This window comes from Ostrea edulis, chromosome 7 (genome assembly GCF_947568905.1).
Source record: "Ostrea edulis chromosome 7, xbOstEdul1.1, whole genome shotgun sequence".
Classification (NCBI taxonomy): Eukaryota; Metazoa; Mollusca; class Bivalvia; order Ostreida; family Ostreidae; genus Ostrea; species Ostrea edulis.
Window position 1 is genome coordinate 61,796,086 of NC_079170.1, and position 137,500 is coordinate 61,933,585.

The window sequence follows — 137,500 nt, forward strand, 5'->3', positions numbered from 1 at the left end:
TTGTAAATTTCATTTAGTGTATCAGTGAAGGGTTCTCAGATGAAATGATACAGATTTTAGTGATACGTACTGGATACCAACGCTTTTCATGTCCTACAAAGAAAAGAAAAAAGAATAAAAACATGCAACAGCTAGCCTTACATACATTCCTGTATACTGACACAAGTACTTTAAAAGTTTTAAAGTGATGCTCAAACATAAATAAAATGGTGTACATTTTTAACCTATAACTAATGACAGCTGTTTTACACTTAGAATTTTCCTTCTTTAGAATTTCACACTGTATTGCAAGAGATTTTCACCCAGTTATTTTCACCCAGATACAGTCAAGGAATTTCCTCCTGTTTAAGATTTCCTTCACATCCATCTATCACTACTTAATTTAGAATAACTGTCCACCAAAATTTATTCTGCTAAAATTATTAGCAAACCTTTGAGCAAGCAAATCGCCAAATTTTAGACCCGTGGAAAAAACCCTGCTATACTGTACTTCATGAAGCGCATTAGCGTGAAGTGTTCAGTTCATACTCTCAAATATTTTCTTGAATGGAATGTATTTTTTACTGTACAGTCTTGCATGGTTAAATCTTAAAATTTCCTTCTTTCAGGGCAAGGACTGATCTGCACAGAGAAGAACCACCTCCTGACATGAGTTTATTCCTGAAATAGGCCTCCAGGAATTGGCCTCTGACATTCACACTATCCTAGGTCTTTTTGTATTCAAACCCTTGTAATGCTAGTATCCCTAAAAGGGTCACACTAAAACTGGACACAAAATACTAAAACTCGTGCAGTGTCTTTCACCTTTTAATTTACACATCAAAATCAGGGCGATATATCTGATGTGGTATTCCTGTAGTTTGATAAAGAAATTGTCTTTAATCTCATACACATAGACAAACCAACAAACACATAAATACAGGAATACATGAAGTCAGAAACAAATAGACAAAATACAATAATCCGTATTTCAACTTTTTTGCGAGGGAATAATGAAATGAAACACTGTCAAACCCAATCTGATTAAAATCAGATCCTTCGATCCATGCACGTAGATCGCTACATTAGCATCTGACGTAACCCAATAAAGGGTCCGTCCATATTACCTTTTGTTAAGCCGATCAAATTCACACTTTCAGATTCTGCTAGCGGTGTTTTTCCCATAAACCTTTGCATTTATATTCACATTAGAGATGGCTGTGCATATGATAGCATGGGATTTCCTGGCTTATTTTTGGGTTCAGTTACTGGACCCATTCCCAATCCTAAATTCAACGATATTTTACCAATATTTCAATCATTTTTCCCAATCAAGTGCCCTTAAAACTCCATACATAAAGAATATTTATATTTCCTGTAAAATGAATTGAAACAAGAGGTCCAAGGGCCACATCGCTCACCTGAGTCACCTTGGCTCATATTCAAAGATTTTCCCATTATATTTGTATTCAAAACTTTGATTCCCCCCCTTGTGACCCCATTCTACCCCTGGGGGCCATGATTTTAACAAACTGAAATCTGAAATATGTCGGAAAGCTTTCATGTAAATCTCAGCTTTTCTGGCTCAGTGGTTCTTGAGAAGAAGATTTTTGAAGATTTATCCTATATATTAGTATGTAAAACTTTGATCCCCTATTGTGGCCCCATCCAACCCCCGGGGGCCATAATTTGAACAAACTTGAATCTGCACTATGTCAGGAAGCTTTCAAGTAAATTTCAGCTTTTCTGGCCCAGTGGTTCTTGAGAGGAAGATTTTTAAATGATCCCACCCTATTTTTGCATTTTTGTGATTATCTCCCCTTTGAAAGGGACATGGCTCTTCATTTGAACAAACTTTGTGGCAAGTTTGGTTGAAACTGGCCCAACGGTTCTTGAGGAAAAGTAAAAAATGTGAAAAGTTTATGCCGACGACAGACAACGGACAAATTTTGATCAGAAAATCTCACTTGAGTCTTTGGCTCAGGTGAGCTAAAAAGTGATCGTCATTCCTTGGAAAACTATAATACTAAGAACCTCAGGTGGTACTTATGAACTGCCTAATGTTCTAATAATGTTTGATCATAAAAACATTTATGAAACTTTACTTATGAGAGAAATACTGTATTTATGTTCAACTCCATTAATCCATACTATTTAATATAAAATGCTTGAATTTTCAACTTTTGAATTCATTTTTCATTGATTAACGTAGATAATTCACCAAGCAGTTCAGACCATGTAGCATAGGCCTATTAAATTGATTGCTTGGTTAATAAGTTTTGACACAATTTCAAATATTATATGAAAAAAATATTGAAAAAAGATAGCTCAAAATGCCACAAATGATAGGAATCTCATTTCAAGAAGTAGTTCTTATGCGAAGATGAAACCGTTCGAATCTCCTCAATGAGTGGTAACAAATTGATTAAAAAAAATCATCCCTGGAAATTTCAGCCTATTGGTAATTAAAACACAGGCAAGTATAGCTGAATATATTCCATAAATTTTATTCAAATTGGACAATATTAACTGGTGTTGAATAATCGGAAAAATTTCATAATCGATAATCGGTCAAAATCGGAAGAACCTAGATCGATCAATGATCGATATAATCGGTATTTACAAGTAGCTAATAAATGTTTATTATTTTGGGGTTATTTCCTTTTAGTTTTATTGATATGTACAACATACAAACATCTATTAGCTTATTTACGATGAAATGGTTTTTTTTTTTCTAGCCATGACATCCAGATTGGCTTTAGTTTAGTTTTAAGAAACCTTAAAGTTTTCAGACGTCCGACTTTGGTTTCCATGGGTAGGGATATATATCAAGTTATCAACTAATCCGAGATTCCTCCTACTCTTACCCCGCTTTTATATCGTGACATGTGTGGGAGAGAGTCAGAGCGGACTATATAATGAAAAGTGGGAATTCAGCGACACCAGCTAGTGTCGCTGCATTGCCTACCTTTTACAACTTTATTTCGCGGATTTACCAGACGCAGGGATTCAATTATCAGATGATTATTCTACAAGTTAACTATGACTAAATTGATGCTATTGCCATGTAAAAAGCTCTACCACTGACAAATGAAGCATCACTTTGACTTTGGTTGCCTCCTCGCCATTCGAGTTCTTTGCGCATGACGTCAGCACACAAATACAAGAAATTCCAATCGGCGTCAAAGTAGCCATGATTAACCCGAGGAATACTCATCCAATAACTGAATCCTATCTAGATCAGCGAAATAAAGATGTAAACGGTAGGCACAGCAGCGACACTAGCTGGTGTCGCTGAATTCCCACAAGTCTTTTCATTATGGAGTCCGCTCTGACTCTACCCCGCACATGTCGTAATATAAAAGCGGGGATAAGAGTCAGAGGAATCTCGGATTAGTTATCAACTTCATAATTATTGAGTTGATTTCAATATCCATGATGATGATGATAATATCTAAAGCCTTCTTCCTTTTCAAATGTATTGATTGATATAATACATAGTTGATTCCTTTATAATGGGCTTGTGTTCGGGCGACAATTGATTATTTAAAATGGAATCGATAATCGGAATCGACGAGCCCAAAATGATCGACAATCGATTGTCGGCGACAATTATTTCATCACTAATATTAACTTTAAAAAACTCACTAATATTGAATAAATAAATAAAACATCAATATAAATAAAATTATCTGATAGAAATAATCTTATAATTAAAAACGGTTTCTGTGTTCAACATGTGTATAGAATTTGAATGCATTCAACTATTGAGAGTTTTTTTAGACAGAGATGAATAGCTCTTTATGTTTTGCTGAGTGCATGCATGGTCATTAAGGTATTCCATGTATAATGAAAGGATAATGAACAATTTTGAAGGATTTAGATCAACATAAAACTTTATTGTTAAATAATGATGGAAGTGAAGCGGATGAAATTCACATGATTGGTAAATGATTAGAAGCTGACCTTTTTGCACTTAAGACTTTTAGGAAGAGTTGTCTGCCCTTTGTAAAAATAAGAAAAATCTAATTTTCTAAAAATGTGTGTGGTCAATGATTAATTTTATTTCATATTTTCATAAAAAGAAAGTGTATGTAACTTTCTACCAAGAGATTAGTATGAATATATAATTTGTTTTTAAAATATTGTAATAAAAGATGCTTTTCCCATATACTTCAATGTTAAATTCTAGGTGAAATATATCAAGCAGTAAACAAAATTTAGAAAATTCCTACCGTGGGTTATTTTTATTTGATGAACCCTTCAAAATGATACCATGATTACAAATATTCCACCATCCATTTATTAGATATGAAATATGGTCATTACACATTGAATACCTTAAAATGCATCAAAGCATTTTTTCTTCACTTTCATTGACCACATAGTAATACTTTTCAAATTCTCCCTATTTGAACATTTTACGTGTCAATTTTCCCAATTCTGCGAAAATGGTAGAAAACCCCCTAGATTGGAGACTGCACACCTGTCAAAACATTGCAATGTACACAATATCTGCATTCTCTACGGGTTTCGTTTTGTTCAGATGAGAAACAGCTGATTATTCAAATCGTACCCATCCCTATTCGTATGTGAATAAATTAGGCATTATTGCAAAAGTTTTGAAAAGACTTAATTAAGTGAGCACATACAATTTGATAGTATACATTGAATAATCTTTGTGGGAGAGAGATTTCTTTGACTTGCATACAAATTGACTGGGAACCAGCTGAATAACCATCATTATATCTGTATGGCGCAATCTGATTGGCTCATAGTTCTCATTAATATTGCAAATGAATTAAAGGTCATGCGGACATGACCCTCTATTGGGTTATGTCAGACCCAAGTGTAGTGATCTAAGTGAGCGGATCAAAGGATCTGAATTTAATCAGATCATGTCTAACCTGAGTTCCTCTCGCATAGATGTCACCATTTTCCATCTTCTTAGCTTCAAATGGATCACATATCCACTGGTCCTGCAAGCATTTCACAAAGTTGGGTCAATACTGAAAATTCAGGAATATAAGTATCCAAAAAAATATTCACATTTCCAATGTTTTTGCCTTTGATATCTTTACAAATTGTAATGACAAACAATGTTTCCTCATAAATGTGTTGCAGTTGTAAACAATGAGCATAATTATGAATCTTGATTTATATATTATGTTTATTTCAACGACAGATATGAAAGTATAACACAAAATATTAGAAATTTCATTTTTGAAAATACATGAGGGTATGAACTGCGACGCTTCACGCCATCACAATTTTCATGACTTACACACTTTATGAAGTATGCCGGCATGCATCGTCGGAAACCCACGGTCGGTCGTTTTAGGTAAAGAAGTGCGACTGACTGTGGGTTTCCAATGATAGCCGACATGAAGCTTCACAGTTCATGCCCTTATGTATTTTCAACAAGAGTATGACAAACGGTACAACGTATTTTTACCCCCTAAAGTATATCATAGTGCATCAATCCAGCTGAAATGCAAACTGACCTTATATTCCTCCAAGAGGAAGCTTGTGACTAAATTTCAGGGCAATATCTGTATCTGTAACAAAAACAAGGTTATTCTACTAAGTGATACTATGACTTTGACCTTTGACCTTGAGAAACATTAGGCATCCTCCACTTGGCATGAGGATTAAAGTCTACCAAGTTTGACAGTCCTAGCCCTAATAGTTCGGTCTGTATTCTGCCTACAAGGTTTTCCTATTAACTGATACAACAACCTTGACATTTGACCCCTGACCTTGAAAAAAAATAGGCATCTCCCTTTCATCACGGTGATCAAATGTACCCTGTTGTAAGATCCTGGGGCTTACAGTTCAGTCTGTATCCTGCCTACAAGGTTTTTCTACCAAGTGATACTACAGCCTTGACCTTTGACCTTGAGAAATATTAGGCATCTTCCTCTCGTCATGGTGATCAAATGTACAAAGTTGTAAGATCCTGGAGCTTACAGTTCATTTAATATTTTGCCTACAAGGCCCAGACAGACGGACGACACCATGCCATCTTTGACGGGCGCATAAAAATGAAATTCATTAATTAAGTTTCGTTGACTTCTCACTAACAACATCCAGATACCTCGAACACTGGGACCACATCAGTGTGGGAGTTCAGCATTATGGACGGCAGGGAGGGATCAGAGCCGGGGATAGTCATCACCACTACCATCCGTCCAGGATGTACCTGAAAATCATAAATTCAGAGAACTCGCTCGACTCAGTATACTACACACCACCACCACTCGTCCAGGATGTACCTGAAAATCATATATATTCTGACAACTCGTTTGACACAGTATACAGGATGTACATAATAGGGAAAATCATGTACAGGCAACTTGCTCGACACAGTATATGATTTTAATTTAAATTTAGATTTACAGTGTTAGAACCACAAGTCCATTCAATGAAAATGTGTTTTGAAAATAGATACTGATGATTCCAAGTGTATCTGTAGGACTGACCGACGGTGCATGTTGAAAAGAAATGTGTGGGTTTTTTGTTTTGTTTTTGTTTGCATGTTTCATTGCTTTGTGACCTTTTTTGTGTGCTACATTTTTGCTATCACTAGTGGGTTTTTTTAGATGTATATTGGCTGGGATCAATTTGTGTAATTTACAAGCTTATTTGCTCATTTGCAAACCTAATCATTAAATGGTTGTTTGTATAATGTAATTATGTTGTTGCAGCCAATTAATTTTGTACATTTTGGTCTATCACATAATTTGTTTGATCTTTGTTTGTTACATCATTTGTTTGATCTTTGTTTGTTATGTCATTTGTTTGATCTTTGTTTGTTACGTCATTTGTTTGATCTTTGTTTATTATGTCATTTGTTTGATCTTTGTTTATTACGTCATTTGTTTGATCTTTGTTTATTCTGTCATTTGTTTAAACTTTGTTTATTACGTCATTTGTTTGATCTTGGTCTATTACGTCATTTGTTTGATCTTTGTTTATTCTGTTATTTGTTTGATCTTTGTTCGTTACATCATTTGTTTAATCTTTGTTTGTTACGTCATTTGTTTGATCTTTGTTTATTACGTCTTTTGTTTGATCTTTGTTTATTACGTCTTTTGTTTGATCTAAATCACAATTTCACTTATTATAAGCTGATTTGTTATTTCATTAGACACTTGACTTCAATGATTACCCAGTAACAAAAACTGAGTTACCGAATGCCTAAGTTTTTTTTTCTCATATGGGTTTTCTATCTCAAAATTGCTGAGTATAAAATATCAATGTGTTTATACTGTCATGATGTTGTCAGCTCATGTACAATATTGACATATAAAACACAATGTCATGATACCTTTAATTCTTTATTATCATTGAATGAAAGGCGAAGATAATGAACAGCAATCAATCTCATAACTCCTATAAGCTATACAAAATAGAGAGTTGGGCAAACATGGACCCCTGGATTTACCAGAGGTGGGATCAGGTGCCTAGGAGGAGTAAGCATCCCCTGTCAACTGGTCACACCCACAGTGAGCCCTGCATCTTGATCAGGTAAATGGAGCTATCCGTAGTCAAACTCAGTGTGCCAAGAACAGTCTAACAATCAGTATGAAACATGTCAGACAGAATTTGACCCAATGATAGGTTGTATTAGCAAACTAGATCGTTATAACAACCATAAAATTTGTGAAATGCTGACTTTAAACAAAACCCTTACACCATCAACTTGTTTGTCAGTAGTCTGCCTTGATTTAAAAACTGATCATATAATATGTTTAGCTGTCCTGTGTATGGCATCTGTTATGTTTTGTTTTTTTAAGTTTGTCATCATGTTTCATTTCAAATTCATCCAAAAAAAACAACCAACCAACCAACATACATATCTAGTACATCAAACAAACTAGAGGCCTGTGGGCCACATCGCTCACCTGAGTCACCTTGGTTCATTATATTTAAAGATTTTTCCTATATATATTCACATGTAATACTTTGATCCCTATTATGGCCTCAACCTAAACCCCGGGGGCCATAATTTTTACAAAATTGAATCTGCACTATGTCAGGAAGCTTTCATGTAAACTTTTCTGGCCTAGTGATTTTTCAGAAGATTTTTAATGATTTTCCTTATATATTTGTATGTAAAATTTTGACAAACTTGAATCTGCACTATGTCAGGAAGCTTTTGTGCAAATGTAAACTTCTTTGGCCCAATGGTTCTTAAGGAGGAAATTTTTAAAGATTTTTTCTATTTATTAGTTATGTAAAACTTTGATCCCCAATCGTGGCCCCATCCTAGTCCCAGGGGTCATGAGTTTAACAAACTTGAATCTGCACTAATTCTATATCAGGAAACTTTCACGTAAATCTCAGCTTTTCTGGCTCAGTGGTTCTTGAGAAGAAGATTTTCCCTATATATTTGAATGTAAAACTTTGACCCCCTATTGTTGCCTCATCTTACCTACGGGGACCATTATTTTGACAAACTTGAATCTGCACTATGTCAGGAAGCTTTCATGTTAATTTCCACTTTCCTGGCCCAGTAATTATTGAGAAGATTTTTAAAGATTTTTCCTATATATATGATCCCCTATTGTCGCCTCATCTTACCCCTGGGGGTTATGCTTTGAACAATCTTGAAACTGCACTATGTCAGAAAGCTTTCATGTTAATTTCCACTTACCTTGCCCAGTAGTTTTTGAGAAGAATATTTTTAAAGATTTTCCCTATATATTTGTATGTAAAACTTTGATCCCCTTCTATGGCCCCATTCTACCCCTGGGGGGCCATGATTTGAACAAACTTGAATCTGCACTATGTCAGGAAGCTTTTATGTAAATCTCAGTTTTTCTGGCTTAGTTGTTATTAAGAAGAAGATTTTTAAAGATTTTTCCTATTTGTATGTAAAACTTTTGATCCCCTAATGTGGCCCCATCCAACCCCTGGGGGCCATGATTTTCACAAACTTGAATCTGCACTATGTCAGGAAGCTTTCAAGTAAATTTCAGCTTTTCTGGCTCTGAGTCAGTGGTTCTTGAGAAGAAGATTTTTAAAGATTTTTCCTATATATTTGTATGTAAACTTTGATCCCCTATTATGGCCCCATCTAATCCCCGGGGTCCATGATTTTAACAAACTTGAATCTGCACTATGTCAAGAAGTTTTGAAGTAAATTTCAACTATTCTGGCCCAGTGGTTCTTGAGAAGAAAATTTTTAAATGACCCCACCCTATTTTAGCATTTTGTGATTATCTACCCTTTGAAGGGGGCTTGGCCCTTCATTAGAACAAACTTGAAAGTCCTTCACCCAAGGATGCTTTTGGACAAGTGTGGTTGAAATTGGCCCAATGGTTCTAAAGAAAAAGTCGAAAATGTAAAAAGTTTACAGACAGACTGACAGACGACGGACAACATGCGATCAGAAAAGCTCACTTGAGCTTTCAGCTCAGGTGAGTTAACAAGGATTTCATGATGGCCTCTTTGATGACTGTTAAACTAAAGTACAGGTCTGATACAATTATACAAATATAATACCTCAACTGTGCTGCACTGAATTCCCACCTCCTGGGCTAGATTCTTCAGAAACTCAACAACTTCATCTATGCAATATAAAGGATATTACTCATTGTAGATCATAAACTGAAAATAGACTAATCAATAATTCTAAAAATCAAAAATTAGATACTGTATATATTTATATCTCCTTATATTGTTAAAGTCAATTAAGAAATGGTGGTTTGTATAAAATCAAATTGTGTGTTCAGGGAAATCTATATGTATACAACATAAGTAAAACAACAAATTGATATCTGATGCAAAGACTGCAAGAGTACATGTGTATAAAATTTGAGAAGTTTTTAAATTCAGAGAGCTCTGTTACAAAAACCAGTCAAACTTCAGAATTTATTATTAGTAAATATTGCTCCAAATCATCCATACAGTAGTACACCATTGTTCTGGCAACTCATTATAGAATTTCTCAATTCACAGCAGCACTAGAAGACAACAGAACTTTGAAGATCATAAAAAGTGAATTCATTTTTTTTAATTTTCCAACAATTTCGCCAAAACATGGGTTTTTTTAAGTTAAGATTTCAATGCACTTACACTGAGGATATAATTTGAAATTTTGTTTGTATTGAAACCCATTTGCGATTCGATCTGAAATAGAATCCTCTACTACTACTACTACTACACTTTTTTTTCTTAAAATTTCATCAACAAAATTTTGTCATTGTCCTATTACTTTTCATTAGTCACCCTTGAAGTAAAGATTTTTTGCTGAAATGAAAATTCCACTCATCCATAATGTTTTTAAAAAGTTTGATTTAAAGTTGCGTCGCGTCGGTACAGAATGAACACGACCTCTATGCTTTTTACGGTATGCGATAAATGTAGTACGGCCGAAAGCCAATTAAAACCCAAAAGTCTCGGATAGCGATTTTTTCAAGATTTCTCTCTTACTGCTGCATGTAATAACACACAATTTGCAGAGGTTACTGTTTGTAACCCTAGTACATAAAAAATATTTAAAAAAATTCAGAATTCTTCTACAAACATACCAATCCAGAGTTTTCACCTGCCAAAAGGCGGTAAATCTAGTACGTTTTATAAATGTCGGAACCCAAACACGGTCGAAGACATTGCCCGATTTCCACAGCCCCATTGCAAATACTGTGTTATAAGTAATCCAATTCATGCAATTATATAAATCATAACTACATTTTATGTTTTTATGATTTTTAATTCCACAACACAGAATAATAAAAACAGCTGTATTTTGTGATCGTGATATTGTTTTAATGAACAAGGAAGTCCCCTTAGTTTGGTCAATCCTTCCCCAAACAGCGTACTAATAGTTGAGGATGTCTGTCAGTAATAGTAATGATTAAGAGAAAGGCCAAGATAACAAACAGTGATTAATCATTAATACCATTGCCCAGTACTGGCCACATGGCGACTCGATCCTCGTTCACTCAAGATCGAGCCATAATTTTGAAGAAATAGATCTTAACTCCGAAAGTAAACAAACTATATTTCCTAAAATGAATAATGTGACCCAAAAGGTGTGCATTTACAATTTGTCATTTTGATTAAAGGACACATCTCATGTTTTCAAGGTATACAAAATTATATGCATTTTGTCTTCTTTATGCTTAAAGTAATTAATTCTAATAGTTCGTTTGCCGAAATTTTGCGATAATTATAACCACAATACAGACTTAAATCTGAGCCCTGATTTCAAAAAGTCTAGTTAATACGCGAGTTTCGAGGTACACCCGAATTATTTCCCTTTGGAGAATTCTCTTACATAGTGAGGCGCGAAACAATTTGTTTACACGCGGGAGTGGGACGAATATTCATCACAGCGTAAGTGAATGTACTCAGTGAGTTTCTCATACACTGTTAGATTACCGGAATTCGACTGATACACAAACTGAGTAAGTTATCAGTATTTAGAGAGTAATTAAATACATAGAATTCTTATCATATCACGTTATTTCGTTGGTCATAAATACCATATCTAAGATATTACTTGCAAATAAGACATTGTTTTTATGTTCCCACTTTAGTAAAACATTTCTTTTAATTGATAGTATTTTGTATTTCCCACATTTTCATATCAAAAGAGAAGCCTCTTTTATTACATTTCATCATCTTCCTCATTGACTGTAGGTCCACTCTGTCCCACTTAGTCATTCAAAGTTCCACTAAATGCACCTCCTACACAGAAGAGTTCGTTATAATCTCGAAACCGTTTATCAGGGTCTCTGTCCAAGCAGTTTTTTAAAAGGTAACAGACTGGGTGTTTTTTAAAGGTAAAGTTCTTGCTCCAACAAAAAATTATCCACGTACGTCTTTTCTCGTACCTTCCTTCGAAAAATTGAAAAATACTCAGTCTAAATCCTTTCTACCGACAACTAGTACACCCGAGCATGGCACAAAACATCTTAATGTAATATATCATTTACAAGCTAGCTGTTAACGTGATAATTGGTTTTTTGTCGATTAAAATCTGTTTATGAAATGGCTAATAGATGTTTTCAAACCCGAGGGCGCATATAACATCACACATAATGGCGAGTAAAATAGCGAAAGTAAATATGCATATCGCAAGATTTGAATTTCATCGCTTTCAAACTCGAAAACTACGCAAAATACTTCATTTAAAACACAATTAAAGTAGTTTTAGACATAAAAAGAATTAATTTTGCTGAAAAATGAAAAACTTTAGAAACATGCGTTGTGTCCTTTAAGAAAGAAAAAGGAATTCAGGGTTCCAAATTACCGCTCGCCCACTCGCATTGGCGACTAAACTTTGCATGTGGGCACCCAAAATGTCCGTTCTCGTTGCCCACTTGGCGACCGTAATTGTCTGGTCAACATTTTTCTTTCCGACTGATCCGAGTCCTATTATAATTGAAGTTCAATTTCCGGTTGAGGTTTTGCCATTTGGCGAGACATTCCTGGGTTATCAAACCTTCCAAAATGTATTTAAACCAGAAGTTGAACAATGCAAAGGTTACTTCAAAAGAAAAGAAAGCATCTGCTTTTAACCAAAGTGGAAAGAAGGGGAGAATATGACTCGATGACGGCGAAAAGGGGGATGACGTGCTGTGTGTACAAAACATGACACGAAAGGTCCAATCGTTGTGACAGCTTGCCCAAGTTATAAACTTGACAGCATCGTAAAGCTGAGAAATTTTGAAATAACATAAAAAGTCTGAAGAAACGTGTGTTAAAGTCAGACGCCACGAAGATCATAAAGTCCACGAACTCTGATATTTTTGCTAGGTTGACGAAATGAGAGTGGTATTATAAGAATTACGGAGAAGGAAACAGAATTTAAATATTGATATTCAGTCTATTCCAAAAGCACCGGACCGTCGGACAAAACCGACGAAAATCGATTTGGACCGATGTACTGGTTGGCAAGATCGGTCCGTATGTCCGAAGGTTGCATTGGTTTGGTTTCGAATTTTATTTTCCATATTATATCGTTTAGACGCTTTACCTTATATCGCGATACAGTACAAACGTTTTGCTGATTATGATTGTTAGGTACTCTATTTCCGCCATTTTCATCAAGATGATGAACTTAAAATACTTTGATGGGGCTGTACCAGGAAAAAAGTTAATAAGGCCACTGATAAAATATGTTGTGTTTCCGCTAACCCGACCGACCCTAAATTATAGCCCCGACCCTAGAAATTTTTTCCGCTAATTTGAAAAAAAAATTCGTCATTTTTCCGGAAAAAATATATTCTCGGTTCTTGGTTTTCTTTTTAGTTAGACATTGAGATGAAGTCATTCAAACGCTTTAACGATGTACAAAAATTGCATGGTATTGTGTCAAGCGTTTAAACAACATTGATAATGTTTGTAACTAACAGCATGGCATGATCATCATATTATTTTCCTGTCAAACATATCCAATAGTAGTATTCCCATGACAACCAATCTAAATGTAGAAACAATATAGCTGGTACTTGTATAGCATAGGGACACAAAGGAGTTAACTTTAATTTGTGTTTTATGCTATATGTTTCATTGAAAAATATTGTTTCTTCTAAAACATCTGGAAATAATCCTCAGCCAATAACAGGTGAAATGCTAAGATTGAAAGTTTACTTGCAATGCAATTTAAGCAAAATTTTATATTGAAAGTATAACATTCAATAGTTCATTGAACTTGTTAGAGTTTACAATGTTTTCTTATACTTTGAAAAAATAAAATTTTAAAAAAAAATAAAATTTATTTCCTACCTACCTACCCTATTTTTTTCTGGAACGTTAGCGGAAACTCAACAATTTTTGTCGTTGGCCTAAGAGACGAAACGATGAAGTGTCTTACTTCTGGTTTAATCACACAGAATCGAAAGGTAAGTTCTGATAGGTCAATAATAAAATTGAAGTCTGAATTGACACACATTATCTAATCCATAAATACATATGTAGAGAAAATAATTCTCAGGATTATTACTTCATGATGGTATTAGAGACTAGTGGTTAAGTACATGAGCCATGTTTGTTTTAATAGTTCAATTATTCTTATCATTATTTCAGAACCAATAAGAATATGACATATTAAACTTATAAATGTTTATCACATTGACCAATCAGAACTTACCGTTCGATTCAGTGTGATTAAACCGGAAGTAAGACAGTCTAGCGAAATTCTTTGGCACTTGGAGGTGTAAAAACATCTTTTTCTTCAAATGAGCGGAACGAAACCATACATATATTGAAAGTAAGGTATATGTGAACGATTCATCGCGTCAGGCTGTTTGAGAAACGCCCACAATAACCCAAACCCGAATTTGCCTCAAAAAGAATGTCCTACCCTTCCTTTTTTATACATGCACATACTATAGATTTCCATTAACTTCCAGTGCCCGTGGTTTAATCGGTCATAAACAGTTATCACAAAAAGTTTGATGCCATTTTATTTACTAATTTAAAAGAGAAATCATGCAAAAATCGCAATCCGGGACTTTCGGATTTCAGCCGTACTACATTTACCGTTTGCCCCGGCCCGGTTCTTACTAGTACCCATTTTACCAACTATCTTCAGACGTACTACATTTACCGCTTGCCGCTTTTAAAAGACATAACCCACTTAATACTTACCATATGCAGGTACTGGGTGCACGGTTTTTATCCGCAAATAATCTCTGAAAACTGTCACTGCTTTTTCTTCCGTCATATTTGCATACAGCAGTGCCAACACTTTAAAACTTTATCACGTACTTTTACCCCATATACCGAATGTCAACTTTAACTGCACCTCGATCCCAACTTATTTATGCACCGTCATGTCCTAACCCGAATAATTCTGTCACGAAGTCTGATCAAAAATTGTTTCGAATAATACATAGAGTGTCACTTTTCATTAACTATTACATGACTTCTACGGAGGAATAACACACCCGTGAATAAACACGATGTACATGTATGTCAAATCTAATCAAAGTACTGAAAGTACTGTAGTATCTCGGGAGTCTTCCCCAGTACGACTTGTTCATTCCCGGATTGCAGAGGATCAACATCCGGCAGCACGAGGAGATTTCCCGCGGTTATGATATATGCCAGACGTACAGCAGGACCTACCCGAAGCTGCGACCGACAGCAGGTAGAGCAGTTAAGTCCGCGGGATCCATGTTTTATGTAAAGATACATTAATAAATGCTTTCTAAACGTTCCGTCCCATAACCAATCCGTCCCTTAGTCGATTCGTCCCATTACCGATCCGTCCCTAGACTTTCCGTCCCCTAGTTAATACGTCCCCTAGTCGATCCGGCCCAGAAAAAAATAATTGCTATTTTTCCAAGTGCTATTAGAGTACTGAATTGGTTTGCTTCATTTGCGTATTTCATCTTCATGGTGTGTGTGTCGCTGATGTCTTCTCTCATCAGGTAGTCATCCTTTAATATGCTCTATGGTATTTATGGCTTGATTGCAGACTAATTAACCTTGGTCACTCGTAATGTATATTAATCTTCTTGAGACTATCATAACAAATGTCTCTTCTTTTAAAAGCAAGAAAAATATACTTTGCCAAAGCATTTAACAGGTAAGGTGATTTGTTCCTCCATATTGAAATAATTAGCTTTCAGTATTTCCCAAACAGAATAAATGTTTTGATATTTGACAGCTTTTTCTAAGATCATTATACACATCACAATATTCGATAATTTAAAAGTGGGCTTCATTTTCAATACAAAGAATATCTTTTGTTTTTAGACAAAATTTACTTACTCTGTCATTTCTTGGAATATTTCTATACCTGCTACATTCTATATCCAAATCATGAGCAATTCTTTGAACTTCTGAAGTTTAAAAAAACCAAACTAATAATAGTGTAAGCTCGTAATTAATGATCAAAGGTTGCACAACAATGCAGTTATATAAACTGTTTTCACTAAGGTGTTTTCACAGTGATCAGTGGACACGGGACACAAATTTACATTGATTGCTATACATAGTTGAATAACGATGTTTTTACAATATAATTAATGAGCACACATTTTCATAACCATCGCAATTCAAACAAAAATTATAAATCCTAGTTAAGGGTTGTATAAACAATTTTATTTACACGTCTAACTTCGGCAGTTATCTAATTTTGATAACTATAACTGCAATATATATGCAAAAAAAACCTCCCTTTTTCTTAAATAATAATCATTTATTATATCTTTGATAAAAAAAAATCTGGGGGGCCGGATCGACTAAGCAAAATGGGCCGAATCGACCATGGGACGGATCTAGGGACGGACCGACTGTGGGACGGAACGACCTGCTACCTAATAAATACTATCAATCTCTACCCAGAGTTATCGTTCCCGCTACGCTCCAGTAATTCCTTTGTCAACGTCTAAAAATCATATCAAAACGTACTAAAACTAATTTAGCATATCAAACTGTAATTATCATATCTAAGTAAATCAAACACTTGTCTGAATTTTATAAACGCAGAAGCTGGTAAATATGAGACACCTGAGCGAATTAAAAGGTTTTATATAAATATTCATTCATCCAATAATACTAGAATAATCATGGAATTCGTTGTTTTTGTGAACTTACTGTAAGATTTTAAGCTTAATACTAAAACTTGTAAAATCATACTTTATAATGCAATAGGTAGAAATAAATTTTGCCAAGAATCTTGACATTCAGACGTTGACAGAGGTGTTGTAGCACAGCGTAATACGCCCTCTGGTGAGAGATTGAAATACTATAGATACTTTATTGGCGCCCAACTCGAGGCCGCGGACTTACCTGGGTGGGTTATTGCATTTTTTTAATTTGCTTTCCCCGCAGTCACGTTGTTAGGTCGCCATATTGGCGGGTAGTGTCAGATTTGGGATTCTTCTTTTTTCTACTCGGGAATAGATTTCGATTTTTGTTATTACCAGGGATTTTTTTTTATTAATTACTGAATCAATTTAGACATTCCTTGATTGCATTTTTGATACATTTTTTGTGGATTATTTACATGTGAGATAGATATGTCTATAGATGAGGCGTTATGCGGGTTGGGCTTGCGCCCTCACCCGGCCACACCTGTGGTCACGCGGAATGTATCCGCGTACTCCCAGATATCCTCAGGCGGTGGCGAACGTTATTTCACACCGTCCTTGCCTTCCTGTTTGAGGGAGGGGGAGGTAGGTTAAGGGATGCCACAGGTGGGGAAGTGAGGTTTTCTGGCACGCAGTTTGGCTCTAGGGAGGGTGACAGGTTTAGTGGCACACAGTTTGGCTCTGAGGAAGGTTATAGCTTAGATTGGGATATGCAACGTAGGTGTGACTTCCCAGGAAATTTAATGGGATTAGATTCGCCCAAGAAAGGGTCTGGACATGACACCCCAGGGTTTAGCGATTGGGATAGGTGGGAGGAGGATTTCTTGTCCCTTGGTGGGGGCTCGGTTATTCCTAAGGTCCCGGTGAGGCCTACTCCAGTCAATGGGGGTGGTCATGTACCCAGCTCTGGGAGTCTCCCGGAATATCATACCCCTTCTCTGCATTCCTACACTCCAGTGTCAAGGAGGTCAGCTCCACCCCCTCACTCATGGGTTGATGATCAGACCCTAGGCCAGCTTAGTCAAGGTTTGCCCCGGATGGGCTTAGGTTCACGCTTGCAGCACCCCACTCCTGGACTGTATACCCCAGTTGCCCCATTTTCGGAGCCAGGGATTACCTACGGGAATTACCAGTCCCCACAGCCCAGCCAGGGCTATTATCTGCTTACAGGGTCCCCAGTCTCTCATGCCTACCCATCCTATGTGCAAGACCCTTGGGCTGGGGGTAATGCCCCCCACACCCAGCCTTTGATACCTCCCATGCCTGGCGGTTACGCTAGCACACAGATGACCTACAATACCATAGTGACTCCTCCCTATCAACAGCAGGGGCCCTTCACCTACCCTGGCAGCATGGCTTGTGGGTTGGGGGATGAGGGGGGTAGCATAGCGCACATTCAACCCTAGTTAGGTGAACCAGAACGACACACACCATTCTCTGGGCATTCTGCCCAGGGACTAGCTCCAGCATCTCGCACCATGTACCAGGTCCCCCAGTACTCTTGTGTAGGGGAGCAGTCGGTGGGCTTCAGTAGAAACACACCCCAGTACAAGGATTTGCGGTACGATGGAAATTCTAGCTGGAAGTCCTTTCTGCACAAGTTCATTCGCCGGGCCCACAGCCAACAGTGGACTGAGATGGAACAACACGATCAGTTCTGCCTTTCATTGGAGGGGACAGCAAGCGACTACTACACCCTGTTGATGGAAACAGACCACAGTCTCTCTTTGGCTGACATCATTGGGCGGTTTGAGAAACGTTTTGGGTCATCTGCACCAGGTTTCACGCTTCAGTTGAACTTTCAGTCAGCATCACAGGATGTGGGCGAGTCATTGCGACATTGGGCTGACAGGGTGCTTACCCTGGCTACCCAGGCTTTCCCGTCTGTGCCGGATTTTCATGTGTATGCCATCCCACGGCTGTGCTACGGTGCTGAGGATGGAGACGCAGGACTTTATGCCCTGGACGGCCAGCCCAAGACGGTCGAGGAAGCAGTCGACCGAATGCAATATTACCAGCATTCGAGGCAGACTAGGTCATCTAAGCCTAGGAGGTATGTGAGGCAGGTAGCCCAGGAGGACGCCCCCGATTCCGACAAGGAACTCAAGGAGATGCGCCAGCGCCTTCAGGAGATAGAGAAGGAACTCCGAGGGCGGACCCTCTCTCCTCGGAGACCTTCATCGCCACCTTCGAGCGGCAATCGGAAGTCAGTAGGTTGCTACAAATGCGGGGCCATGGGACACTTCAAGAGGGAATGCCCGGAGCTGAAGGGGAAAACTGAGGCGAACCAGGCCATGGGGACCAAGGTCAAGCCTAGGGACGGTCAAGACGCACAACCGCGTTCATCAGAACAAAGGGGGCGGGGAGCCAAGACCCTCCAGCCACAGTTTAGTAGTGGAGGGCCTACGCAGCGGGAAGTCAGGATGCTGACTCCGGAGCGCTCCCCAGTTAGGCCAGGGCCGTGTGATGCTCGCACGGGGACAAGTCGGTTTGCAGGAGGACACAGGCAGGAGCCCTCCTGCATGCGCCGCTCGAGTAGGGGCACACTCCAAGTGAGGTTTAGGGAGGCACCCGAGGAGGAGGAGGAATCCGAGGACTGGGTAATAGGCTGGGAGGAGGACATGTACGAACCCTCTCCCAGAGAGATGTCGCCAGGATTCAGGCTCCCTGCGGATATCGTAGTGCCGGAACTGCCGGGATTTGGGGCAGTGAACCAGGGGAATAGGGAGGACTTGTCGGATCTGGAGCCCTCGCCCATTCAGGAGGAGGAGTCCTGCGTGGATTTCGCGCCCAAGCCTAGTGAGTGCCCGGAGCCAGTTATGGCACAGGATCAGCCCAAGGAGGAATGTGGGCTGGGGATGGTTAGCGGCCAAGCCGAGAGCGGAACAGTGGACATGCCATTCCGGCATGTGGGAGAATCCGATGAAGACTCGCCTGTGTCAATAGGGCAGATACGCCCAACCACCGGATTCATGGTCGAAATGGTAGTCCAGGGAGTGAGACTACAGGCAGTGGTAGACGCTGGGGCAGAGGTGAGTGTGGTGTCCACCCGGGTCTACGAGGAGCTTAACCTCAAGCTTCCCATCAAACAGCACGTGACCTTGGTTCAGGCAGGGGAAAATGCCAAGATGAGGGGATTCATCATTGGCCCTGTGGGAGTCCGCCTTGGAGACACAGAATATAATGTTGATCTGTATGTGGCCCCCCTTCAGGACAATATGTTGCTAGGCATGGATTTTCACCATCAGCAGAAGGCTCATTTAGACCTGGAGCATGGCACCATGACCTTGGGAGAGGAGAAGGTCCCTTTGACGTTCCGACGCCCAGGAGGGGGACAGCAGGTCCAAGTTTCAGTAACGAAGTCTATCTGGGTCCCAGCTGCTTTAGTCGTCCTATGCCCTTGTCGTTTGGATAAGGAGTTGGAAGATTTTGTAGTCAACAATCAAACAGATCTCGGACGTCTTATTGGTGCCACACACTTCTGCTAGGTAGAGAACGTTGGTGACCAGCATTGTCAATGCCACAGATGAGGAAGTGTCTATCTCCGGAGGCAGTGCGATAGGATCAGCCTTGGAGGCCGAACCATGGGTGTTGGCACCTGACTTGGTAATTGAGAATGTGTACAGTGTGGACCCCCACACTGATGCAGGGACTAAGGTCAACACATTTACAGCAAGAGTTGATGTTGCTCCCGTAGCTTGCCCTGGAACTTGGTCGAATTCCAAGGAGGCCACATTAGATGGTGGGGAGATTTCCCCCTGGAGCCGACTAACATTGCTGAGGAAATCAATGTGGTTGAAGCCCCAGCTGTTGGCTTTACTCGATGTGCGCTTGGTGAAGGTGTTCCGGATGGTTACAGTGGCCCTGTTAGCGAAGCGTCATGGAACTATGTCTCCCGAGAACTTCTCGGGTTCCCAGGTTGGACTCGAGGGGCGAAGTTTTATCTCAAGATGGATCTTGTGGGACATGACCCTTTCAGAACCCGAGTCCGTCAATTCAGAGGCATCAGGTTGCCTTGACCCCCACCTGGATTTAGAGCTGTTGGGAGGATCTATTGATCCTTTTCAGCAAGGGGTGTGCGACGCAGGGCTCGCCCTGGCCCACACCGGTTGGGAGCAGATTAGTCCCAGTCAGTTTTCTCCGGAGCATTTACCCGGACCTTTTGCTGGAGTCTTCCGACGTCCTCGGAGAAGTCTCTCCGAGGGGCGTGCCACGCCCACCTTGATTACTGGTTGGACCCGTTTCTCCGTCCTTCAGAGAAAACGGGGGGAGTGTAGTATCTGGGGAGTCTTCCCCAGTACGACTTGTTTATTCCCCGAATTGGAGAGGATCAACATCCGGCAGCACGAGGAGATTTCCCGCGGTTATGATATATGCCAGACGTACAGCAGGACCTACCCGAAGTTAGAGACCGGCATCAGGCAGAGCAGTTAAGTCCGTGGGACCCATGATTTATACACTGTAATAAATACTATAGATACTTAAGTACTGAAAGCCGGGGTTTTATTGATTGATTGATTTATATCTTGTATAACGTCCCTCTTGACAATTTTTCAAACAATACCGGTGAAGGGCTTTAGATTTAGGCCTATGCTTGGCGCTTATGTGCCACACCTACTGTGACAGGGGACATCCGTTTTAAAGGTCATCTCCGAGGATTCGTGACATTCACACCTGATGCCGAGCGTTTGACGATGGATCTGTCACTACCTGTTTTATCGACTAAGGTTTGTCGTGGCCAGGATTCGAACCCCGACCTTCCGCATGCGGGGCGAACGCTCTACCTCTAGACCACTGCGGCGGTCCTGGGCTTTTATGATGATATATATATAGCTTCTGAAGATTTGAAATGAAAGCGCTAAAGCTTTACCAAACATCTTCGTGTATCTTTTTTATTTTTTAACCTATATATATATATATATATATATATATATATATATACATATACTACACTGCTATAGCAGTGCATCTGTAGGAAAATATTGGGTGTTGGTGCTGGAGATCTATAGATCCACCCTTTTTAAAAACCTTTGATTTATGGCACAGAAAATCTGAGTAGGGTTGATGCCTTATTCATCGCCGTCTCAAAATCTTGTATTAAAAGAACCCCATATTTTCCCACTATACTTGTATCCAAATATACCTTCAAACATTCATTAAAGTCTCATACGAAACGAAAACCCATAGCTTCCACTGATTTCGTTCTTTAACCATCCACTAAGGACGGTTGGAAGACATCTGCAATGAAGCCGTTTGTTGTTGTTACCAAATGTTGACCTTTGTGAACAGAATTTGAGTCACTGAAATTTGTACGAGGACATTTTTTAATTTATACACTTATGTACCATATAGTACTATAAAATGACTGCCTGAAATAGGGTCTGAAAATAGTTGGTTCGAGATATCTGTAGAGTGATTTTCTATACATGTATTTTCTTTGGTTATGTATTCAAAACCAAGATATGGAACACAAAGTTATTTACGATGACTCTTCTTGTATTTACAATGATTTCAGTCGAATCCACACACAGGTTTATCTGTTTGATAAACTGGATTTCAATTTGAATAGACAGATGTATACCGCGTCCAATTTCTTGTATTTCTCACTGATGTAACATGTGGGATTAGGCTGTTGATTGGTTGTCAATATCCAAGCCTATGCTTGCACAGGCACCTGAAGTATGGGTATTACTTACCCACCCACCCACCCCCCTCTTGATATTTTTTGTGGCAATAATTTCTCAGACATGTGTGAATTCCCTGACTATCTCATCCCTTTTTCGATTTATGTAATCGTTTCACGCTTTTTGTAAGTTTTAGAGATTGGCCTTCTAGTAAAATAAACGAGGTATAAAAGAAAAATTTGTAAACATTTATACGTGCTATGTGATTGGTTCGCACATACATTGTTTAGTCTCGGGATCATCATAATAGTCTCGGGATTATTCGCGGACCAATCACACAATGCGTCTAACAAATTCGTATTTTGTGACCTTCTTTAGGCCGAAAAAGCCTGTCCGATCAATGCACGCAAGATTGTGACAAATAAAAGAGATGAAATGGGGTTTCAGTTGAAGAGATTTGTAGTATGACATCTCCCTGACCTGTCACTTGCCAAAATATCTTAGGTAACGCTGTAATTACTTGGAAAATATGCCCCGAAACGGGGCTCCCCTTTATGTTTACCGACAAATTTTTGTTCATACCTTGTGTATTTTATCATACCGGTAGAAGGTCAATCCCTAAAACTTACAAAAAGCGTGAAACGATTACATAAATCGAAAGAGGGCTGAGATAGACAGTGAATATTCAAACATTTCTGAGAATTCCAGAAATTATTACCACCAAAAAAATTTAAAAAGGGGGGGGGGTATATCCATGCTTCAGGTGCCTGTGTATGCTCTTTATCGTGCCACACCTGCTGTGACAGGCACTGCATGAACAATAATGCAGTGTAATTAAATGGCAGTTTTTCCTCAATTAAATCACAACTTTAAAAATATAATTTGGATACAATACCAAATTAAACATGAAATTTAATTGGAGTTTACACTGACGTAAAATTATTTGTAAACGCCGAAATTTAAAGGGAAAGGCAACCGTAACCACGTTATTGCCTTTATGAATAAACTATTACTTACTGATATCATAAATGACAGTCTTTCACAACAAAAATCCTTGCTTAACAATTAAATCAATATCAATCTATCTTATATTTCAAATTACCCGCTGCTAAGAGAGCGGTCATCGAAGTTTAATTTGTTACGTCACACCGTCGGTTCCGGTTTATTTCATCAGCAGCACTGTAAACATGACAAGTCACGAACAGTTAAAGTTTGGAGCCGTATAGATTTGAGCCCGTTCTTTCGCAAGAAGAATCTAAGAAAAGAAGACGTTCAGTCGAGTCACAGACCAGACAGATGGTACTCGTTTCTTCATACATGTAAATGTCTCAAACCTCAACTTGTCATTGCGCAAATGATGGATCCACAGTTTGTATAGTATTTTCTTTTCAAATAACTTTGTTGGGTCAGGAATTTCGGGGGAAAAACTTTTTTCACATCTCCCTTTTGCATTAGTATAATTAACTGCTTGACAGGAAGGCATGTACCTATTTACAATGTATTCTTAGAATCTCATCAAAACCGGAATAGACGGTGTGACGTCAAAATTATTGATTTTTGTGGTCTTGAATACAAAAGAGTTCCGCATCATGGCAACCTCTATAGATGGCGGAAATTTCATTCTTAAACGTTTTAAAATTATTACTGAATCTTATCTAGGCCGTATATCAACAGAATAGTATGACAAATCTTTATCATATACTGTAGATTGGGAAATAATCACGATGGTTTTAATTTCACTATGTTCACGATTTATCTTTTTTCCGCGAAATTAAACCCATAGTGAATAATGAAGTAAAAATATTTGAATGCGGCTATAATTAAAAACAAAGAGAGATAACTGTTTTATTTTTGTAAACTGGATACTGTGATCAGTTGAAAAAAGAAAGTATTGAATAGTTACATCATTTAACATATGAATGCATACACACAATATGACATTATATACATGTACTTTTATACTCTTAACTGCTTTTACACTGCAAGTCGCATAGAATTTGTACATTGTCATTATATACCGGCTTTTTCAAAAGCCCTTGCTATTAGTTCCTTGTCTTGACTCAGTATATCAATGGCTCTCACAAGCCATTTAGCGTGGATCGGTTTTATTTTCGACAACCGCAAGTCGATTTTAACATCCTCAATGTCGACACCTTTTTCGAGAAAAGTTTTGATTTCGTTCGCATAGTATGTCTGGAATTCGGATTTTAAAAGCGTTTTAAATCGTCCGTTAATCTGAATATCAAGAGGCTGCAGGTTGTCCGTACACGCAGCGGGAACGAACACCACTTTAATTCCCTTTTCCTCCATCATAGTAAGTAAGGCTTTATCTTGGTGAGCTTTATAAACATCAAAAACACACAATGCTTTTTGCCTTAGGGGCAAATCCAACTCGTCTCGCACGCGCTCAACATAGGGGACGATGATCTTCTCAATATATCTATGCATTGTTTCTATATTGCTCCAATGGTTTTCACTGTGAAATATATCCCAGTCTTTAGGAAAGTTGTATGACGGGTGACATTTATCGGTGAGGCCCTGATACAAAAGTTGGGTAGGGAGCAATACACCAGACTTCGTTGCCGCTAATACCGCAGTTATTTGACGCTTGTCGTCGACACCTTTAATTGGGACCTGCTTAGCACCTAAGGATAATTGAGAAGATAATTAATCATTTATTAAATTGTTCAAAATAGGTAATTTAAATGTGTTTCATGGCAATGTATTTTGTGCGTGTTGATGCATGCTTACCAGTATCGTGCATTGTCCACTCCCCGCATGGTACAAGATTAACACCAGTTTGGTCCCAGTTGATTATCAATTCATCCGGTATGTTAAATTGCTGAACATTGTCTCTGATTCGTTTGTTGAAAGTGGATTTGATGTCCTCAAAATCATGCGGAAAATGTTTAACACCTTTAGTTCCCTTTCGTTTAGAAAACCCCATGCGTTTTAGAAGCGATAAAGCCCAGTCTTTTGTAATATCAATCGGACCACCATTTTCTTTCAGAAGTGTTTTATCCTTAAATAAAATTACTCCCCTGCCGCCGGCCATCACAATCTGTGAATTAACGACACCCCCAGCCACTCGTAATTTGCGATTAAGTAATTAATCCTACCATTTATCATGTAAAAAAAATTGGGGTTGCCTTTCCCTTTAATGACGTTAAAGCAAAGGCCTACTGTTACACGGGGCTTCGGTTTTGCGGTCCCCTCTTAAGGACCCCTCCCCCCTTTTACGACAAGAAAGGAGTACTGAGGACCTATTCTAACTCGCATCACCACGGGACCTGTTTTGTTTGACGTTAGAAATCACATCAATAACTTTGCATACAATGCATTTGTTTAATGTTAATCTTACACCCATGTATGTATACAAACATGTATTTTCACAGTTTTATCAATTCTTAATTTAAGAATCATAATCAACACACACACACACACACACACACACACAGATATATATATATATATATATATATATATATATATATATATATATATAAATTAAATATAAAAGGCGACATGAAAGTACGTTTTACTTTCGTGTTGCCTTTTATTTTTAATTTCGATATGTAAAGACTGGACACTGAGAATTTTTTACTGTTTGGATATATGTGTGTGTGTGTGTGTGTGTGTGTGTGTGTGTGTGTGTGTGTGTGTTTGTAAGCCCTGTCAATTGAACCAGTGAATAAGAAGGCACACGTGTAAATCAACACGGGGTCGGCCAAAGGAACACGGAAATGGTGGTGTTCAGTTGGATTTTTATAAAAATCAGCATAAAATCATTAAATAGGTCATCTACCATCAAAATCCTGAAGTGTTTACTTAACAGGATTTATGAGATGTGTGTAACAGGTGTGTAAAGATTTAGCACTCGTCCATCTTTTTTCCTTGCGAGCATGGCTTACACACTTTCGAAGTGCGCATGCTCTGTTTTAAATGACGTCATTTGTGATATCATCATAATGGAGTTTTCCAGGGAAAGAAGTTGGACCAACTTCTGAGGTAAGTAAACACGGTTGAAAGAATTTTTTTGCATGTTATCAATGGGTTTTTTATTACATAGACTGATTAAATGGTGTTTCATACCGATCGTGTTATGTACAAGCGACAGAGTACCCGAGTTACTGAAAATTTCGATGATAAAAGTGATAAATCTGCGTGAACTGTTTGGTTTTTCTTTTCTTTTTGAAATATAATCTTTGCAGTTAATGTACTCTGTATACTAAGAATTCATATTGATTTTGGATAGAATTTCACAAAAAGAAATGCGCCAGGTCCTTAGGAATCAACCCCCCTACCCCACCCCCCACACGGCACATTTTTTGGATGATTGGAACGTATACCCCTTTACATCTGTCTCCCTACTTTGAAGTTTTTTCCAACGCCATGACATAAATAATAAATAGATAAATAAATAAAAATGCAAAAATAAAAAAGAAAGATGTATATGTATTCGGATTGGCATGTTCCACTTTGTCCGGGTTGAAATCCCCTAGGATGCAAATGTACATTACGCCGCACTGCTTGCAGTACGCACATGGTACAGGCGTACCGCATAGGTATGTAACTACTAAGACTATAAACCAAACAGAATATGATATGCAAAACTATTACTCTGAATGCATTTTATTTGTTTACAATGTAGCCTGTCGGGCTGTGGTGTCACACGCGTGGTTTACACGTGCACTTTAGGTGCCAGTGGAGGAAATTCGAACGATGTATGGATTATTGTCTCCTGGTAACTTTGGCAGTTACCCTTTGCTTTCAATCTACTTTTTAAGAATAATTCAACCCTCGCTAATCATTTCCAAGCTGCATTTCGATCTTGGAAGAATGATCTTCAGCTACAATACAAAATTAAGGGATGATGTTGTGTACTGAGTTTTTCTTGATTGTTTACATCTGTGATTGTTTATGTGATGTATAAACTGATCAAGCTGTACAGTGTCATGACATATAGTGGCATAGCTTCCATTTATATGCTTGCGCATCATTTTGTCAGAAGAAGAAATTTCTAAAATTAAGATTTTTAACATGTATATGATTATATGTGTTTGTTTGATTTTAGTATAATACCTGTAGAGAATATTTCAGTAATATGAAGTGCGACACATTTAGACGCATGCATGTGGTGTTTGAAGGTCTCATCTGAAAGACCAGCAACTTTCTCTTTTGAATGCTAAATATGACGATGGAGCATTCACCTCACTACCTACATTTACACCCTAAATAAAGTACATTAGCATGGCTCGAAACCATGATTTCTTCATCATGAAGCAAATGCTCTGTTACCACTGAGCTACCAATTTTTTAACATGAATTCATAGCTAAAAATTTTAAAAATTTATAACTAATTTTTTGGTTAATTCCATAAATATTATTCCTCTCTTTAGACACAATTCTGGGTAACCCCCTGCCTTTGGGCTTTCAGAATGGGACAATGTCAGGAGAGCTTTTGTTATTTGTTATACTCTTAGTGTTGATGGCATCTATGAACAACAGGATAATGTTTTTAGATTATTATTTCTGATATCATATTTGTAAATTGTTTATGAGGGGTTGTTAAAGTTTGTGGACAAAAGGACACACTTATTAAAAATTCAAAGTTATGATAAGTAAAAAATATAGGAGATGTGTAACAAGATTGTAGATTTGAACATTTTAATTTTAATTAATTTTTATAAGTATTGATTTCAGATACATGTATGACATTGCATGCTTGATCGGGGAGGGGGGCTACAGTTAGATAATATTCTGGTCAGCACATTCGATAAACTACAGTTGTACATGGAACTCATTAAATCACTTCTTTTTCTTTCAGTGGTCTTCAACTTTTAATCTCTAAGAAGGAAATGTAATTAAAAGATGAATAAAGTATCCATAAGAATACCAGAAGAAAGGCTGTGTTGAGAAAAACAGCCCTTCCTCAGTACCTCAGAACTAGATGATAGCCCTTGTTACTTTATGCTGAATATGACACAGTATAGAAGATCTGATCATGAAGAAGTTACACCATTGATACACTTGCCAACTGCCAAAACTACTTTCTGATAGTATGACGAGATTAGAAGATATCATGGTGTAGTCATGACACAAACTGCAAATCAAAGATTGTCTTCCCCAGAGGATGAACAGAGTGCTTCACATGGATAACATTTCCTTTTCGAGTTTTGAAATTAGTAAGTATACAAAATATTTTAGGCCACATAGTCATAAAATTATTTTTTAGATTTCCATCCTTGCTTGGAAAAAAATGGGGCAGGTGGTGTATTTTTTATTTTTCAGAATATATATTTCCCGTTCATTATACTCGCATGTTGCTGAAGAGTGTAGATTACTTCATATTTTTTTTTACATTGTTTTCTTTGGACAAAAAATTTTCATACAGCAATATTATAATTGTTTTTAAGTGATTTTGAAGTACATTTTCATGTAACACTGAAGTTGAACATTCTTTTGCGCTTTTTTGAATAATAGTAATTTTTAGCTCACCTGAGCTGAAAGTTTAAATGAGCTTTTCCAATCCCCTGTTGTCCGTCTGTCTGTAAACTTTCACATTTCTGACTTCTTCTCAAGAACCACTTGGCCAATTTCAACCAAACTTGACAAAAAGCATCCTTTGTGAAGGGCTTTCAAGTTTGTTCAAATAAAGGGCCACACCCCCTTTCAAAGGGAATATAGAATTACAAAATTGCAAAAATAGGGTTGGGTCATTTAAAAATTTTCCCCTAAAGAACCACTGGGCCAGAAGAGCTGAAATTTACATGAAAGCTTCCTGACATAGTGTAGATTGAAGTTTGTTCAAATCATGACCCCCATAGGTAGGATGGGGCCACAATAGGGGATCAAATATTTTACATACAAATATAAAGGTAAAATCTTTAAAAATCATCTTCTCAAGAAACACTGGGCTAGGAAAGTACAAATTTACATAAAAACTTCCTGACATAGTGCAGATTCAGGTTTGTTAAAATCATGACCCCCTGGGGTAGAATGGGGCCATAAAAATCTTCTTCTCAAGAACCATTAGGCCAGAGCAGTTTACATAATTTACATGAAAGCTTCCTGACATACAGCTCTGTAGTGCAGATTCAAGTTTGTAAAAATAAAATTTCGAAAAGGTGTCGCTGTGTTTGGTGTCATTTTTGTTCGTTCTGCACAAACTTGCTCACTCAGCTTGACACAGCCTAGGTGTTCATATGTAAATTTTTTATTTTTCGTAACTTAAAATGTCGTGTAGCAATGGTGGCCAGATCAAATTTTCCTTCCAATGTTATAATAGGACTAGACATGGGTATCATTTTGCACAGTCTATGCGAAAGACATCGGACCGTCGGACCTGACCGATGTGCAGTGCCTCAGGTCCGATGTGTCATTTTTTACACCGGACCGGAATGTCCGATGTCTCAGTATTCGGTTTTAAGCTTTATTATTTTGACGCGGAGTCAATTAAATGTTTGTTGTAAGTAAAAAATATCACACAAATCCAAATACGTAAATGAATGTGATTAAACCGCATGGACCGTCTAAAGTATTATGCGGGAGGGATCCCTGGTATAGTATTACTAGTATAATAAATAAGATTTCCTTGGTTTTGCATTTTCACGTGTTTCTCTTTTTTACATTAGGTTTTTCGGTCTGACAAAATTTGGTTCGGTCCGGTGTGTTCATTGATTACACAGGACCGAATGTCCTGTGTGGTCCAAAAAACTTTCGTATAGACTGTTTGCATACAATTTAAAGTATGTTTTTGCATATACACATTTTTCTAATGCCTGTACACATTGAATTATTAAACACCAGGCTCGTCCTCCTATCCCCTTTACAAGCTATGTTTGTGTGGGGTTTTTTGGAGTTAGATTTTAGGTAGGAGAAATCATGGCCTCGTGAGTAGGTTGGGCCACAATACTTAAATAGGGATCAAAGTTTTAGAAGCGAATATGTAGAACAAATCTTTAAATATGGGCCAAGGTGAATCAGGTGAGCGATGTGGCCCATGGGCCTCTTGTTTGAATATACAGTTTATGCAGGATCAGGATATGCCATTGCCGTATCCGCTAATTAATGAGTCATAATTACCATCATTGTACCACAAAGCAACAGTCACTGTACTGTAGTTCTTTTGCTTAACATTATTCAATTCAGTTTGCCATCATCTTCTTCTAGTCTAAGACACGCACACTCAATAACAAAAGTTCCAAACACAGAATTGGGAAATGGCATGGTATCGCATACTTTCACATTCAATAGCATCTCCATTAATCAATTTTAACAAGGCATACATGTGCAGTCACTTGACCAAATGCATATCACACTGCAACAGTCCTTCACAACTACCACATCTTTGGGTACCCTTATAATAGAAACATGTCAAATATAACCACAACATGCCAAAATGTTAGGGTCAGTCATTGAAATGCTCTAAATGTTTGATATACAAGCCAAATATTTGTTCTCAACTTCTTTTTTTAAAAAAAAAGGTAAAATAAAAAACAATGGGGTGGATAATTTTGAGAGGGGTGGGCGTGGATGATAATCTGTAAATATGAAATTCTATGTGGCCTTAAGTACAGTAAATATGAAAGCAGATCTTAGTATTTAACAATTTTGTTGATCCATAATTTATTTACAGATTTTATATGATCTTATTTTGTATAATTAAAATCTTAGATGATATGTGTAGAATAATTATATCATTTAGCAAAATGTAATGATTTGTAAACTATAGATACATATACATGTAGTAAATTTGTGTAACAATTAATACATTCAACCCAAAAATGAATTTGCATATTTTAATTGATTTTTATCTCACCTGAACCAAAGGTTCAAGTGAGCTTTTCTGATCACATTTTGTCTGTCGTCTGTCTGTCCGTCTGTAAACTTTTCACATTTTCGACTTCTTCTCCAGAACCACTGGGCCAATTTCAACCAAACTTGGCCAAAAGCATCCTTGGGTGAAGGGCTTTCAAGTTTGTTCAAATGAAGGGCCATGTCCCTTTCAAGGGGGAGATAATCACAAAAATAGGATGGGGTCATTTAAAAATCTTCTTCTCAAGAACCACTGGGCCAGAAGAGCTGAAATTTACCTGAAAGCTTCCTGACATATTGCAGATTCAAGTTTGTTCAAATCATGGCCCCCGGGGGTAGGATGGGGCCACAAGGGGGGATCAAAGTTTTACATACAAATATATAGGGAAAAACTTTAAAAATCTTCTTCTCAAGAACCACTAAGCCAGAAAAGCTGAGGTCAAAAATAAACATTGATTTGTTTGATGTACTCCGACCGACCAATCAAATTTGCTCCTACCCGACCATTTTTTCCAGCAATTTAAAACTTTTTTTTTGGGGGGGGGGGGGGGGGGGTCCCTTGAAAAATAGAAAATTCTCCTTATTCTAAAAGAAAATATTACAAATTTTCATGACGTTAAAAAAAAACCAAAAAAAAAAAAAAAAACCTACCTACCGACCCACCTTGAAAAATGTGAGTCAGAGTACATCAAACAAAAATATTTTTAATGATGGCCTGAGATTTACATGAAAGCTACCTGACATAATGCAGATTCAAGTTTGTTCAAATCATGGGCCCCGGGGGTTGGATGGGGCCACAATAGGGGATCAAAGTTTTACATACAAATATATATGAAAAATCTTTAAACATCTTCTTCTCAAGAACCACTGAGCTAGAAAAACTGATTTTTACATGAAAACTTTCTGACATAGTGCAGATTCAAGTTTGTTCAAATCATGGCCCCCGGGGGTAGGATGGGGCCACAAGGGGAATCAAAGTTTTACATACAAATATATAGTTAAATCTTCTTCTCAATAACCACTGAGTCAGAAAAGCTAATATTTACAAGAAAACTTTCTGACATAGTGCAGATTCAAGTTTGTTCAAATCATGGCCCCCGGGGGGTAGGATGGGGCCACAATTGGGGGGAGGAGTCAAAGTTTTACATACAAATATAGGGAAAATCTTCTTCTCAAGAACCATTGGGCCAAAGAAGTTGACATTTACATGAAAGCTTTTTGACGTAGTGTAGATTCAAGTTTGCAAAAATCGTGGCCTCCAAGGGTAGTTGGGGCCATAATAGGGACTAAGGTTTTACATGCAAAGTATATGGAAAATCTTCGTATATGGGCCAAGGTGACTCAGGTGAGCGATGTGGCCCATGGGCCTCTTAAATTGTTTTTAGCTTAGCTGAGCTTTTCTGATTGAAACTTGTACTGAAGTTTATATTGTCAGTCTGTTCATCTGTCTGTCACAAAATCTTGTGACCGCTTCTCCTCCTGTATGGCTTATTGGAGAGACTTGAAACGTTGTACAAATTATGCTTCATTGCCATTTGTAGATGTGCATATATTGATTCAGAAGAGGGATAGGGGATGTTATATAGCTTGTAAACACTTCTCCTCTTATATGGTTTATCGAATATCCAGGGAATAGGATACAATTGTTCACAGTGCAGCATGAGTTATTTCCACCTGAATACAGGGGGCGCACAACACGGTGGGGTCCTCAAGTGATTTTATCATTATAAGGAATAGATAGAGAATTTACTATTTCTGATTGTAATTAAATGCCAGTTAAGGAATTTTTGTAGAAATTAAGTGTATAATTACTAACATTTGATATGACTGTACAATTTTTTTAGTCATTTATTATATTTATACATCCTGTATGGGATTTTTCACATTCCATGATATCTAAATTAAGATCAGAATAAGGATGAGCAATTCTTTCATAAATACTTTTTATCAATATTATTGACGACCCAAAAAAAATCCACGATGAATATGCAAGAATTAAATTACATGTGCAACCAACACATGCAATCATTAACTTGTAATCCTTTCACAGTGTGGACAAAAATATGTACACCAGGTGTCAATAAACGGATCATATATGTTAAGTATATCGAATCTGTATCTCTAATGCAAATTCTATGTTGAATCTTTTTTCTAATATATAGTATAGAATTATAGTGGAACTATAAAATTTAAAGTACTAATTAACTGAATTTCAGGACTAACCTTTACAACCCCAACCCCACCCCCCACCCACCCCTTCACGATTTAGGGTTTGGAGCTTTTGGGTTTTGTTATTTTTGTTAATATGTTTTTGCTTTTCAAGAATTTTCAGACAATAATTGTAAAGTCAACTTCACCTTGCCTCCCCCTAAACCCCTTTTGAAAATAATGTTACATACCCGACAATTATATTTATATCATCTTATGGTTTCAGGGTGCTTTTGTTCCCAAGGGTCTATTATTTATTTATTTATTTTTTTACAGATTACTCATGAAAGTTTTGGTATTAATTGTACCATTACTTGAACAGAATTAAAGACCCAATTTTAAGTTGACACCCCCAAATTGTAAGCTGCCTGCCAATCAAACATTTAACAATATATCTCAGGTGGAGTGACATCTGCAGACACTGTGGTCTGGGGCTACCCCAGAGAGGTGTTTTGATAACAATAACAGCCAGTATCTACAGGCACTCTTTAGATCTTGAGGAAGCCCAGTCTACCTGAGTTTTGATAGCAATGACCTGTCCACAACTGCTATTTTCTTGTAATTCAATTGTTTTTAAAAAGGCCCCTGAACAATGCAATTTCAATATAATTGTAATTTTCCCCTCTATATACCTGTACATGTATTATAAATTACACAATCAGAAATCAAACAATAATTTGCACAATTATTTCTAAAACTTGTAACCTATTGAAATAATTTATGTCATCAATTTATGATACCTCTATATTCATAACAGAAATTATTCATTGAGTCAATGACAGAGAGAAAGAGGGGTGGGTGTAGAATGTGTGTCCGCTACCCTTAGGAATACAACCATTATTCAAACACTATGACCACAGAAACTCTGCAGAGGTCCCTGAGACAGGTCCTGTGTATATCAAAACTATATATATATAAAAAAAAAGCATAGACAGGTAGATTTCTACCATGTTCTGCCTCTGTGTATTTCTTTGAGTGCCATGGGATATAGCAATTAACACCTTGGTAGACCCTGGCCACTCCAGGTAAATAACATCTGTTTAGATTAGGCTCCGCCTACATTTTCACTGACCGTACGGTCATGAGATGGGTCTTTAAGCACTAAATAGACCTACTGGATAGAGGTCTAGTCGTTACTCCTCCCCCCCTTTCCCATCCCTTCAATTTAATGAAATTAATATATTCTAAAGTGTTCTTCGTAGAATTGGATAAACTAATAAGCTTTGTTATTACTGTATAGGGGGAAAATAAATCGTGGTGAAAATTTTCGCTATATTCGTGGTCTAGACAAATCTGCGAATTTAAGAAAATGTGAATATTTTTATTTTTATTCTTTAATACACAATGTGTTTAGAAAAAGGGGAGTTGGCTTATAGTGATTTGAATCTGCTAATTTATGAACCCACAAATGTGTCTAAAATGGAAAAAAAGCGAAAATTACAACCTGTGAAATTATTCCCCATTACAGTATAATAGATATGATACAACCTGTTAAAACTCAACCCATAATAAAGATTTTGATAGCATAAGCTTTACAATACCCTATTTGTTACCACTATTTTATCTGTCATCTTAGGACCCCATCAGTAAGCACGCCCCCTACTTCCGGTGTAATGTCAGTACATGTAACTGCAAAAATGAAGGCCATTGTGTACAATACTTCATTATCATTTAATGTTGTTCACGTTCTTCTGACCCAGGGATCGAATATTTTCCTACAATTTACAGTGGATCAAAGAGAATTGTTTTATAGTTTGTTTCTTCTTTATGCATATATGACCCAGTGTGTCTCTGCAGAGCACAGATCTACATCTGGCATTTTCTAATTACTTAATGTTCACTATTTTTAGCGATCAATTTAAGTTTTTTTAAATTAGTTTTTCAATCAAAATTAGCATAAATATAAATCTATAGCTAACCAGGGTTATGATGCATGTGACCCAAATTTGTCATTATGCAGGGGCCTATATCTATTCTACGAAGTATATTTGATGCGCATTAAAGTTTGAAAATTTTAATTCAAAATATGCATTAAAACCGCTGTTTGAACAAGGCATAAGTATCATTTTAAAGGTACATATGTACGTAAGTATCTTTGCTAGATATGATGTTCAAAAAGATTAATCAGTTTTTTAATTACTGATTAGATCACCTGAGTGGGTATAAGGATTGATAAACTAAGATTTTGAAATTTTAAAAAAGCTAACAGACAGATGAAAGAGCTTGATAAATACCATAATACAGTCCATCATAACATGGGTGCATGAAAATCAGGTTCTAGAGCAGATATTAATATATTAGGTAGAACATTGATGATACGTCTTATCTGGTACATGTAAGTTGTAACACCCTCTTCATTAATACTGTGCATTTTGACAAAATAGTATATGAAGTCCAGTGGTTCCATTGAATTTGAACATATGTTCAATAAATATATAGTTAGTAGTGGTAGGGAACAGGTATTGCTTGAATGTGTCTACTAGATTTCTTGTTAAATAACCTTCACTTTAATTTCAGTCAAACATAATTTTGCATCAAAGAGAACAAGTGGCTTTGACATAACCTAGAAAATACAATATTCATTAAAAAGAGCATGGCACCAGGATAACTAGATGCCCATATTCCCAGCAAAATGAGCCAGTCCTAAGGAGAGTCCACTAGAGATGAAATAAAACTCATTAAAATGTATTGAGAAAAGGTATATATATACAAGTTTTGATTTGCACCTTAAGAGTATATTGATAATTTGTATTTTGACAGCCTCCAACTGAAATACAGTGAAAATATTGTTGCAGTACTGTAATTATGTCTCCCCTCTTTCAGGGGAGACATATTGTTTTTGTACTTTCTGTCCGTTTGCCACAAAATCTTGTGAACACTTCTCCTATATGGCTTATCGGATAATAATAATAATAATAATAAGACCTTTATTTAACCAGGATTACATATTTAGCGATAACGCTAGTTTTCAATATGGTCCTGCATATAACATACATACAGACAGGTATTAGTAAAATAAACACAGATTAAAAGAAGTAGAATACATATAAACTTAAGAAATAATTATGAATGTAAGATAAATAGAATACAAAATGAAGCTTAAAAAGTATGGTGATAATCTCTAAGATAATTTCTCTTAAAACACGCAACACTCGTTGAGTTTCTTATGTTTGACTCAATTAAGGCATTCCACACTGTGCTCCCTGAAATGCTGAAAGATCTTCTATAATATTCTGTTTTTGCCCTGGGTATATACAAAATATTTGAATAAGAATTTCTAGTTTGCCTCTGACTGACTTCTGATACATATTTAAAAACATTTAAATAATCTGGCATTAAACCATGTAAAACTTTATACACTAAAATGACTTTTCTATAGACAAAGTAATCTGATAGAGGCAACCAGTTAAGTTCTGTAAACATGACATTAGATGGTGTTTCAAAATTTCTGATGTTAAGAATTACCCTTGCAGCTCGTTTTTGCAATATAAAAAGCTTATTCACATTTTCAGCATTTCTTGGATTGCTCCATATAGTACAACAATATGTAAAATGTGGAAAAATCATAGTATTAAAAATCTTCAGCAGCGCATCGTTTGACATAAAATATCTTATTCTTCTTAAAATGCCAATTCTCTTGGAAATCTTGTTCATAAGTGATTCTATATGACTTTTCCAGGACAAAGTTTCATCAATAATAATACCAAGTAATTTTGACTCCTGAACACATTCTATGACATGGTTATTTATCACTAAATTTAATTTTCGATACTTTGATAATTTTTGTGCCGATCCAATAAGCATACATTGAGTTTTAGACAGGTTTAAGCTTAATTTATTTTCCTTAATCCACATTATACTGCGCTGAAGATCTGCATACATCTTTGACTCAATATTTTCCACTGACTTATCTGTTACATCTTGTGAAGTATCATCTGCATACATATTTACATGAGAATGTTTCAGTGCTTGTGGATAGTCATTAATATACAGGATAAAAAACAATGGGCCTAAAATAGAGCCTTGCGGAACTCCAATGGTTACATTTCTTTCCTCCGATAAATTGCCTTTCCAAATAACTCTCTGTGTACGATTTGTTAGATATGATTTAAACCAATCAAAAGTATCATTGCTTGGATAGACTTGAAACTTTGTACAATGCTTCATTGCCATTTGTAGATGTGTATATTGGTGGGAAGGAAGGATCCAATTATTTTCCTAAAAGTTAATAGTAGATCTAAGAGGGGTGGAGGATGTAAAATTCCTTGTCAACACTTCTCCTCCTATATGGCTTATTGGATAGATTTGAAACTTTGTACAATGCTTCATTGCCATTTGTAGATGTGCATATTGTCGGGACAGGAGGGTCCAATTATTTTCATAAAAGTTAATAGTAGATCTAAGAGGGGTGGATGATGTAAAATACCTTGTCAACACTTCTCCTCCTATATGGCTTATTGGATAGATTTGAAACTTTGTACAATGCTTCATTGCCATTTGTAGATGTGCATATTCGTCGGGACAGGAGGGTCCAATTATTTTTCTAAAAGTTAATAGTAGATCTAAGAGGTGTGGAGGATGTTAAAATAGCTTGTGAATACTTCTCCTATACGGCTTATCCGATAGACTTGAAATTTTGTAGAATACTTCAATGCCATTTGCAATGTGCATATTGCAAGGACAGATCAAAGATCCAAATGTTGTCCTTAATATAGTGGATTGTAGGGGTGGAGGGTGTAAAATAGTTTGTGAACCCTTCTCCTATGTGGCTTATTTATTGGAGTTCATAATGTCTATGTTCCTGCTCATGCTTTATCTTCCATCAGTACATTAAGGGGTTGGAGGTTTCATTTGGAGCACTTCCAATTTGGGGAGCTGGGGATACATTTGTTTTTCATAAAAACAATCTGAAGTTATGATATATTTGTTATAAAATGTTTATGATATCTGTACCACTTTGAATCATTAAAAATGATAATTTATATGTGAATTAATATTTACAGCTGATCATTTGATAAACACTTACTTTGTAGAAATAGAAATTATGATTTTTATCTAATTGTACATTTCTTGCTATCTCTATGAAGACCTTTTACGAAGACCTTTTACTAATCACTTCTCTAAATATTTTTCAGATTTGTCAGAATGTTATGCATCATGATCAACAGAAAAGAACTTCACAGGTAGACCAAAGCTGACATGGGATGAGATCCTAAAACGAGACCTAGAGTTTAAAGGATTGGATAGGATCAATCCACTGGGTCGCCAAGTGTGAAAGTACAAACTTCAACCTCGACAGGACAGCCAGGCCTCACCCTTGCAAAAATATTAATTTGGCCTGGATAGTCAAAATGAGTGATGATGATGATATCAAGGTCTGACACTATAAGCTCAGTAAGGGTAGATCCTGGCAATGGAGCTGTTAAGCAATACAACAAACAGGTTTAACATTGAACATGTTTATATACTTTTTTAGCTCACCTGAGCCAAAGGCTCAAATGAGCTTTTCTGATCACCTTTGCCTGTCGTCTGTCGGTCTGTAAACTTTTCACATTTTCATTTTCTTCTCCAGAGTGAACCACTGGGCCAGTTTCAATCAAACTTGGTATGCATCATCAATAGATAAAGGGTATGCAAAAATAGGGTGGGGTCATTTAAAAAACCTTTTCAAGAACCACTGGACCAGGAAAGTTGAATTCACATAAAAGGTTCCTGTTTTGTGCAAATCATGGTCTCCGGGGGTAGGGTGAGGTCACAATCGAGGATCAAAGTTTTACATTCATATATAGTACAGATTCAAGTTTGTTAAAGGTCATGACTCACAGGGATAGAGTGGGGTCACAATAGGGGATCTAAGTTTTATATGTGAAATATATACAAGGAAAATCTTTTAAAATTTTCTCCTAAAAAACTAGATGCAGAACTAAACCCAAAATCGTAGCTCTTTGAGAAGATATTGGGGCAAGTCAGAGCGCTAGAGCTTCAGATGAACCCCTTATTAAAAATCTTCAATTTACGGCACAGAAAAAAAGTGCATGGTTAAGTCCCTCTATCACTGTATTCCTGCATTGCTGTCTCATGAATTTAATATTAAATAATTCCTAACATATTTTCCCACTATACTTGTTTCCAAGCATACTTTCAAATATTCCTTAAACCCACATATAACCTAAAAACTCACAGCTTCAAGTGATTTTCTTTGTTGATGTAGCCATGTTAGGTATACGTAGCCAGTCAATTTGAACCCCAGTTCATTTCCATACTCATACTCATTTTGAAACATAATGTCTGTGTGAACTAATATCCCCACAAATATTTTTAGTGAAATATTTTGGATGAAATCATCCCACTTGGGTTAAATACTTATTATTCAAAAACTGTAGGTTTGAATATTGAACTAATTTCACAGCTTTCTTAAGTTGGTCCCCATCCCCTCCAGTCTGTTTTTACGCTTAACTATTGATTCAGAAATGGAGTGTAAGGGATCAGACTAGGCTTTAATAGCATTATCAATTTTCAAAAGCTTTAGAAAAATTATACAATTTTAGGTCACTTGAGTAAACTCAGATGACATATTGCTATTGGTCTGCGTCCGTTGTAGTCCGTCGATGTTAACAATTGAATATTTTTAACTAAATTCTATAACTGAAAGGTGAAGATAACGAACAGCGATCAATCTACGATTCGAATAACAGAATTATTTTCAAATTTAGTATGAAGCACACAAATTTACATTAAACCTTCCTGACATAGTGCATATTCAAGTTTGTTAAAATCATTTCCCGGGAGGTATGGTGTGGTAACAATAGGGGATCAAAGTTTTATATGCTGATATATTTAAAGGAAAAATCTTTAAATATCTTGTATATACAATTTTTATGGCAAAACAAATCTGACCTATTCAGTGTGTCCTGAACTACATTGTGTTTAAGGTAAAACTTATACGGTACCAATTTTGATGCACCAGATGCGCATTTCGACAAATAATGTCTCTTCAGTGGTTGGCGTGGGTTCGAATCCTGCTTGCACCGGTAAGTGAGAAAGTTTCCCAGTTTACTCTCGGAAGGTCAGTGGTCTCTTCCCAGGTACATTGTATCTGGGTTCTCTCTTCCACCAATAAAAACTGGGCACCACCAGATAACTGAAAAATTGTTGAGTGTGGCGGAAAACAGCTAAAACAATCAATCATATTATGTTATTTGACCTTGTGACCCTGAACTCTGAGTTTGACCTACTTTTAAGAAAGTATAACTTATTAAGTATATCCAGGACTATTTTAGATAGGGCTTTCATGTATTGTATATAGATTACTTATGGCAAGGTCTTTCATATCATACCAAGACCTATGACTTCATACCTTGGTCTTATCCAGAACAGCAATATCATGCTTGTCATATCTTTGTGTTATATGATTTCATTTCAGTAATGTTGTGTTCTTTAGAGGTAGGTTTGGGTCACATTATTCATGAGAATAAAGATTGATAGAATAGCATTTAAAAATCAAAACAGCAGGGCCAAGGTGACTGAGGTGAGCGATGTGGCCCCTGGGCCTCTTGTTGATTTTGATATTTGTACAGATATCATTTGTATGAGAAATGGAACTCTTTTTTTCTTTTACAAATACATGTATTATCATATGGATCCATCTGTGTTGATTATTTAATCAAAGGACTACATTCAATGTATTAAATGCAAATTTATTGATATGTCTGTGGTTGAATTACTCATGTATGTACATGTATACATTTTTTTGGCACATGCAATTACATATATAATGTATATATACATACTAATTGTACATATAACATCTCCTGTAATATAATAAAATATATGACTGAGAATAAAAGACCTGCTGTTTTCATTGCTACCATGGAACATTAAAAGATTAGAATAATTCAAATATCTTAATGAATTTTGTAATATATGAATTTGATATTTGTATACAATTGCCTCACTGGTGTTCAATGTGAACTTTGGTTTATCATTTCAGTTTACTCTTTATATCAAATCAAAATTTAAGACAAATAAGGAATTATTTCCGAAATTGGTTAATATGGTACATTGTAGTAAAATAATCAAGAGTTTATTCATATGAGATAGCTAAATTTCACATGGATAACCAGTGACTGATTCTTAATTGTCAACATTTTCACCAAACAGTTTAGAAATTACCCTGGTACATACTATCGGGGGATTATAAAATTCCTTAAAAAGTGACAGATTTTTAAATATCACCTTTTCAAGGAGAAAAATCCCTTTAAGTATATGAATCCTATGAAGAAATTAAAAGAGAGGTGGCTATAGGTATATGCGACCCACCTGATCTTTATTTTTCTGCAACATATTCAAGTGTGTGTTTATCACTTGTATGGTGAGATTCATCTGTGGCAAGAGCTGTTATGATATCTCGAGTCAGAAAGCACCAGAATCCAGTAGGAATAGTTTTAGATCTATGGAGCACCAAATTAACAAACTCAAATATTTGAAGATATCTTTAATTATTTGAAGATATTATCAATTCATTTCATGCACGCAACATTGCAATCAAAGATCTCTTCAAATAATTAATATCTTCAATTCTGCATTATATATATATATTGCGAGCATGAATTGAATTATTGATATCATTATTATTCTGCTGAATTGATGCACGCAATAATTTAATTGTTGCTCTCCTCAAATGAATTATAATTTAATGATACCAACAATAGAATTAATGCATGCTACAATTCAATTGAAGAGAGCAATAATTCATTAATGCTAACATCACTTAATGTGCACAATAATTGAATTATTGCTCTCTTCTATTGAATTAATGATATCATTAATTAAATTGATGTGTGGAATAATTATTTCAGAGAGATTGATTATCTAATTGAGATATAATCTCCAGTTCAAGATATCCACAATTGAATGATTTCTTTAATTGAATTGTTGCTCTTTAAAAAAAAAAATGATGCGCGCATTAATTGCTTATGAAATAGCCTTGTATATATAATTATAAAGATCCTCCATTGAATTAAAAGAGATAATCAAGTCATTCATACAGAGCTCTAAATTAATTTTTGCGAGCAATATTTCCACCACATGGATGTGCGCATCAATTGAATTAATGAGGGCGATAATTGATTTGATGCGCGTATATTATTGGACTTCAATTTGAGCTTATGTAAAACATTAATAAGATTTTAAAAATCAACCTGGTGAATTTGTATTATAAAGGTCATGAGAGGACACGTCCAGTTTTTGAACAAAAACAGAAAGTAATATATTCCCTTGAATTTGCAATTGGTCATCTCTGTCCTCAGATCGGCAGGGAAAGGAGTGGGGGTCCAAATCACTTATGAGGGAGATTATTTCTCATTCGAAGGCGCGAATTGCCAATGTTCAGGGAAGGTTTTAAATCTCTACTTGCCTTTCGAGACTGAACTAAGTTCATCAATAAAACTTACAAATATGTAATTTGAATTTTACCTTTCGTTATAATAGTTCAATTTATGCGCAATGTACCAGGTTCAATTGTCGGTGTGTTTCAGACGTGGTTAATGGGCGGGGGGGGGGGGGGGGGTGTCCAACACGTAACACGTTTAGGGAAGGGCGTAATGAGTGCCTAAGGCACGAAATCTCTAAACAAAAATATCTAAGATGAAGCAAAATCGTGATTTTTGGGGGTTTTCTATTACAATTTTGTCCTCATATTTCAAGGTGAGATGATAGTCAAAATTGACATAATGTGCATGTACATATCACAAACATGTAGATATTTTTGTAACAGTATATAAAGGAACCGAGAACAAATCCTGATTCTGAAGTTATGTTATATAAACTGGTGTTATAAACCTGATTTGCAAAGAATTTATGGTTTTTGCAACGTTTGATTAAAGTTTTCTGTAAGGTCACATCTATGTAGTTACATATATAAACAGAATGTTCATGAAAATGTTCCCTTTTAGAGTGGAATTAAGATATCGCGTAACATTTCTTTACAAAGATATCTAATTTTTATTCATGTCAAAAGTCAACAAAAAACTTAAAGTGATACAAAAAATGTATATAATTATGAATACTTGTTTTAGATCCTTTAGGCACTGTATTACAGAATTTTGATTTTATTTATCATACTGTTTGGTCGAATTACTACAGAGTCTGGCCCGTACAGCATGCATTGGCAAACAAGGGAGTCTATAATCATATATATATATATATATAATAATAATGATGATTATCATAAGTTATTATTACATTAAAAGTCATCATTATGGACACTACTACCCCTCCCCCCGACCGGTCGCGGTAGCTCAATGGTAGAGCGTTCGCTTCGTAACCGGGAGGTCGTGAGTTCATGCGTCAAACCTAAGACGTTAAAATTGGTAGTGATTAATTGCTCCTTCACCAAACGCTCGACATTTAGAAGTGAGAATCACGGATCTTTTGGATGTGACCTTATAAACGTATATCCCTTGTCGTACATGTAGTAGGTGTTGGCACGATATTTCAAAGAACCCTCACTGCTACGACCCTGAACCCTATGGATACATTGGATAGGTCTAAATTCGTGGTACTCCGCTTAAAGCTGGTTACGTCTCAATATGAATAAAATATCCTCGGCGGGACGTAAAATATATAATCAATCATCCAATCAATACTACCCCCCCCCTTTTTTTTTTATTTTCTTGCGGCGATAATTTCAACGAAATGTGTGGATTCCCTGTCTATCCCATCCCAATTTCGATTTATGTCATCGTTTCACGCTTTTTTGTAAGCTTTAGAGATTTGGCCTTATTTATTTAGCGTGGTGAGAATGATTATTTGGATGTTTCAGGGTGTTTGATTGCCCGTGTGTATCAGAGTGTTTAACTGGCTGAGTGTATCAGAGTATTTAATTGGCCATGTGCGTCAGAGTGTTCAATTACACGTGTGTGTCAGACTGTTCATTTGCCCGTGTGTGCCAGAGTGTTCAATTGCCTGTGTGTAAAGGAAAGTGTTCAATTGCCCGTGTGTAAAGGAAAGTGTTCAATTGACCGTGTGTAAAGGAAAGTGTTCAATTGACCGTGTGTAAAGGAAAGTGTTCAATTGACCGTGTGTAAAGGAAAGTGTTCACTTGATAAGCAAAAATTCAAGGAGTGAATAAAACGATATTTCACAAATTTTGACCGCAGCAATGTCTTCTATGTTGTTTTTAGTACCAAATAGTAAATTTTCGTACTAAAATACCAATAACTGTAGAAGTGTTCAGTTGCAGGTGGGAAGTTAAGGTGTTCATTTGACACGCGTTACACGTATGTGTGTGTGTGTGTGTGTGTGTGTGTGTGTGTGTGTGTGTGTGTGTGTGTGAATGATCTCCCATTGTTGGATCCCTTGATGATCTGGGTTTGAATAGGTCCTCAGTCCCTTGCTTTTCGTAAAAGGCGGATCAGATCGCAAAAATCGAGACCCCGCGGTGTGGCACGATGAAGATCCCTCCCTACTCAAAGGCCTTAAGTGCCTATCATATGCCTAAAATTTGCAGTCCTTCACCGGCAATGGTGATATGAGTGAAAAATTCTCGAGCGCGGGACATTAAATAATATACAACCAACCAACCAACCAACCAACCCATGGTTAGATATGATTATTATTCAATGAGTTGTGTGTTTTCTATCCAGAGGATAAAAACACGCAACGAGTTGGACAAAAATCATATCCAATCACAAACCATGGGAAATTCTCTTTATCGCATATCTATTGAAATTCTCTTTTGTTTACCTTAACCTGAACTACATTAGCAACGTTAACCTTACGCCGCGACAAATAGTTGTTTCCTGTGATAGGGAGGGTCGTGGACCTTTCATTGTGACATGTAGATCTATGTGCTTGTTTTGATGTGGTGTACCCGGGTTCATTTGGTGCATGGAGTTCGAAATTTGGCATCCACTAGATAAAGGGGTAAATATGTGATAGCAAAACTTAGTGTGTTCGCTTCCTAATGTAAACTATCGGGTTTTCTAACACTTAGAAAGATTTACACAATACGTCATTCATTTATGACAGGGGTGGGGTAATAGGATGGTTTTCATTTTGAGTTTCAAGAAAAGCGATTTAAGTTATTTCATGTCACCTAATGATTTTTTTTTCTTTCAATGTATTTTTGTTTCCTTGATCATTTCGAAAATTTTACGATCGATACAAAAAAAATGATCAGGGGTTGTATGCAAAGCCGGCTGTTTCACTTTTTCGAGACAATCATCAAAATGACATGTCTTTTCCCTCGATCTTAACTAATTATTTCACATATAAATTCACATCGTTGGTTACCCACGGGTGCTTCTAACCAATTCTCTCCATCATCATTTGAGGGAGCGTGTGTGGACTCAAACTTGTGGTTTGCGACGATGATAAATTCATTGTTTTCAAATTCCTGAATATGCTTATGATTTCTTGTTCCTGGCATTAATTGAAAAATCAATAATTTATACAAAATTTTCTGTTTGTATTTAAAAATCAATAATTCATGCATAATTTTCTGTTTGTATATAACAATCAACAATTTATACATAATTTTCTGTTTGTATATAAAAATCTAAATACAGTGTAACGGGTATTTTGCAAAACAAAAAAATCATTAATAAAATGTATATCACTTATTTTCTTCTCAAATGAATCTAAGAGGGAATTTTGAGATAACCATCGCGGGTTGTCTCCCTTTAAATAACTCCAATAGTTGCAAAGGAAGTAATGTCCTAGATTATATCCAGTTAAATCACTTGAATTTGGCCGAAGATCTACCAAATAAGTAATACATTGTACAATATTACTTTATTGTTGAATATACAGAGATCTCTGGAAATGCTTGAATAAGATAATATCATCGGGTTTCAATCACACTGTAATAAAGGCATTAACAGCAAAATTCATTTCACATATTTTATACCTAGGTTGTTTTAAAAATGTTAATGTTATACCGGTAACAGAAGCCACCTTTCGTATTTCTTACCATCTTCCTTCCTTGCTCTCTCCCATTGAAGTGTTCACTAAATGCACCTCTAACACAGAAGAACTCATAACTCAAAACTTGCTTGCTTGCTTTCTATCACAATTTAACCAATTAACTTTCAATCATCACGGATATCATTTACAAACTTGGACTAAATATTACAGATACAGCAAAAATCTCCGGATACACGAAGACAGCATGAAGTGTAATAATTAAATATTGCATCTGATCAATATGTTTCATTATTTATGTCCAAGTTTTGGCTGCCTTGATAATATCACAATGATTATATTTCTCGAGTACATCAGGATAATTTGACAGCTTGATGATTATCACAATCATTTTTCTTATCCATTACATCAGGATAATTTGACAGCTTGATGACAATCACAATCATTTTTCTTATCCATCACATCAGGATAATCAAACTTCCACCAGAGTTCATTTACTCACAAACCGTCTATACGTAGATGACGTAATGAGGCCTCGACGGTGAGTTTGCAGGATAATTTGACACTCTGATGACATCACAATTTTTCTTCTTCATTACATCAGGATAATTTGACATCTCGATTTTACAATATTTTCCTTCTTAATCACATAATTGGATATTTTGATGATACCACAATAATTTTACTTTTCAATCACATCAGGATATTTTGACATCTTATTGATATCCCAATAATTTTATTTCTCAATCACGTCCAAAGAATTTGACATCTTGATGACACCACAATAATTTTACAACTTATGACGTTCTTGATGACATCATATAAATTTACTTCCTAGGTACGTTGGCCAAAGCTGGGATAAGCTCACAATATACGTCTACTCCCTTCAGGAAAACTTTCTCGTTGAGGAACTCATTGTGGTCATGCAACAATATTGGGGTTTTGTTCATGGGTGAAAATCCCAGAGCAGGAATACCAATCTAAAAGGAAGAAAAGTGTTTTATTTGTGATAACTGTGTACCAGTATAATATCTGAAATAAAAACAATAGCTTCTCTGAAAATTGCAAATGATATTTTCCTCGAGGAAGAATTTGGGTATACATGAAAATAATACACAAAGGTAAGATTATAAAATATCATTATCTTTGACATTTGGTAAGTTTTACAGACAGGCAGAATAATCCCTTACTGTCAAAACACCTTTAGCACTGTTCATCAATGCTTCTTCATTACAGTTACAGTATATTGTCCAGACACAGGAAGAACAGTACGGTGCACACAGACATAAAACAGATACCTAGGAGAAAAGGGTGTCTGTGGGGGCGTTTGTGGATCCAGCGGATATTTATCATACAGCAATGCCTTGCAACACCCCCTGACACAAATATCCCAACAAAGGAGATCATATAAGTTGTAAATTGCCGTTAAAAATGAATATTCAATACAACTGACGGTTTACAATATCTCGCATCAAAACTTTGCGGGGATTATGATTACCAATAAGGCTAACACCTCACCACAATGTAAACTAGTTTATATGACTAATTGTACCATCCTGTATTCATAAAGGCTATGATTATTAAAGGGAAAGGCAACGCTAACCACATTGTTGCTTTTGTGAATAAAGTATTACTTACTGATACCGTAAATGACGGTCTTTAACAACAAAAATCCTTGCTTGACAATTTTAAAAATCAATATCGTGTATTTTAATTAAATTACCCGCCACTAAGAGAGCGGCCATTGATGTTTGCTTTGTGACGTCACTCCGTCTGTTCCGGTTTATTTCATCAGTAGCACTGTAAACATGACAAGTCACGAACAGTTAAGTTTGGAGCCGTATAGATTTGAGCCCGTTCTTTCCCAAGAAGAAATTAAGAAAAGAAGACGTTCAGTCGAGTCGCAGACCAGAGAGACGGTAAATGTTTCTTCATACAAAGGTCTCGAACCGCAACTTGTCATTATGCAAATGATTGATCCACAGATTACGTTATCTTTTCTTTTCAAATGACTTAGTTGGGTCGGTAATTTCGAGAGAGAGAAAAGACAACTTTTTTCACATCTCCCCTTCGCTTATGCATCAACTTATTTATTAGTAAGATCTACTACATGCACATCTTTGATAATCTTAGAAATCTCATCAAAACCGGAGCAGACGGTGTGACGTCAAAATTATTGATTTTTGTGGTCTTGAATACAAAAGAGTTCCACATCATGGTAGCCTCTAAATTTAGATAGCGGGAATTTCAATTTTTAACGTTTTCAAATTAGTACTGAAGCTTATCTAGGCCGTGTATCAACAGAATAGTATGACAAATCTTTATCATATAATTAATCCTATCATTTATCATGTAAAAATCTTTTGTGTTGCCTTCCCCTTTAATCTTACCTCTCTGTGATATCTTATGTCTGCATTAATAAAGGCTATGATTATTAATCTTACCTCTCTGAGATATCTTATGTCTGTGGCGGCAGGAAATATCTCAATCTCTATCTTGATATTTCTACAATTTCAATAGAAAACCAGCCTGAGAAATACATTTCAAAAATCATGAAAATTGTATCGAATATTTAACTACTCTAGCGTTCAATATCGAATATTTAACTATTCTAATATTCAATAAAGAATATTCAACTAATCTAATATTCAATATAGAAGAGTTTAGATATAATTTGTTTTTGTTAAAAACAAATGTCTTCCGAGCTCCGCAAATTGAAAGTGCTCCAATTACACCCCCTCCCCTTAATGTGCTGCATGATATGGAGGAGAAAGCATTAGCAGGAACATTGACATTATGAACATTGACAATACGAACTGCACTTTGTCAATTTTTATGCCTCTCTAAAGACTTTGAATATGGCATAACTGCAGTTAGTCTTGGATTCGGATACATGTATATATGTGCAAGGTGAAGATAACGAACAGTGATCAATCTCACAACTCCCACAAGCAATACAGAATAGGTAGTTGGGCAAACACGGACCCCTGGACACACCAGAGGTGGGACCAGGTGCCCAGGAGGAGCAAGCATCCCCTGTCGACCGGTCACACCCGCCGTGATCAGGCAAACGGAGTTATCCGCAGTCAAAATGTGTAACACATACTTGGGTGTTTTACCATGGCCTACTCACATTGACAGCCATGGGTCTGAAGCACAATATTTACTCACAGTTTTTCAAACACGGAGCTGAAGGTGCTCCACCACGGAGAGCTTTGATCTGTGGACGTCACGCCCGGAGTGGAATTGTACTATAAGAGGAAAACAACAAAGTTCTGAGCCTTCATCATTTTTTGTTGAGCACCATGTTTTTCCAGAACATGAAATAAAGAGATTTATAAAAACCAATTTTTGCTCAAAAAGAAAAACTACAGTGGCTCTCCTCAAAATTACACAACATCGAACTTAATCTTTATTTTTTCAATAGATATACAAAACTTGATGCTAATATTGACCAAAGCACAGAAGATGTACAAATATATAGGCTCCAGCTTCTCCATCATCAACTTTCCATATTTATGTAGCAATATTCCATTATCACCTGCATATGGTGTTTATATCTCTCAACGGATTCGATACACAAGAGCTTGTTCTGGTTAGTTTTTAAATCGAGGCAGGCTACTGACAAACAAGTTGGTGGTGCAGGGGTTTCAACAGTCTCGATTAAAGTCGTCAGCATTTCGCAAATTCTATGGTCGTTATAACGATCTAGTTCGTCAATACAACCTATCATTGGATGCAAGGTGAAGATAACGAACAGTGATCAATCTCATAACTCCTACAAGCAATACAAAATAGATAGTTGGGCAAACACGAACCCCTGGACACACCAGAGGTGGGATCAGGTGCCTAGGAGGGGTAAGCATCCCCTGTTGACCGGTCACACCCGCCGTGAGCCTTATATCATGGTCAGGTAAACGGATTTATGCGCAGTCAAAATCAGTGTGCCAAGAACGGCTTAACAGTCGGTATGAAACACATCTGATCAGTCAGCATTTGACCCAATGATTGGTTGTATTGACGAACTAGATCGTTATAACTACCATAGAATTTGCGAAATGCTGATTTCAATCGAAACTGTTGAAACCCCTGGATCAAATGCTGTTGGACGTGTTTCATATCGATTGTTAGACTGTTCTTGGCACACTGATTTTGACTACGGATAACTCCGTTTAAACGAGTTAAACGAGACTGTTGAAACTCCTGCACCATCAACTTGTTTGTCAGTAAACTGCCTCTATTTAAAAACTGACCATACCCAGAACAAGCTCTTGCGTATCGAATCAGTTGAGATATGTCTAAACACAATATGCAGGTGATAATGGAATATTGCTACATAAATATGGAAAGTTGACGATGGAGGAGCTGAAATCATTTCGTTTGTAATAAAGTTGAGTTGTTAGTTTGCCGTTAATATCTACTTTCAATAGAATATCTAAGTATGAAGCAGAAATGGACGACTCTGTGCTGTATTCTGTTTCGAGTTTACAGGGATATATCGAATTGACATATGAATGAAAATTATTATTGATAGATAGTAAGTCGACGATGCATCTAAATGTTGAATTAAAGGCCACAGCAAGAGATTTTTCTTCTCGCGTAGAAGTTTTTTAATAAATTCTGCTTCATAAGAATATAAAAACAGGTCAGCTAATAAAGGAGCACAATTCATGCCCATGGGAATTCCAACAGACTATTTGAGGACCTGATCACCAAAAACTACGAAGATATTGTCGATGAGGAACTCCAGCATATTTTTTATTCCAACTTCAGAGTGCTTGTGCGTGGAATTAGAGTAGTGTTTAACAAAGTAATTTTTTGGACGATTGATCACTAGATATGAATATTTTCGTTTTCTTTTTTATGTTGAAGAAGCAATTGTTTATGATGCTAAAAAGTCTAGTCTTTAATTTATCGCGAGGAATGGGCATGTAAGGTGTTGAAAAATCATACGTTTTGATGTTGTTGATTTGAGAAAAGTTTTGCGATTTCAAATGTACTAAAAGTTCTTTAGAATTTTTTCAAAATCCACATTTTATTTACACCACTTCTGGCATATGTAGACGTTTGAAGTTTCTCCCTCGCAGCTGTTAATATTTTCGTGAGGAGCAAAGATGGGGGCTTGGTAGAACACTTACTGGATACAGCAATGTATCTTTGTCGATAAAAGTGACAGAAGCACAACGTCATTATATACATAACATGTACACAAAGTTTCAATTACATTGGTTCTTTGGTTTTTAAAATATACTCTGGAAACTGACAACAGCCTCTCAAAATGGAAAACAATACCCATAACTTCCTTGATTTCGAAAATATCCCAATAAAAATAACAGGTGCACAACTTCAGTATTCATATAAGATATGCATAAAGATTTAATGCAATCTGTTCATTAGTGTTAAAGATATCCTCTGGACAAATGATTCTTCGGACAAATGGACGGACGGACAGACAAGGTGATTCCAGTATATCCCCCAAACTTCGTTTGCGGGGGTATAATTATGATTTGCCGTCTAACATCCGAAATCTCGCAAGTAACATCTTCTCCCGCCTCTTTCATCCAATTCTTCATCATCGCCTCAATGTCTTCCAGCTTCTCCGTCAGTGAAATTCTGATGTCAAATCCTGTCACAGTATTAGTTTATATCAATTTTTTATATGTTTATTCTTTATAACATGTATGAAAATTTGAAAGCTATACACTATCACATGAAGAGAGAATATACTTAATACACAAATAGTCAAACATGGTACATTGAACTATAAAATATATATACAATTCTACTAAAATGTACAAATTTGTTTTCAAATTCTAGCTAAAATACTGTAAAATGAATAACCTCATTAAAATACATTGGTAATTAGATTTATTATGTAATTGTTCAATTTATAGAAATCAATCCGTGAATTTGGATCATTTAGGGTAGTCCTTGATAATGTATACTGTGAAAGTCACACACATACACACCCCTCTTATATCTGTCCATTTCCCCTTTATCCTCAATTTGGCAAATTCAAACTGAATAATTATACTGTAAAGTAAAAAAAAAAAGAAAAAAAAAGAAAGAAAGAATACAATGATGTGGGCAAATTTTATTTATGGGACAAAATTGTTTTCAGTGTTTCTGGATGAAAACAACAGATCGTCCTGAGCTCAAAATTTCCAAGAACATGTATATAGTATCGAATCACCTTATGACCCAAATTACGAAAAACATGTAACCTACCTAAAAACATTTCGGATGGAACGACATTGAGGGAGCCGTCTACTCCTCCCTGTTCAATAGAAAGCTTGTAGGTCAGTTAAGCTGTGTTTGTAAATGTTGGCAACACTGTTCAAGAAAGCATTTTTCTGATCGTCTCTGAAACTCATGTTTGAGTGAAGATGTGGGTTTTAGGGGACTACGGGTGACAAACTGTAACATTACTGCAAGGGATGTTTCCAACCAAATCATTAACGTACACATGAGGATCGTTTGTGTTGACACCTCTTCTGACTTAAATACAGCTACTGAAATTCTTTTTCATCCATTTTGGTTACTAAATTAAGTTTTTTTAAATTCAAATCTCCATTTAGTAAACCTACGCATGCCTTACCAAAGTGAACAATAACAGGTTTATAAATTTGTAAAAGATAATTCCTAAAATGAAGCGAAATTACAAAAGGACTGTTGAGCAATGTACGTGTATGTCCCCTACTGCTCCCATGGATCACGACTAAAGTTAAATTTCATCAGAAACAAGTGATGGCAAAATTTTAGTGCAATATCTATGTCCATAATGAGAAAAAGTCCCGGAAACTATTTGACCTATTTTTAGCCCTAAATTAGGACATGTTGCACCAGTTAAAGAGGTTCGCACCTGAGATTTGGAGTAATATCAATTTTTTGGGAAGTATAATTTTGATTTCTATATTGAAGGAGAATTAGGAAACTAAAAAGAAAAACTGGGGTCGCAACACTTGTTTTTGAGCTACAAGGTTCTAAACATTACCTTTTCACACTTAAAATTCATTCAATTAACCTTGATTTGTCTGCTGGTGTCAACACAACATAAGCCACACAAATTAATCATTACATACAATAGATACATAATCATGTCTTCTAACACTATAGATAAAAAAGTTTAATACAAGTACTGGAAATAAATAATGACCTTTTTGCACGTGATATGCGAAAAAAATTCACGTTATCAAATCTGTGAGTTTAAAAGGACATATTAGGAGTAATGTCAATTTCTAAAATTTCACATAATTTTCAAGGTTTTGTCTTAAAATTAAAAATAGTAGGGGGTTTGAGACCAAATGTTTTAATCATTGGCGAAAATACTGAATTTTTATACGAAATTTCGAGTAAATTGATTTAAACTTTTTTTAAGAATTGGTGTTCTGTTTGGATAAATATATCAACCAAATTAATAAATTGCAAATTTGAATTAGTTCCAAGTCTCAACTACTTGTATCATAAATTATAAAACTGAAATACACGTATAGGAGTATAAAAAAGGAAGATACATTGGATGAAACAAATTGTTAATATCAAGCAGATTTATAACTTTTTGATTGATTAATCCTTCCGCCACAAAATATAGTCCCTACAAAACCTTTTCAAAATTTAAATTGACAATTTTTTCAACTGGGTAGAGTTCAGTAACAGATGTGTAATGTTTGCACCAATGGGATCAGTATTGAACCAGTAAATACTTAGTTGTAGCATCCTGTGCAGTTGGGCTGAAAATCTCAGGAGCTAACTTTCTTAAGCTGAAATGCAAAATGAATCTCTTTCTCTGAGAGGAACGTTGTGACTACATTTCAGGGCAATACTTGTATCCATAACGAAAAAAAAATTGGAAAACTGTTTGACCTACTCTTAGACGTAAAGTAAGTCACGCTCCATCAATATGCAAGTTCCGAGTTACCCAAAAGTTATTTCCCTTTGTCGAACTATTTCGCATTTTATGACGTATGGTGGGTACACAATGTATACATTATATCGTAGACTGGTATTGTACATAACGATTACGTACGATTAATGTAATAAAGCGTAACTTTTGTTTATATCAATCACTGATATGCATATTCTGGCCATATCAAGCATAATTTGTTTGAATAAGATCATCAAATTGGTTATCGAATCATTATTCGTTTCCTTCTCTACATTAGTGACGCTTTTATCAAAGAAAGATGGCAATTAACAATATTTGTTTGAGCCATTTTGTTATCCAATACTCATAAACTCACTAAAGTTGCCTTTTCCCTGAGATAGGATGGTCTCAGAAACTCTGGATATCATCTTTTAAGAAATAATACAACGATAGTAATTAGCAAATGTACCCACTGTCATCATAATTTACGTCATAATTTACGGAAGAGTTCGACAAAGGGAAATAACTCTTGGGGAACTCGGAACTTCCGTATTCAGCTGAAATGCAAACTGAACTTCTATTCCTTCGAAAGGAAGCTTGTGACTAATTTTCAGGGCAATACCCGAACGTCCGGAAGACTGTTTGAACTGCTTTTAGCCCTAATGTAGGTCACGGAGCACCAATCCAACCGAAATGCAAACCGATTCTTACAATTCTTGAGGGAGATACTGTGACCAAATTCCAATGCTGTGCAAGCATCCGTTACGGAAAAAGTCCGGTAAACATGACCTCTGACAGACAAACAGACGGACAGACGTTGAAAACTTTCTAAATTTATGCCTTACTGTAGTTTGGGTGGGTGCATGGCAGCTAGTGATCATTTTAGGCAATATACAAATGCTGTGATAAACATGTATGCCTACTGATTTGTATGGAAATACCTTATCACACCAAGAGTTAAACGAACGGAAACAACTCTCTACAACTCGGAAATGCTTTTCTCAAAGACTATGTTTAGCGTAGGTGCTGACAACCTTAGCAACATTACCTTAAGTACGGTCAGGTTGACTGTGGTCACATCACCTAATCGTAAACAACCTTTTGTTTTTAACCTGCAAAATCAATTATTATGTACATGTCAAAGTTTTCTGACTGCATTCTCTGTAAGGTAGAAAGTAATGGATTGTCTGACGTTTACATCACTTTGGGAATCTTTCATTCCTTTTCAATATTCTGTTAATGCCGATCATGATATGCTTTTAAAGGTATTTTCCGTAACTTCAAACAGTTAACAGCCAGTCGCGGTAGCATAGTGGTAGAGCGTTCACTTCGTAACCAGAAGGTCGCGAGCTCGAGCCCCGCTCGTGCCATGGCCGCGTCAAACCTAAGATGTTAAAATAAGTAGTAATTGCTCCTTCGACAAACGCTAGGGATTTAGAACTGAGAATCACGGGGTCATTCAGATATGACCTTTAAAACGGAGGTCCAATGTCGCGCCATGCGTTGGAACGATAAAGAACCCTCGGCCATGAGCAATAAGCATAGGTCTGAATTGTTGGTACTTCACCTACAGCTGGTGACGTCTCAAAATGAGTGAACAATTCTTGACGGGACGCAAAATCAATCAATAAAAATTTAACAAACCACTCAGGCTTTTGTGAATGGGTCTCGAACCCACAACCTCCTAATATCACGTGAAAGTACCTAAATAGCTATACACTATGTAAACATCAGAGGTTTAAAGGGTGTAGAGAAGGGAGTAAAACATATCAATTCGGAGCCATGGTTGGAATACTGTGTTTAAAATGAAGAAAACTAAATCTCTGTATTGACTCTTACTTCTTTTCTTGCTCATCCCTGAACGACAGGAAGCTGTTGATCACTCTCCTCTATCAAGAGATCGAAATAGTCTTTTAGTTGACATACATTACACTGTAAGAAGTACGTACTGGTAGAACTATAAACAAATACATGTACTGCATTAAAGCTAAGGCCTCTGACAAGATTACAAACTTATAAATATTTTCTCTCATGTTTACGTTGACAAAGTTGATCTACATTATAGTGAGAACCTCTCTGCAGCATGTATATGTGTGCCTGCATATCTATCTGACCACAAAAGACTCAAGATTGTCATATCAGAAAAGTTTCAACATAGAAATTAACTTTCATAAGCACACTTATATTCTAAAAACAACTGTCACAGATCTTACTTCTTCAATAAATGACATCCTAGCTTTAAGTATAAGAGGCCTATGGGCCACATTGCTCATCTTGACCCTGCTGTTGTGATTTTTAAAAGACTTTTTTCAATCATTATTTCCACGAAAAATTTAAAAAGGTCCCGAATTAAATGAACATAAATTCACGCAACACGGGGATGCCTCAACACCAATATCACAAACATGACCTTGCTGTTCTGGAAGGAGGTCAAGGTCACATAGATCATGGGAAGAAATCTATACAGAAAATATGAAAGTGCAGCAGATATCAGATTTATTAAAAGTAGATCTTACTCCAAAGTCAAAGTCACAAGTTCAACACCGTGGTACATGTATCACAAGGTATTGTCATCGTGAATCTATATATACAAAATATGAGAACTTTTCCTTAAATAGTTCAGGCGATATTAGATAGTTTACACTTTCTTAAATGTACATCAAACTCCAAATCAAAAGGTCCAAGATCATGGTATGAAATGAAAGGGCTTGCAAAATGATACTATATACAAAGTATGAAAGTTCTACTTTAAATAGTTCAGGAGACATCGAATAGGAGAGTGTTTTTCGAAAATAGGTCAAACTTCAAAGTCAAGGTTACAAGGTAAACATCTTGGTATACAAGAAAAGTCTTGTCATAAAAATCTATATGCAACATATGATAGCCCTACCATAAATAATTCAGGAAATGTCTTATATATTCGTTATCTTCACCTTTTCATATTACATTTTCTTAAAAGTAGGTCAAACTTCAAGGTCAAGTGGTAAAGTTAGAAACATGTCCATAGAATGCCCCGCCCATTGTGAGATTTATAATGCAATGTGAAAAAAACAGGGATACATCGGTACCTTCTCATGGCCCGATATTCTGCCCCATTTACAATGGAAAATAGGTTGAAGTTTTCCATTTTGTGGAAAAATAAAAATTCTGAACCTTTTTATAGGAAATTATGCAGGTCAAGGATGACCATAGAGGGCAATTGAGGAGGAAATATATAGTTTTTCAATAGAGAAAGAAAGTTTATGCACACTTTTTCATTCACCTTATCAATAAATTAGAACAGAAATACAGTGCTTTCTCAATAAGGAATTCACTTTTTGTGTTTTTATCAGGATTTAAACTTTTAGTGAACTTAGTCTGGTGTGATGCTAGCCTTTATACAGGTAAATCTGAGTTGTGTTCAAGTCATATCACCAAAGTATACAAAATAAAGAGAACCTTTGAAATACTCTTGTCTATTGTTATTTACTCTAAAAGCTTTAATACAGTTAAATATCGGTTTATTTAAAGTCATATCACACATAGATAAAAAAGAAAACATTTCAAACACTCTCCCTTATCCATCTAATGCATTATTTCTATGACAAAGTGAAGTATTCTTATTTTAAAGATGTCATATTTTTTTCAAAATGATTTTTTTTATCTTCAAACTTTTTAACTTATCATCATCCATTCATTTCTCTCTGAATATTATTCAAACTTACCAAAATTCGAGAAAATTGCTATAAAGATTAATAGCATCTTTGCATTGGTTAAATGTTGCCTAGCTATAAATAAGAAAGGTTATCATCATCCAAAACTACTTCTAACAATTTATAATCCCACGAAATCCAAGTCGTCATTTATATACATGAATACATATATCATAAACAGACATGACAAACACTATATGTTCCGGCCATATCAAAACAGGAGCAGAAAATTCATTATTGGTTGCTCTGAAACTGAGCTAGCCACCAAATTGGGAATAGTGAGGGCAAGGTCGTAGGGAAAGTCAAGGTAAAAACAATAATGCCACAGTTGAATAGTTACCAATAATGTGTATCATTGAAAGAATTTTCATAAAAATACCGTCAATAGTTGCTTTAAATCTTACCTAACCACCAAATAGAGAAAGGTGAGGTCAAAGGAAATCCAAAGTAAAAAAAAAAAATATCGATGCAGTTGAATATATTTCACCAATATGTATCAGCATATAAGGTTTGATTAAAACTATCTTTGAAACTGAGTTAAACGCAAATTATGACGGACGGACAGACGGACGGACGGAAGACAGACATGACAAACACTATGTGCCCCGACAATATTCATGGCAAGACATAAAAGCTTTTGTCACAAGAAATGCATATGATATATGTGAACCCTATCACCCACTATTTAAATGTTAAAAGTAAGGTTAAAGTTTTGACATCTGGGTCATGATCAAACCCAAAGGCCAAGATCACAAGGTCAATGGTCAGGTATGAAATATAAGGCTTTACCATAAGGAATCTTTATTCAAATTATGAAAGCCTTACTTTAAATAGTTCAGGAGACATTTCTTTGAAGTAGGTCAAACTCCCATGTCAAGGTTTAAAACTTTGTTATCAAAGAAAAGATCATGTCACAAGAAATGTGCATATGAAATATGAAAGCATCACTTACTACTCAAAGATTGAGTAAGATTAAAGCTTCAGAGAGACAGGACAAAATATGCTCTCGACTTAAGTCGCAGGGGCATAACAAAACTTGAATCCAAACAACTTATGAACATTTGCATTTGGTTCAGTATGGACCTTCTACATGTACATCTGAAAATAGTTTGTTTTAACAACTGTTTAATTAATTTCCTGTATATTTTCGTATACAACTTTGATCCCCTAGTGTGGTCCCATCCTACACCGGAGACCATGATTTGAACAAACTTGAATCTACTCTTTCTTAGGAAGCCTTCATGTAAATTTGCAATTTTCTCTATCAGTGAGAGAAGATTTTTCACATATATCAGCATATAAAAAGTTGATCCCTGTTGTGGCCTCACCCTACCTCCAGGGACCAGGATTTGAACAAACTTTTATCAGAAAGCTTTCAAGTATATTTCCACTTTTCTCGTCCAATGCGTTTTGAGAGGAAGATTTTCCCTATATATCAGCATGTAAAACTTTCGTCCCTTATTATAGCTCCACCATACCCCCTGGAGGCCATAATTTGAACAAACTTGAATCTGCACTCCGTCTGGAAGATTTCATTTAAATTTCAACTTATCTGGCGCAGTGATTCTTGAGAAGAAATAGCCTCACTCTAATTTTGCCTTATCTTTTTTATCTCCCCTTTCAACTGATCATGGATCATCATTTGAACAAACTAGAAATCCCCCTCACCCAAGGATAATTTGAGTTCAATTTTGGTTAATATTGGCTTAGTGGTTCTGGAGAAGAAGATGAAAATATGAAACGTTTATGCCGACAACAGACGTCAGAAAAAGTTTGAGAAAAGCTCACTTGAACCTTCAGCTCAGGTGAACTAAAATAAATTATATACCAACCACTTTTTCTGCTGCATTGTCCTCTATGAACCTTGACCCATGACCTGGCTTCCCTGGACATTTAACTTGCACCCCTATATGAAAAAGTTTTTGTTCGTTATTATCATATACCATAATTTATATATATTAAAACTTTGCACTATAAGAATCAATTCATTAGAAAAAGCAGCCAATGGGCTTGAATAGTCTCCCGAGTATTGCACAAAAGAAAAATTAAATCAGAAGTGATATATACCAGTGTTTCTTATATAACAAGTCCATCTTTCAATTAATGATATTTTCAAGATTTTTTATCGTCTATAGTGACATTCATTTCTTATACATGTAATATTTCTCTGTGACATATGACCTAAACAAATATTACTTTTTTATACATGACTTTCATCTTGACCAAAATAACCAAACTTCAGTCACAAAACAATTTTCCATGCGAGTAAAAGCATACAGGCTTCAATGCTAAAGAATATTGTCAAGGGGCACAGTCTACTCTTTACAGATACCCCAGCCATGGTTGAAGCAGTGGTCTATCAGTTCTCTAGGGGTATGTTTCCAAGGCACCTGACAAATATACCACTGTGTGCTGGTCCAATGGTGGCAACTTTGTTGCGTTGTGTCTGGGTTTACTGGGTCTGCACATCCGGGTGTTGTATTTCAGTCCAGTTTGGTCGGGGTAGCTGATGGTTGGTGGGATAGGAGTGTTTCCCCTGATAAACTTCTAAGTAATGAACGGGATGGGTTTGTTGCTAGTGGCTTCGCGAGTCCCCATTGGTCGTGGAGTGATGGCTGTGCAGCCCCGGTTCAAGTGACAGCGAACCAGGGACAACCCAGGTACAGACATCGTAAGGGGGCACGAGAGGTTATGTGAGGAGTATGAATTCTTCCATGTGTACAGGGCCCCGAAGTGTGGAAAAGGGTAGGGGAAGTTTAGCTTAATCAGCAGTAACACCTGCGTTGGTAGGCGGGGGGATTTCCTCGAGATGTTTCCAGATCTGCAGAAACGCCTATAATGTGATCCTCCGGCCGAAAAACAATATTAAGACCCGATCGCTTAAACAATAACGAATATATATTATATAATACAAAATAAATGACGAGTACTGACAAAAATCCCCTGGACAGTTAACATGCGACCTTGCCTCTTCAAATTCTGGAGCTAAGATTCCCGCTTCCGGTACATGTAAAAAGAAAGCGGGCTCCATGCCATCCACCCCTATCGTAACTTAGAACATAATTTCACTATAATATAGTTATCGTTACTGGTTTTAGTATAGTTTGATAATTATGAATGGCAACCTTTATGCCTCTTATAAACCTTTCATCTTTTACAATGCTGTCACAAGCACTAGGAACTTCCAACTCCAGGTCCATGAAATTCCTAATCTCAATAGAGGTATCCTTGTCCTGATCTGTAAGATCTTCAAAGTTTGTATCATTTTTCAGGGGTTGGGGGTTGGTTGGTTGGTTGGTCCTTGGCCTCAGGGAATAGATCATACAAAATTCATGTTTCTCTTATTTCATTTAAAGTCAGCATTTCGCAAATTTTATGATCATTATAATGATCTAATTTACCAGTACATGTGAAATGCTGTCTGATATGTTTCATACCAATTGAGACCGTTCTTTGCACACTGATTTAGACTACGGGTTGCTCAATTTGCCTTGTTGATTACAGTGCGTGTGGGCAATCGACAAGGGATGATTACTCCTCCTAGGCACCTGGTCCCAACTCTAGTATACCCAGGGTTCGTGTTTGCCATACTCTTAATTTTGTATTCTTTATGGGAGTTATGAGATTGATCATTGTTCATTATCATCACCTTTTCACCCCATATATATGCCATATACCAGATTTGGTAGAGATGGTCCTCGACTTTAGTATTCGAGAAGAATACATGTATAAAAAGCAGGCTATCCCCTTGCAATTGGTTTTATTTGAATTGAACCCTGGATGCATTTAATATCTGATCCACATATGGATACACATTTTGCACCATCCACATTTTTGTATCCCCATCAACTCCGATATGAGAAGATAAAAAGGGTAATGGCAGTGATATAAAACACTTTTATTTGGTGTGACTTTACGTCTGACCTCATGACCTTTGAGTTTGACCTAATTTGAAATACTTTAACCTAGGCCATAACATAATGTTTAGTGATAAGCAATCTAGGATTCGTCAATGAGATTTGTTTAATACAACATGCATTAAATCATTCACGAAAACCTTATTTTTCACCAAAGCAACTTAACATGGAAAAATAAAGATCGAAGAAATAAAAGTAGATTTAAAAGATGTCGTTTGACTCCACATAAATCATTTCAACAACATACTGTCATAACACACCACGTCTTCATGCTGATTGTGAAGTTCCCCACATATACAAAGACAACTATACAAATATAAATGACTTACACCATCCGCTTCTTTCTCCATTAAACACAGTGAAGGCTTCAGCAGGATTGGCCAAACCTAAACAAAAGAACATTCTATCTAAACACGTGATTACAGGTGGCTCAATAACTCCAAGTTCATAGGACCTTGATAAAACATTGAAAGTTCGAAGGTTAAATCAAATCCGGAAATTAAAGGTCCAACTATTATGGTTTTATAGCATTCGAAGTGATATGTACGACATTTTGGCATCGTTTTGACACGTCTTCATATTTTTAGGTAATTGACTTGATTTCGACAACATGGACCTTTATCTTGCATCGATAAAAAGATGTTTTAATTGATTGTATCTTGTTTAACGTCTCTATCTAGAATTTTTCACTCATATGGAGACATCACCAAGACCGGGGAAGGGCTTCAAATTTAGGCCTATGCTTAGTGCTTACGGCCATTGAGCAGTGAAGGTTCTTTAGCGTGCCACACCTAAGTATGACCGGAATATCTGCTTTTAATGTCATCTCCGAGGACCCGTGACATTCACAACTGATGACGAGCGTTTGGTAATGGAACTGTCACTACCTGTTTTAACGACTTAGGTCTGTCGCGGCCGGGATTTGAATGCGGGGCGAACGTTCCACCTCTAGATCACCGCGGCGGTCATTTTAAAGTTGATGTATTTATTTGTTCGTTCTCATGTTAAGATAGACCTACATGTACATAACAGTGTCACAGTTACTAACTACACAGAGCACAATCATCAGTTACTTTATGTAAAGCACATTTTATAATAACGATGTTTTCCTGCCATGTCTCTAAAGTATATTGTCTCATTATCAACGCAAAACAAGTCGTTTTCACTACGGCTGAATTGTATTTATAACGAAAACAAAACGCAGGTGGAGGGTGAAGTTGACGGTTAACGCTATTTGGTACCGCTTGCAGGGCGGCGACCACGAGTTACCTGCCCCTATACAATGAGTTAATTGCCCCTGTATTTCATCTGTTAAGTTGTACTTAAAATAGGCTAACTCTTGCGCAAAAAAAGATAGAAAATATCAAATATGGGAAAGCGGGACGATAGACCAAACATATCTACGAAGAGACCGTTGGTGCCGGAAATATCTCTGTCTTTAGTAGTGTCCGCGAGGTATATTAATTTATAAAACATGAGATATTAGTACCGTATTGCCCGGGAATCAAAAGATTTTTGCAAGATTGGTAAGTATATTCTATATAGGCTAAACAAGCACAAGGCCAGGGCACGTGGGAAGTCATTCCGCAGCGCAGGAATGACCAAAACTAGCCTACTACGGTACCATTTACAGAAATTACCAAAAAAATGACAAAAATTACCGAGAGAGGAGCTAAAATGATCTCAGTAATACATGACATCTACTATCATATTCACATTAAAAATTTTGGTCCCTCCTTTGACGACTTCAATAATTTTTAATTTCGGTCATATCTTTGGTATTTTCTGTGAACGTTTGTAATTTCGGACATTATATGTAACAATCCTACTATTCATTCCACAATGAAGGCCAGTGGGCCTAGATTTTTAATTTGATACACATATAAACTCAACACTGCGCAAGTTACGTCACGGAATGCAGTATAGGGGAGGAGAAAATATTTTGCTGGACCAGGAGTCAAACCTAGGATCCCTGCATTACTAGTCAGGTGCTCTAACCACTGAGCTATCCAGGTCGATATCCACGGTCTGTGTAGCCCTAACTACTAAATTCCTCCCTTTAATTTGTCTTTGCCGTCGAAGACACACAACCCAAGATTCATTTCACCCCTGGCAGGACAAGAGTAGTCACGGCACCAACTGGTAAAATCTTGCACAGAGGTCCCTAGGTTCAATTCCCGATCCAGCCACAAATTTTCTCCGTGTATGTCTATCTGAGACTGAGTTGGAAAATTACGGTATCTTCATAGTGACAAACTAATGAAAATATTGATCAAATTCGACTGGTCAAGGACTGTTAATATAAATAAATTTGAAACATTGGTCATTGTAATGATTGGTTTCATGTTATACTAAGCTTGTGTTTCAAGACAAGGCTGTCTTTGTTGGTGATGATACTGATGTATATATTTAGAAACAAGTAATGCTTTGATTTTGATTACAGGTGTGGTCTTTAAAAAAATTAATGCATGGCAAGGTTGATAGTGAGACTAATAAATTCTTTCAGCAGAATTCAGCTAGACACACAAAAAAAGACAATCACTACAGCCTTCCAAGAAGATGGACTGCCTCACAATAGTTTCCTTGAGGACTGTCTTGAAATATCCAGAGTTTAAGGTATGCATTTTGTACATCATGAAAATCAGCTTATAGTTTAGCTATTATCTAATTAGAGGGAATTTTCAATAGGGACTGGGTCTTTTCATTTACTGGACTCTTATGTAACAATGACACTGTTCTTCCATCCCTGTTAGATCCACTATAACTTTAAGGAAAATAATTGGATCATCCTGTCCCACCAATATGCACATCTACAAATGAGAATCAAGCATTGCACAAAGTTTCAAGACTATCCGATAAGCCATATAGGAGAAGTGTTCACAAGATTTTGTGGCAGACAGAAAGACGGATGAAGTACAAAAACTATGTCTCCCCCTGGAAGAGGGGAGACATAATTAGAATTTTTTTTAGACAGAAAGGAATGAGATATCTGACACAGATTTTGCTATGAATATATATCATGTTTTGCTGAGTGAAAACATTTTTTTCTTCTCTTTTATTTATGCGTATCTAAGCACAAGGTAATTAATACTTTTCATACTTTCCCAATTTGAACATTTTATGTGTCAATTTTCCCAATTCTACGGACTCTGGACCCAGTTTGAAAATGGTAGGAAAACCCCTGCAAAGACTCAAATATGAAATCATTTTCAATTAGAGGTTAAAACATTTAGTGATGAATTAATTACTGGAATTTATGAGGACTACTGAGACATGTTAAAATGGTGTCATATTTGTCTTCAGATTCAAGAAACGGACTCTATCTGGAAAAGGAAAACAATATCAAAGCTCCTCTGAGAGAAGTTGGCCAAGGAAAGCATTCAGAAGAAAGTGGAGATTCATTGTTTTTACCAGATCCAGCAGATCACAGAAAGCATCTAGTAGGGGAGGTAAATGAAGCATCTTTTACTCCCTATATACAGGGCTTGAAGCTAACTTTTTATGTCACCAGTCCAGCCGGACTGATGGGGTATAATTTCAACCAGTCCGCTGAAAAATTTACTAGTCGAACAGAGTTTTCCAGAAATATTTAAACACATTTCATTAATGTTATTAAAATGAAATTTAGCTCAATATGTCTTAAACAATATTGTAACACTTAAATGTGGGATTTATATTTACAACTCGGATTTGTCTGATAGGTCTACAGATCGAAGCATGCCAAACGTGTAAAGAACAAGGTACGATTGTATACATAAAAAGGCCCAAAAATTTTCTCTCAATAAAATGTGTTTGGAATTAACCTTAATAAGCGTTTTAAGAAAGTAAAATATATGCCAGGTATACTATGTCAACAAAACCAGAATGATATTTCTAATTGGACAGCATTATGACATTTCCTGCCTTTTTATGCCCCCGAGATTGAAGATCGGGGGGCATATTGTTTTTGTCCTGTGTGTCATTCTGTAATTCTGTCATTCTGTCTGAAACTTTAACCTTGCTAATAACTTTTGAACAGTAAGTGATAGAGCTTTGTTATTTCACATGAGTATTCCTTGTGACAAGACCTTTCCGTGGGTACCAACATTTTTGACCATGTGACCTTGGAGTATGACCTACTTTTTGAAAACTTTAACCTTGCTAATAACATTTGAACAATAAGTGATAGAGCTTTGATATTTCACATGAGTGTTCCTTGTGACAAGACCTTTCCGTTGGTATTAAACCTTTTGACCTTGACATTTAACTTACTTTTAATTTTTTTTTTACATTGGTCATAACTTCTAAATGGTAAATATTAGAGCTTTCGTATTATACATGATGATTTCTTTTGACAAGATCTTTCTACTGGTACCAAGATATTTGCCCTTGTGACCTTGACCATCTTTGGAATTGGCCATTATCTGGGGCATTTGTGTTTCACAAACACATCTTGTTTTCAAATAAGCCTGAAAACTGTCAAATGTCATACAGATTATTGCTCAGGAAAAGATGTGCGCATTTGTCGAGCAAAATAAAAATGATATATATTGTGTATTAATTTAAGATGAAAAACATACTTGAATATGAATTTGCTCGACGCATGCACTGTATGTTTTCTGATAAGAAAACCACCTGAATTTGTGGATATTTTCATTGAAAATGGCATTTTTGCAATTTTATGCCAACTTCTAGTTCACGTCATATGACACAAATCATTTTGCTGATCAAACTGAGCAGATTTTGGGTTTGCTAATCCATTCCTTATTTGAATGCCAGGGTTTGAGCTCCAAGTGAAATCATCGATATTTTGGGCCAAATTACTTTAGAAACTGTACCTACTTCTTTCATAAGTATATTTTCCAAAATGATGCTTTAGAAAATTAACTCATCTGACTGACTAAAACAAATGTCAGTCAGTCAGCCAGACTTTTAACCAGTCACGGAGTGACAGGCATACATTAATTTTGAGCCCTGTATATATTGCCAGACAAGTAGTCCAATCAGATTATAAACTTTAACTGAAAAATTTACAAGCCCATTCATAAATTAGAGACCGGTGGCAGTGCAGTGTTTCTCACCAATGCTACAATCCCTAAAATTATGCTATGTCAGTAATTCCCAAATGTCACAGGCATCAAACTTTCAATATATACATAAATGAAAATTGTAAAACTTAAATTCTGTTGGCAAAGTTCAGCAAGAGAGGCATACATTTTGTTTCAAATCCCCTTATATAATTACATGTATTCATTTAGAATGTTTTCTTAGTTTCCAGGATTAAGCCAGCCAGTAGATGAGACTATTATATCAAAAATACATTTACTTGTACACGAGGGCACACAAAGCGTTGATGAAACAAAAAGACATTTCCGTCTGTTTGTAAAGGATACTATTTCACCAGGGAACACCATCTCAGAATTTAACAGATGCTTTTACCCCGCCAATAAGGATGTAAGAAATCACATTTACAGGGCACTGAGATTTTGCCAGTAAGTTCTAAATTTTTAGGTCACCTGAATTCATTCAGGTGACCTATTGCTATCTGTTTTTGTCCGTCGTCGTTCGTCGTGCGTTAACATTTGAACATTTTCAGCTTCTTCTCTGAAACCCCTGAACCAATTTCAACCAATTTTGGCATATAGCATCTGTGGGTGGAGGGGAACAAAAATTGTGAAATTCGTGGTCCCTGCCCCCTGGGGCCTGAGGGGTGGGGCAAAAACCATCAAAATGAGTGTAATTTTAAAAAATCTTCGTCTTTACTCCTGGACATCAAGAAGCCAAACTGTGGGCATAATTATAATGAGCGTTGAGCCCTCTACCAAAAATGTGAAATTCATGGCCCCTGGGGCAGGGCTTCTTGTGTTAGGGTGGGGCTCTATTGGTCATATAGTGAAAGTGTAGAAATTCTTTGAAAATCTTCTTCTCTGTCTCTGGGTATTAAGTAGACAAACTAATAGCATGGTAATGATGAGCAAGGATGCCTCTTTGTACCCCATGCAACAAGTTGTGGGGGGGTATACTGGAATCGGGTTGTCCGTCCGTCCGTCTATAGACGCAATGGTTTCCGGGCTCTAAAGCATTATCCTTTCCACCTACCGTCACCATATCATATATATGGACTACCCATGGGATGAAGATGTTCCCTATCGATTTTGGGGTCAAAAGGTCAAAGGTCAAGCGCACTGGACATTGAAGTAGCAATATGGTTTCCGGGCTCTAAAGCGTTATCCTTTCCACCTACAATCACCATATCATATATATGGACTACCCATGGGATGAAGATGATCCCTATCGATTTTGGGGTCAAAAGGTCAAAGGTCATGCGCACTGGACATCGAAGTAGCAACACTCAGAAAAGAGGTAGTTTATACCTATTACCAACACCCTTTGGGAGATTGGGGTAAGCGGGGGATATTCTTAGTGAGCATTGCTCACAGTACCTCTTGTTAAAAATTGTGAAATTCATGGCCCCTAGATCAGGGGTTCTGTTGCTAGGGTGGGGCTCTATAAGTCATATAGTGAAAATGCATTATTTCTTTGAAAATCTTCTGTGTCCTTGGGTATTAAGTAGACAAACCAATAGTATGGTTATGATGAGCAAGGATGCCTCTTTCAAAATTGTGAAATTCATGGCCCCTGGGTCAGGGTTTCTGGTATTAGGGTGGGGCCCTATTGATCATATAGTGAAAATGCATTTTATTTCTTTGAAAATCTTCTCCTCTGCTGCTGGGTATTAAGTAGACAAACTAATAGTATGATAATGATGATCAAGGATGCTTCTTTCAAAACTGAAATTTATGGTCCCTGGGTAAGGGGATCTGGTGCAAAGGCGGGGCTGACCACATAGCTATTAAATGTTTCTTCCATCCAAAAGTAAAATTCTTATATTTAAACACAAACCTAATTCAAACATTGGAAGGTTGTTACATGATACTCAGGTGACCTATAAGGCCCCTGGGCCTCTTGTTTTTTTCTCAGGCTCAAATGTGCTTTTCTGATCAAAATTTGTTAGTTGTCTGTCGTCGGCATAAACTTTTCACATTTTCATCTTCTTCTCCAGAACCACTGAGCCAATTTCAACCAAAACTTGGCACAAAGGGGAGATAATCACAAAATTAGGGTGGGGTCATTTAAAAATCTTCTCAAGAAGCACTGGGCCAGAGGACCTGAAATTATCATTAAAGATTCCTGACCTAGTGCAGATTCAAGTTTGTAGCTCACCTGAGCTGAAAGCTCAAGTGAGCTTTTCTGATAATTTTTTGTCCGTCGTCTGTCTGTCTGTCCGTCTGTCTGTCCGTCCGTCTGTCTGTTAAACTTTTCACATTTTCGACTTCTTCTCCAGAACCACTGGGCCAATTTCAACCAAACATGGCCAAAAGCATCCTTGGGTGAAGGGCTTTCAAGTTTGTTCAAATGAAGGGCCATGTCCCTTTCAAAGGGAAGATAATCATAAAAATGAAAAAATAGGGTGGGGTCATTTAAAAATCTTCTTCTCAAGAACCACTGGGCCAGAAGAGCTGAAATTTACCTGAAAGCTTCCTGACGTAGTGCAGATTCAAGTTTGTTCAAATCATGGCCCCTGGGGAGTAGGATGGGGCCACAAGTGGGGGGGGGGGTCAAAGTTTTACATACAAATATAGGAGAAAGCTTTAAAAATCTTCTTCTCAAGAACCATTGGGCCAAAGAAATTGACATTTACATGAAAGCTTTCTGACATAGTGTAGATTCAAGTATGCAAAGGGTAGTTTGGGCCATAATAGGGACTAAGGTTTTACATGGAAATATATATGGAAAGTCTTCAGATATGGGCCAAAGTGACTCAGGTGAGCGATGTGGCCCATGGGCCTGTTGTTACAAATCATGACCCCTGGGGGTAGGATGGGGTCACAATAGAGACCAAAGTTTTACATGCGAATATATAGTGAAAATCTTTAGAACTGGACCAGGGTGACTCAGGTGAGCGATGTGGCCCATGAGCCTCTTTGTTAACCTATATCTTTTATTTGTGTGAAGATATTCAAACATTAAGAACAGACATATATATATATAAATCTTTTTTTCTTTCATTTTTTCATCCAGGGTAGTTTAGAACTGTGTGCATTGGTTTTGGAAGAATTTGGACTGTTTAGGCTAAAATCCATTATGTAAGTTCATCTTTGTGGTGCACAAATTCCATATGATCATTTCAAATAGTCAACATTGCTTCTATTTTCAATCTGAAATTCTACATGTATTTTGTTTGAGAGATGAAAACAATCCTCGAAACATTATCACCGTTATCTTTAATTTTCCATCATACTTGTGTCAAAGAGTTGAACTTTCTTTACCAGTAATTTTATATTGACTTCGCATTGTGTGATATATAAAGTTTTTATGATTTTATTTTCTGTCTAAGATATTCAATATTTAAAGGAAAAAGATAATGGTAGGAGATGGTAGGATAAATTCTAATTATTCAGAGAAACTTGATAAATACTGTGTTTGAACTTATATACTCGATAACACAATAGAAGAATGCAATTTACTAGTTAAACTTTGATAGGATACTAAATTTAGGATGAGCCAATAAGATTATGTCTTGTTTTTCATGTTACAGGATTGGACAGAATATGAACACACACATCCAATACTTCAAAGATATTATGTTTGTGGAGGCAGAGATTTTGATTGCATCCACTGTTTAGAATACATCCTTAAGGGAAGCAGACTGCCGCCTTTACCCAATGATATAATGATTAATCATAACTATATCTGTTTTGTACCAAATAGAAAGAGCATTGATTCAGGTCATTTTCAAATCCACTGGCATACATTGTACTATACATGCAACCTTTTCAAACTTTACATTTAAGATTTTGTAAAGGAAATATCTTAATGTTTCACATGTTTACCTTTCACTGTGCTATGTAATTCATTATACCTGCCATTATTCCAGTCTTCCTGAACATAATTTGTTTTCTGCAATTTCATTGGCCAAGAGGCTTAATCCTGGGTTATCAGATTGAGCATTTATATTTAGTATCCCATTGATTTTGTCAGCACTATATAAGGAGCTGACTCAGATTTACTCACTCTGCTAGGTTAAAGAACTCTAAGGTTTGTACTTTTCACATGAATTTCATGTTCGCCTCTTATCTTTTACATAGAGTAGGAAATGAACATAACATTGAGTTAAGGAACAATTTAGATTTTACATTATAATATGTAAATACCTTAGCAGAGTCAATTTACTTGGTTCAGGGTAGTATCAGATATTACTTTTTCAGAGTTTAAGTGTTTAGGCTATCTCAATGTTTCTATAGTTAGCCTTGTCCTATGTTACTTTTAGATGTATGGAAGCCTTTTAGTGTTATAACACTATATTTATGCCCCCATTCAAAGAAGAGGGGCATATTGGTTTGCACCTGTTGGTCGGTCGGTAGACCACATGTTGTCCGCTTAATATCTTAAGAACCATTCACTTGATCGTAACATATTTCATATGTGGGTTGGTTATGAAAAGAAGAGGACCCCAATTGTTTTTCAGGTCGAAATGTCAAGGGTCAATCTACTCTGGACATAGGAAGACACTGCCTGCTCAATATCTTGAGAACCCTTTGCTTGACAGACATCAAACTTGGTACACTGGTACATCTCAAGGAGTAGATTTGAGGTCACATGGTCAGAAGTCAAGGGGTAAACTGGACATAGTAATATATTGTCTCTTATGTTTTAAGAATTATTTGCTTGATTGACACCAAACCTGGTACAGCATAAGGAGTAGATGACCCCTATTGATTTTTAGGTCACTTGGTCAATCCACTCCTGACATAGGAAGATATTGTTTGCTCAATATTTCGAATTGATGATACTACTATCAATCAAATTATGCATGTGTATAACCCTTTTCAATTTTGCACCATGGGGGCTTATATGTTTTACAAACACCTCATGTTTTATAGTTTGTGAAAGCTTGTTAGGGTCATAACTTTAGATTTTCTTATTATGGTACTTGCCCGTCAGAGACTGGACATATTATGGTATGGTGTTGTCTGTCCGGACCTTGTAAGATGGGATACAGACTGAACCGTAAGCTCCAGAATCTTACAACTTGGTACATTTGATCACCATAAAAGGAAGATGCTTATTGTTTTTTAAGGTCAAGGTTGTAGGTTCACTTAATAGGAAAACCTTGTTTGAGAAAATTACAGATTCTTGAACTGAGTATTTTGAGGAAACATTACATAGAAAGTACATGATTTGTCAAATTTCTCCCAATATTCAACTGAGAACCTTATTCTGCAGAGTATTTGTATGGGTATGGAAAATGTGTATGTGGTTATGATTTTGATTTTTGTTTAATTTTTTTTTTGTTGAAAATTACAGGTTTAACCGAGTCAGTTTTTGAGGAAATATACATGTATTAAATAAATGACGGCTTGACCTTTTAACTCATCTCACAGTTTTGAAGCTAGGGTCTTTGTAAATAACTTCTTTGGTGTTTTAGAATATTTACAGATTGTTGATCATGATCAATTTTGGGGAAATATTTTCCGCAGAGCTCTAGTTGTCTATCTACCGGCCTCCTGTCACTTTTAAGTTTAGGAGCTTTTATTCATGGAAAGAAAGTATGTGACAGCCTGATGATGGCTGATACTATTTAAAGCCTTTTTATACGCCCGTCTTAAGACGTTCCATATTATGGTATGGCGTTCATGTCCGTCCGTCTGTTAGCTTTTTCGTGTCCGACCCGTAACTTAAATACTACAAGGCCTAAAATCATCAAACTTTGTCTGTAGATACATCTTGGGTAGAAGGTGTGTCGCACATTAAAACCAGGTCACTGTGACTTTTCATTAAGAAGATATGGCCATATATGGCAAAAACTTGTCCGGCTCATAACTTGAAAACTATTAGACCTAGAATCACCAAAATTGGTCAACTAATGCATCTTAGGTAGAAGGTGTGTCGCATCCTACTTTAAGGTCACTGTGACATTTAATTAAGGTGATATAAAAAAAATGTTTTAATGGGTACAATCTATACTGTTAACAATATGTGACGGGCGTATCATGTGCCGTGACGTTGCACTTTATTCTAGAAATGGCATCAGAAAAACACCCTATGTAACCTTTTCTGCTTGTACTCATTTATTTTTATTGGAAAACTTATTACTTGTTATCAGCTACTCTAAAACAATATTGACTAGTGCTATAATAAATTTGTAAACTTTACAAGTGTTTTCATTTCAAACGAGGTGTTGAACAAGTTGTTGAACATCATCTGGGATTCACAACCAAACAGGTACAACATGGAAACAGTGTGTTCCATGATTTCTGTAGTGTAACAAGTCCAGCTGATCCCAAGTACACTGTACTATTGACAACGATTGTTTTTGATAAGCACAATAGAAGTTCTACTTTGGGAGAAGCTATAATTATTTTAGTCCTAGCATACACTGCTTCCTGTTAGAGTTAGGGTGCTGTATAACTTGGTACCTCTTTGAGATAAAATGCTTTATCATCAAATCATAAAGCATCTTCCCTCTAACAGATACCAGATTATAAAGCACCCTCCCTCTAACAGGTACCAACTTATAAGGCACTCTCCCTCTAACAGGTACCAGATTATAAAGTACACTACCTCTAACAGGTACCAACTTATAAAGCACCCTCACTCTAACAGGTACCAACTTATAAAGCAGCCTCCCTCTAACAGGTACCAGATTCTATAAAGTACCCTCCCTCTAACAGGTACCAACTTACAAAGCACACTTCCTCCAACATGTACCAGATTATAAAATATCCTCCATTTATAATCTGGTACCTGTTAGAGGGAGGTTGCCTTATAATCTGGTACCTGCTAGAGGGAGAGTGCTTTATTAGTTGGTACCTGTTAGAGGGAGAGTGCTTTATAATCTGGTACCTGTTAGAGGGAGAGTGCTTTATAATCTGGTACCTGTTAGAGGGAGAGTGCTTTATAAGTTGGTACCTGTTAGAGGGAGGTTGCCTTATAAGTTGGTACCTGTTAGAGGGAGAGTGCTTTATAATCTGGTACCTGTTAGAGGGAGAGTGCTTTATAAGTTGGTACCTGTTACAGGGAGGTTGCCTTATAAGTTGGTACCTGTTAGAGGGAGAGTGTCTTATAAGTTGGTACCTGTTAGAGGGAGAGTGCTTTATAATCTGGTACCTGTTAGAGGGAGAGTACTTTATAAGTTGGTACCTGTTACAGGGAGGTTGCCTTATAAGTTGGTACCTGTTAGAGGGAGAGTGTCTTATAAGTTGGTACCTGTTAGAGGGAGAGTGCTTTATAATCTGGTACCTGTTAGAGGGAGAGTACTTTATAATCTGGTACCTGTTAGAGGGAGAGTGCTTTATTAGTTGGTACCTGTTAGAGGGAGAGTGCTTTATAAGTTGGTACCTGTTAGAGGGAGAGTGTCTTATAAGTTGGTACCTGTTAGAGGGAGAGTGCTTTATAATCTGGTACCTGTTAGAGGGAGAGTGCTTTATAAGTTGGTACCTGTTACAGGGAGGTTGCCTTATAAGTTGGTACCTGTTAGAGGGAGAGTGTCTTATAAGTTGGTACGTGTTAGAGGGAGAGTGTCTTATAAGTTGGTACGTGTTAGAGGGAGAGTGCTTTATAAGTTGGTACCTGTTACAGGGAGGTTGACTTATAAGTTGGTACCTGTTAGAGGGAGAGTGTCTTATAAGTTGGTACGTGTTAGAGGGAGAGTGCTTTATAATCTGGTACCTGTTAGAGGGAGAGTGCTTTATTAGTTGGTACCTGTTAGAGGGAGAGTGCTTTATAATCTGGTACCTGTTAGAGGGAGAGTGCTTTATAATCTGGTACCTGTTAGAGGGAAAGTGCTTTATAAGTTGGTACCTGTTACAGGGAGGTTGCCTTCTAAGTTGGTACCTGTTAGAGGGAGAGTGCCTTCTAAGTTGGTACCTGTTAGAGGGAGAGTGCTTTATTAGTTGGTACCTGTTAGAGGAAGAGTGCTTTATTATTTGGTACCTGTTAGAGGAAGAGTGCTTTATAATCTGGTACCTGTTAGAGGGAAAGTGCTTTATAAGTTGGTACCTGTTACAGGGAGGTTGCCTTCTAAGTTGGTACCTGTTAGAGGGAGAGTGCTTTATTAGTTGGTACCTGTTAGAGGAAGAGTGCTTTATTATTTGGTACCTGTTAGAGGAAGAGTGCTTTATAAGTTGGTAGCTGTTACAGGGAGAGTGTTTATTAGTTGGTACGTGTTAGAGGGAGAGTGCTTTATTAGTTGGTACCTGTTAGAGGGAGGTTGCCTTATAAGTTGGTACCTGTTAGAGGGAGAGTGCTTTATTATTTGGTACCTGTTAGAGGGAGAGTGCTTTATAATCTGGTACCTGTTACAGGGAGGTTGCCTTATAAGTTGGTACCTGTTAGAGGAAGAGTGCTTTATAAGTTGGTAGCTGTTACAGGGAGAGTGTTTATTAGTTGGTACGTGTTAGAGGGAGAGTGCTTTATAATCTGGTACCTGTTAGAGGGAGAGTGTTTATTAGTTGGTACCTGTTAGAGGGAGAGTGCTTTATAATCTGGTACCAGTTAGAGAGTGCTTTATAATCTGGTACCTGTTAGAGGGAAGGTGCTTTAAGTTGGTACCCATAGTGTGTTACAACATAGACCATAGCATATCTTGCGCATCTGACAAATTAAACGTTATAAACTACTATCATCAGTTAACTGAAAATTAGAAAGTTCAATACATTGATAAAATAGAAGTTCTGTACAGTTTTAGTTTCAATTAAAATAACTAGTACGAATAAATAACACTACTGTTATTATAGACAATGAAGTACAGAAGACATCAGGAATTAATTGAAAAGTGGAGTATATAATATGTATCGGTACTGCATGTCTGAAAGTGCGCAAGATTTAAAAACAAAATCGATTGCTTTTAGATAGTCAGTATCATAGGCGTAGCTTGGTTTATAATATTACCGAGGCAGGGGGTCTGGGGGGCTGTGCCCCCCAGAAGCTATCGACATTTTACCAACGTAAAAGGTTTTTTTTTTTTGGTTTTTTTTTTTTTACCGAGGCAGCTGCCTCGGTTGCCGCAATGGAAGCTACGCCACTGAATCTTGACATTTATGGTCATAAACTGGTGATTATACAATGTTTGTGACTTCCATCTCTTACTTCTGGGAAAGTTGGAAAAACGTCATTATATTTTGCTGCTATTTTCTTGTGTATAAAGATCTACGTGACGCAGATTCTTGTGCATAGAAAATCGTCTTACTTAATGAGGACTTGTTCTTAAACCTCGGGTTGTCTTTTACAAAAAATATCATTTTACATGTATTCATTTCATTTACGAAATGACACTACCCCGTTCTTAATGACAGTTATGATGTTCTAATAAATATTTCACAATTTCCTACAAATTTGAAATAATCACCATTGCATTTCTGAAATCAAAGTCGCCGCCCTGAAATTTTACCGCCCATATGATATGTAGAGGCTAGACAATCAAGACAACTGCATTTGTCCAAATTCTGTGGTCTTTGTTTGAAGAACAGGGATATCAGTTTTCAAACAACAAATATGTAAAAGTCTTGATATCCTCTATGGAAAATAACATTTCAAGTTGATTTAAAGTGTACACATTGTTAATTGTAATTAAGCGTATTTCATATCAATGTGCTGTCACAACATTCCGTGAAATTATGAATACTACGACGTTCTAATGGTGTATCAAGATTTTAAAATATTCTGCCCGAAATTTGTACATCAATGATTTAGAAATATCAGTCTAATACTTTGGGGAGGGTGTGATGCTAATACATCCATTATAACACACGGTACCTAATATGCATTAAAAAAAATTATATGTTTATGCATAGAATTACCATTTTTCTCAATTCACTGCAACAGTGTATCATTCTTGTTAACAATGTAGATTATTAATATTTGTCAGGGTTTTTTGATACTTGCTTATGTAATATATGTCTCTTGATTTAGACGCGGGTTGTGTCGAAAATCTGAGTTTTAAATAATCAACAGTGTTGTGCTTCTCATTTTTAGAACCGAGTGATTTGAATATGATTGAAAGTATTCATGTTTCCTACGTAATTGATAATAAATATACATGTGTTTGCCAACCACAATGGAGCTCCAACAGGACCTATTTTACCTAATATTGGTCTATCAAGAAATAAGTATAAAAGAATTGACACACGACGATTATTCGTACGAATCATTGTGAATTATAAATTGGCACGAGGGATAACTCGTACCTACATAAGATGAGATAACTCGTGGTCGTCACCCTGTAAGCGGTACCAGATAGCCTCGACCGAAGTTGACCGATAAAACAATTAACTATCCACCCCACACTGAAATACAGGCTATGTGTAACCTATGTAGTAGTTTCCCCATATACATGTAATATTGTTCGTTATGTGCAGATACCCAGCACCCGAGTCTCATTATGACCACGCCCATCTGGTATCTGAACATAATCAACAATATTATATGGGGTAAGTGACTTGTACCTTAGTTTACTATTATTCATTACATTTTATTATAGCTTTCGGGAGCGCAGTCGCATGTTTACAATATATGGTGCCAATTTCTTTTTTGTCTTTGCATTACACTTTGTACACCATATATTTCTATTAAAATGACTTTTCTATCACCAAAAAATGCCAGGGTATGAACATTAATTTTTTTAAAAACCCTTTTTAAATTTATATAAATGTTTGGACTTTTGGTTTTGATACTTTTATTTTACTCATTTTCCTACTTCTAGTACCGGTATTTGCTTCAAAGAATTGAAATTAGATACAATTAAAATTCTAAGAACTCAAATTTGTGCATTTTTCTGTTTAAAAATTTAGCAACATATTTAATTGATGATGGTAGTTACTCTTTTAAAAATCCTATTTGATATTCTTCATTGTATTACATATTTTGACTAAATTGACTGAAAAACATTTACATGTATATACAATAAATTAAAAAAAAAAAACAAATCGGTGACACAAAAGTAAAAAAAATTAAGAATTGTATGGTGCGAAACCATTACAGAAACACGACATGGTCTAATTGACCGCCGCTGTTCACTCTGTCCGCAAAACAAGTTTATCTCTCGAACGCGTTCTTTTATAAAATCTTGAGAAATGATAACCGTATTTTTACTGACACGTGTTTCTCGACTTGTTTGCACACATGGAGGAGAATATGGAAATAGAAAGTCTTTGGAACGAAACCATCGACGATATTATCTTCTCTCAAGCTTCAAATGAGATTGAGTGCGAATATTTATTTGATGAACTTCGTCTGAGTCAGTTATCTGTGTTTGATATGTGCAATTTTGATCTGGAGGAACTTCATATAGTGGACAGTGATTTTTTTTCGAGTTTGTGGGCGGGATTTGAAGAAAAGTGTGGGTTATGTACAGATAACCCACACTTTTAACAAAAGAGAACACGCCAAACTATGGTACAAGTAGACAAATTGAATAACACGAATTTTGAAGAAAAAATTGTGCCGTTGTTTTGTGTTATAGCGCAATAGACGTCAAATAATATTTTGCATGTGATGTTTGAAATGTTTCCTTGTAAATTTATATATTATTATATAATTTATTTTCTCTACAACTACATTTTCCCACTGTTTTGATACAATGAACAGTCTAATCAAAATCATCATGGTTCATCTATACAAATGTCCCGTATTTTACAAAAGAACTTTTGACTATGGTCAAAATTATAGCAGTTGACTAATTCATTAAATTATAAAAGAAACAATTTGGAATCAAATTTAAAACACCACAAGAGTAACAACAATTTTAGTCGAAGTTCTGGTGTAAAATGGGATGGTCCTCCTACACGTATATTTACCTTCATCCAAAGCAAAGCCAACATTCAGTTTCTTGAATTCCTCATGTTGAACAAACTTGGCCATTCCTAATTTGCCTCCAATTTCCTCATCTATAAAAAGATTAAGAGCATGTCTTTCATCTTTATGTAAACTTGTTTGTACTTTCATATCATATTGATGAGGAGCATAATACTGCAGTTTGATTTATCTTATTTTCACTCAAACCAAAAACCATGAAATAATGCAGCCATGATAAATGTATCGAAAAAGGAATGTACTTAATTTGAGTGAGTGTTAAAATGGAATTAGGTCAAGAAACCATGAAAGCAATCAATATGAACTGTTCAATCTGATATACAGAACTGCTTTCTGAAAACATTGCCCCCATCATTGATGAAGATGCCAAAGTTAGCGTAAAAAATGAGATCTCATTGGATATACTAAATAGTAAAACTGAAATAATTGTTCCCATAGCCCGTCAAATAGGACTGAATTCCCTGTATCAAGAAGGTTAACTTGAAATAACGTATTATCGATATTACACACCTGGCATCCATGTGATGTGAACCGTCCGGAGGAAGTTTGCTCTGTTCTCCTTCTTTAACTTCCTGATAGCTTCAATATACCTGTAAGGAACGCACAATTCATCATAAGATTAGTTATTCACCATTTCTACATAGAACATTTTGCATTATCTGATAGTTGATACATTTTGAAGAAAGAATTGTAGTCAATTTCAAATAATCTTTCACATGAAAAATCTTATAAAGAGCACTAAACATGTGGTCAGGGAGAAATGTACTACTTTTCAGGCTAAACTACATTTTGGATAACATTTTATTCCAGAAATTTTCCGTATCATTGAGTTGTCTCGAAACTTAAACAAGATTCTCATGAATAATTTTCTATACATACACAAAGAAAGGACTGGATGACTGCAAAAATTGTCTCACTAATAAATCCGATAAGGCAAACTTCCGGCAACGAATTCTTGCAATATACATACAATTAATTTATTCTCAATAGTTTTTATGTAGAAATGGCATTTGTCCTGTTATAATTATCAGAGGCATGGTTGTAAACATGTAGTGTATCAGTGAAGGGCTCTCAGATGAAATGATACAGATTTTAGTGATACGTACTGGATACCAACGCTTTTCATGTCCTACAAAGAAAAGAAAAATGAATGAAAACATGCAACAGGCTATATACAACATACACATGTTAGAGAGAAAGATGAGAGGATTGACACGGGTTTTGAAATGTGAAGATAACGGACAGTGGTCACTCTCATAACTTCTATAAAGAATACCAAGAAGAATACAAAGAAGACAAGAGTTGGAAAAACAGGGACCAATGGACATACCAGGCGATTTTTTCTTCTCATGCAGAAGCTTTTGAATAAACTCTGCTTCCTAAGAATCTAAAAACAGGACAGCTAACAAGGAAGCACAATTAGTGTCCATGGGAATTCCAACATACTTTTGGAAGACCTGTTCACCAAAGACTGCGAAGAAATTGTCAAAGAGGAACTCCAACATACTTCAGAGCACTTGTGCGTGGAATCAGAATGGTGTTTACCAAATTAATGTTTGGATGACTGATCTATGAATATTTCCTTTTTCCATTTTTTGTTGAAGAGGCAACTTTCTATGATGTCAAAAAGTCTAGTCTTTAATTCATCGTGAGGAATGGTCGTGTAAAGTGTCAGAAAATGTCTCCATAACCAGTCTCATGTTTGCAGTTATAGCTATAAAGTGCTCAAACATAGATAAACTAGTATACATTTTAACTACAACTAACTAATGGCAGCTATCTTACACGTGTACTGAACTTTGATTCTCATTACTTCTTTGGAATTTGGTACTGTATCATAAGAGACTTTCACCCAGACAAATAAGCAAGGAATTTCTCCCCCAATTAAGAATTCCTTCCCATCCATTTAACACTACTTTAGTATAATGACTTAATTCACTTTTACCAAGTTTTAAATCGCCCGTTCAGGATGATGATGAAATAAAGGAAGTGTGTTGGGGGGGGGGGGGGGGGGCAAACATTTCCTGGTATACATATAGGTGTTTGAGCAGTCACTGTTTAACTTGTTGGGTATGTGAGGTGATATATATATAGCTATAACTACAATGAAAAATGTGATAATTTGCTTTACGGCCAACTAAATAGTGATTCCTTATAATTATATTTGAAGTATTTAAAATATTTCCTGATAGAAATTGAAATGCATATGGCATTTCATGTTCATTCCCATAGTGCCCACCCGCTGATGTTCTGACACGTTCGTAATTTACATGTAAGTGAGAGATTTACATGTTGACGCAGTACATGTTTGTGGAAAAAATGACACATTGGAGCTTCAAAGCTTTATCACTGAGAAAACAGTTGGATATTTATATTTCCAATGCCTTTGGTATTTTTACGTATCGTAATAATTAATTTCCTCATGGATGTGCTGTAGTTGTGAACAATGTGTGTATGAATCTTGGTAGACATACCGTAAATCTGGATATTTTTGCATCGATTTATTTTTGCGAGTTTGAGTAAAAAGCCTATATATTTATTTTTGTGTTTATTATTTTTGCGAATTTATGCAGGAGCATATATACATGTATACCAATCCTTTGAGTTATTTTTGAGAAAAATATTTTTGCGAATCCAACTGACACGCAAAAACGCTAAAAATCAATCGACAGCAAAAATAACCAGATTTACGGTAGTAATTCTATTTTCAAGGATTTCTGACCAAAAATTTAAATTTTTGAAATGTATAAGAACTGTACGGGCTTGTTTGGATCATATCTTAATATTTCCTTCTTCCAGAGCAAGGACTGATCTGCACAAAGAAGAACCACCTCCCGACATGAGTTTATTCCTGAAATAGGTCACCAGGAATTGACCGAAACCTTCACATTCAAACATCAATGGTAAACTATACTAGTAGGTCTTCATGTATTCAAACGGACCCTGATCACAAAATACTTAAAATCGTGAACACAAAGAATTGTGAAATTCATTGTCTTCTTTCCAATGGATTTGACCTTTTAATTTACACATCAAAATCAGGAGGATTTATATGATGTGATATTCCTAGTTTATCTTCAATCTCATGCACATAAACAGAGTAACGAACACATGAATAAGGAATACATGGATTCAGAAACAAAGACATAAGATATAACAATCCCTGTTTCAACTATTTTGCGAGGGGATAATGAAATGAAACACTGTGTAACAAGTGTAGTGATCTAAGTGAGCGGATCAAAGGATCTGAATTTAATCAGAACATGTCTAACCTGAGTTCCTCTCGCATAGATGTCACCATTTTCCATCTTCTTAGCTTCAAATGGATCACATACCCACTGGTCCTGCAAGCATTTCACAAAATTAGAACAATACTGAAAATTCAGAAAAATAAGTATTCAAAAATATATATACATTTCCAATGTTTTCGCTTTTGATGTATTTACAAATTGCAGGGATAAGCAAATATTTTCTCCACCAACGTGTTGTAGTTATAAACAATGAGCATATGATGAATATAGCATGTCTATTTCAGCGACTGGAAATTCCGACAGAAATGAAAGTAGACTGTAAATATAAGAAATAAACTTCATTTTTGAAAATACATGAGGGTATGAGCCGGGACGCTTCACGCCATCATACTTTTCATGACTTACACGCTTTATTCAGTATGCTGATGTGAAGCGTAACAGTTTATATTGTCATGTATTTTCAAAAATGTCATTCCTTTCTAAACTGAAGTTAAAGATGCCCCAAATTCATGTGTTGCATAAAATAAAATACATTGCAAAACCAACACCTTTCCATTTTGAAAACAGTTGACACAATTATGTTTCACTGACTTCTCACTAACAACATCCAGATACCTCGAACACCGGGACCACATCAGTGTGGGAGTTCAGCATTATGGACGGCAGGGAGGGATCAGAGCCGGGGATAGTCATCACCACCACCACCCGCCCAGGATGTACCTGAAAACCATAAATTCAGAGAACTCGCTCGACTAAGTATACTGCACAGTGCCACCCGTCGGAACCTTGTGTCAATTCAACAAAAATCTTCAGTATGTGTTTTTTTAATTAGATGTAGATGAATCCATGTGTAGCTGCACGTTGAAAAGAGATCTGTTTACTGTCAGCTCATGAACAATATTGACCTATAAACACATGGTACTTATAAAGCTTAGAATTCTTTATCATTGTGTATAGCTGTCCTGTGTACTACATCTTTAGCATTGTGTATAGCTGTCCTGTGTACTACATCTTTATCATTGTGTATAGCTGTCCTGTGTACTCATCTTTATCATTGTGTATAGCTGTCCTGTGTACTCATCTTTATCATTGTGTATAGCTGTCCTGTGTACTACATCTTTATCATTGTGTATAGCTGTCCTGTGTACTACATCTTTATCATTGTGTATAGCTGTCCTGTGTACTCATCTTTATCATTGTGTATAGCTGTCCTGTGTACTACATCTTTATCATTGTGTATAGCTGTCCTGTGTACTCATCTTTATCATTGTGTATAGCTGTCCTGTGTACTACATCTTTATCATTGTGTATAGCTGTCCTGTGTACTCATCTTTATCATTGTGTATAGCTGTCCTGTGTACTCATCTTTATCATTGTGTATAGCTGTCCTGTGTACTCATCTTTATCATTGTGTATAGCTGTCCTGTGTACTACATCTTTATCATTGTGTATAGCTGTCCTGTGTACTACATCTTTATCATTGTGTATAGCTGTCCTGTGTACTCATCTTTATCATTGTGTATAGCTGTCCTGTGTACTCATCTTTATCATTGTGTATAGCTGTCCTGTGTACTACATCTTTATCATTGTGTATAGCTGTCCTGTGTACTGCATCTGCAATTTTTGTGTTTGTCACTGTGTTTCATTTAAGGTAGCTCACTACACTAAAGCTTATACTCTGTATGACACCACGTCACAAGATGGCGATTTAAGGTAGCTCACTACACTAAAGCTTATACTCTGTATGACACCACGTCATAAGATGGCGATTTAAGGTAGCTCACTACACTAAAGCTTATCCTCTGTATGACTCCATGTCACAAGATGGCGATTTAAGGTAGCTCACTACACTAAAGCTTATACTCTGTAGGACACCACGTCACAAGATGGCGATTTAAGGTAGCTCACTACACTAAAGCTTATACTCTGTATGACACCACGTCACAAGATGGCGATTTAAGGTAGCTCACTACACTAAAGCTTATACTCTGTATGACACCACGTCACAAGATGGCGATTTAAATGTTTTGTGAAATTATTTGTATCGATCGATTTGTTTGCCAGTCATCGTAGCTCAGTGGTTAAAGCAGAAAAAAGCATTGGACTGCTGAACCACAGATCTCGAGTTCAAATCCCCTAGAGTCTTTTATGTGTTGAAATATTTTTTTGAAAATCATGTTTTTATCCAAATTTGTATATTTTTTGGCATGTATACTTATTGTATATCATTATATCTTTTATAATTAAATCAATTCGTACTGATTTAAGAAACTATTTCTGGTGTAGTGAGCCACCTTAATTTTTAAAAAAAAATATACCAACCTAACAACTATTGGGAAATGTGGGTCTAGTACGTGAAACAAAAATGAATTAATGATGGCCTTCTTTGATGACTGTTAAACTAAAGTACAGGTCTGATACAATTATACAAATATACTACTCAAAATTTGATAAGGATCATAGATATTTTTCTGTTTAAAAAATTAATAACTGCATAACTGGCAATATTGTGTCCAAGTGAAATCAAAAACGTCTTCAACAAACTTGCACGTGCATTTCATGCCATGGGAAATGCGTTTTTCATCACAGTTTATGCTTTTGCTACCATTGCACGAATTTCACTCAGGCATCGGTGTCTGATTCTTTCTAAAATTTCAAACTCACTTGAGTGTTTACACTACGTTTATCAACATAATGTCCCCTCAACGTGTAAGGCGTCGCCTGAGGACAGAACAACTGGGCAGATGTATTGGAATGCTTGACGCTGGCTATTCACAACGTGACGTTGCAAATGCACTAAACGTCAGACAGAGCGTTGTAAACAGGGCCTGGAACCGACAGCAAACTTTTGGTACAGCAGCACACCGACATGGGGGTGGTCGTCAGAGGTCGACAACCCTACGCCAAGACCATTTTGTGGCTCTTCAGGCACGACGCCATCCCTTCTGGACAGCAACCAGCCTACGTAACGACCTCCTGAACGCCTCGGGGGTGAATGTGTCCACTCAGACGATACGGAATCGGCTTCAAATGCAGGTCTCAACTCGAGAAGGGCATGTGTTCGAGTCCCTCTGACTGTTCGACACCGGCGGGAGCGATTGGACTGGGCTGAAGATCATGTCACTTGGACACAGAACGATTAGGTTCAAGTTCTGTTCACCGATGAGTCCAGGTATTGTTTGGACTTTACAGACAGGAGGCACCGAGTGTGCCGACGACAACGTGAACGTTTCCATGATGCCAACATCAGTGAATATGACCGTTATGGTGGTGGTTCCATCATGGTCTGGGGTGGAATCAGCAGGGATGGAAGAACAGATTTGCATGTCCTGGAGAGAGGAACAATGACGGGGGTGCGGTACCGGGATGAGATCCTCGATGTTTACGTCAGACGTACGCTGGTGCTGTTGGCCCTGAGTTCATCCTGATGGATGATAACCCTGTCCTCATCGCGCCAGGGTGGTAGAGCAGTACCTTCAGCAGGAGACAATTGTCCGTATGGACTGGCCAGCGCGCTCGCCGGACTTGAACCCGATTGAGCATGTATGGAACATGCTGCAGGTTGCCCTTTCACGCCGTAGAGCACATCCCACGACTTTGGCAGAGCTCGGAAACGCCCTCGTGGAAGAGTGGAACAACCTTCCCATTAGAAACATCCGGGTGCTTATTGACAGCATGGCTCGACGTTGTCAAGCCGTCATTGATGCAAGGGGAGGCCATACCCGGTATTGACACTTCATCGACTAAGTGTAATGATGGACTATCCCCAAAAACTGTGTAATTCTTTCTCTGGTTTACTGCTAACTTTTTGTAATGAAATGCCTTTTGGTGTTCTTATCAGATTTCAAGCATTCCGTATTGATAAAAGTTCACGCCGTTCATGAATTTTCATTCATAACCTGAGTAAACACGTTTCTGAGTCAGATTTATGTCTTTTGTTATGTTAGTGGTAAATTACACACATATAACCTAGTGATTCTTATCAAATTTTGAGTAGTATATAATACCTCAACTGCGCTACACTGAATCCCAACCTCCTGGGCTAGATTCTTCAGAAACTCGACAACTTCATCTGTGCAATATAAAGTATATTACTCATTGTAGATCATAAACTGAAAATAGACTAATTAATAATTCTAAAAATCAAAAATTAGATACTGTATATATTCATATATCCTAATATTGTTAAAGGAAAGGTGAATATAACGAACAGTGATCAATCCCATAACTCCCATAACTAATACAAAATAGATAGTTGGGCAAACACGGACCCCTGGACAGGGTCAATTACGAAATGGCAGTTTGTGTAAAATAAAGTGTGTATTAGGGGAAGTCATCAGTTTATATGAATACAACATAGCTAAAACAATAAATGCAATACTTTATGTGAACGCAGCAAGAGTAAAAGTGAATAAAATTTGATAGCTTTAAAACTTAGAGCCCAAGTTACAAGACCTGTCAAATTTCTGTCACAGCAACCATTATAAAATTGCCCTATACGTAGTGTGCAGCATTTAATTATGGTGTAAAAACAGGAAAATATGCTTCTGTGTACCCCCCCCCCTTCCCAGGAATCCGCAATTTCTATAAATAAGGGTACAGAATCTACAGCGACATGATCTTAAAGTCATGAATATATTTCACTCGTGCTAAAATATTTCACCAACAATCATTTCATGATCAAACCCTAAGGTGACAAAGAAATGTGAATACAAGAAAGTTGATTCAAAGTCAGATGTTGTTCCCACCATACTAATTGATTTTACCCAATGAAAGGAACGTATACAGGTGGGAAAGGACAGAGGAACTCGACAGTCTTCAAGTCTATAACATTAGCAGTGCAAGTTTTCATTTACTTTTTCTGGTAATCTTGTACATGTGATTAATTACAATTTGCATCAACATTTTTGGCTTAAAGGGGCATGGACACGATTGATCTGAAAATTGTATTTTTCAATTTCTGTCGTTTACAATGCTTAACTGACGTATTTCTAATGGTCAGCCAAAGTTTCAATATCAATTTTTTAGTTACAAGTGAGACACATCACTCACAATTCCTTGTTGTGTAAACAACACTCGTGTCATGTTCTTGTTTACACTGGTTGCTTAATAGAAAATAACATGTTTAAAAGAAAATGATTTGTGTTCAGAATCAACTTATCAATTGAACAATCTGCTTTGAACGGACTTTTACTGGTATATTTAACCTGTATAAACACAAACATGACACAAGCCTTGTTTACATACCAAAGAATTGTGAGCTCTGTATCTCCAATATACCTCGACAACTGACCTTCAAATTTTAGCTGACTATTAGAAATATCTTAGTTAAGCATTCGAAACAATAAAAATCGAAAAATAAAATTTGAAAATTTTAGCTCAAATCTTGACCATGTCCCTTTAAACTTTTTAGATAGGTTAACACGTGTTTTATACTCATAAAATCATTTCTTTTCTTTCTTTTTTTTTTAATCACACACAACTATTCACATATAAAAATGGGGTGGGGATCTGCCTATTCCTGTACATTTGTTTTCTGTTGCGAATTATTCAAAGAATTCAGTTTAGATGCTTTTCAACTAAAAAAAAAAAAAGATGGTACACCAGTTTAAAAAAAATATGCTTCCTCTTAAACTCTCGTATCCCCAGCCCCTTTTGAAGAATTGCTAATGAAAATGATATTGAGGCCCGGATCCCCACACGATTTAAAGAAACGTCAATCTACACTACCTGAGGATCTTTGTATATTAATGTAACTAATCATGGTCCTACCATTCTTGAGAAGGAGAATTTTAGAACTAGTTTCAACAGTCTGTTGGAATTCCCATGGGCACAAATTGTGCTCCTTTGTTAGTTGACTTGTTTTTATATTTTTTATATTCGTACGAAGCAGTATTCAAAATCTTTTACATGAAAAGAAAAAATCTCTTGCTGTGGCCTTCAATTCGATATTTAGATGTATCGACGACGTGTTATCTATTAACAATAATAATTTTCATTCATATGTTGATTCGATATATCCCTGTGAACTCAAAATAAAAGACACCACAGAGTCGTCGACTTCTGTTTCCTCATACCTAGATATTTTATTTAAAATAGATATCAACGGCAAAATGACAGCTCAACTTTCTGACAAACGATATTATTTCAGCTTTTCCATCATCAACTTCCCACATTTATGTAGCAATATTCTATTATCACCTGTATATGGTGTGTATATATCTCAACTGATTCGATACGCAAGGGCTTATTCTGCTTACGATCAGTTTTTTAATCGAGGCAGGATACCGACAAACAAGATGATGTTACAGGGGTTTGGTTTAAAATCAGCATTTCGCAAATTTTATGGTCGTTATGATGATCTAGTTTGCCAATACAACATATCATTGGGTCAAATGCTGTATGGTGTTTTATATCGATTGTTAGGCTGTTCTTGACACACTGAGTTTGGCTACGGATTGCAGCGTTTGCCTAATCATGACATAAGGTTTACGGTGGGAGTGATTGGTCGACAGGAGATGCTTACTCCTCTTAGATACCTGATCCTACTTCTGGTATGTCCAGGGGTCCATATTTACACAACTCTTTATTTTGTAATCAGGTAAGCTAACAATGGAGCACAATTCGCTTCCGCGGGAATTCCAACAGACTGCTGGAAGACCTGATCACCAAAGACTACGAATATATTGTTAATGAGGAGCTCTAACATATTTTTATTTCAACTTGTGCGTGGATTCAGAGTGGTATTCAACAAAGTCATTTTTGGATGACTGATCACTAGATATGAATATTTCTTTTTTCCATTTTTGTTGAAATTGCAACTGTCTATGATGTCAAAAGCCTTGTCTTTAATTCATCGTAAGGAATGGTCGTGTAAAGTGTTGATGATTTCAGAAAAGTGTTGCTATTTCAAATTTACTAAAAGTTCTTGTTAAATGTGGCACAGTACGTTCGAATTTTCTATTTCGCAGCTGTTGATATTTTCGTAAGGAGTAAGCAATGCATCTTTCTTTGCAAATTTTTTTGTGAAGTTTAGGAATCCAGAATAAGTACGGTAACTCGTATTCATAGTTATACATATGTACTCGTATAATAACATTTGGTAATTTAGGGGGTACAAGAGATCAGATATCGCATACTATGACACGTGATGTTGTGTTTTTGACTAGGCTTAAATAAATCACCATCGCAGAAGTTGCCGAAATCGTGTTGCATTCCTGTTGCTAATCTCGCGAAGCTCAGTGGTGGTTGTTTACATTGTAGACCTTTATTGATAAAACCGCCGATTTGTGTGTTCAGATTCATTCAAGGTGGGTAGAATGTTTGTGTTGACGAATTTAACACGATGCTAGAAATGCTGCAAAAAGAAAAGAAAATGTTTCAATAAAAGAAAACGAACTACAACACCAGTGGAACACTAAACGAATGCTGAACGGTTTGGGAACGAACGCTTTGATTGGGGAACAAATGCTGAATGGTTTTAATTGGGGAATGTACGCTGAACGGTTTGAACGGAATTGTTCTTGGCGAGAACGGAACCGATGTTACCGAGATAGGAACAGTTTAAGATGAAGATGAACGGTTTGGGCCAGGAACGGAACGCTTTGGGCCAAATGGGAACGAACGGTTTGACCCGATTTCAAATTTTACATTTTGGAATCCTTCGGTACGTTTTACATACAGACATTGTGGAAAAGTCGGGAAAAGAAAGAGGGAGGGGAGTTAAAGTGTTTTATTTGAAAATTTAATCATTTTAAAGTGGAAAAAATGGGGAGTGAAAATAGATTGAAGCATGATGTACATTAAGGTATTCTTGACTTAAACTCATATAAAATACGCAATGGTGTTAAGGTGACGTCACGATAAAAACGTACGTCATGACGTAAAGGTATATTGCGGGGAAAATGTCACAATACTAGTATTTGTCGTTATTTACTACCGTTATCAAGTGTTCAAGCTGTATATGTGTATATCTGTTTCTCAGATGATTTTTCAGTTCTCTTTAATGGTGTACAAGTCTCACGTTCTTATATAATGTGCACTACTGTAATCTTGATATTACACTGTGACCTTAAATTACTCCCGATGTGAATATTCATTTAGAATAAAGGAAACCAACTTGTGCACATATCGACTGGGCACAGGTGTAAGATGGCGATATTTTATTTCGATCGAGGCATATTCGAAAAGGTAAGTAGTTGCCGATTTAGGATTTTGGTACGGAAAGTAGAATTTTTTGCCGCGTTTAGATAATATTTGGCAGTGAATGTGGGAAATGCCCAACATTTGAGTCGAGATTATGGACATTGTTAAATATGAGAGGATATTTTACGGTCTGGATCACTTTTTACATTCATCATATCAATGTCGACATAGCAAGCCCATATTGCAAATGATTTGAGTGCATCTTTCACCTGTGGCGAAGTGATAAACAACTGAAAATCTCAGTAATGGATGAACGTGGCTCTATATAATTATCAGTAAAATTACTGCAGAAATATTTTTTAAAGAGGTGAGTTTCTACATGTATTTATCTATTTCTTCGGAATTTAATTAACTGTGTTAAAGTGTATCTATCCATCTTAAATATTCAAGTATATTTCTTAAAATAAAAATGTTCGGTACATTTAATCACAATCACAAATGAATTTTGTAAGCCTAGTGGAAGTGGATAGAACCAGCGATAATTTATTGAGATATATTTCCAATGACGATTTATTTCGTTTAAGATAATGGAGTATGCATTTTTTTCTTTCTCTCTTTTTGTACTGCGAGTAAGAAAATGTTTTCTGGTTAAGGGAATCGAAAGGAAGCATCCCCTTTTTGTTGTTGTACTGTTTTACTCCGAAAAGTGATTCCTCATCCAATCTTGGACACTTCGATACAGATTGAACTATGTTCTATGCTTTTGAATGACATGGTACTTACCATATGCAGGTGCTGGGTGCACGGTTTTTATCCGCAAATAATTTCTGAACACTGTCACAGCTTTTTCTTCCGTCATATTTGAGTACAACAGTGTTAATACTTGATCATGTACTTCCACTCCTCAATGATGTTTGTAGTCAAATTTGACTACACCTATTTATGCATCGTCACTAACCCAGTCGTTCGAATTATGTCACGAAGTCGGATAAAAAATTGCTTCGAATAATACGAAGATTGTCACTTTTTATTAACTATTACCTGACTTCTAAGGAGGAATAACACATCCGTGCCATAAACACAATACTCTCACATCTAATTAAAGAACTGAAAGTACTGAAAGCCGGGTTTTGATGATGACATACTACACTGTATATAGCCGTAAATCGGTGGGGGAAATATTGGGACACACAAGATAGTTACATACATTTATAATAAAAACATTTGATTTATGGCGCAGAAAAATTTGGTTAGGGTTGATGCCTCATATTACTGTATTCTTGCATCTCAGAATCTTAATACAACAAAATATCCTAGCATATTTTCCCCGCTATACTTCTGTCCAAACATACCTCCAAACATAAGGTAGCAGGGGACAGTTTCACACTATAGGCCCGGTCAACTTTTTCAAAAAATTGAAATACCCCATATTTGAAGTGATATTACATGTGTAAAAATGTATACAATAATTTTAGGATGCATGTCAAATGTAGTTGAGTGCTCAATAAAAATGTTGATATACAGTACAACATGTAGGTGTCAGCATGATTCCTAGCATATAGATGGGTACAAATACGAAACTAAGACACGTGGTCAGTTGCTGAAGAAATTCCGGTGAAAACATCCAAGGTCCAGCAAAAGGTCTGTAGCTGAGAGGGAAAGTGGATGGCCCCATATGAAAGGTAGATTTTTGAGAAGGGCAGATAGGGTTCTTGATTGTGCACAGTGTCTAAATCCCCATGTTTGGTACTGTGATGGTGCGGATTAGCCCAAAGAGAGAAAATCAAAGCAAAAAAGGGGAATCTGCTCAGAGCATATTTTGTGCACCAGCACCAGTATTTATAGATTACATGTAATTTAGGGTCATAATTTATTAACTACACCAATATGAAACACAAGTATTGACATAAAAGGGAAATATGATTTTCCATTAGTCTGTCATAATCTGACTTTGATGTATACCCCTATCCACATTCAGAACCAAAGAAACTGTCCCCTGTCACCTAATTATATATCATTAGTATAGTAACTTGATCCAAAAAGTCGGATCACGGCGAGTTGACAGGCGCGGATCATCAGATCACACGAGACGCGAAGCGTCGGTTTTCATCTGATGATGTACGCTTGTCAACGAGACGTGGTCCAACTCTTCGGATCAAGATACTGTAGTAATGATGAATTTATTATATACTCCCTTATATATTTTTAATTCCACATTTATAAGATAATAAATTTTCAGAGGATACTGATACGGAATCAGAAAACCAGTGTGGTGATCCAGAAAATCGGATCACATTCTGTGAAATCTACAGCATAAAAAACGAAACATTGATGGGTATATAATAAAGTACCATATGAAACGAAAACTCACAACTTCAAATGATTTAGTTATCCACACAAGTACGGTTCGAAGACATCTTCAATTAAGCTGTTTTTGTTGTTACCATGAAATGTTTCATTAAATGTTGACCTTTGTGTACAGAATAGAATTATAGTCGCTGGAATTTACAGGAGGACTTTTTAATGTATATACTAGTATCGTCTAGTACTAATGTGACAGTGTCTGAAATAGGATCCGAGAAAATCGAGCTACTTAGAAATATCTGTAGTGTGATTTTCTTTGATATTTTCTCTGGTTATGTGGTGAAAACCAAGATATGGGACACAAAATTATTACGATGGCTACTCTAGCACTTTCATTGATTACAGTCACTTGTCGCCTACATAGAAATTCACAGTCAGGGTAATCAGCAATTTGAATAGAAAGATGCAACTGCATTTCAGATTGTCCGATTTCTTGTGTTTAAAAATGTAAAACGGAAACCCTTAATGCATATCCGTTCGAGTAAATATTTCATTTCTGTTTATCTGAGTATTGATTATTGTATTTTGTTAATTTACTTCAGTATCAAGATATTTTCCAATTAAATTTGTCCTACAACATTTGTTCCCGACAAGTATAAGTAATCGAAATTAAATAATGAATGAGTCATGGCCTCTTTTGATAAAACTGCAATACATTTGTACTTTCCTATGAATTCATTATGCGATTTTCCTGCAGACACAAATGAAATTGATATCCCTGCAGATGTTGGGAGATTCTTTGAGACACACTGTACTTTTTTGTTACATTTAAACTGCATTTGTGACATATTTCGTTGTTTTTATCAAGTGTATGTCCATGTTCTCTAAAATGTTTTCAAAGCATGCGAGATGTTCCGTTTTACCTTGCCGTTATGCTGTTTTAGTATATACAACAGCCACGTTGTGCAGATCGATCTGCAATCAAATTCAGTCAAAAACTAATCTCATGGTAAATCAAAAATTTCAAAATTTCCTTCCTTTCGAGGAGAATTTCATCAGTTTTATTCATCAAAGAGAATATAAATCCCCTTCGGAACTTGAACTCACTATCTGCAGATTTGCAGTATTTTAACTCTAATTTTAATCAATGATAGGGTGGATTCAGAAAATGTTCAGAAGAGGAAGATTGTAACCCAAGTTGGTATTTTTCCGTCCAAAAGGGGGTCGGTCGGGTGAAGAAATCAAAATGCCCTCAGTCCAAACGAGACCATTTTGTCAAAAATATCCAACCATAGGAGGTTGGGTTGCAATCCCCTCCCCTCTAAATCCGCTACTGACTGAGCTCACCAGTTAGGTACACAAAAGTTTATGATAGCTTTAAAGAATAATGAGTACCATATTTCTGATATTTATTCACGCATTTAAGGCAAACATCCTTCCAAAATACTGTGCATAACCGTAAATAATTTTTGATAAACATTGACATTTACGCATCATTAATATCAAACATTTGTGCATGGACATTTCAACCACATATCTTCTTTTTAGATCAAAATTCTAACGAGAAAGGTCTACCATGCTGCAGTGTTTTAATAATTTCACCTCCAGCACCTGTGAATTTCACGAGGTGCACAGCAAGCAGACTCTTTTGTCGACATGAAAATCACCTTTTCATTATTTTCACACACACTTTATACATGAATACTAGTAGATCCATCCCACTCAACATTTCCTCATAAAAATGAGAAAAACGTATTTCCTTATGTAATATCAATTTCAGTAGATTTAGAGCAAGCAGAATCTGCTGAACTATTAGTAAATTTGAAATCGCAAATTCTTTTTCAAATCAACAACATCAAAACGTACGACTTTTCAACACTTTACACGACCATTCCTTACGGTAAATTAAAGACTAGACTTTTCGACATTATAGACGGTTGCTTCTTCAACTAAAATGGAAAACGGAAATATTCATATCTAGTGATCAGTCATCCAAAAAAAAAAAAACTTTATCAAACACTACTCTGAATCCATGCACAAGTACTCTGAAGTTGAAATAAAAAATATGCTGGAGTTCCTCATTGACAATATCTTTGTAGTCTTTGGTCATCAGGTCTTCCAAAGTCTGATGGAATTCCCAAAAGCACGAATTGTGCTCCTTTGTTAGCTGACCTGTCTTTATATTCTTATGAAGCAGAATTTATTCAAAAATTTCTACGTGAGAAAAAAAATTCTTGTTGTGGCTTTCCATTCGACATTTAGATATATCGACGACGTTTTATCTATTAACAATGATAATTTTCATTCATATGTTGATTCGATATATCCCTGTGAAGTTCAAATGAAAGACACCACAGAGTCGTCCGCTTCTGCTTCATTTTTAGATATTTTATTAAAACTACGCCAACGGCAAAATAACTACTCAACTGTATGACAATCGGGATGAATTCAGTCTCTCCATCATCAACTTCCTATAATTATGTAACAATATTCCATTATCACCTGTATATGGTGTGCATATATCTCAACTGATTCGATACACAAGAGCTTGTTCTTCGTGTTATCAGTTTTTAAATCAATGGCAAGGTACTGACAAACAAGTTGATGTTATAGGAGTTTTAGCAGTCGCGTTTATATTCAAGTTGATGGTACAGGGATATTAACAGTCGTTTAAAGTCAGCACTTCGCAAATTGTATGGTCGTTATAGCGATCTAGTTTGCCAATACAACCTATCATTGGGTCAAATGCTGTCTAATGTGTTTCATACCGATTGTTCAGCCGTGCTTGGCACACTGATTTTGACTACGGATAACTCTGTTTACATGATCTATATATATAGGGCTCACGGTGGGTGTGACTGGTCGACAGGGGATGCTTACTCCTCCTAAGCACCTGGACACACCTCTGGCGTGTCTGTCCAACTCTTTATTTTGTATTGCTTATAGTAGTTCTGAGATTGGTGGTTGTTCGTTATCTTCAGCTTGCTACTTTTTAAACGATTTACCCGAAGAAATGTTTGTATTTGCTATTTGTAATGCCTTTGACGGTAGTGTTAGGAGATAATAGCAAGTATGTATATGCAATTGAGAGCTTTGTAATTTCTGTACCGGAAGTTAATATATACCGTTCCACTTGAACGATTGCTCTTACAAGCAGATACAATAGATAAAACATTGTCTAATTACAAGCATTTTCTTAATGAATGATACTTAATCTAAGCGGTAACAATTAAACAACTTTATCGTTTATGGCTGAGGTTGTTTCTGCAAGTTACATTATCATTACATCATTATGCTTCCAGTATCTTCTCATTTACATTTTACAATGTCTTTGTCCGTGGTAACACTACGATATAGATATTGCAAGTTACGGAAGTTTTTTATTGCTTACGCAGTAAATTTACCAATTGAGACGTGAGCCCTATATCTTTATCAGGCAAACGGAGTTATCCGCAGTCAAAATCAGTGTGCCAAGAACGACCTAATAATCGGTATGAAATACGTCAGACAGCATTTGAACCAATGATAGGTTGTACTGACGAAATAGATCGTTATAACGACCATATAATTTGCGAAATGCTGACTTCAATCGAGACTGTTGAAACCCCTGTACCATCAACTTGTTTATCAGTAGCTTGCCTCGATTTAAAAACTGACTACACACAGAACAAGCTCTTGCGTATAGAATCAGTTGAGAGATATAAACACCATATGTAGGTGTATAACACCATACATCTGTTTTCAGTGGCCGATTTATAGGAGAGTTTTGAACATTTTTAACAAAAGCTTTATCTATTTATATTTGTTTTTGTCTTTTTTTAAGCTTGGGGACTTCATCCTGCCTCCTTTGTGTACAAAAAATCACAAACTTAATTACTTTGATTATACCCTATTTTCTGAATCCACCCTTGGTTTTATTTAGGCTAAAATAGGGATTCAAGGTTTTGCAGGGGAATGTATACGAGAAATTTCCAATACAAATTTTTAAAAAGCAGAGTTATGAACTCCAAACTATTGTAACATACTAACAATCAAAGACAGCAGAACAATGAACTCTAAACCATTCTAATATTACTAACAATCCCGATTCATATATATATATATATATATATATATATATATATATATATATATATTAGAATTCTGGATCAAACTTAATTTTACATGACAGGGGATGCTTACTCCTCCTAGCCGCCTGATCCCACCTCTCGTGTGTCCAGGGGTCCGTGTTTGTCCAACTATCTATTTTGTATTGCTTGTAGGAGTTATGAGATTGATCACTGTTCGTTATCTTCACCTTTCATGATACACATGAATATAGGGGAACACAGGACACCCCAATGTTGTATCGATTGAAGTTCGGTAAAGGCATGATAACTTAGGTGCATAAACCAAAAAAAGCAAAAAACTCAACGGACAATCATTCTATAGATAACAGGAATTGTAAAGGTGTGTACATCTTTGGAACATCTTCACCAAACAAGAATAATTAATTAATGAAACGAGTCCATTAATTATTCCCAACGAAAAACTGTGTACTATGTCTGTAAATTACTTGTGCTTTCCTGTTCATTTTATGATCAATTTTGGGGGTTCTATGATATACAGTGTATCTAATTAAATCTTCAGTTATTATGCATCCCCCATTCAAGAAATGATCAATTCTGTAAGTTTCAGTTATGTATTTAAGATAAATGTTTAACATTGCTCATGTTTAGTCGTGTTAGTGACAATATGTCACCGAAGTTTTGTCAATAAAGAATTTATTGAATATTTGTTTTTCATTAACAAACTGCATTTCGAAGACAAATAATTATTTTCAGATCTTGGGTAAAACTATTCAATTTGAAATGCGTAACACATCTCTCGATTATAATGTATTATTTAAAAGTTTACATTTGGATGGAAATATTGATTTGCTTTCACAATAATTAAAAAAGAAATTCATAACCGAGACTTCGAGGCCGATGTTGAGACTGATTTTATACATGCATCTAAATAGTTTAAATTTGAATGTATTTCAATAAAAAAAAGAAAATGCATTGGATACACGGTCTGGCCCTGTTCTGGTTGTTGAAAGGTGAGTGTCAGGTCCATTCTACAAATTAACAACTACATAAAATGGTCTGAAAATGTCAAATCTAGAGTTTTAACACTTTAATTTTCTTTGTTTTGAAATGTTCTTATGTTAACGAATCGCGTAGTAAATATATCAAGGTGTATTATTGAAAAAAAAAATGTTTATTAATTAAACTTGTACAATCGTTAAGTGTAAAGGGTTTTTAAGAACTGTGTAATTTGGGGGGAATTTCTTCACTCAGTCTTTAAATTATGTAGTTTCATTAATATTCTGTGATAGTATTCTCTGTAGAATCACACTCGTGCTATGTACCGTGCCATGCGATTCTGTATCTATAATTCAAATGTATACATACATGGAGTCTTGTGCAGTAAAGAATCACGCCAGGCATTCGGATACTAAGAGCCGGCTCGGACACTAAGATTCAAGACGCCGTTTTGGGATATAACATTCACTCTCAGCGATTGTATGCAATGTTCACAACAGAAAAGAAAAATCATCTTATGTCTATCCGAGCTTTGTTCTAACCACATCTTAATATAGCGAGTGGATATCCAATATACGCGACCGCTTTATTGTCAGATGTTTCTGAGAAATCAACGAGTTTTTACGTTACTCGCCACTATTCGAGATTCGATTTTATCTTTGTTTAAAAGGAACATGAAACTCATATCCATCCACTGTTTTACTCTTGATCTTATAGGAATATATTTTAGAACTTCGAGAACGATCGCCTTGTAAAATGGTTGTAGTTGGTTGTATATTTCTTAACGTTCTGCTCGAGAATTTTTTACTCATATGGAGACGTCGCGCTAGCGATTCACAGAGAATTTGCCTTAAATCCAACTCCGTTCATATTGACCATGAACAGCTCAAAAGTGCTGCTCATTTCCTATATTTATATTCATTTACTAAATCACCATTTGATAAGTCAGGGAATATTTTTTGTGACGTACGTCAAAACATAGACATGACGTCACAGTTTACCCTGCACTTTATCAACATTGCACGGTGTACTGTATTTTGGAGCTAGGAAACCACAAGGGTGGGATGATAATCCACGTAAGTTCACAATCTTAATCCGGGGTGTGACTTTGCGAGATCTTTGTAACACATGTTGTATTTTTTCAAATCATTACGCTCTCTCAGTCGCGTGCTTTAAACTAGACAGTTCATAATCCGTCCATAGTCAATATGAACGGATTGTGTCGCATGCTGAAATTGCTTGGTTCATAGAGGAAAATGCAATTTGTAATATGAATATATTGAGGAAGTTTTAATTTGTCACATATTCAATATATCTAAAACTTATCAAATTCTCATCAAGTTCAAATATTTTTCTCAAAATATGTTTCAAGTTTCTACTTTTGAATCTCACGTTTATTGCAACACGTAGGTTCTGATATTTCGAGACATTCCTTGAAATATTTTAAAACTCTCCTCCAAATAATGTGATTAACATTTAAATTCCTCGGAAAATCTCTGTCTACGCTGTTATTTCAGCAGGTTCCAATATTTCCTCAATACCCAATATCAACGGTCAACTTTATGATGTGTCTCTGTCACAAATAATTTTAAATCAATTTGTCATATTTTGTTAGTTATGTTGCTTGTGGTCCTTTTTTTACAGTAACTTGATGTTTACCAATATGTTTGGTGATACATGTATCAATAAACAATCGACAGCCAGATAGACAAGTCGGCCGATTGGTGGTGGTGATTATCCGGAAACGCGTAAAACGAAAGTACAAATGTAGCGACAAAAAAGCGGTCACCTATGCTTAACGCTTTAAAAAAAAGCGATCAACTATGTTTAGCACTTTAGAAATTATGTAAAACACATACTTTTAGTCGTAGTTCCTCACTTTTGCGCTATGAAGTGAAAATGAATATCTATTTGATACTTGTACAAATATGATACATGTATTTATTCATTACATGTGTGAGATATATCAGAACAGCTTCTGAGATGTCAGTAAACGCATTTCTTCTTCATTTTTTTTATACTCTCATACCAATGTTTCGTTATACATGGTGGTTTTTATGTACATGTGACAGGAAGCGTGTTCAACTCAAGATAGCCAGGTCTGCCTTCCGTGAAATAATATCCGTACCGTAGTTTGTGATTCCATGGTAATTCCCGGGGTTTTTTTGGTTGTTTTTTTTACATATTTAAATGTCGACCTGAGGACCAGAGCAAAAGATTTTTTCTCATGTACAAGCTCTGCTTCATAAGAATAAAAAAAAACCCAGGTCAGCTAACAAAGGAGCACAATCCGTGTCCTTGAGAATTCCAACAGACTATTCCTGTTTTTATCTTTATCTGTGTAATTGATCTTTTCAGTTTCCAGCGGAGATATGTTCAACATTATCCCTCGACTAGTGGATAAACAATCAGATGGCAATCCCATGGAGAGCACAACAGCATCGACAATATCAAAATGCGCCAATCTGTGTCAGAGGAACACTTCCTGTTCCGTGTTCCGGTATAACAACAACTCTCATGAATGTGGACTGTACAGCGGTCAGAATTACAGAGATGTTGCAGCAGACGTCGGGAGCGGACACTTCCAAAAAATGCCGAGCGGTATAAGTATTTTGTTTTGTTTTTTAAGATTTAATTTCGTAAAAGAGAACAAATGAAACAGATCAGACTAGGATTTGAACCCGGAACACTTGGAATTTCTAGCCAGGCGCTTAACTACCTGACCTACCTGTTACGGACAATCAATACACTTACAATACTACAGAAAACAGACTAAACAGCCCACTGTTGACTAACCTGAGCCATAGGAAGAGGTTTTTTGTGTAGCGTCTGTCTGCCCGTTTGACTGGTTTAAAATTTCTAAAGTTTCGTCTTCTTCTCGAGAACACTCAGGGCTAGTTTCAGTTAAGAAATTAGTTTCATTTTTGAAAATACGTCAGGGTAAGCGATTCTTCACGCCGGCGTGCCTTATAAAGCGCGTTAACGTGTACTTTCAAAAATGAAAGTTATTGCTTATATAATTTGCATTCTACTTTCATTTCCGTCGGAATTCTCAGTCGTTGAAATAGACGGACTATATATATTTGTATTAATACGAGCATTGTTTATAACTGTAGCGCGTTCTTGGGGAATGACTATCCTTATAATTTGTAGAGATATCAAAGGCAGAAACACTGGAAATGTAAATATTCAAATTCTGCATAGGTGAGAGGGATTCAAGTTTGTTCAATACAGGGTGAGATCATTAAAGGGAAGGCAACCCAAAAAATTTACATAATAAATGAGAGAATAAATTATATAATAAAAAATTGGCATGTTATTATTTTGATATACGGCCTAGATAAGCTTCAGTACTAATTTGAAAACGTTAAAAATTGAAATTCCCGCCATCTACGGAAGCTGCCGTTCTTTATTAAAGACCACAAAAATCAATAATTTTGACGTCACTACGTCTATTCCGGTTTTGCTGAGATTCTAAGATGTCAATGTGATTGATGTGGTAGATTTTACGAATACACAGGTTGATGCCTTCCTGCCAAGCTGTTAATTGCGCTAATACAACGGGGAGATGTGAAAAAAGTTTTTCGAAATTCCTGACCCAACCTGGTCATCTGAAAAGAAAAGACTATGTCATCTGTGGATACATCATTTGCATTATGACGAGTTAAGCCACTTGAGGTTCGAGACATTTGTATGAAGAAACCTGTACCGTCTGCCTGGTCGGCGACTCCACTGAACGTCTTCTTTTCTTGATTTCTTCTTGCGAAAGAACGGGCTCAAATCTATACGGCTCCAAACTTAACTGTTCGTGACTTGTCAGTTTACAGTGCTGCTAATGAAATAAACCGGAACTGACGGTGTGACGTCATAAATTAAACTTCAATGTCCGCTCTCTTAGCGGCGGAAAATTCAAAATATATGGTGGATTAATATTGATTTAATTGTTAACAAGAATTTTTGTTGTTATTTAAGTTTGTCATTTACGTTGTAGTAAGTAATACTTTATTCATAAAAGCAACAATGTGGTTAGGGTTGCCTTCCCCTTTAAGAAATAAGATCAAAGAAGAAACGTGTTTCTGTAGTGTTACATGTAAAGAAAAATATACATGGAGGGTCGATAAGTTGTTTTTATTAAATTGGTTTTCTTTCATCTGTGCTTGTCTATGGGTGGTTCGATGTTACACAATATATACATTTTTCAATACATGTTGTTGCTACAATGTAGTAGTATTCTACTTTTGTGTCTGTTGAATTTTCCAGCCGTTATAACAGACATAGTATAAATATCAAGATTCACACACACGTCGTTAACGGTTGCGATGCATTCATGAGAAAATGGCTATCATTACAATTTGTAAGATTGTCTCAGACAAAAACATTTGATATTTTCCTCTATAGAACCACAAGGGTACATAATGCTCCTTTTGTAAATTCCATATGCAAGCATCAAATGCAGGGTACAATGTTTTCATTCCTCTTTACTTTTTGCGTTTTGTTTATTTTTCCTTTATTCCTATCAATGCTACATGTAGTTTACACTGGACCTTGACACAAGATGGTGGATCTATGGCCCCTCTCACTAAAATACATGGCAATTACCGTTTAGCTATTTGTCACATGAATTTTTAGGGATAAAACTGCATTTTTCAGTCTTGTTTAAACACTACCTTCCGTTAGAAATTCTCTGGATATAGGAAAGGTCCCTGTAGACAGCATGCTCTCATACTTCTCATGGAATTAGTTGGGGTTTCTCTTTCCATCAAGCACAGATTGTAGCAGGTCCATGAAGACCATTTTATTTGTACATATATGCCACTGGCCAATGAATAGGGAAATCCAAATCATTATTTACATTCTATGTAACTACATTGTATATAGACGATTATTTACATTCTATGTAAATATAAATTCAGATCATTATTTACATTCTACATAACAATAAATCCAGCCCATTATTTACATTCTATGTAACTATAAATCCAGCCCATTATTTACATTCTATGTAACAATAAACCCAGTCCATTATTTACATTCTATGAAACAGAAAATCCAGCCCATTGTTTACATTCTATGTAACTATAAATCTAGCCCATTATTTACATTCTATGTAACTATAAATCCATTCCATTATTCACATTTTATATACAAAAATTCATCCCATTATTTACATTCTTTGTAACAATAAATCCAGATCATTATTTACATTCTATGTAACAATAAATCCATCCCATTATTTACATTCTATGTAACTATAAATCCAGATCATTATTTACATTCTATGTAACTATAAATCCATCCCATTATTTACATTCTATGTAACAATAAAAACATTCCTGGATAAATTCTTTTGACTGTACTCTCACTGATTTGTATATTATGCGTTGTATTGTTTTTCTCGTCTTGGTGTTAACGACTTATCAACCATTGTAGCGTCTCCTTGTACACCTGGAATTGACGAGTGGTTTCCAGATTTGGGTCTATGTATCTATATTCACACTGACCCTATTCCGTACAGTGCCGCCCAAACTGTATGTCACGCAATGTCCAGGGAATTGGTCAACCTGCAGACCACGGCAAAATATCTCACCATCAAGGAACTTATGTCTCAGTTAGACTTCAGTGAGTATGCATTTCCAATACAATTTTACCGGCTACATGTCTTTTAAATGAGACCATTTCAGTACCTTTCATTTTGTTCAATCATAGCAATTAATTACACAACTGCATGCAGGGTGTCTTTTCCTTTTCTTTTTTCTTTCTTTCTTTTTTTCCCCTTTTTACAGTATACACTCGAAAAGCTACGAAAGTCCTTGGGATATATATAAACTTCTAATGATGAAATCAATTCCGAATTATTTATCAAGAAATGAATGAATGAATTACTCAATTCACTTTTATTGAAATACTAAAAGATTTCAATCGCAATATTACATGATGAGATTCTATAATCCACACACTCAAGCGTAATGTGTTTAGAGAGGTGGACAGACATAGTCTACATCCACATCTAGATGTAAGCTATGCCTGTCTATTTCTCTAAACAAAATAACTCGCACATAGTTAGACTTACATCTGCAAATAAAGTTCAGTGGAGGGAATCACCCACTCGTTGCCACAGTGTACTATCTGACATTTTCATACAGGTTTTTTCCCCCAATCCTTTATTGTCATATACATGGGGGGGGGGGGTTCACTGTATAATCTTATTAATGCAAGAACGGTTTCAGTTAAGGCTGTTTTAACGTAATAGGAAATAAGTCCTGTAGATAATGACAAAGGTGACCAACTCCCGAGACTTACGAAACATAAATTATAGTAGTTCTTTAATCTCCGTTTTCATCCTAAATTTAAGTACAGTTAATAGTCGTTCCTCCAATTATACATATCTTATTTTATAAATACGTAAGCGACTAATCAAGTGATACCCGACATTTGAGGCGGTGTAAATACAAAGTACAAATAAAAGAAATATGGTAAAACGATGTGCATGGGGCACTTGTAACAGTGTTTCGCGCTACAAGGACAAGGAATATAGGAGAAATGTTACTTTCTGGCCAATTCCTAAGCCCAAAACAAGATTACGCGAAACGTTAGTGTGGGTGAACGCATGCAATAGGAAAAATTTCACTGTGAAAAACGTAAACAAACATGCCTACGTATGCAGCAAGCACTTTGTGGAAGGTCATCCTACAGAGAAATATCCGTACCCGGTTATTGCAGGATCGTCATCCCAGGGAAAACCTTTGAGAAAAACCCCAACTAAAAAGGCTAACAATCACGAAACCCCAACCACCACAAAGCTTTCCCGTGATGTTGATATCGAAACTGTTCCTACCCCGACAGCATTTATTGTGATCGATGACGTAGAGGATATTGCAACTGATTCTTTTGATGATATTGGTAAGAATTATGGAGATATATGCAATATTCACACTTTAATTTTGATAAATGTGTTGAATCACACACATTGAACGAATATTGAAGGTACAGTATATCTTAGAGTTGGCTTTTTTGTGATATGATCTCTTCAATGACAAACCTAATACCAATGTGTACGGATAAGATATACTCATTATAATATGAGGACAAAACTTAACCATGTCGGAAATGTATTAGAAAATTATTTCTTTTGTAATTTTTCAAAATCATTTGTTTTGTGGGGTTTTTTCTCAAAAGGGAAGGCTGACCATCTCCCAGAGCATGGATATGCATCCAAGAAAGTAATGGTGGATCAAGCAGTGCAAACCACAATAAATAAAGAACATCTCTGTGATTATGATGATGATAATTTGATGAATGGAGGAAGCATGCATAGACAATTCATTTTGAAGGATGTCATGAAAGATGACAACAGCTGCAAGTTTTATACTGGTAGTTCATTGTTAAACTTTACTATACCAGTGGTTGCTTAGACAATCTAATATATGTGAAATATTTGTAAGATATCATTTCTACATCAATATAAATCCCTAGGCCAGAGTCATTTGAATCAAGATATCAGTTTACTATATATATATATATATATATATATATATATATATATATATATCAAATCAGAGTGACGTTTCCAAATGAGTGAAATATTCTCGAGCAGGATGTTAAACAATATACAATCAATCAATCAGTGACATATTAGCGGTACTATCTTATTACCACTTGCACATTGAGTTCTGAATGTTACATATATCTACAGAGTTCTTTAATTGGTGACAAAACTCTTCAAATGTATTTAGTTTTATGTTAATTCATTCATTTTAGGTTTGTCCCTGGCAATGTTTGGGTTTCTCTTTGTGTTCCTGTCTAAGTCGGCAAAGAGTATGACATACTGGAGAGGCAGTGAGACAAGTAATGAAAGAAAACAGGTAACAGATTCTGGATTTTGTCTGAATACAGTAGTCAATCTTGCATACAATGATAGTAATTTTATAAAACGCAGGTAACGGATCAACATGAATTCTTTTTGCACTATATGAAAATGATTATAAATGAGATTATCCTAATTCAATGACAAAATATTTCATATGTATCACACAAAATTGAAGTTTTAAGCAATTAATTTTTAGACTCCAAGGGAAGGTCCTAAACGTATACTGACAGTAAAGGAGGAGATAATCTTAATGCTGCTGAGACTGCGAAGAGGTTATGACACCATTTCTCTCGGAAACATGATTGGAATATCTGACACTTTGGTAAGCAGGATTTTTGTAACATGGACTTCTTTGGTATCTAAGGAACTCGGATTCTTGATTCGCTGGCCAAGCAGAGAACAAGTAAGATTTAAACGTCCAGTATGTTTCAAACATTTTCCCAAAACACGTTGTATTATTGACTGTACCGAGTTTTTTGTGCAAAAAAATCATCAATTTTGTCTGCCATCATCACAAAGAATAATTTATTCTTCTTACAAACATCATAACACTTTCAAATGTTTAGTTAGAATAACACCAAGGGGGTCATTTTCCTTTATATCCAACTTATTCACTGGCAGCATATCGGATAAGACCATTGTTGAGCAATCTGGTTTCCTTGAGAATTTGGAATATGGAGATGACATTATGGCAGACAGAGGGTTCTTGATCAGGGGGGAGTTAGCTCTTAGAGGAGCGACATTAAACATTCCTCCATTTGCAATGGGAAAACAAATGTGTAGTACAGCAACAACGAAAACAAGGAGAATTGCTCATGCAAGAATTCATGTTGAAAGAGCAGTAGGTAGACTGAAAAACGTTGCCATTTTACAGGGTACCTTACCATTAAGAATGAAGACTCAGTTTGGCAATGTAGTTAAATTTTGTGGTATTCTTTGTAATCTAGACAAGCAAATGAGTTGATGAGTATAATTTGTAATACTCAAATGTTTCTCTAAGTGATTACCTATCATAGATTTGTTGCATTGATATTTTAAAATTATTTAAGTTTATCCATTTAAGATAAACAAAATTATCGACTAAGATTCGAATTAATTTATCATGTCAATATTGCTTGTATTTCGGAAAGGTTATTGCATGTAGTACATGTACTGGGTTTTACTTTTACATTTAATCTTTCAAAAGTACGTAAGCATTCCTTTGCGCATGCTTCCCCCTTTTTTGCTTGAAACTTCCCAGCGGGTTGGTCGCATGAAAATCCCCACCCACTCTCCCCAAATTTTGTATAGGTAAATTTCCTGCATGGTTAAGAGGACTTTTTCTGCTGCGGATTTTGCTTTAAATTTCAGATTCAGCGTCATGGCTTCTTAAAGGGACATGTTGAGGGTAAATCATTGTGCGGAAAGAGACATTATGTTGAAGCTGCATCATCGTGCGGGTCTGGCGGAATTTTGCTATCTAGAGAGCCATTCACTGTTGGATACTGTCATTTCCAGGTCCTTCGGTGGTGTGGTCTTCTACTTACTTTTGATATGCAGCCAAAAAGCTTATGGAAAGTTTGGTATATCTGTTGTATGTTTAATTGATTCATTAACGCCATGACATTTACCCAAATCAAGAACTTGTTCTGTTCTGTATTAAGATCATATAGGTTTTTGATCAAGATGTCTGACCGTCCTTTTTTTCTTCATAGTGAGAATTCTTTTGGAGATAATTTATCAAATCTTTTCAACTCTATGTACATGTTCTGAGAAATGTTATGGCAATGTGAACATATGAAAATAATTAACAAGCACGTGTATACATAAGATTTTACAATTTCTAGAGATTTATCGACAATCCAATCTATTTCTGATGAAATAAATCGAATTTGTACATACAATTGAAATAAATAACTAAAATTACAATAAATGTGAAGTGTCATCCCAGTCTTGCTTAATTTTTTCACTCAGGATATCTGAATACTCTCATCCAGATACCACTGACTCCATTCCAATCAAAATATTGAATTATACCCCATTCTGGATTAAACAGCACTTTAAAACTAATTTTTAAAGGCTTCTTAAAAGTTTTCAAAGTTCAGTAAAACATGCTGATAACAAACAAGCATATAACAAATTCATTCTTATTGTGAAGTGATATTTATTCTCCTCTGAGAGAGGAAAAAAGTGAAAATTGTATTGGATAAAACAAAGTTTGGTTATAAGAAACTGTTTTTCACTGACCCTTGAGGTTCGCTATATAACCATGTTTTACTGTGGTTGACACTATTTTGTAATACACACATATAAATCCAGATAGTATACAATTTTACTTTTCTACAAATGTATTTTTGTTGCAATTGACAAACATAGTTTTAAGCAAAATATTCTTAAAGTACATTTCTAATTTTTCAATCATATCACTGAAATATTTTTCGTCATACACAATATCTTCAACAACATGGATTCCCTGTTTTGTATATATGACCAAGTCAGCAAATTGACAGTTATAAATACCCATTTGACCCTGTATTAGGGGATAGTAGTCTGAACTCGGAGTTAATTGTAAATTTCCATTAGAATTCATAACACATCCTTTTAGAAGAGCCACTTCCTTCGGTAGCTTTTCCCTGTCACTATATGGACATTTTATTTCAATAATTTTTGTCCCACCGTGATGTTTGCATTTGCATGTTAACAGTCCATCAACACTGCGACCTAGGTAAGGTTTATCTTTGAATATGCGCAATCCAGGAAATTTAATATCCATGCCAATATGCTTCTTTCCTGCCACTCTCTTATACAAGTTCATTGCACATCTTTCTTTCTTTACACCCCATGCAAGGAAAGCTGATTTTGCATCACTATATGCACCCAATAACAGTTTCTTCAAGTAATTGGGATTTCTTTTATGAGCCACACAATCGCACACCTTTTTAAAATTTGATGCAGTAATCATTCCATTACGTGCTACATGCCAATTGGAATTATCATAGTGTCCATATGTGTGCGACTCAACATACTGGATGTCTTCTTCAATGGCATGGATATTTTCTAGAAAGGTATCACATAAAGAATCTGGTACTTCATCAACAGACTGATAGTTAAGCTTTTTTTCATCAAGAAAATTCACTGATTTCTCACAAATGGACCACATGGCACACTGATCATCATTTGTTTTTCGTACATCCGAGTCATCAAATTTACTTTCCAGCAAATCCAAAGCCTGTGTATTTGGGTCAATCTGTTATTTAGAAAAGGAATTTCAGAATATTCTTTGGTTTAAAATCATCTAAAATCTTATAGATTTTAGAATAATGAAGTAAAATACCACTGAATATACAAACAAAGCAAGTTTTACACATTCAATATCTTATGGTACTCATGTTCCTTATTAACATTAATTGGTACAGGTATACAACAGCGATACAGTGTTGAATTTTGCCATTTAGTGAAAGAATACCTTTTGTAAAGATGCATAAAAAGAATCCAGCTTTTCATCATCATTCATTTCCTCAACAACAGCACGAGGATCAAACTCGTCGTTTGGGTAGTTATTATTGACATCTGCTGCAGCTGGATTCTGGTGATACCTATATATAATATGATTAAATGGATTATAAACCAAAGTAAATGTGAAGAAATACCTGAATTTAATCATCCACTTGTAAGATCTTTCATGAAGGAAATTGATATTGGAAGTTATAATCTATGATGCATGAAAATCTTTCTTTATTCTGTGAGTCTAAGATCCCATTCCTTTTTTTAATTACATAATTTTTTTTAATCATAAACATAAGTTTTAATATTGCATCCATTGCAATGAAATCAAGTATTTACAACTGTACACTAGGTATTACTTTGCTTTCTTAATTTTAATCTTTTAATTGGAACTGGACAATCATGATATCTTGATCTTTTGATCCATTTATTCTCCCCGTCAGTGGATGACTTCTCATCATATGCCTCTATTTCATACAGTACAGCTGCTATTGTGTCTGCATGCACCATCAGCACTACAAAACATACATTGAGAGTATGTATGTACATATGACACTACCAATAGTCATAATGGTAAATAGTAAACACCCCTCATATGATAATCATTTAACATTCATTAATTAAATAATCACAGACTACATGTTGTACACCCCACTGTGATTCATTTCCAATATCTACTTACCCTCCAATACATGTGCATTATGCTGATCTAACATTGCCATGCTGTTTTCCAATGCAGATCCATAATTTATAGTAACTTTCATTCAAGTAAGTTTTATCTAGTTGAGTTGGTTTGACTTTTGCTCTGAAGAGACATAAGGGTTTTTCTTTAGAGAGACCGTGGTACTCCAAATCGTCCACATGACCATCGAAATATAGTCTATAATCCTCGCATGATTTGTAAGCTTTGGGTTTTTTCTGTCGTAGTCAGATCTCGATGTTATTAGATAATTAAAAACGTCATAAAGAGTAATATTTGGAATATCAGACAGAGTATTTGAAAACCCATCCATGGTGAGAGGATCTTTGCACCCCAGTGCATCGCGCTTGCGAATAACGTCATTAGTTGATGAAATATTTATATATTCGGGATTTTTTAGTAAGTCAAGATGAAGTACCGCTTCACAAAGCCTTACAAGGTGTCCTTTGTTCAATTTCTGAGCGCTAATCCCCCGTTCTTTCAAGAAAGTTTGTAAATTGCACACTGTTGATCCACGGATTGTACTAACGTCCATTTTGTATCGAGTAAACATGTCGGGTATCATGTGATAAAACATATCATAAAAGCGAAAACCAAACCGGATGTAGCTTTTCGGAGGAAGGTCTATTGCATTGTATGAGTAAAATTTAGAAGCTATCTTTATGTAAATCGTCATTACTGCGACATGGGCAAATTGAACCAAAGAATACTGGTCAGATCAAAGCATTAAAACTAACGAGCTCTATTGTTTTTAAATAACTGTGTATGTTTATAATTGGTAATTATTCATTTCCGATTCTGCACTGCGCGATACGGATAATAGCCGACATCAGCGATATTCAGACCGCTGTCCAAAATGCATATCAATCCGGAAATTATGTATTCGCTCATAACAATCAACGTCAATCGGATCACGATCGTTATTTTCCGTAGCTGGAAAATCTCGGACGTGGATCGGTGTAAAGATAGCATCAAATCGATTAGTCTCGTTCAACCAGACGCTCGTTGGACATCTACGGAGACAGTCCAGCGTCTATTGCCGAGACTACAAATCGATGAATTTCTTCGCCGGAAGCGCGCATGCAGAAAAGGCTAGAACCGATTTCCTGTATAATGTGTTATTTAGATTTTTACCACAGATTCAGTTTTGGTACCATTGACACTCTAATACATAAACATAGAAGTGGATAAGTCTTGCCCTGCCAGTACATAGCCTCTCCATCAGCAAGCCCTATGTTGTGCCTCCCTTTCGTGACTCACATCAACTGGCTATACTCTGTAGACTCGGAGGAGGCCTAGCCCCTAGACGTGCGACATGCATGGCACACGAGTGTGTGTATACGCCCTCTGATGCCCACAATTCAGACCCCCAGCTATGGGCCAAATAGCTCCACTGCCTTGTGGATGGTTTGGGAAAGTCCAAAGCTAGCGGAGTTAACCCTAACAGAAAATCAGGTGTGGAGCCCCTCAGGCGGTTGGTTGAGCACTACGACACCTTCTGGCAACTCCTGCAGCTGCACTGACACCGACTGTATCGGCTAGTCTATCTTTTGGACCCTGATAGCAATGCTGAGAGGGGGATCCTGGGCACTCCAGGTTCTACATATCATCTGTCCAGGTCTGCACCTGGAGAAGGCACTCCAGCTTCGCTGTACCAGCATAGACACAACATGGAAAGCAGCAGTTACCAGTGATAAGCCCAGGCTCGTTTGGCGTAGAGCCGTTTGCTAGGGGTTGCTCTCGGTGGTGGAAGGATTTTTCATATTCCATTGGGTAGTCACTGCCCGCCTTACCCGCGCAGTCCTCCGGCAATTAATTACTACCCCGCCGCAACGTGGATGACCTACGGAAGACCACCATCATTGACAGAGAGCTCCACCGTCTCTGCATTAAAATAGCTGCACAAAAAACCAGACTGACAGATGACAGATCCCTGCGTGTACAAAATTACACATTAGTCTGACAGGGGATTAGAGGCAGATGAACTCGGGATTCACGGCGTGGGCTTTGCAGTGAAGAATTCCCTGTTGTCCATTAGAGAGCCCTAACAGAGGGACAGAGAGACTCCTGACCCTGCGGATGGCTACAGGCGCGGGTGTAGTAAATTTTGTGTGCGCCTACGCCCCACCTCTGAGCTCCACTGTAGAAGAGAAGGTCCAGTTCTATGATGCCCTTGACTCTATCGTCCTTACCATACCAAACAAAGAAGCATTCTTCATCATGGGATACTTCAGCGCAAGAGTTGGAGTGAACTTTGAAGTCTGTCCTTCAGTCATCGGACATCATGAGATAGGGAAGATGAATGGCAACGGTCAGTGGCCTCTTGATCTGTGTCCCTATAATAAGCTGGCTGTGGCGAACACAGATAGAGACAAAGTGTCGAGGTGCCATTCAAGATCCAAGCATTGGCATTAGCTTGACATGTTACTGACCAGAGGAGAGATTTGAACGTAAAAAACACCAGAAGCATGCACAGTGCTGACTGCGACATGGACCATACCCTAGTCCGCTCCAAGATCCACCTCATCCCACTCAAAATGCACCACACCAAGACCAAGAGCCTTCCACGTATCAACGCTAGCCAAGACTCATTCAGTTCTTTTTCCCAGAGACTACGTAAAATTCTAAGAACGTCACTGGAAAAAACGCGAGATGCTACCACTGCATACGCAGTGTGGAAGGAAATGCGTACAGCCCTATACCAATCCGGGCTAGATGCTCTTAGGAAGAAGGAGCATCGGAACGGGGACTGGTTTGAGAAGAGCTGATAAGAGATGGAACCTGCAGTAGAGGTCAAGCGTGCTGGGGACCTAACATATGAGAACAACCCGTGTCAGGCCACAAAAACGCACTCGGGGTTGTCTGCAACAAATACCAGCAGACGGCTCGACGTTGCACTAATGACTATTGGTTCAAGCTAAGCAAGAGGATACAGGCAGACGCAGACCAGAGCAACACAGGTTGCATGTATGTAGGCATCAAACAAGCCATGGACCCGTCCAACACCAAGAGTGTCCCGCTGAAGACCAAGTCAGGCGAGAATATCACCGACAAGAAAAAGCAGATGGAGCAGCGGGTAGAGCACTACCTTGAGCTCTACTCCACGCAGAACGCCGTGACCCACGCAGCGCTCGATGCCATCAGTCAGCTACCCGTTCAGGACAAACTGGACAAGGAGTCAACAACAGAGAAACTTTGCAAGGTCATCGACTGTCTCGCCGCCAGCAAAGCCCCTGGCGAAGATGTCATACCCCCAGAGGTGATCAGGGCAGAGAACGAAGAACTGGTCAAGGACCTGCACGAACTGTTCTGCCTGTGCTGGAGAATGGGTTTCGTACCACAAGACTTGCGTGGCGCCAAGCTAGTGACTCTACAAAAACAAAGGTGACCGTAGCGACTGCAACAGCTAATGGGGCATTTCCCTGTTGAGCAGTGTCGGTAAAGTCTTCGCAATAGTCATTTTGGCCCGACTGCAGATCCTAACAGTACGAGTTTGTCCTAAATCAGATTCAGGACAGGTAGATCCACCATCGACATGATCTTCTCAGTGAGACTGCTGTAGGAGAAGTGCCAATAGCAAAACGGACCAGTTTCCCTTGCCTTCATAAATCTGACGAAGATGTTTGACCTCGTCAGCAAAAGTGGCCTCTTCTACCTCCTGAAGTAGCTGTCTCCCGAAGCTGCACCCCATCCTTGTGTCTTTCTACATCAGCATGATCAACACAGTAAGCTACAAAGGCTCAACATCAAACCCGTTCCCCTATCAACAGCAGCGTCAAGCAGGACTGTGTACTTGCCCCTACCCTCTTTGGGATCTTTTTCGCGATGCTCCTGACCTTCAAGGAAAACGAGGATGGAGTCTCTCTGCATACGCGGTCCGACGGCAGGCTGTACAATCTGGCCAAGCTACGAGTCAAGACCAAGGTCAGGCATGTCACCATCAGGGAGGCCCTATTTGTCAATGATGCTGCCTTGGCAACGCACACCAAAGAAGCACTCTAGAGGCTGATTGACCACTCTGCTATAGCATGCGATTAATTTGGTCTCACGATCAGCATAAAAAAAATTGTAGTGATGGGGTAGAGAACTGAACCCCCTCCTCCCTGAGCATCCATACAGGAAGTCAGGAGCTCAACGCAGTATACAGATTTCAGTACTTGAGGTCCACTATCAGTGCAAATCTCTCTCTTGAGCCAGAGATCAACTCTAGGATCGTCAAAACAGCCACAGTGATGTCAGAGTTACACTAGAAAGTGTGGGTCATTAACAACCTGACGGTGAGTATGGAAAAAACCTACAACATTCGTACAAAATACTTAACATTCATACTTTACATGCAGTTCACTAACTCTAGATATCACCAAATTAACTTTATGCTTGGAAAAGATTTCTTATATTAAATGTATAGCATTAAACTCTGAACTATTAATATGATAATAGATAAATCTTACCAGTCTGCATAACCCTATACAATATAATTGCTTCATAAGTTACGTGCTTCAACCTTGACGGTGTGCGTAGGTATGGGGCGGACAGGTAAAAATGTTTTTTTAGTAGGCATGTGAACACAACTCTCTCTCTCTCTCTCTCTCTCTCTCTCTCTCTCTCTCTCTCTCTCTCTCATACACTCTTTCTGTCTCTAACACAAAGGACATAAACAACCTGAACAACAAGTAGGTGGATCCAAGATCCAACACCTGGATATGTAGGCCCCTGTCAGGAGAAAATGGCTCCTGACATTATCTTACTTAACAAGGATACCAGGGCATGGGTCAAGTGGCAAGAAAAAATACCATCATACATCAGTGGTGACACTGACGATGAACAAACTCCTAGCTGTCATCCTAATATATATACTTGTATTAATAACACACAGATGAATATGGACAATAAAAAACAACAAATTAAAAAAAATCTATATGCACAAACTAACACACAGAACAAACTAAACAGGTGTCTTTTAACTCATGTATCTCTGATGCACTTATACTAGTGTCTCTAAGTAAACAGATTTCTGGTTCACATCCTGTACGTACTGTCACTCTCCTTATCGCTCTGGAGGTCTACAAACTATAGTGGTTCTTCTGAGGGGCGGAGTACTACATCTGGGTGAAATCACTGAAATTGAAGATCTTGAGAAAGAAGACGGTATGGTAGAATGATGTGGAGAAGATTGATGTAGAGAGGATAGAGGCTCTCGTCGATGACGACGCTGAGGGATTATGTACACTCCTCTGTCACTCTCATCTGAAGATTCCGAAGAAATCTGAGATGAATCATCTGAAAAAATAGTGGCTGGATTCTGATGGGTTTTTTTCTGTTTGACCTGTTTGGAAACTAAATAAGAATTAAGATTAGTTGGAATACAATTAAAAGGCAAAAGAAAATTTCTATGGAGGGTACGAACAGATCCTTTTCCGTCCTCACGTTTGACGACATAAACAGGAATATCTAAATTTGGTATTTTTGAAATGACAAACATCTCTATCCCACTTGTCTGCAAGCTTATGTTTTTCTTTAAAACCAACTTTTCTTACAAGAACTCTATCCCCAATTTCTAACTTTGAATCTTTCACTTTTCTGTCAAAATTTTCTTTATTTTTGTCTGAAATTTTCTTTGATTCTTCTGCAGCAACTTTGTAAGAATACTGTAACCTGTCTTGAAGTTTATGTACATAAGACTGATGATTTTTTTATCCTTCGTTTCCTGGTTCTATTCCTAAAAATGCATCAACTGACAAGCGGGGGTGCCATCCAAACATTGGACAATGTGGTGAATACCCATGTGGCATCATTTTTAACTGAATTATATAAGCATGCACTAAAGATGATACATATGCTTTCCAATCTAATTTTTCATTTTCCTCTAGAATACTTAACATTTTGATGAGAGTCTGATTAAAGCGTTCTACTGATCCATTGCCTTCAGGATGATATGGCGTCGTTCTTGACTTTTTTATGCAAATGATTATTGTCAATAGCTGTATGCAAAAGAGACTCAATTCTACAGTCAAAGGATGTAACATTTTCATTTGGTAATTGAAAAAAATTGAAAAATTCCTGCATAATCATACCATTGGTTGAAATATCTGAGAACAATGCATCAAGCTTGTCTAAAATTTCACCAGTAGTTGCTTTTTCACCTAAGGGTATCACCATCTTCCTTGCTGTGCCTCTTAGGGATCTACGTATTGCTTGTAATAGATGACTGAAAGTTACCTCTGGATCACTCTGTAAACATCTGATTTCAAATCTCCATTCTAAATAACTTACATCTCCTTTCTGAGGTGGTTCATCTCCTGAGAATGGTGGAATCCTGGGAATTACTTCTGATGAAATAATTTGAGAATGACCTTTGATGCTAAGTCCTACCATCTGATCATCATGATTTGTCCGATTCATACTGAAAGTATCTGACAGTTTAGCTCTACCCCTTCCAACAGAAAATATCTTGGGTTTTGCTCCCTGAACACCAGCAGGTGTGCTTATCTTAGGCAGTATGTCATACTTACCACTTGCAAGCAACTTCTTGATCATGGCATCCTCAGAACCTAAATAATCACCTCCTTCTGCACCTTCACCTGTTTTTGCTTTAGCTGTCACATTTACACCTGATTGCAGCAGAAGACAAAAACACGCAGACAAAATCACGAACAGCGGTACGATTTCGCGAGTATCAGTACAGAAAAAATTTCTACTCACTCTACCCAAACATACAAACATTTGCAAACAAATAATTCTCACACACTCTCAAAAATTAGTACTTACTAATTGACATTTGATATGATGTAAAACACAAAACAAAATTCTTTCTAAAAGAAACGAGTAAATTGTGTAAAATACAAACTCTGAGAGAATCTAGGATATATGTCAAGAAAAATAACCCCAATAAAGCTATATGGACAGGACGGTTGGGCTGAATAACTTTTGGAAATTCTTTTCCTGCAAGAATTACAACAACACTGTTGTGTGACTGTGATACACACTGGGCAATGATATACCAACACTGATAATCTGATATCAACCAGTCAAGAAGCAGCAAACTCCACTTTATAACTCCTAAAATACTCTGAACTTTCTCAATTTCTCACTGCTCTGTTCAGTGGTTGTTAGTGGTTTGTTATGTAGTGCAATTAGAAATGAATGGACTTTCTAGTAACAGACTGTGTTGTTATAAACATGCAGGCAATGTGAGCTATCTCCCCACCTAAAATGTAGATTTCCTAGCAAAACATTCCTAATCATAAAGCATAAACAGTAGATGAAACATAAATCAAATTGTCACATAAATTTTGCAAATGCCGACATAATGATAATCTGCACAATGTAAACAAATGACATGACATGAAATAAACGATGACAAAACACATTGACAACACAATAACACCATTAACCATGTAAATTAACAAATAACCAGTCAAATAAATTGCGAAATTGTAATTACCAGTACTAACAAGATGTGTTTGTGAAACACAAATGCCCCCGATAATGGCCAATTCCAAAGATGGCCAAGGTCACAAGGGAAAATATCTTGGTACCAGTAGAAAGATCTTGTCAAAAGAATGCCTCATGTACAATATGAAAGCTCTAATATTTACCATTTAGAAGTTATGACCAATGTAAAAAAAAAATTAAAAGTAGGTCAAATGTCAAGGTCAAAATGTTTAGTACCAACGGAAAGGTCTTGTCACAAGGAATACTCATGTGAAATATCAAAGCTCTATCACTTATTGTTCAAATGTTATTAGCAAGGTTAAAGTTTCAGACAGAATGACAGAATTACAGAATGACAGACAGGACAAAAACAATATGCCCCCCGATCTTCGATCTCGGGGGTATAAAAATCAAGGTATTTGAAGTCAATTTATCAAAAATTGTCAGTTCCTCGTGTGAACAGGTTACTTCCGGAATGTTGGATATTGATTACGTCGTACGACAATGAGTTCGGTTGAATCGAGCTCGAGCTATCGACAGAATCCTGTGACGTCACAGCATAGATTTTTCGGAATGATCACTCGGCACAAGTCGGTATTAATCGTCGTGCGCATGCGCAATAATAACTCTCGGGACGAGGGAAATCCCGAAATGGCGTATCTTGGAATTCACAGCCAGTTGATAAGGCAGGAAACGACAAAATTTTCACTGCACACAAACACACATATTTCAACTTCAATCGCTGCAGTAAACACCAATAATTTAGTTTTCAATGATGAATGAAATAAAACAGTAGGGTATACACTCGAAGTATGTTGATTTACGACGAATATTGCGAACTGTAGACTGACTCCAATTTGAAATTAATTAACGTGGGCGCCATTGTAACCCGTAGATAGATCAGCACAATATTCTTGGGTTTTCAAATATTATATTCTATGGAAAAACCCTACAACATTCGAAAAAAATACTTAACATTCATACTTTACATGCAGTTCGATAACTCTAGATATCACCAAATTAATTTTATGCTTGGAAAGATTTCTTATATTAAATGTATAACATTAAACTCTGAACTATTAATATAATGATAGATAAATCTTACCAGTCTGCATAACCCTATACAATATAATTGCTTCATAAGTTACGTGCTTCAACCTTGACGGTGTGCGTAGGTATGGGGTGGACAGGTAAAAATGGGTTTTTTAGTAGGCATGTGAACACAACTCACTCTCTCTCTCATACACTCTATCTCTAACACAAAGGACATAAACAACCTGAACAACAAGTAGGTGGAGACACAGACATACAGTAAAATTATATTTTCTGTACACAGATTTGTTTGTGACGCGGTCGATATTTTCCACATAAGAACATTGCGTTGATACATTATGACGTCATCAATTTCAGAGTTCAGGGAATAGTGATACGGAATCAGAACACCACAGTGAGATGATCCGGAAAATCGGATCGCACTCTGTGAAATCAAAAGTATTAAAACCGAAACATGGATGGGTATATAATTAAGTATGATATCTTAGATTCATTTGATAGTTCGCGTTTCATATTGTAACGTACGACTGTGACGTCGCTACATTTGTGGTCATAAGGTAACCAATATAGCTGAGTAGTTACGATTGAATCAACATGTCAATATATATCATTCTCTATATAAATAATGTCTTAATGTTACTCTGCTCCCATCCCCTCCCCCACATGCATACATAAATGAATAATGCTTAATTGTTGTTTTCAGTGGATGGGCAATTATATTTTCTGTTTCAGATGCTGTTCATGTGTACAGTGAGCGAATTGGCACCAATTCCTACCAGTGGCAGGACGGCTCTCCGGTCATTAACCACTGGTGTCCTCAGCAGCCGTTTGAGAATAGTGATTGTCTGGGAATGTTAGTGGATTACTGGTGTCTGGACTGGGGACTGGACGACAGCACATGTCCGACTCAGAGACGCTTCTTCTGCGAATAACGATCCGTTTTCCTGTTTAGCAATTTTTGGAATAGTTCAACAGTAAGGCGAACAAGTGATTACAAATATTCTTATTGTGGTAACAGTTTTCTCTTAATCAAAGAAATTGACTGGCATAGCCTACATCCATGATGTAGATTTGTTTTCTAACGAAAATACGCTGAAAGCCTCGTGAAAGTTCTTTGCAAAGAATAACCCTTGTCATTAAATAAATAAATAATCATAGTTAATATACTATGTTAGACATCGGGATAATTCATATCACAATACGCCGGTTTCGAGATACGTCCGAGTTATTTCCCTTTGGAGAACTCTCGTACATAGTAAGGCGCGAAAGAATTTGTTTACTCGCGGAAGTGGGACAGATATTCATCACAGCGTAAGTGAATGTACTCAGTAAGTTTCTCATACGCTGTTTGATAACCCGAATTCGACTGATAAACAAACTAAGTAAGTGATAAGTATTTAGCGAGTAATTAAATACATATAATTCTTATCCTATCACGTTATTTCGCTGGTCATAAGTACCATATCCAAGATATTTCTTCAAATATGACATTGTTTGTATGTTTCCTCTTCGGTAAAACATTTCTTTCGATAGTATTTAGTATTTCCCACATTTACATATTTAAAGAGAAGCCGCTTTTAATACATTTCATCGTCTTCCTCGTTGGCTGCATATCCACTCTGTCCCGCTTAGGCATTCAAAGTTCCACTAAATGCACCTCCTATACAGAAGAGTTCCTATCTCGAAACAGGCGTATTGACTACCATGAAATGTCCGCTTGGTACTGTCTATCCATTTCACCAAATTAGAAATAAACAATCGCCCTGAAAATCGAAATATCAGCGAATTCTTATCAATCTGTCATAAACATCTGAAAATCGAAATACTCATTGCTGGAGTAGTTACGAATTAAAATTGAAAAACACGGGTTTTTTATTTGTTCCGACCAGGGTTTGTCTACCTATTTTACAAAAGCTCCTGGAACATTTACAATAATGTAATCACACATTGAAAGTGAAATATATGTCGTATTCTTTTAAATCATGGGAGGGTGTGGCACGATAAAGATCCCTCCCTGCTCAAAGGCCGTAAGCGCCGAGCATAGGCCTAAATTTTGCAGCCTTTCACCAGCAATGGTGATGTCTCCACAGGAGTGAAAGATTCTCAAAAGGGACGTTAAACAATATATAATCAATCAATCATTGTCGCTACAGACATTATGGATGTAAAGTTGATCATTTTTTATCATTAACACACATGGAGAGTGTATATATTTCTAAAACAATTTATTGTTGCGTTTTTTCTTGTTGTCTTTTTTAGAAGTTTAAATTTAACGATTTACTTCAATGTCATGTAGCCACTGTGACACGGGGCTTCGGTTTTTATGGTATCATCCGAAGTCGCCTCTTACAACAAGCAAGAGGTACTGAGGACCTATTCTGATCCGGATCCCCATGGGACAGCGACAGTGAAAAATATAAGTTATAGCTTAAAAATAGCTAGGTTACCTACTAATCAGGGGTAACCATAATAATAATCTTGATCTCTCAAGCTACTTAGCAGACATTTCTAAATAACCAGTCGTTTGAGGCATGACCTTTGACCCTGTGACATGAAAACCAACGAGGGTCATCTACTCTTTAGGAGACAATAGCGTACAACGTTTCATGTCTATCAAATAAAGTGTTCTCAAGATCTTATTGTGTCCAGTTTGACCTTTGACTTCAAAATCAATGGGGGGTCATATGATTCTTAGCGGAAACCAGTAAACCAAGTTTGATGTCTATCAAGCAAATGGTTCTCAAGATATTGAGCGGACAGCGTCTTATTATGTCCAGTTTGACCCTTGAACTTGTGACCTGAAAAGCAATAGGGGTTATCTACTATCTAGGAGAATAACGGTCAAGCAAACGGATTTATTAGATATTAAGCAGACAGTAATTTGTCCAGAATAGTTTGACCTAAAAATCAGTAGGAGTCATCTACTTCCTAGGTAGATTCAAGCTTACTATGTCTGGTTTGACCCTTGAACATGTGGCCTGGAAATCAAACGGGCTCATTCACTCTTTATAAATAACAACAAGAGGCCCATGGGCAACATATCGCTCACCTGAGTCACCTTGTCCCATATCTGAAGACTTTCCACATTTATTTGCATGTAAAACCTTAGTCCCTATTGTGGCCCCAACCTACCCCTGAAGGCCATAATTTTTACAAACTTGAATCTGCATTATGTCAGAAAGCTTTCATGTAAATGTAAACTTCTTTGGCCCAATGGTTTACGAGAAGATCTTAAAAGATTTTTCCTTTATATTTCTAGTGTGGCTCCATCCTACCCACAGGGACAATGACTTGAACAAACATGAATCTGCACTATGTCAGGAAGCTTTTATGTAAATGTAAATTTCCTGCCCCAGTGATTCTTCAGAGAAAGATTTTTAATTACTTTCCCTATAGATTTGTATGTAAAACTTGATTTGATCTCCTATTGTAGCCCCATCCTACCCCTGGGGGCCATGATTTGAACTATTTTGAATCAGCACAATGACAGAACGCTTTCATGCAAATTTCTACTTTCCTCGCCCAGTGGTTCTTGAGAAGAAGGTTTTTAAATATTTCTTAAATATTTTCCCTATATATTTACATGTAAAACTTTGATCTCCTATTGTGGCCCCAACCTACCCCCGGGGCCATGATTTTAACAATCTTGAATGCTTTCCTGTAAAGTTCTACATTCCTGGCCCAGTGGTTCTTGAGAAGATTTTTGAAGATTTTTCTTATGTATTTCTATGTAAAAATTTGATCCCCTATTGTGGCCCCAGCCTACTCCCGGGGGCCATGATTTGTACAAACTTGAATCTGCACTATGTCAGAAAGCTTTCATGTGAATTTCAGCTCCTCTGGCCCAGTGGTTCTTAAGAAGAAGATTCTTAAATGACCCTGCCCTATTTTTGCAATTTTGTGATTATCTCCCCTTTGAAGAGGTATGACCTTTCATTTGAACGAACTTGAAAGCCCTTCCCCCTAGGATGCTTTGTGCCAAGTTTGGTTGAAATTGACCTAATGGTTCTGGAGAAGAGAATGAAAATGTGAAAAGTTTACGACGACGACAGACAACGGACAATTTTTTATTACAAAACCTCACTTGAGCCTTCGGCATGCGTTATATAATCAAGAACACTATTGTTGGTCAATCGTGTGTTATTTTACAAAGTTGTATGAATGTTCATGACATCAAATGCCGACAGCTTCGTGAATGAGAAAATCTTAATGTGTACTAAATATACCAAGGTATCAGGCCCATAGAACCAGGAGGTTGTCCCTACACTTTAACAACGTTCATTTTCCGTTACTATTACCGACTAATTAAGATATATTTACATGCAAAATAAAATATATTGGTGGATTGGTCCCCATCCCATTCTTTTGGTAAACATGTAACCTTGAATGAACTGTCGAATTGAAGGACGAACGGAGCCCTCTCACTCCAATTTAGGAATATGAAGTTTGGGTAAACGAGAAATATGTAGGTTCCTTTTCTGCTTGTCAACAATTTTCGAGGATAATTTCTCCTCCACCTGTCCCAACACTTTGGAAAAAAACGCTGCTTCGTGTCTGCGTACTATTATAAATGCTTTCCAAAATAATCACCTAGCAGTACGAAGTAAATTGTTTTTTAAATTGGCAGCCGCCATACATAAATTTAGTGTCAGCCACCAGTTAAATCAATTCAATACGCTGGCACCTGCTGGCTTCCGTAGTTTATTGTAACAGAGGTCTTGGAGAAATAGCATCTGGAACAAAACCATTTTAAAATGCCATGCTAAAAAAACTGCACAAAGGTAAAATATTGACAGAGTTGACGTGATATGTTCATTTACCACAATATCGTAACCTGAGGCTTTACCATTTTCCCGCCATCAATACTGGTCACTCTTCACATCACCAGACAGAAGAAATTATAGAATGAAAGGTGAAGATAACGGAAAATGATCAATCTCATGAGCAATACGAAATAGAAAGTTGGGCAAACAAGGACCCCTGAATGTACCAAAGGTATATACCAGAGGTGAGGTGAGGTGCCTTGGAGGAATAAGCATCCCCTGTCAACCGGTCACATCCGCCGTGAGCCCTATAGCTTGATCAGGTAAACTGAGTTATCCGTAGTCAAAACCAGTGTACCACAAACGATCGGTTTAAAACACGTTAGACAACATTTGATCCAATGATAGTTTGTATTGGCATACTAGATCGTTATAACGGCCATAGCGTTGTGTATTGTTGAATTTCCTAGACGACAGAATTTACCATGTTTTCGATCACAGAATTTCTTGTCTCGCCGGAGGTTCAGGTGTTTGATGCCTTAAAAAAAGATGAGATGAAAAGTTTAGCTGTACACTTCGGGTTAGAGATTAAATGCGTAAACAAGATATTAGAGATAAGGTCTCTTTAAAAACTTGTGAAAGTGTAACGTATTTACATTAACTTCTGGGATCGTACGTAGTCAATTCCAGGGTTTGGGATATTCAACAATAGCTAATTTAAACTAATTGGTATGATTTTAGTGGACTGTCAAAATATACAAATATGTCCTAACCTTATCTAGGTAAATTATAATCAAACAGAGAATCACTATATCAATCAGAGGCAAGCAACGATAACTGGTAGTGCTAACTTAACAAAATGTAGAGCCCAGTCGCCCTCGGATTACCCCATATACTGTAGGACGCCTTATTCAGGACGGACAGTATATGTGGTAGCCCTTCAACCACTACACTCACTGTAGGATGCCTTATTCAGGACGGACAATGAGTATAGCGGCCTGAACGATGGTCTGTTCAGCCAATGCGGACGACACCAAAGAAAACAAACTATGGCTAGCCTCTTTACTGGAGGTCAACCTCTTCGTGGCAGGCCAGACTTCTGATGGCCTTCCAAATTCACTCTCTAACTGTAAGAACAGGCGAGGAATTATACTTTATTTAATTTACAAACTTATACTGTTTTCTTCTTCTTTCCTCTGCTGAACGCTAGCAACAAATGACACAGACGACTGCGGAGTCTCGGTATTTATACACAAATTAGATCACGTGATGGAAAGTGACTAATTGAGAACTCCGCATGGTCGTACCTCAAATATCCGGAATCATTACAAAAGAGAATATATTTGAATCATACAATTTTCCAAAACAATCATTAGAATTAACAAAAATGTCGGAATTTGAATTTCAGTTAGAATTAGAAAAAATAAAATTAGAAAGAGAAAGTCACAAAATGCAAATTCAGAAACTGAAACTAGAAAATGAAAGAGAACGTGCGGAACGAGAAAAAGAAAGACACGAGAAATATGAGTTTGAGCGAAAAAATGCGAATAGAGAATGGAAGAGCAGAGAGAGAAATTTTAAGACAATTTGAATTAGAAAAATTAAAAGTACAATAGAAATCTGAAGCCTTGCCTGTCAGAAATGAATTCGGTGCAGCTAAAAATATCAGGCTAGTTCCGAAATTTCAAGAAAAAGCGGTTGATAAATATTTTCCTCAATATGAAAAAGTTGCAGAAAATTTGAAATGGCCACGGCAATTTTGGTCCACTTTGTTATAAAGTGTTTTGGTTAGCAAAGCAGTCGAAGTTTACTCGGCGCTGGCCATAACTGAGAGTTCAGATTATGACAAGGTCAAGGCCGCGATTTTAAAAGCTTATAAATAGTACCCGAAGCGTGCAGACAAAAATTAAGAAAATACAATCAAATGTGTGTTGAATTTGCGAGAGAAAAATATTCATTTGATCATGTGGTTGCGATCTAATAGAATTAATGCCAATTTCAACAACTTTCGTCAACTCATCTTAGTAGAAAAGTTTAAGGAGTGTGTTCCTCAAGATTTGAGAACACATTTAGAAGATAAGAATGTGAAAACTCTTGAGGAAGCCGCAGTTACTGTAAATGTATTACATTTGGTTGTGTATTCTATTTAGCGCCTTTGGCGGAACGCAACTTCCGCTAAATCAAGTACATCGCTAAATGCCATCCGTAAATCTAGATGTTTAAAGTAATTCAGGAATGCGCTAAATCAAATCTACGCTAACTTGTTGAAAAAACGATTTCCGCCAAATATAGTATACGCCAAATATAATACGTTTACAGTATTTCAGATACTTATACTCTCTCTCATAAGATAAATTGTGTAGCAAAATATCAAGCTAGTAGTTCATCAAAAAGTGTAGACTCAGATAAAAAGAGTGCTTCAGAGTTTCAATCTAGTTCCCAGTCACCACCTCACAGTGGTTCTACGTCCGATCAAAGGTCAGGATGTTCTGAAGGTTCCTCTGGTGAAGGATCGCTTCCTACTTGTACTTCTTGTAAGAAAAAAGGTCATCTGATTAGTGAATGCTTTTAGCTTAAGAGAAAAAAATCACCTTGACAAACCACAGTCACATGCTTGTACAGCATTTAAAAATGATGGGAAAGACTTTGTTTCGTTTTGTTCTGACACTCCGGATGTGCAGGGTTCAAATTCCAGTTCTATTAATTCTGTGGAGGATTATGAGCCCTTTTTGTATCAGGGATTTGCTTCACTCAATGGCTCTAGTGAAGTTAAACCTGTTCAGATTTTGAAAGATACTGGTGCTGCACAGATTTTGTTGTTAGAGAATGTTTTGCCTTTGTCTGAGCAGACTTCTACTCGTGGGTCAGTTTTACTACAGGGTGTTGAGCTAGGCGTCATTGATGTTCCCTTACATAGAAGTTATCTGAAATCAGATTTAATTACTGGACCAGTTATCGTAGGTGTCCGACCTACTCTTTCTGTTCAAGGCGTTTCCTTGTTGCTATGCAACGATTTAGCTGGTAGCAAAATCGTAACTGATCCTATAGTTTGTGAGAAAATCACTTCCAATGTCGCGTCCGATGAAGAAGACAACGACCTATATCCAGCCTATGCTGTTACTAGATCGATGACCAGAAGAAAAGAAGTCGAGGCTGACCATGTTCAACACAGCTGGTTAATCTCATGAATTTGGCCTCAGTGACACTTTCCTGTTTGACCTTGATGGTGGTTCGCATGAAAACAGCTAGCCATATAACAGTGAGTCTCCACTGAAAACCAGTGATGATGATGATGATGATGATGATGATGGTCCCATTATACAGTTAGACCAGGGCAAGGACACCCTCAGTAGAGAGCAGCTACTGTTCGAGCAAAATAAGGACCCCGATATCATCCAACTGAGCAAGAGGGCACTTCCACCAGAAGAGGCCGCCAAAGTTGGAGAGTGTTTCTATACAAACGACGGGATCCTTATATGAAAGTGGTGACCACCTGATGCCCCACCAGATCAAGTATATCGTTCACCAGATAGTGGTACCAGTGATATATCGTAGGGACGTCATAAGTTTGGCTCACGATACACCGATGGAAGGTCATTTAGGAGTCAATAAGACTTGTAACAGGATTTGAGTCATTTTTATTTGCCTAAGTTAAGATATTAAATTTTGCAAGTCTTGTCATGTTTGCCAGATGGTAGGTAAACCTAATCAGAAAATTCCATCTGCCCCTCTACAACCCATGCCAGCATTTGAAGAACCATTCAGTAGGGTGTTAATAGATTGTGTAGGAACCTTGCCAAAACTAGGTCAGGGAACCAGTATTTACTTACTATCATGTTTACGTCCACTCGATTCCCTATACCTCTTAGGAATATTAAGGCGAAAACCATGGTCAAGGCCCTTACCAAGTTTTTCAATTTTATAGGAGTGCCTAAGACTATTCAGTCAGACCAAGGTTCCAATTTCATGTCAGGGTTGTTTCAACAAGTCATGCATGAGCTGGGTGTAAGACAGTACAAGTTTACTGCTTATCATCCCGAGTCTTAGGGGACACTTGCACGCATCCATCAAACCATTAAAACTATTATGAAAACATATTGTTATCAGTATGATAAAGATTGGGATGAAGGGGTTCATCTTGTTTTATTTGCTGCAAGAGAAGCAGTTCAAGAGTCTCTAGGATTCAGTCCCTTTGAATTAGTATTTGGCCATACAGTTCGAGGTCCTTTGAAATTGTTGAAAGAGAAATGACTAACTGAACCTAGCGCTCTTAATCTTTTAGAATATGTATCAAATTTCAAAGATAAACTTGATAATGCTTCTAATGGATCACAAGAAAATCTCAAGAGTTCTCAAGCCAAAATGAAAGTTTGGTGTGACAAAGATGCTAGGTACACAGTTTTTAAACCAGGTGATAAGGTTCTTGTATTTTTACCTGTTCCTGGTCATCCTTTACAGGCAAGGTATTGTGGTCCTTATGAAATTGAAAGCAAACTTAGTGATGTGAACTATGTACCGAACAAGAGTACAAGGGTTACTGGCAAGTGCCATTGACTGAGAGAGCCAAAGAAATATCTGCATATGTGACTCCTGATGGCTTCTTTCAATACAAAGTGATGCCGTTTGGTATGAAAAATGCTCTAGCGACCTTTCAGCGGATGATTCATTCCCTTCTACGTGACTATCAAGGATGTGAAGCCTACATTGATGATGCCTATCATCTACAGCGACACACGGGAGGAACATCTCCAAATTATGCATGCATTCTCCGACATTCTGGCAAAAGCAAATTTAACAGTGAACCTTGCATAGAGTGATTTTTGTCATGCTACTGTAGAGTATTTATCTCATAAAATAGGTCAGGGTTATGTTACACCTAAAGTAGGTCAGGGTTATGTTACACCTAAAGTAGATCAGGGTTATGTTACACCTATTATGGCTAAAGTGGAGGCTATTGCAAAGTTCCCGATTCCTACAAACAAAAAAAAGTTAATGAGATTTTTGGGCATGACAGGTTTTTACAGAAAATTTTGTCAACATTTTTCTTCAAGAGTTGTTCCACTTGCCAACTTATTGCAAAAGAGGGCTAAATTTGTGTGGACAACGGACTGCGATGAATCAATTTGTAAAATTAAATATGTTCTCATGAGTAGTCCAGTTCTTTCTGCTCCAGATTTTTCTAAGCTGTAGATGCTAGTGATGTAGAAATCGGTGCGGCTTTGTTTCAAGAACATAGTGACAATGTAGATAGAGCTGTTTCTAGTGACAATGTAGATAGAGCTGTTTCTAGTGACAATGTAGATAGAGCTGTTTCTAGTGACAATGTAGATAGAGCTGTTTCTAGTGACAATGTAGATAGAGCTGTTCCTAGTGACAATGTAGATAGAGCTGTTCCTAGTGACAATGTAGATAGAGCTGTTTCTAGTGACAATGTAGATAGAGCTGTTTCTAGTGACAATGTAGATAGGGCTGTTTCTAGTGACAATGTAGATAGGGCTGTTTCTAGTGACAATGTAGATAGAGCTGTTCCTAGTGACAATGTAGATAGAGCTGTTTCTAGTGACAATGTAGATAGAGCTGTTTCTAGTGACAATGTAGATAGAGCTGTTTCTAGTGACAATGTAGATAGGGCTGTTTCTAGTGACAATGTAGATAGGGCTGTTTCTAGTGACAATGTAGATAGAGCTGTTTCTAGTGACAATGTAGATAGAGCTATTTCTAGTGACAATGTAGATAGAGCTGTTCCTAGTGACAATGTAGATAGAGCTGTTTCTAGTGACAATGTAGATAGAGCTGTTTCTAGTGACAATGTAGATAGAGCTGTTTCTAGTGACAATGTAGATAGGGCTGTTTCTAGTGACAATGTAGATAGGGCTGTTTCTAGTGACAATGTAGATAGAGCTGTTCCTAGTGACAATGTAGATAGAGCTGTTCATAGTGACAATGTAGATAGAGCTGTTTCTAGTGACAATGTAGATAGAGCTGTTTCTAGTGACAATGTAGATAGAGCTGTTTCTAGTGACAATGTAGATAGAGCTGTTTCTAGTGACAATGTAGATAGAGCTGTTCATAGTGACAATGTAGATAGAGCTGTTCATAGTGACAATGTAGATAGAGCTGTTTCTAGTGACAATGTAGATAGAGCTGTTTCTTATTTTTCAAAGAAACTTACAAAATATCAACAGAATTATTCAACCATTGAAAAACAGTGTATTACTTTGTTGTTAGCTTTACAACATTTTGATGTTTATTTGAATGTTACTGTACATCCAATTCTTGTTTTTACGGATCACAACCCTCTCACTTTTTTGCATAAAATGTCAAACAAAAATCAAAGACTCACAAAATGGGGTTTATTATTACAAGAGTATGATATTGATACATGTATCAAACATATCAAAGTCAGAAACAATGTTATAGCAGATGTCTTGAGTACGTTTTGTTATTTTGTTGTTGCTTTGATTGATGTGCATTGTATATTTGAGTTTTCATTGTTATTTAAACTTTTTAAAGGGGGGGGGGGTGTATTGTGTATTGCTATTTGACCTAGATAGTTCTAGAAAGTGATGTTTATTTCATTGACACCTATGACCTAGATTGTTCTAGACTAAGCTAGTTTAGTAGAAAGATTATGTAATGACTGCATCATGATCTTTCAAGATTGTATCAGAAAATACATTGAAATTCTTCTGATTAAAAAAGCTCTGCTTAGACACTTTCGATTCATATTTATTTCACTGGGAACTACGATTTCGGATTATTATTTTTGTGTGTAGATTCTGTTTGGATTTATTGTTCACTACCGTAAGTTAGTGTTTTGCTATTTTACAATTATTTTTCAATCATTAATTGTAAATAAATCTTATTAATTGTTTACTTGCCTTTTGTTAGTAAATTCTGCTGCTCTATAGTAAGGGTTTGTTCTGATCCATAACAATAGATTTTTGCGAAATGCTGACTTTAAAAGAAATTGCTGAAACCCATACACCATTGCATCCAAACTATTTAATAATAAACAAACTTTACAGTCCCTAGATATAGATCATCTTATACTTAGTCGACATTGCTGTTGTACACGTCTGATTTAAAGTATGGCTGAGATCAACGGAAAAAGTACCACCCCGTAACACAATTTATCTGTGCTGTTCATCGCATTATAACATTCTCTTTCAATTGATTCAGTCAAACATACTAGTAAATAATTTCCTGTTCTTACCATAAATAAAACCAAAACAAAATTGGTAGGCATGTGACAAGGTTAGCTAATTTATTAAACAGAAAATATTCAAATTTCTACCGCGTTCTTTGTAGCATCATGACTCGGGATGAGGTAGATGCGCCCTCTAGCTCATGGTAGAGAAATTAGCGCGATTTGAAGAGGTTCACACCTGAAATATGGAGTGTGTTTTACAAGAATATTGTAATTGCAGCACTATGACAGCAATACCTATGGGCAGAGAATGGAAAGAACACGTTATCAAGTGGCGATCATATTTTCACAGAGAGAGAGAGAGAAAAAAAACCAGCTGAAGAACAGAAAAAGAGGTTGCAATTTTGTAACTGTATCTTTTCAATGTTGTTTTCAAGGGGTGAAAACTTCTTATTAATTGGATAGGCTTGTAAAATCATTTCTTAAGGTGAATACTAGAGAAGAAATACATGTAATAAGATTTGAAAGGTTATTTCTTTTTCGGTATTTTATTTTTTTTCATTTTCAATTTTTTTTTTTTTTATATTTGTGAAACAACATACTCTCACAATCGGTGGGAGAGAGGGTGTCAGAAAATGGCAACTCCGGGAAAATGGATAGTATACACAAGCGCTTGCTGTTCTTGCTGAACGTTTTGAGGATGACTTCCCATTTTCAATTAAATGTCTGCTATGGTAAAGGGGAAAATTGGGGAACCAGGATAGGAATGGTTTAATGAAAATCAAGTACTATTCAGGTACAAAGACTAAATCAGGAAAAATGACAAAATTATAATTAGGTTTAGGTCTTAAACCAAGTTAATGAACTGTGAAATGTAGGTGATCATGAATAATTTAGCTACATTGTTGTATTACTATGCTAGAAGTTTTTATGTGTAATACTCTCATCTACATAAATAATTAAGAACCTTGGATGTAAATTTTAGGCTGGTGTGGATGTAACTCTACTAGTTCTTATCAACTTTGTAGAGGCAAACTAAAATGTACTTGGTGAAAAATCAACGAACTAAAACCAAATTCATACTTTATTTACTTAACTTCTTATGGCAAAGCAATGTATTAAATATCAAATGAATATCTGCGAAAACAGAAGAAAAAAAGTGCGGGAAACTATTGTTTCATGCGATTTTTGTAAGTCCGAGGGCCATAACTTAGTGAAAAATCAACGGACCAAAACCAAATTCCAACTTGATCTGTAACTTGTTATGGCAATTGGCAAAGCAATGTACCAAGTATCAAATGAATATCTGCAAAAACAGAGAAAAAAGTGCGGAAAACTGATAATTTATGCGATTTTTCTAAGTCCAAGGGCCTTAACTTAGTGAAAAATCAATGGACTGAAACAAAATTCAAACTTGATAGATCTTATTATGGCAAACTAAGCAATGCATAAAATACCTGCAAGCACAACAACAAAAAATCCGGAAAACTGATAATCCATGCTATTTTGCTAAGTTCAAGTGACATAACTTAGTGAAAAATAAACGAACAGAAACCACATTCGAACTTGATCTGTAACTTGTAATGGCAAAGCAATGTACCAAATATGAAATAAATATCTGCAAAAACAGTGAAAAAAGTGTGGAAAACTGATTAGTAGGACTGACAGACGGAGCGCAAACCTTATGTCCCCTTCGTCTTCGTCGCTAGGCGACTAAAAAGGGAGAGTAGTGGATCGGGGAGCTGATTTTAATCAGATTGACTGTCGACTTACCGACATCTTTCAGTTTCGCTAACGTTTCCTTCTTCTCTTCCAAGTTTTCCTTCTCCGCACAAAGAATTTCACAGCCTCGTTCAACCATTTTCTCCATATTTGTAAAACTTCCCGCTAATTATCCACCCGCTCCTCGGAATGCTGTAACTGTGCGCTGATATTTGTCATGTCTTCCTGCGTAGATTCCTACACTCAATGTAGATCATTGCTGTTCATTCTCATCTCTCGCGCAGAGTAGCAAATCTTACCATAGTCTGTCAAGACTGCTTGACATTCAACACTTTCCAAAGATTTTCCGCAAGAATTTTTTAACAATTTCATATCGAACAGATATGTACACAAAAAATCCGTGCAAGATTGATTGATTGAATATTGTTTAACGTCCTTCTGGAAATATTTCACTCATATGGAGACGTCACCACTGCCAATGAAGGGCTGCAAAATGTAAGCCTATGCTCGGCGCTTATGGCCATTGAGCAGGGAGGATCTTTATTGTGCCACACCTGCTGTGACACGGGACCTCGGTTTTTGCCGTCTCATCCGAAGGACCACCCCATTTAGTCGCCTCTTACGACAAGCAAGGGGCTACTGACGATCTATTCTAACCCGGATCCCCACGGGACTCCGTGCAAGATGTGATAAAAATGAAAACCTCTTGCTTGGTGACACCACAGTGACTTTAATGGCGGTGTGATGATCTCATAATGATGATCGCCGTTGTCGAGGATCCAAAAACTAGACCGAAGTTTGGATTTTTTTTTATTTTTTGGGGGGGGTTTTTTTTGGGGGGGGGGGTAATAAAAACATCCCAACGACATAACTATTTTCAAAGTTTATAAAATAGACAGCTCCAAGGAAAATATATACATATGTACTGTAAAAATAACGATGATATTCGTATTGTAATAGTTTTGTACATATGTACTGTAAAAGTAACGATGATATTCGTATTGTAATAGTTTTGATTTTTATATAATTCCAGAACGTGTCTAAATTTCTTATCTAGTGTGAATAATGTTACCTTTACGATTCAGTTATTTCCTGTCCTTAATTCTTTGATTTCTTTGCTGTGTTTGACTATTTCCACATTTATTTTGTTTGGAGAAAGCACGTGTATTTTGACAGGAAGTGGTCCTTCATTTTGACAGTTCTCTCAAAGTCAATTCTAAAACAACGTTTCTTTCTGTTATTAAATCCCAACCTTAAAGTCTGGCTCAAGGTGAATTAGATCTCTTACCTAAGGAAACTTCATTCATTTTGTTGAATAAGATTATTACTACATAAGATTTATAATCTATATAAGTAGTAGTTTTATATTGCCACTGGAAAGATAGCGTAGGATATTTTTAAATTTATTTTCAAGGTTCTGACTCACTTTGAAAAGTATGGAGGTCCATTAGTGTACTTAATAGATATATTTTGTTTGTTTTTTGGGGGGTGGGGGGGGATCTACTCCTTCCCGTATACTCAGGTTATTTTTCAATATTTTCACTTGTGAAGTTTTGTAAACTCTTACACTGGTGTTTTCACTCAAAAATTTTGGTCTCATAAAGAACATAGTTCAACAATACACGAGCCTGGGTTGACAAATATCTTGAACCATTCATAGTATTTATACTATTTTGTATATGGAGTGTGTTCTGCTTGTGTTAGATTCATTAGCCTATGAATATATTTGGAATTGAATTGAATTACATTCTAATTTAAAAACAAATGATAAGTTTGTGATGGCCCTGCAGAGTTCGGTATAGGTAGGGAGGACTGTATATATACAAACAGACTGTTTACGGTTACAGTATAATAAGAAATTCATATTTCTATGCACCATTAGATACGATGGTTTCGGCGAAGATAACGAACATTTAAATTTGACACATATATTAGTATTTGAATCTCCTTTACTTAGTACTGGATAACACCTAAGCATACATTTTTCATGTCTACTAATGTAACGATGCCTTTGTCATCCTTTATAACATTGATATAGACCGGAACATCAGACAGACCCACTTAAAGAGGAAGAATGGTAATGTATTATTTGAAAATTTACTTTTGGAGGGAAACATTGATTACTTTTATCCTGAAATCCATATTTACAAAAACTAAAAAGGGTTTTTGTTTTTTTTACCGTTCCCAAGTCAATAATGAATCGGGTTAGTCCATTCTGCAGGTAAAGGGTATTTTATGCATGTCATTAACTTAAATGATATGGTATTGATGTATCTCGAGAGACTTCTGGACTAATTTTGGAATTATTTCAACGAATATAAATAGTTTGAATTTGAATGTATTTCAATAAAAAAGAAAGGAAATGCATTGGATACACGGTCTGGTCCTATTCTCTTTGTTGAAAGGTGAGTGTCAGGTCCATTCTACAAATTAACAACTGCATAAAATGGTTTTCATTATTTTTCACTTTGTTTTTTAAATTTCCTTAGGTCTACTTGAATGAGTTGCGTAGTAAATGCATTAAGGTGTTTACTGGGGGGAAAAGACATCTGTTTTTAAGCTTATACAATCGTTAAGTGTAAAAGGTTGAAAAGAACTGTGTAATTTGGGAGAAATATCTTCAGTCTGTCTTTAAATTATGTAGTTTCATTAATATTCTGTGATAGTATTCCCTCTAGAATCACACTCGTGCTATGTACAGTGCCATGCGATTCTGTATCTATAATTCAATTGTATACATGTATGGAGTCTTGTGCAGTAAAGAATCACGCCGGGCATTCGGATACTATAAGATGGGCATTCGGATACTATAAGATGGGCATTCGGATACTATAAGATGTGCATTCGGATACTATAAGAACCGGGTCGGACATGAAGATTTAAAACGCCGCTTTGAGATTATTCACTCGGCGGACGTATGTGATCTTAGCTATAATTGTGCTTTATTGTAACCAAATCTTGAGAGTTGTCAGTGGATATTCAAGATACACGATCGTTTTATCATCAGAGGTTTCTGAGAAATCAACGAGCTTTTACTGGATCATTATAACGACCATAGAATCTGCGAAATGCTGACTCTAAACGAGACTGTTGAAACCCCAGCAACATCAACTTGTTTGGCAGTAGCCTGCCTCGATTTAAAAACTGATCATACACAGAACAAGCTCTTGCGTATCGAATCAGTTGAGAGATATAAACACCATATGCTGGTGATAATGGAATATTGCTACATAAATATGGGAAGTAAACTATGGAGAAGCTGAAATCATCCCGTTTGTCATAAAGTTTAGTTGTTAATTTGCCGTTCATATTCATTTTTAATAAAATATCTAAGTAAAACCAGATGTGGTGTCTTTATCTTGAGTTCACAGGGATATACTGAATCGACATATGAATGAAAATGATTAAAGGAAAAGGCAACCAAAAAAATGTTTACGTAATAAATAATAGGACTAATTTATATGATTAAAATTTGTCATATCATTTTTTGATACACGGCCTACATAAGTTTCAGTACTAATTTGAAAACGTTAAAAATTGAAAATCCCGCCATCTATGGAAGCTGCTATGATGTGGAACTCTTTTTTTATTAAAGACCACAGAAACCAATAGTTTTGACGTCACGCCGTCTATTCCGGTTTTGCTGAGATTCTAAGATGTGCATGTGATTGATGTGGTAGATTTTACGAATACACAAATTAATGCCTTCCTGTCAAGCTGTTAATAAATAAAACGTCGCCGATATTTAAATGTCGGTCTGAGGGCCACAGCAAAAGATTTTTTCTTCTCATGTAGAAGCCCTGCTTCATAAGAAGAAAAAAAAACAGGTCGGCTAACAAAGGAGCACAATCCGTGCCCTTGAGAATTCCAACTGACTATTCCTGTTTTATCTTTATCTGTGTAATTGATTTTTTCAGTTTCCAGCGGAGATATGTTCAACATTACCCCTCGACTAGTGGATAAACAATCAGATGGCAATCCCATGGAGAGCACAACAGCATCGACAATATCAAAATGCGCCAATCTGTGTCAGAGGAGCACTTCCTGTTCCGTGTTCCGGTATAACAACAACTCTCATGAATGTGGACTGTACAGCGGTCAGAATTACAGAGATGTTGGAGCAGACGTCGGGAGCAGCCACTTCCAAAAAATGCCGAGCGGTATAAGTTTTTGTGTTGTGTTCTTTTTAAGGAGGTACTCTACATCGTCATAATGGCTGACTTCCTTTTAAAACATGAATGAAAATATAGATATCAGCAGTATTTGACTATTCATTTAAAAAATCATCGCCCAGCTGAGTAGCTCAGTAGGTTAGCACGTCGACTGAACTGTAGATTGCGGGTTCGAATCCAGCAAGGATTTGGTTTGGGTTTTTTTAATTTCAGATTGCTTCTTACTAAAACTGTATTTTTGACTAAATAAAGTAAAATAAAAAGTTTTCAATTTCAAAATGTTTTGTACATATCCTCCACTTTTCATCCATATCAAATTTCGCTGGTGTAGCATACATTAATAAAAGATTATATCATTTCGTAATGGGGAAAGAGAAATGAAACAAATCAGACCAGGATTCGAACCCAGAACACATGAATCTCATGCCGGGTGCTCAACTATCTGCGCTAACCTGTCACGGACAATAAATTTACTACAGTACTACACACAGCAGGCAATGGGTTGAATAGCCTATTATACATTAACCTAAGCCATAATCATAGGTTTTGGGCAGGTTTATATTTGTTTGCCGTCTGTCTGTCCGTTTCATGCGTTTGTCTGGGTTAAAATTGCTAATGTTTCATCTTCTAGAGCCTCCCAGGGCTAGTTTCTGTCAAGAATTGAAAATACATGAGGGTAAGAACTGCGATTCCTCACGCCGGCATGCTTCATGAAGCGCGTTAGCTTGTACTTTCAAACATGATTTTTTTTCTTCTATAATTTACAATTGACTTTGATTTACGTCGGACTTCTCAGTCCATGAAATAGATGTACTATATCTATCTGTATTCATACGCGCATTGTTTATATCTGTAGCACTATCAGTCCTACGCTGGATCAAGTCAAAAACATTTCCCCCCGGGTTTTTTAGCACCACCTGTCTGCGTAATCATTACCAAATATGGAGCGTCATCAAGGTCATAGGTTTTTAACTTGATCCAACTTGATGAATTTTTGTCGCAAGTCCATGTAGACAATTTTCTTTGTACATAATTTTATACCACTGGCCAATGAATAGTAAATCCACATCATTTTTTACATTCTATTTAACAATAAATCCAACCCATTATTTACATTCTATGTAACAATAAATCCAGATCATTATTTACATTCTATGTAACAATAAATACAGATCATTATTTACATTCTATGTAACAATAAATCCAGCCCATTATTTACATTCTATGTAACAATAAATCCAGCCCATTTTTACATTCTATGTAACAATCAATACAGATCATTATTTACATTCTATGTAACAATAAATCCAGCCCATTATTTACATTCTATGTAACAATAAATACAGCCCATTCTTTACATTCTATGTAACAATAAATCCAGCCCATTATTTACATTCTATGTAACAATCAATACAGATCATTATTTACATTCTATGTAACAATAAATCCAGCCCATTATTTACATTCTATGTAACAATCAATACAGATCATTATTTACATTCTATGTAGCAATAAATCCAGCCCATTATTTACATTCTATGTAACAATAAATCCAGATCATTATTTACATTCTATGTAACAATAAATCCAGCCCATTGTTTACATTCTATGTAACAATAAATCCAGATCATTATTTACATTTTATGTAACAATAAATACAGATCATTATTTTCATTCTATGTAACAATAAATACAGATCATTATTTACATTCTATGTAACAATAAATCCAGATCATTATTTACATTCTATGTAACAATAAAAACATTCCTGGATAAATTATGTTGATTATACTCTCACTAATTTGTATATTATACGTTGTATTGTTTTTCTCGTCTTGGTGTTAACGTTTTATCAACCATTGTAGCGTCTTCTTGTACACCTGGAATTGACGAGTGGTTTCCAGATTCGGGTCTATGTATCTATATTCACACTGACCCTATTCCGTACAGTGCCG

At 36.6% G+C, this 137,500-nt stretch overlaps 5 protein-coding genes and 2 long non-coding RNA genes across 14 annotated transcripts in view; 5 read left to right on the forward strand and 2 right to left on the reverse strand.

Annotated features, from left to right (window-relative positions):
• LOC130048341 (aminoacylase-1-like) overlaps positions 1–14,928 on the reverse strand; it is a 33,534-nt gene extending 18,606 nt beyond the window's left edge. Inside the window, exons 1-5 of one of the 2 annotated variants that reach the window (XM_056144939.1) lie at positions 14,587–14,928; positions 9,490–9,554; positions 6,077–6,181; positions 4,887–4,958; positions 71–93 (exon numbers count right to left, since the gene is read on the reverse strand). In XM_056144939.1, the coding sequence (XP_056000914.1) occupies positions 71–93; positions 4,887–4,958; positions 6,077–6,181; positions 9,490–9,554; positions 14,587–14,662 (341 nt within the window). In that variant the 5' untranslated portion in view covers positions 14,663–14,928. Of the gene's footprint in view, positions 1–70; positions 94–4,886; positions 4,959–6,076; positions 6,255–9,489; positions 9,555–14,586 lie in introns of both variants that reach the window. The other variant, XM_056144940.1, reaches the window with a different exon arrangement.
• Positions 14,929–26,189: 11,261 nt separating this feature from the next.
• Positions 26,190–41,033, forward strand: LOC130048344 (uncharacterized). The gene is made up of 2 exons (XR_008797173.1): positions 26,190–28,347; positions 38,323–41,033. It is a non-coding gene; the product is annotated as an uncharacterized LOC130048344 (long non-coding RNA).
• A 4,930-nt stretch (positions 41,034–45,963) lies between these two features.
• On the reverse strand, positions 45,964–90,762 carry LOC130048340 (aminoacylase-1-like). Of its 2 annotated transcripts, XM_056144937.1 has the most exons (17): positions 90,615–90,742; positions 85,694–85,758; positions 82,302–82,406; positions 81,708–81,779; positions 79,542–79,564; positions 79,315–79,389; positions 78,946–79,025; positions 78,420–78,509; positions 61,914–61,970; positions 59,500–59,573; positions 55,815–55,864; positions 55,024–55,087; positions 52,340–52,388; positions 51,631–51,737; positions 49,283–49,362; positions 48,556–48,616; positions 45,964–47,091 (listed from the first exon to the last, which is right to left on the reverse strand). In XM_056144937.1, the coding sequence occupies exons 1-17, from the start codon at positions 90,688–90,690 to the stop codon at positions 46,939–46,941; spliced, it is 1,281 nt and encodes a 426-aa protein (XP_056000912.1). In that variant the 5' UTR covers positions 90,691–90,742; the 3' UTR covers positions 45,964–46,938. The 2 variants fall into 2 exon arrangements, with proteins under 2 accessions (XP_056000912.1, XP_056000913.1); XM_056144938.1 differs by lacking the exon at positions 79,315–79,389 and having other exon boundaries at positions 90,615–90,762.
• LOC130048343 (uncharacterized) lies at positions 62,813–72,782 on the forward strand. Of its 3 annotated transcripts, none has more exons than XR_008797170.1 (7): positions 62,813–63,110; positions 64,091–64,200; positions 64,888–65,033; positions 65,286–65,324; positions 66,835–67,055; positions 69,646–69,710; positions 70,163–72,782. It is a non-coding gene; the product is annotated as an uncharacterized LOC130048343 (long non-coding RNA). The 3 variants fall into 3 exon arrangements; XR_008797172.1 differs by having other exon boundaries at positions 64,094–64,200; XR_008797171.1 differs by lacking the exon at positions 65,286–65,324.
• On the forward strand, positions 89,730–121,481 carry LOC130048342 (uncharacterized). Of its 3 annotated transcripts, XM_056144942.1 has the most exons (5): positions 97,137–97,215; positions 99,560–99,802; positions 102,632–102,820; positions 118,471–118,712; positions 120,998–121,481. In XM_056144942.1, exons 1-4 carry the CDS (start codon positions 97,149–97,151, stop codon positions 118,668–118,670), a joined length of 699 nt encoding a protein of 232 aa, XP_056000917.1. In that variant the 5' UTR covers positions 97,137–97,148; the 3' UTR covers positions 118,671–118,712; positions 120,998–121,481. The 3 variants fall into 3 exon arrangements, with proteins under 3 accessions (XP_056000918.1, XP_056000917.1, XP_056000916.1); XM_056144943.1 differs by lacking the exons at positions 97,137–97,215; positions 120,998–121,481 and adding an exon at positions 89,730–89,876 and having other exon boundaries at positions 118,471–119,971; XM_056144941.1 differs by lacking the exon at positions 120,998–121,481 and having other exon boundaries at positions 118,471–119,971.
• Positions 102,839–108,266, forward strand: LOC125681278 (uncharacterized). The gene is made up of 4 exons (XM_048921299.2): positions 102,839–104,101; positions 104,378–104,572; positions 104,960–105,063; positions 105,265–108,266. Exons 1-4 carry the CDS (start codon positions 103,672–103,674, stop codon positions 106,030–106,032), a joined length of 1,497 nt encoding a protein of 498 aa, XP_048777256.2. The 5' UTR covers positions 102,839–103,671; the 3' UTR covers positions 106,033–108,266.
• A 7,542-nt stretch (positions 121,482–129,023) lies between the features above and the next one.
• Positions 129,024–137,500, forward strand: part of LOC130048345 (uncharacterized) — a 14,722-nt gene continuing 6,245 nt past the window's right edge. Inside the window, exons 1-3 of one of the 2 annotated variants that reach the window (XM_056144945.1) lie at positions 129,024–129,309; positions 135,291–135,533; positions 137,411–137,500. The exon at positions 137,411–137,500 is cut by the window's right edge and continues 99 nt beyond it. In XM_056144945.1, coding sequence (XP_056000920.1) covers positions 135,305–135,533; positions 137,411–137,500 — 319 coding nt within the window. In that variant the 5' untranslated portion in view covers positions 129,024–129,309; positions 135,291–135,304. Of the gene's footprint in view, positions 129,310–133,067; positions 133,779–135,290; positions 135,534–137,410 lie in introns of those variants that run through there. The other variant, XM_056144944.1, reaches the window with a different exon arrangement.

What these genes read in the sequence shown, in the direction of transcription:
- LOC130048340 (XM_056144937.1), bottom strand. Translation starts at nt 90,690, where the DNA reads ATGACGGAAGAAAAAGCTGTGACAGTGTTCAGAAATTATTTGCGGATA. An exon ending in TCAACCTGACCGTACTTAAG is followed by an intron (nt 52,389 to 55,023) that starts GTAATGTTGCTA and finishes TCTATTGAACAG; the next exon opens with GGAGGAGTAGACGGCTCCCT. An exon ending in ACATAAGATATCTCAGAGAG is followed by an intron (nt 47,092 to 48,555) that starts GTAAGATTAATA and finishes TCTTCCTTTTAG; the next exon opens with ATTGGTATTCCTGCTCTGGG.
- LOC130048342 (XM_056144942.1), top strand. Translation starts at nt 97,149, where the DNA reads ATGTATTTCAATAAAAAAAAGAAAATGCATTGGATACACGGTCTGGCC. An exon ending in CCTGTTCTGGTTGTTGAAAG is followed by an intron (nt 97,216 to 99,559) that starts GTGAGTGTCAGG and finishes TGATCTTTTCAG; the next exon opens with TTTCCAGCGGAGATATGTTC. An exon ending in TATGTCTCAGTTAGACTTCA is followed by an intron (nt 102,821 to 118,470) that starts GTGAGTATGCAT and finishes TTTCTGTTTCAG; the next exon opens with ATGCTGTTCATGTGTACAGT.
- LOC125681278 (XM_048921299.2), top strand. Translation starts at nt 103,672, where the DNA reads ATGGTAAAACGATGTGCATGGGGCACTTGTAACAGTGTTTCGCGCTAC. An exon ending in TGATTCTTTTGATGATATTG is followed by an intron (nt 104,102 to 104,377) that starts GTAAGAATTATG and finishes TTTTCTCAAAAG; the next exon opens with GGAAGGCTGACCATCTCCCA. An exon ending in CAGCTGCAAGTTTTATACTG is followed by an intron (nt 104,573 to 104,959) that starts GTAGTTCATTGT and finishes CATTCATTTTAG; the next exon opens with GTTTGTCCCTGGCAATGTTT.